At 42.1% G+C, this 131,185-nt stretch overlaps 7 protein-coding genes across 7 annotated transcripts in view; 4 read left to right on the top strand and 3 right to left on the bottom strand.

Moving 5' to 3' along the window:
- Positions 1 to 15,117: 15,117 nt before the first annotated feature.
- On the bottom strand, positions 15,118 to 26,258 carry LOC124133340 (E3 ubiquitin-protein ligase RNFT1-like). Its single transcript, XM_046497709.2, has 8 exons — positions 26,159 to 26,258; positions 25,022 to 25,600; positions 24,652 to 24,737; positions 22,481 to 22,590; positions 20,180 to 20,333; positions 17,733 to 17,945; positions 16,881 to 16,982; positions 15,118 to 15,682 (listed from the first exon to the last, which is right to left on the bottom strand). The coding sequence occupies exons 2-8, from the start codon at positions 25,569 to 25,571 to the stop codon at positions 15,551 to 15,553; spliced, it is 1,347 nt and encodes a 448-aa protein (XP_046353665.2). The 5' UTR covers positions 25,572 to 25,600; positions 26,159 to 26,258; the 3' UTR covers positions 15,118 to 15,550.
- A 206-nt stretch (positions 26,259 to 26,464) lies between these two features.
- Positions 26,465 to 32,215, top strand: LOC124133342 (SREBP regulating gene protein-like). The gene is made up of 5 exons (XM_046497711.2): positions 26,465 to 26,613; positions 28,240 to 28,402; positions 29,345 to 29,496; positions 30,917 to 31,030; positions 32,080 to 32,215. The coding sequence occupies exons 1-5, from the start codon at positions 26,521 to 26,523 to the stop codon at positions 32,167 to 32,169; spliced, it is 612 nt and encodes a 203-aa protein (XP_046353667.2). The 5' UTR covers positions 26,465 to 26,520; the 3' UTR covers positions 32,170 to 32,215.
- Positions 32,216 to 32,273: 58 nt separating this feature from the next.
- Positions 32,274 to 69,095, top strand: LOC124133341. Its single transcript, XM_048401170.1, has 27 exons — positions 32,274 to 32,415; positions 32,629 to 32,775; positions 34,166 to 34,296; positions 35,928 to 36,030; positions 39,694 to 39,844; positions 41,218 to 41,431; positions 42,476 to 42,599; positions 42,834 to 43,011; positions 45,436 to 45,614; positions 46,112 to 46,255; positions 47,051 to 47,212; positions 47,627 to 47,742; positions 50,679 to 50,799; positions 51,628 to 51,907; positions 52,728 to 52,916; positions 53,331 to 53,514; positions 55,591 to 55,846; positions 56,760 to 57,008; positions 57,628 to 57,780; positions 58,154 to 58,322; positions 58,538 to 58,702; positions 59,431 to 59,591; positions 60,623 to 60,804; positions 62,006 to 62,141; positions 63,245 to 63,313; positions 64,246 to 64,449; positions 65,331 to 69,095. Exons 1-27 carry the CDS (start codon positions 32,308 to 32,310, stop codon positions 65,367 to 65,369), a joined length of 4,314 nt encoding a protein of 1,437 aa, XP_048257127.1. The 5' UTR covers positions 32,274 to 32,307; the 3' UTR covers positions 65,370 to 69,095.
- Positions 69,096 to 71,854: 2,759 nt separating this feature from the next.
- On the bottom strand, positions 71,855 to 93,123 carry LOC124133343 (leucine-rich repeat-containing protein 43-like). The gene is made up of 15 exons (XM_046497713.2): positions 92,952 to 93,123; positions 88,859 to 88,979; positions 88,181 to 88,374; positions 87,234 to 87,344; positions 86,029 to 86,159; positions 84,742 to 84,862; positions 84,341 to 84,458; positions 82,909 to 82,985; positions 82,214 to 82,387; positions 81,047 to 81,155; positions 78,561 to 78,796; positions 77,468 to 77,575; positions 75,565 to 75,780; positions 72,609 to 72,687; positions 71,855 to 72,397 (listed from the first exon to the last, which is right to left on the bottom strand). The coding sequence occupies exons 1-15, from the start codon at positions 93,045 to 93,047 to the stop codon at positions 72,183 to 72,185; spliced, it is 2,106 nt and encodes a 701-aa protein (XP_046353669.2). The 5' UTR covers positions 93,048 to 93,123; the 3' UTR covers positions 71,855 to 72,182.
- Positions 93,124 to 93,358: 235 nt separating this feature from the next.
- On the top strand, positions 93,359 to 101,858 carry LOC124133344 (ADP-ribosylation factor-like protein 6-interacting protein 4). The gene is made up of 5 exons (XM_046497714.2): positions 93,359 to 93,701; positions 94,117 to 94,322; positions 94,568 to 94,679; positions 98,428 to 98,497; positions 100,992 to 101,858. Exons 1-5 carry the CDS (start codon positions 93,448 to 93,450, stop codon positions 101,046 to 101,048), a joined length of 699 nt encoding a protein of 232 aa, XP_046353670.2. The 5' UTR covers positions 93,359 to 93,447; the 3' UTR covers positions 101,049 to 101,858.
- Positions 101,859 to 109,481: 7,623 nt separating this feature from the next.
- On the bottom strand, positions 109,482 to 127,033 carry LOC124133346 (max-binding protein MNT-like). The gene is made up of 8 exons (XM_046497715.2): positions 126,811 to 127,033; positions 126,413 to 126,548; positions 126,250 to 126,291; positions 125,684 to 125,795; positions 119,035 to 119,218; positions 117,112 to 117,201; positions 114,919 to 115,155; positions 109,482 to 113,840 (listed from the first exon to the last, which is right to left on the bottom strand). Exons 1-8 carry the CDS (start codon positions 126,884 to 126,886, stop codon positions 113,056 to 113,058), a joined length of 1,662 nt encoding a protein of 553 aa, XP_046353671.1. The 5' UTR covers positions 126,887 to 127,033; the 3' UTR covers positions 109,482 to 113,055.
- A 2,661-nt stretch (positions 127,034 to 129,694) lies between these two features.
- The window catches only part of LOC124133347 (transmembrane protein 248-like), a 20,568-nt gene continuing 19,077 nt past the window's right edge, over positions 129,695 to 131,185 (top strand). Inside the window, exon 1 of the mRNA XM_046497716.2 lies at positions 129,695 to 129,848. The gene's annotated coding sequence lies outside the window, so the exon portion shown is untranslated. The remainder of the gene's footprint in view (positions 129,849 to 131,185) is intronic.

Here is a 131,185-nt window from a genome sequence, read left to right as displayed (position 1 = left end):
CATGCATGGACAGATGAAGTGTAACATGTTGTTTTACATGTTTAAGCATGTTTAGAATGTACTGTATGAAATATTTAAAACTTGTGCAACATTTGTGGCAATAAAACTGATATGATTAATATTAGTTGGATGTTTTTAAGAAACTTAGCAATCTATATTTGATGTTCACGCCGTTAAAGAAATAAGTGAAAAAAAGAACAGTTGAAAAATAATAGCAAAGCCTTACCCTTTGTTCTTGTTGCTTAATATCCCAAATGAAGTACTGTCACTGGTCGATTATCTAGTACTATAGAAATCAGTTTGATGAACAGTTGAATATACCGCACTACCCTAGGTATATCATGGCCACTCACTCTATCCTAGCTACATCATGGCCACTCACTCTACCCTAGGTACATCATGGCCGCTCTACCCTAGGTACATCATGGCCACTCTACCCTAGGTACATCATGGCCGCTCTACCCTAGGTACATCATGGCCACTCACTCTATCCTAGGTACATCATGGCCGCTCTACCCTAGGTACATCATGGCCACTCACTCTATCCTAGCTACATCATGGCCGCTCTACCCTAGGTACATCATGGCCGCTCTACCCTAGGTACATCATGGTTGCTCTACCCTAGGTACATCATGGCCACTCTACCCTAGCTACATCATGGCCACTCTACCCTAGGTACATCATGGCCGCTCTACCCTAGGTACATCATGGCCGCTCTACCCTAGGTACATCATGGCCACTCACTCTATCCTAGCTACATCATGGTTGCTCTACCCTAGCTACATCATGGCCGCTCTACCCTAGGTACATCATAGCCGCTCTACCCTAGGTACATCATGGCCACTCTACCCTAGGTACATCATGGCCACTCTACCCTAGGTACATCATGGCCACTCACTCTATCCTAGCTACATCATGGCTGCTCTACCCTAGCTACATCATGGCCGCTCTACCCTAGGTACATCATAGCCGCTCTACCCTAGGTACATCATGGCCACTCTACCCTAGGTACATCATGGCCACTCTACCCTAGGTACATCATGGCCACTCACTCTATCCTAGCTACATCATGGCCTATTTACCCTAGCTACTTCATGGCGCTCTACCCTAGGTACATCATGGCCGCTCTACCCTAGGTACATCATGGCCACTCTACCCTAGGTACATCATGGCCGCTCTACCCTAGGTACATCATGGCCACTCTACCCTAGGTACATCATGGTTGCTCTACCCTAGCTACATCATGGCCGCTCTACCCTAGCTACATCATGGCCACTCTACCCTAGGTACATCATGGCCACTCTACCCTAGCTACATCATGGCCGCTCTACCCTAGCTACATCATAGCCACTCTACCCTAGGTACATCATGGTTGCTCTACCCTAGCTACATCATGGCCACTCTACCCTAGCTACATCATGGCCGCTCTACCCTAGGTACATCATGGCCGCTCTACCCTAGGTACATCATGGCCGCTCTACCCTAGCTACATCATGGCCGCTCTACCCTAGCTACATCATGGCCACTCTACCCTAGGTACATCATAGCCGCTCTACCCTAGCTACATCATGGCCGCTCTACCCTAGGTACATCATGGCCGCTCTACCCTAGCTACATCATGGCCGGTCTACCCTAGCTACATTATGGCCACTCTATCCTAGCTACATCATGGCCGCTCTACCCTAGCTACATCATGGCCACTCTACCCTAGGTACATCATGGCCACTCTACCCTAGGTACATCATGGCCGCTCTACCCTAGCTACATCATGGCCACTCTATCCTAGGTACATAATGGCCGCTCTACCCTAGCTACATCATGGCCGCTCTACCCTAGCTACATCATGGCCGCTCTACCCTAGCTACATTATGGCCACTCTATCCTAGGTACATCATGGCTGCTCTACCCTAGCTACATCATGGCCACTCTACCCTAGGTACATCATGGCCACTCTACCCTAGGTACATCATGGCAGCTCTACCCTAGCTACATCATGGCCACTCTATCCTAGGTACATCATGGCCGCTGTACCCTAGGTACATCATGGCCACTCACTCTATCCTAGGTACATCATGGCCGCTCTACCCTAGGTACATCATGGCCGCTCTACCCTAGCTACATCATGGCCACTCTACCATAGGTACATCATGGCCACTCTACCCTAGCTACATCATGGCCGCTCTACCCTAGGTACATCATGGCCACTCTACCCTAGCTACATCATGGCCACTCTACCCTAGCTACATCATGGCCGCTCTACCCTGGGTACATCATGGCCGCTCTACCCTAGGTACATCATGGCCGCTCTACCCTAGCTACATCATGGCCACTCTACCCTAGGTACATCATGGCCACTCTACCCTAGGTACATCATGGCCACTCTACCATAGGTACATCATGGCCGCTCTACCCTAGGTACATCATGACCACTCTACCCTAGGTACATCATGGCCGCTCTACCCTAGATACATCATGGCCACTCTACCCTAGGAACATCATGGCCGCTCTACCCTATACATCATGGCCGCTCTACCCTAGCTACATCATGGCCGCTCTACCCTAGGTACATCATGGCCGCTCTACCCTAGATACATCATGGCCACTCTACCCTAGGAACATCATGGCCGCTCTACCCTAGCTACATCATGGCCGCTCTACCCTAACTACATCATGGCCACTCTACCCTAGGTACATCATGGCCACTCTACCATAGGTACATCATAGCCGCTCTACCCTAGGTACATCATGGCCACTCTACCCTAGGTACATCATGGCCACTCTACCCTAGGTACATCATGGCCGCTCTACCCTAGGTACATCATGGCTGCTCTACCCTAGCTACATCATGGCCGCTCTACCCTAGCTACATCATGGCCGCTCTACCCTAGGTACATCATGGCCGCTCTACCCTAGGTACATCATGGCCACTCTACCCTAGCTAGATCATGGCCGCTCTACCCTAGCTACATCATGGCCGCTCTACCCTAGGTACATCATGGCCACTCTACCCTAGCTACATCATGGCCGCTCTACCCTAGCTACATCATGGACACTCTACCCTAGGTACATCATGGTCGCTCTACCCTAGGTTCATCATGGCCGCTCACTCTACCCTAGGTACATCATGGCCACTCACTCTACCCTAGGTACATCATGGCCATTCTACCCTAGGTACATCATGGCCACTCTACCCTAGGTACATCATGGCAACTCTACCCTAGTTACATCATGGCCACTCTACCCTAGGTACATCATGGCCGCTCTACCCTAGCTACATCATGGCCACTCTACCCTAGGTACATCATGGCCACTCTACCCTAGGTACATCATGGCCGCTCTACCCTAGATACTTCATGGCCGCTCACTCTACCCTAGATACATCATGGCCACTCTACCCTAGCTACATCATGGCCGATCTACCCTAGCTACATCATGGCCTCTCTTCCCTAGGTACATCATGGCCACTCTACCCTAGGTACATCATGGCCGCTCTACCCTAGGTACATCATGGCCGCTCACTCTACCCTAGATACATCATGGCCACTCTACCCTAGCTACATCATGGCCACTTTACCCTAGATACATCATGGCCACTCTACCCTAGGTACATCATGGCCACTCTACCCTAGCTACATCATGGCCGCTCTACCCTAGGTACATCATGGCCACTCTACCCTAGATACATCATGGCCGCTGTACCCTAGCTACATCATGGCCGCTGTACCCTAGGTACATCATGGCCGTTGTACCCTAGGTACATCATGGCCGCTCTACCCTAGATACATCATGGCCGCTCTACCCTAGATACTTCATGGCCGCTCACTCTACCCTAGCTACATCGTGGGCGCTCTACCCTAGATACATCATGGCCGCTCTACCCTAGGTACATCATGGCCACTCTACCCTAGGTACATCATGGCCGCTCTACCCTAGGTACATCATGGCCACTGTACCCTAGGTACTTCATGGCCGCTCACTCTACCCTAGGTACATCATGGCCGCTCTACCCTAGGTACATCATGGCCACTCTACCCTAGCTACATCATGGCCGCTCTACCCTAGATACATCATGGCCGCTCTACCCTAGGTACATCATGGCGGCTCTACCCTAGGTACATCATGGCCGCTCTACCCTAGGTACATCATGGCCGCTCTACCCTAGGTACATCATGGCCGCTCACTCTACCCTAGGTACATCATGGCCGCTCTACCCTAGGTACATCATGGCCGCTCTACCCTAGGTACATCATGACCACTCACTCTACCCTTGGTACATCATTGCCGCTCTACCCTAGGTACATCATGGCCACTCACTCTACCCTAGGTACATCATGGCCACTCTACCCTAGGTACATCATGGCCGCTCTACCCTAGGTACATCATGGCCACTTTACCCTAGGTACATCATGGCGGCTCTACCCTAGGTACATCATGGCGGCTCTACCCTAGGTTCATCATGGCCGCTCTACCCTAGATACATCATGGCCGCTCTACCCTAGATACATCATGGCCGCTGTACCCTAGCTACATCATGGCCACTCTACCCTAGGTACATCATGGCCGCTCTACCCTAGGTACATCATGGCCACTCACTCTACCCTAGATACATCATGGCCACTCTACCCTAGATACATTATGGCCACTCTACCCTAGGTACATCATGGCAGCTGTACCCTAGGTACATCATGGCCACTCTACCCTAGGTACATCATGGCCGCTCTACCCTAGGTACATCATGGCCACTCTACCCTCGATACATCATGGCCGCTGTACCCTAGCTACATCATGGCCGCTGTACCCTAGGTACATCATGGCCGCTGTACCCTAGGTACATCATGGCCGCTCTACCCTAGATACATCATGGCCGCTCTACCCTAGATACTTCATGGCCGCTCACTCTACCCTAGCTACATCGTCGCCGCTCTACCCTAGATACATCATGGCCGCTCTACCCTAGGTACATCATGGCCACTCTACCCTAGGTACATCATGGCCGCTCTACCCTAGGTACATCATGGCCTCTCTACCCTAGCTACATCATGGCCGCTCTACCCTAGCTACATCATGGCCGCTCTACCCTAGGTACATCATGGCCACTCTTCCGTAGCTACATCATAGCCGCTCTACCCTAGCTACATCATGGCCACTCTACCCTAGCTACATCATGGCCACTCTACCCTAGCTACATCATGGCCACTCTACCCTAGGTACATCATGGCCGCTCTACCCTAGGTACATCATGGCCGCTCTACCCTAGGTACATCATGGCCACTCTACCCTAGCTACATCATGGCCGCTGTACCCTAGCTACATCATGGCCGCTCTACCCTAGATACTTCATGGCCGCTCACTCTACCCTAGCTACATCGTGGCCGCTCTATCCTAGATACATCATGGCCGCTCTACCCTAGGTACATCATGGCCACTCTACCCTAGGTACATCATGGCCGCTCTACCCTAGGTACATCATGGCCACTCTACCCTAGCTACATCATGGCCACTCTACCCTAGCTACATCATGGCCGCTCTACCCTAGGTACATCATGGCCACTCTACCCTAGCTACATCATGGCCACTCTATCCTAGGTACATCATGGCCGCTCTACCCTAGCTACATCATGGCCACTCTACCCTAGCTACATCATGGCCGCTCTACCCTAGCTACATCATGGCCGGTCTACCCTAGCTACATCATGGCCGCTCTACCCTAGATACATCATGGCCACTCTACCCTAGCTACATCATGGCCGCTCTACCCTAGATACATCATGGCCACTCTACCCTAGATACATCATGGTTGCTCTACCCTAGATACATCATGGCCACTCTACCCTAGGTACATCATGGCCACTCTACCCTAGGTACATCATGGCCACTCTACCCTAGGTACATCATGGCCGCTCTACCCTAGGTACATCATGGCGGCTCTACCCTAGGTACTTCATGTCCGCTCACTCTACCCTAGGTGCATCATGGCCGCTCTACCCTAGGTACATCATGGCCACTCTACCCTAGCTACATCATGGCCGCTCTACCCTAGATACATCATGGCCGCTCTACCCTAGGTACATCATGGCGGCTCTACCCTAGGTACATCATGGCAGCTCTACCCTAGGTACATCATGGCCGCTCTACCCTAGGTACATCATGGCCGCTCACTCTACCCTAGGTATATCATGGCCACTCTACCCTAGGTACATCATGGCCGCTCTACCCTAGGTACATCATGGCCGCTCTACCCTAGGTACATCATGGCCACTCTACCCTAGCTACATCATGGCCGCTCTACCCTAGGTACATCATGGCCGCTCTACCCTAGGTACATCATGGCCACTCTACCCTAGGTACATCATGGCCGCTCTACCCTAGCTACATCATGGCCGCTCTACCCTAGGTACATCATGGCCACTCTACCCTAGGTACATCATGGCCGCTCACTCTACCCTAGCTACATCGTGGCCGCTCTACCCTAGCTACATCATGGCCGCTCTACCCTAGGTACATCATGGCCGCTCTACCCTAGCTACATCATGGCCACTCTACCCTAGGTACATCATGGCCGCTCTACCCTAGCTACATCATGGCCACTCTACCCTAGCTACATCATGGCCACTCTACCCTACCTACATCATGGCCACTCTACCCTAGATACATCATGGCCGCTCTACCCTAGCTACATCATGGCCGCTCTACCCTAAGTACATCATGGCCGCTCACTCTACCCTAGGTACATCATGGCCGCTCTACCCTAGGTACATCATGGCCGCTCTACCCTAGGTACATCATGACCACTCACTCTACCCTAGGTACATCATGGCTGCTCTACCCTAGCTACATCATGGCCGCTCTACCCTAGGTACATCATGGCCACTCTACCCTAGCTACATCATGGCCACTCACTCTACCCTAGGTACATCATGGCCACTCTACCCTAGCTACATCATGGCCGCTCTACCCTAGGTACATCATGGCCGCTCTACCCTAGGTACATCATGGCCACTCTACCCTAGGTACATCATGGCTGCTCTACCCTAGGTACATCATGGCCACTCTACCCTAGGTTCATCATGGCTGCTCATTCTACCCTAGGTACATCATGGCCGCTCTACCCTAGGTACATCATGGCCACTCACTCTACCCTAGGTACATCATGGCCACTCTACCCTAGGTACATCATGGCAACTCTACCCTAGTTATATCATGGCCGCTCTACCCTAGGTACATCATGGCCACTCTACCCTAGGTACATCATGGCAACTCTACCCTAGATACATCATGGCCACTCTACCCTAGGTACATCATGGCCACTCTACCCTAGATACATCATGGCGGCTCTACCCTAAGTACATCATGGCGGCTCTACCCTAGGTACATCATGGCCGCTCTACCCTAGGTACATCATGGCTGCTTACTCTACCCTAGGTACATCATGGCCGCTCTACCCTAGGTACATCATGGCCACTCACTCTACCCTAGGTACATCATGGCCGCTCTACCCTAGGTACATCATGGCCACTCCTCTACCCTAGGTACATCATGGCCGCTCTACCCTAGGTACATCATGGCCGCTTACTCTACCCTAGGTACATCATGGCCGCTCTACCCTAGGTACATCATGGCCACTCACTCTACCCTAGGTACATCATGGCCGCTCTACCCTAGGTACATCATGGCCACTCTACCCAAGGTACATCATGGCCACTCTACCCTAGGTACATCATGGCCGCTCTACCCTAGGTACATCATGGCCGCTTTACCCTAGGTACATCATGGCCGCTCTACCCTAGGTACATCATGGCGGCTCTACCCTAGGTACATCATACTATCTGGTGTATATCATCAAGACCAGGTTGGAGGTGTATCATGTTGGACATGACATGACGAGATTACTTCAGACGTAACACCATGGTAACAGCAGCTTATCTTCACACTCACAGGTAGACAAAGTTCTGATGGGGTCTCTGACCAGCTTTTCTTCATTACTTGAATCATATCAAGCTGCAGACAGCATCCTGCTAGTGGAGGTAGAAGTTGTTTGTTTTTTGTTTAATGCCGCACTCAGCGATATTCCAGCTATAGGATGGTGGTCTGTAAATAATCGAGTCTGTACCAGACAATCCATTGACTGATATTGAGCAATAATCCACGCAGTCGAGATACGATGACCAAGCGACAGAGCCTGACCATCCAGTCCATTTAGTCCTCTCTTACAACTAGCACAGAGAGAAGGAACAACTGAGCAACTGAGTGAGTAACGCTGCTTTAAACAGTATTCCAGTTATATCACGTCATTTTAGCTCGATGTAGGAGAAAGTCCAATGTGATGCAGGTCTCAGACATTTAGCACTTTGATGAAACCCAAGAGCACGGGTATGGTGGTGACAAACCTTGGAATCATAATTTGGATTCGGACTCACATCATAGGTTCCTGGCGTCCCAAGACATGAATTGTGATGCCTTAGATGCAGGGCTACTCTTGCCCCAGCAGCTATCGACTGTTTTGTTTTACTGACAGAAAATAACATTGTGAACAAACACAAATGGTCTTTGTTAAAAGACAACATTGAGTGAGTGTTGTTTTACGCCACTTTAAACGATATCCGAGCAATGTCATGGCAGAGGACACCAGAAATGGGCTTCACATATTGTACCCATGTGGGAAATCGAACGCGGGTCTTTAGCATGACGAGCAAACGCTTTAACCCCGAGGCTACCCCACCGCCGCTAAAAGACCACAAATTAACAACAATCTAGTCACATGTTAATATTTATTCACATGCTACACTTTTGATAATTATACAGCTTTGTACATTCTCATCACAGCCTCAATTATTATGTTGCCAATATGTGCAAATGAAACAAAATATATAAAACAAAAATTAAAATTACTCAAAAAGTTAAGAAATACCAACATTCTATACCTTGTAACATAGCTACAACTGACATTTAAAAAGTGGTGCTCTCAGAGATGGTTGAAAATTATTCAGCCAAACAGTCTCATCTTTCACAGACACTAAAGAGCTCTGGTGTCATTCTCCTGTTAGTTATTTAACACCGCCCTCAGCAATATTCCAGCTACATGACGGCAGTCTGTCTTGACCAGACAATCCAGTGATTGATATTGTGAGCAACAATCTCCAACATTGGGATATGGTAACACAATCAACCGAGTCATCGAGTCTGACTACACGGTCAATAAGTCGCCTCTTACGACCAGCACAGGTTGCTGGGGTCAATACTAAAATAGAATCCGCACCAAATCGTTGTTTGTGCTGTTGCCTACGCCACAGCGACCCTCCAGGGCTATCAGTCCCGTAAACCTACACCAACCCCTGGATCCACTCCCCTGGTTCTCACAATCTTACCCACCCTTGATTTATATTTGCAAAATTGATTGGCTACGCTACTAGGTCTAACAGACCAATCAGAATACGTGCTACAAACCAGCCTCAATGTTCGGTTGACAATATCAACCACATGGGGACCAGTAGCATTGATTATGATGGAGTTTGCGAGTCTTTCAACATTGAAAAATAGGACTGACACGCAAAAGAAAGCCCTCAAAAATCTTTTTGATGGAAATGATGTCTTCATGTCCATAAAATCTGGCAGTGGCTTTGGTTTTTAGATAATACGAGTTACCTCCCTAACGCTTTCACTTTCGTCGATGACTGATTATTCAGTAAAATGCTAAAGGAACTCAAGGGTGAGTGATTGCCGATTGCAATGGATCACTGGAATGGATCCAGGGGTTAGGGTAGGTTTACCGAAATGCTTGCCCTGGCGACAGAGGATGCAGCACAGTAAAATCACCTAGATCCAGACTCTGGAAACCATGCTCCCTGGACAATTACTGTCAAGTTCAGTTACATATAAAATAAGAAATACCCTGAAGCAAATATTTGATGAGTGAGTGAGTGAGTGAGTTGGGTTTAACGCCACTTTTAACAGTATTCCAGTTATATCACGGCGTGTCAGCTTAATGTGGGAGGAAAGCACGATGTGATGCAGGTCTCAGACGTTTACCACTTCGGTGAAACCCACGAGCACGGGTATGGTGCTGACAAACCTAGAAACATAATTGGGAATTTTTGATGAAGCAGAAATATACAAATCGGGAAAATCGCACAGGAATGACGATGCCTTGATCAATGAGATCTTAGTAAATTACCACTTAATTACTGTCTAAAAATGTTAAGCTAGCTTTGTAGTTGACTTAAGGGCAGCCATGACATCACTGTGATTTCACTGTAGATTATGTGTAACACTGACAGCTAACTGGCCTACTTTCTGCAATGCTAATTTTTAGTTCATGCACTAATTCCAAGCTTGTGCATAACACATGTACTGGCTACAACGATCTAATCGCATAAAATGCATGTACAGTACGAATATACGGGCTAGTTCAAATAGAGCACGTATATCGAAGCACAAAGTTTAAGATTCTCATGTGTTACAAATGTACTCATGAAATAAAATGAAATGTGTTATATTTTTAAAATGTATTTATTGATTTATTTTACCTTTCAGGCTGTATTTTACATTTCATTATGAAGTATTTGTTACTCTGATGCTGTATATTGTGTCTGATAACATGTGCGTACATAATGACAATGATACTCGCCAGCCTTACTCATTATTTGTAACAAATGTCCAGTTATTTGTACATTATCCTTAACAAAATATCTCTCCTCCTCATGTTTGTCGAAGGTAAAGACAACAAATACCGTATTCGACGTAATAAGCGCCCATGGCGATATTTGCTCATATACTGGCTAGTGAACAATCCCAATTGGCACCCTTCCGATTGATCTATGTACACAAGGCTTATTTATTCGTGTATAGTACGCAATCGTGTGTAATATGCAACCTTGATTACGGGCAATAAAATTCCTGAAAAATATATCTGTCGTGTATAATACACACAGAGTTTCTTTTGTATCATTTCAGGGTGTCGGCATAAACCACACAATTTACGATCTTTCAACTATTTCACCAAAATTATATTCTAATAAGAGCCCCCTATTTCTAATTTTGAGAGTGCCCTGGGCGCTTATTACGTCGAATACGGTAATACAAAATTAGGGATTAGTCAATGAGATATCATATCCACTGTAGAAATATCCGAATGATGCTATCTTCCAAATGAAATACTTCAGTCCTCCCCCAACCACATTTTTTCCAGTGTCACTTTTTTATCAACAATTATACGAAGATAGACGTTTAATTTTGTGGGGGTGTATTTTATGGAAAGCTTATTTGCAAGATCAGTAATGAGCAGGTTTTCACTGAATGTCAACAAGTAATGATTGAAACATCTGTCTGTGATATGAGCACCATTAATACAAAATTTGAAGATTTATTTTTCTCTAAGCAGTTTGGTTAATAAGGTCTGGTACAGCCTTGGATTATCAAAATGTGCAGTCTTCCACTGGGTTTTATGATATAACTCATAAGGTTAAAAAAAATAATAGTCTTGGTTCTCAGGCACCGCCTGCACCACAATAAAGTCCATCACACGTTTCGTTTTTATTTCCATTTACAAAAAAAATTTTAAAATCCTCATCCTTGAACACAATGCAATCCAATAAAGCACACAGTTACTTCCGTTTACATGTGCACTGCTTTACTGTGCATCTCATGCTATGAACATGGCGCCAATAGGAGTTTGTATGCTTGTTTATGTAGGGAGGCCCTTTCCCAGGTTGATGGTACACAACTGTTTATTTGGTTACATACTAGTTTGAACAAGCCACACAAAAAAACATCGCCCGCCCACACTATATTTTCAAGTCATTGCCTGAGAACCAGTTCTTTAATTTTTTTAAGCTTAAACAGACACTGATGCAGCATACTCTTTCACCTAAACACATATTGATGTTTACACAACTGTACTATTTGTGAGATATGCTTTGATGAGATATGAAAATAACAAATCAAGTTGACTTGAAACAGTCTCAAGAAGTTAAATATACAGTACAGTAAATTTACACGATTATTTACAAGACAAACAGGCAAACATTAGAAAAAAATATAAACTATTTACCATCTTGGAAAATGTATGCACTTCAAATAAGTGATGCACAACATCCCCGTTACCATGACAATACCATACCCTAGTTTTGAAATGTATATTAAACACTACAACCAGGACATATTGTGTTTAACTATAATCATTAAATTCAAGTTGTGATATCGATTAGAAGTCAAAGTAATGTTTTCAATATTGCTGCTCTTGAAAATTGGAGCGGATTTCTGCAGATGATTATCAGAAAAAAAAATGCAAATCATATTCTAAACATTTCAGCTTGGTTTCAGCATTTCTTTTGACATGATTACTGATGCATGCTGGGCATTTTGTAGCCATATTTTTAATCAAGTCACTCTTGAAATGAACTGAGATGTTCTTAATTTAATCATGTTGATGATTTCAAAAATAGTTCCATTAATTAATGTATACATACACGGTGATGAGACCCAAAAAATTCAGTGATGTTATGCTCATTCGACAACTCTTTTTAACCAATCAGATCAGAGAACATACCTACTTTTATGTTACAATTTAACACCACCAGTTTGCCAACACACATCCATTGGGAAATTACTCTTTCTGACATAGTCCCCCCACTAAAATACTTGTGTTTCAGGTAACCGATTGACTCATTGTTTCACTTGCTACCCAACTGTATTCATCACTGTAGGAAACATCCGCAAATAACCCATATTTAACATTTGCATATTATCCAGAATTATATTATTCCAGAAACATTGGAACTATCAAGCCATCTGTGGTAAATTTTTAAAAAAATTGTAGGACCTAACCAAATTTCAAGGGGCATGTGAACAATAATATCAACGCTCTACTGCAGTTCTCCATTTCTTGTTTTCATGAAGGTTACGGCCCTTGTGGAATAGCGGTTATTATTCTTAGGCACACCATGACAAAAGTTGTCTACACGGACTCGACCGATACCCATGTGTCGACACAACATGTGTTTGCAAAGGAAATTTGAATTTAACCAAAATGTGACACTATCCAATACAATCAGTTTCATTCGAAGCATTCCCTAATTCTGTTGCTAGAATAGTTCAAATGTACAAACAACAGGATAATTATGCAAGTCATATTCACTCACTGGAACACTTGTTTTGAGCAAACACAATTGGACCTCAGAAAATTCATACCATCACATTGAGGGAAGTCAGTTAATGCTAATCCAACTTTAATCAAATTAATGTCTGCATGCAACCTAAAAGATCCAGAGATTTACCTTAGTCTAAATGAGTCCTCACGACTCCCGGGAATAGGACTGTCGTTGGTATATTGGCATCCATTTGTAGTTTTTATATGTACAGAGTGCAATCATGTAAAACCCTGGCACCGTTCAACAGCAGCTTTAAGTCAAGACGTATTACAGTAATAACATGATACCTGACCAGTTATGCCATTATAAATACACTGTGCAAGTACATACAGGTTGTTTTGATATAATTAATATAATGAATACTTTCATGATGTAATGTCTATATTTCATATATACCGGTATCTTGATGACTTGAACATCATCCATTTTGAGTGAACCACCAAATTAAATTCCAGTCTGTGAAATTCATGCTAGTCCTCTGCCTCGACTACTAAAATGTGCTGAGGTCAAGTAAACTTCCAAAGAGTAAGTGAGTGAATATGGTTTTACGCCGCTTTTAGCAATATTCCAGCAATATCACGGCGGGGGACACCAGAAATGGGCTTCACACATTGTACCCATGTCGGGAATCGAAACTTCCAAAGATCGTAGACCTAACGGATGAATAGAATTTGAGGGCTGTAGTATAATTTTAAACCAGTTCTCAATGCTCAATTTTGTTACTAATTGGAACTGAATAAAACTGAAAGAAAATGTAAACATAGTAAACATTTTTGTCTGGTTCAAGTAGGAAAACTCTGGGGACTATGCAGAAATTGTACACTAGTACTAAAAAAAAACATATTTCTGAGGCTGCAATTCCTAGGATATTATCTAGTGCCGGCTGACTTGCACAAATGTAACACAAGCTAATCTAAAGATTCCAAATTTCAACAAAATGTTCAAAATGAACACTGTAGGAATGACAAACTACATGGCATCAAATACTGATCTAGAAATAGTCATCAGAACACCAGTCCAGCTGAGAGCAAGAAGAAACTGTTACCACGGTTACCATGAATACATACACAACAAACTCAGCTGTCCTCTGTCGGGTTTCCAGGGCTGGACATCACCACAGTCCGCAATACTTGCAGGAAGACCGACCAAACCGAGGTGGTAGTAGATTGTTACTCATGCTATCAATCACTGGTTATCTCCATTCTATTGTGATACATACCCTCGACCCATTCACAATCACAGCTTAGTTTGCACCCCATTCAAATGATACAACGATAATAAAAGCCATCCAATCAAATTACTCCGATGATTTATCCAGTAGCCCAAATTAAGTGCCCTTATAGGTCATTAAGGAAAATATTGTTATTTGGCTCAATCGGTCAGTGAAATACATGTCACCCCTACAAAAGCATAATACTAGCCATTACTATATTTAAATGAATTGGGAAATTTGTAATTCCAATTTGGGAGTTTTTACTGACATTTGCTGTAGACTTTGGGTAAAATTTCGGCCTCTTCGCAGGTCTCGATAAATCCTTGGATTGGACAGATGGTAATGACACAAAGCTATGATGGAGCGTCAGGGGTATATACATCTTTCCAAGGCAAGAGAGTTACCGGTAACTGACTTTAAAAGTCCAGTTTCCACCCTTGCCAAACTAGGCTGGAATTCCTGGGCTCGATCGTAGCGCCACCAGTGGTTATCACAAGTAATGTCCCTTCTAAACCGCTCCTATGGACCAATCAGCTTCCACTCGTATCACTTGCATTTGATTCAAACAAAATGGCGGCACCCAGTCAAGACGATCTGATCGATTATCAAAATCTATATTGTGATAAAACGCGAGGTGCATCAAATCACGTGAGCATCTTGATTAAAACATGAAAAGATTTGGAAAATATCTGTTGACGTACACATGCTTTGCAAATCCTGCAATCGACCGAAATCTGCACAACAGTTTACGAACCAGATTTCGATTTCGTTGCTCGAATTTGATTGGACTATGCATACACTCGTTAGTCCAGCCAAAATGTTACTCCATAATACCAGCCTAGTTCGGCAAGGGTGGAAACTGGACTTTTAAAGTCAGTCAACTCTCTTGCCCCGGAAAGATGGGGTACATATCACAACAGAAGGAATACATAAAATACAGATAATCAAGGTAATGGCTTTCTCGGCCAGACTTGATTATTTACAGGTGCCATAATATAGCTGTAACATTGCTGACATCAGCAATAAAAACTTCAGTGGTCATTAACAAAAGCAACTGATCACAATTCTCTCCGTCGGAATAAATATATTAAACAGCAACATCAGCAATATTCTGGAGACGTCACTCAGTGGCAATATGTTGAGACTATGACAAAGACTGAGCATCATTGGTATGGATACCACTAAGGAGGTATTAATACCACTGCAGATGGAAACTTGTACTCCCGTCCTGGAAATGGGGATTGTCTGTAATCTGGGCCCGACACATGGGACAAGTTCGTTCTCGGTCAAACCACAGTGACACACAGTCTTCACAGAATACATGCTGAAAATACAACATATCAGAATATAGACAGGAAATATTCATCTCAAATTGAATCATATACATCATCAAACAACTAAAATAACATGAGACAAACTGTAATAGCTTCTGCACAATTGAAAATAAAGTTCCAGGGGTAGGTGTTTGTTTGTTTGTTTGTTTGTTTGTTGTTTAACGCCACAATCAGCAATATTCTAGCTATATGATGGCGATCTCTGTAAAAAATCCAGTCTGGACCAGACAATCCAGTGATTGATATCACGAGCATTGATCCACGCAATTGGGATCAATGACCTACATCAACCAAGTCAGCGAGCCTGACCACCCGATCCTGTTCATCACCTTTTACAACAAGCATAGGTTGCTGAAGACCTATTCTACCCCAGATCTTCGAAACTTTTAGTTGTTACATACAGTACAAATTCAAAATAATGAACACTGTCTTAAACTCTTCTTTAGCACAGGTACTATGTGAAGAAAAGGATACAGCCATTATTAAGGGTAAATGATACACTGAAACAGCTTGAAATGGAACCATGGATATGGTACATATTAATCAGTGTTAATCCTTGTAATTTCTTGCCAATAGTGCCAGTTCCTATACATGGACAGTATCAAAACTTTACCTTGCACATAAGCATAAGAAATAATGGGACAAATATTTATTAAAAACATGAAATGAATTTATATTTTTAAACTCTGAACAGTGAGTGAGTGAGTGAGTTGGGTTTAACACCACTTTTAACATTATTCCAGTTATATCGCGGCGTGTCAGCTTAATGTGGGAGGAAAGCCCGAAGTGATGCAGGTCTCAAACGTTTACCAATTCGGTGAAACCCACAAGCCCGGGTATGGTGCTGACAAACCTAGAAACATAATCGGGGCGAACCGGGATTCGAACCCACAATCATAGGTTTCTGGCGTGCCCAAGGGACGCAACTCTGCTCAGCGAATCGCGGTGCCTTAGATGACTGGGCCACCCGTGCCACCACTCTGAACAGATGTCTGGCTTTCCAAGACGGATGAAAACAATTCAAGCCTGCATTCCAGCCGATTCATTTCAAATATTTAATACTTTCTAATTGTACTTGATTGTCCATAAAATCTGGTGAGAAAAATATCAATAAAAAACATTTTTTTTTTTTGTGAAGCATATTCTTGTAAAAGTAACTACCAGTGTGTTCAACAAAAACCAACTTACTTTACATGTAAGCATGACCGGCTCCTTATAATCATCCTGGCATATTGGACAATGTTCTCCTCGATTCTTCAACTCACTTGGCGTAGGTTTCACACCAAAATTCTGTAAACATGGAAGCAATTGTTAAATTAACTGATTTTACAGATCAGTTTCTGAAGACCTGATTTGTTTGTTAATCAGTGCCCACAGCCATATCCAACTATATGATGGCTGCCTCTTTATAAGAATCCGAACCAATCTGACCATCGCTTATTCGAGCGGGGTGCTTATCATGTCAAATACAGTAGTCACGGGCTGGCAGACTAGTGTGAACTTCGAGGTTGAAAACGTGATGAGTGAGTGTGTTTTGACCAGTATTTTGGTCGTATCATTGCATATTACTATGGGAGGAAAGCCCAAAGTGATGCAGGTCAAAGGTGTTTACCAGTTTTGTAAAACTGAAGCCCGGGCATGGTGCTGACAAACCAAGAATCATATTGGATTCCAATCAATGATCAGGCTTCTGGGACAAATGCACAGTTTTTTATAGACTGGTGATGTCTTCATCTGCTGGTCAAACTATTTGAAAATGGCAAACGTCCTTTTCAGCCAATCCTTTTGTATCTTTTCATGATATTCCATGGTTACTGTAAGTACTGTAATATACTCAACTGAAACAACATCTACAAAATCTTTTCATTTTATGCATGTCATATGGGTTAGAAAATATCATAAGTTTGCAAGTCTGAGACTAGAATATTGTGACATTTCGTTCTAGAATATCACTTTCACAAACTCTAGCAGATGGTTTGTGAGGACGAGCGAAAAAATGAATCTCTTAACATTGTCAATATTGACACAAATCATACTCACTGCTTGAACACGGAGTCTGTTGAAGGCTTTGACTAGCTCACACCACAGTCCCCAAAGAATGCTAAGTTTGAAGACGCCGTATACAATGACACACAAGATGGAAAACCAGCGAGCTGACTGCTGATCATCAGACAGGAAGTGTATCCAAGGAATTATGGGTATAAGGTGACGGTAACACTGAGACACGTGCTCCACAAACATAAAATATTTGCCCTGAAAAAACAAACGGTTATTATTAAGAATGAGCTAAAACTGTTTGTATCAAAGGATACTTATCTCCTAGGCACCAGATAAGCTGCCTATTTGTACACAAAATAAATTACCATAACCCAATTTATTTTGAGCTGCTTATGTACAAATATGCATGAAAGATTTCTAAACCCCGAAAGTTTAACAACACTGTGCATAATAACACAATGTAGACTTTTTGGCCAGCATACCTGATTATCTTTACACATCTATATTTACTGATTGAATGCAGGCATCAGTTGTTCATGAATCTAGCTTATCTTTGGACCATACAGCTTTGACATGCTGTGGAAAGTTGCCCTCTTTTTTAGTAATTGAGTGAGTTAATTACTTTGTTTGTTTGTTGCTTAACGCCGCACTCAGCAATATTCCAGCTATATGACGGTGGTCTGTATATAATCGAGTCTGGACCAGACAATCCAGTGATTGACATCAGGAGCATTGATCCACGCAATTGGGATACAGTTGTGAGTTAGTACATTTTTACGTCGCTTTTAGCAATATTACAGCGGGGAAAACCAGAAATGGGGTTCACACATTGTACCCATGTTGGGAATCGAACCCTGGACTTCAGCGTGACCAGCGAACGCTTTAACCACTAGGCTACCCAAGTGCCCCAGCGTTTTTATTTTAAACATGTTAAAGTAACCTACACTTGAAACTAGCCTTTCCCTGGCCCATATTGGTAAGTAACCTACACTTAAAACAAACCTAACTTTAACATGTTGGCTTACTAATTAAAGTAGCTTTGATTTTTACCTTCCTTGGACATCTGATTAAAGTACCTCTGACCTAGTCTTGCATCAGTCTTTCTTTGGCCCACAGACTGCAGAAACTATTGATATATATTAGGCTTAAAAAAAGAATTATCTTGGTTCTCAGGCACCACCCGCATCATCATAAAGTCTGCCGCATGTTTCATTTTTATTTCCCTTTTCAAAGAAATAAAAAAATCCTAATGCTTAAAAACAATGTGATCCAAAACAGCACACAGTTACTTCCCTTTAACATGGACATGGAAGCAATAGGAGTTTGTATGCTTGTTCATGGAGGGAGGCCCTTTCCCAGGTTGATGTTTTACAACTGTTTATTTTGTTACATACTAGTTTGAACAAGCAACAAAAAAAAACAACCACTGCCCGCCCCACACTATATTTTCAAGCCATTGCCAGAGAACCAATTCTATTATTTTTATAAGCCTTATGTCTAACAACTGGTCAATGTTTAGTGTTTGTTTGTTTGTGTGTTGTTTAACACCGCACTCAGCAATATTCAAGCTATATGACGGCTGTCTGTACAAAAACGAGTCTGGACCAAACAATCCAGTGACTGACGTCAAATAGGATATGGGATACAATGACATGTATCAACCAAGTCAGCGAACCTGACCACCCGATCCCATTTGTCACCTCTTAGGACAAGCAGTCGCCTTTTACGGCAAGCATGGGTTGTTGAAGACTTATTCTAACCCAGATCTTCATGGGTCAATGTTTGGTGTACATAGTTGAACAAGCCTGAGGTGAGAGGTAAAACAGGGTTTAACGTTGCGTTATTCCACTGATAAAGCAATGTGCATATACACAGCATACTGACTCCTGGCTGAAAAGTCCTTGTGTTATCTTGAGATCAAAATAAGGGTCTCCATCAGGGACCAACACATTTGGTGACAGAACTTTTCAGACAGTGGTCTCAAATCTGTGGAATAATCTATCTTTGCATTTTCACTCAATTCAGGAACTTGCAAGCTTTAACATGTTTAAGAGGAAACTGAAAACTTTTTGAGTAGGCCTATGAAGTGTAGAGACTTGATCGCTTTGTCTGTCGTGACATTACTCAGACCAAAAGCGCTTTTGAGCAGTAGTCTACAGGGTCCCGTTCCACAAAGCAATCACAGCACTATGACTGTCGTAAATCTATGTTAAAGTATGGGAGTTACGATCACCTTAAAGCTAAGATCGCTTTGTGGAACAGTCCTTGACATTAGTGCTATGTGTAGTGAGTGAGTGAGGGAGTGAGTTTGGTTTTACGCCGCTTTTAGCAATATTCCAGCAATATCACGGCGGGGGACACCAGAAATGGGCTTCACACATTGTACCCATGTCGGGATTCGAACCCGGGTCTTCGGCGTGACGAGCGAACGCTTTAACCACTAGGCTACCCGACCGCCCCAGCTCTATGTGTAGTAGTTGAATACCCACCCTCCTTTTGTGGGGCAGACACTGGAGAGGCACCATGGCAATAAATGACTTCAGTATGACTGTGGAGAACTTGATGATGTAGTCAGTCAGTAGGACTATCCACAGCAGTGTCCAGATGTCCACCTCATTCACATGAGGCATCTTGAACATCAATCTAAAAAAACAAACACAAAATCATTCAAACCATTAGGAGACCTCAACGACCAAAGCCAACAGTTTCCAAAGGAGCCGAATTCAAAATGAAATCCAAATCAATCTTTAAATGCATTATTACCTTACATATATTTGCACAGGATTTGTGTTTGAGTGAGTGAGTGAATTGGGTTTAACACCACTTTAAACAGTATCCCAGCTACCGTATTCAACGCAATAAGTGCCCCCCTCTAATAAGCGCCCACGGCAACATTTGCAAAGATATTGGCTAGTGAACAATCCCGATTAGCACCCCTTCCGATTGATCAATGGACACAAGACTTATTTATTCGCATGCACTTGTGTGTTATATGCACCCTTAATTATGGGCAATTAAATTCTGGAAAATCTGTCATACATAAACATTTCAGGTTGTCAGCATAAACCATGAAATATATTTTTCAACTGTTTTTTTTACCAAAATATTATTCTTATAAGAGACCCCTATTTCTAATTTTGAGAGCGCCCTGGGCGCTTATTATGTCGAATACGGTATATCACAGCATCAGCGTAATGGGGGAGGAAAGCCTGATGTGATGCAGGTCTCAGACGTTTACCACCTCGGTGAAATCCATGAGCACAGGTATGATGAGACAAACCGACAAACAAAATGGGGGTGAAAGACTTGTGTTTGACATGAGGTACACCATCGTAAATGTGGTGACTTAATGATAAATCATTGGTGCCAAATCATCACCAACTAGAGGGCTGCATAAGTCCTAAAGTAAATAATAAACTGAGAAAAAAAAACATAAGTAAGGTGCCAGAAGTAATTATGGTAATTTGTTCAAAATGAAAAATATCATATAACATTGTATAAAATTCAGAAACAATACAACTACCGGTAACCATCATGACCATAGGGTATGTTCTTAAGAAGCATGTAATACATCATCAATCCTAGTGGAGTGCAACAAGACACCACCTATTTTGGGCTGTGGTTAAAGAAACATAAGTAGGGTTTGGGTTCGGGAAACACAGCTAATCCTTCTAGATTGTCACTAATTCAGGACTAAAAGTTGAGCTGAGTAGTGACTCCAACCCAGCACTTCTCCACGGCAGGGGATTAAAAGTGAGTGAGTTATAAGCCACTCTAGCAACTTTCCAAACATATCATGACCAAGGACACATTATTTCCTGAGTGAGAAATCAACCCAACACTTAAGTTTTACCAGCCAACGCTTTACCCACTAGTCTAATATCTCTCTGGTTATCTAGTTACTGGCACTTTGTTGCGTAATTACAGTTGATGATAATCCTACCATCCTGGAGATAATCATGATAATGGGTCCGTTCCACACAAGGCACTAATTACAACATCTGGCCCTAGATTGACAATGGGCTCCAGGCCATCCGTAAGATGCCTTGTACAACCAGAATAGTTTGCCGAAGACAATTCTAGCCCAGAATCCCCCCAGGGTCCGCTTTTAGCCATATTCCAGCACTATCACGCAGGGGACACTAGAAATGGGCTTCACACATTGTACCCTTGTAGGGAAGCGAACCCAGGTCTGCAGCGTGACGACCCAATGCTTTAACATCTTCCCGAGGCAAGAGCGTCCACTAGCCTTATTTTCAAAGTCTTGTTTTCACTCTTGCCACATCAAGCCCACTTTCCTGTGCTAAATATGATTGGACTATCGCACATGTCACAAAATCAGCATTCATGACTGGTACACCTTCGTATGAAAATGATTTACCGCTGCCTGACTTTGTCGACATGAATATGTCTTTTTCATCTTTAAACCCCCCAACGATTGCCTATGTTTTTGTGTCAGGGATGAAATCGTGAATCTTTTCGTTATCTGATCGACTAGGTCATCGCCTATGGTAGCCGCCATATTTGTGAAACTATACAAGATAAGAACAGAGATCTGATAGGATATCGCGTTTTCATTACAGGGGGCACAACTCGTGATCTTAGCGAGCTGGTGCCAGGATCGAGCCAAGAAAAGTGGCCTTGATGTGGCAAGGGTAGAAACTAGGCTTTGGTATAAGCTAGTGGACGCTCTTGCCTCGTGAAGATGATGCTTTGACCACTGGATTGATTACCCCGCGCCCCCACCCCGCCCCCGAGGAGAAGAAGAATCCATCTGATGCAGTACTTACAGCTTCCAAATATTTTGTTCTGAGAATGCATAGTAGAGTATAGCAATGTTAACTGCGAGGAAACATATGAGCCACAGAGGCTGGAAGACTGCCCACAGAGCTCGACTCTCCTGTCAACAGAAACAGAAACATAGTGACCAAGAAGACAACGTCATACAATCAGCATTAGAAATTGGCATGAGTGAGTGAGTGAGTGAGTTTGGTTTTACGCCGCTTTTAGCAATATTCCAGCAATATCACGGCAGGGGACACCAGAAATGGGGTTCATACATTGTACCCATGTCGGGAATCGAACCCGGGTCTTCGACGTGACGAGCGAACGCTTTAACCACTAGGCTACCCGACTGCCCCTAGAAATTGGCGTGAGTCCTGTAATCCTCGCCAAACTGCCAAATAGCTATGGTATCACAAGGACTAGTAGAAAGTTTTAGCCATAATGGGGGGTTTTGCTATATGTTATCATCATAAAGACTAGTGGACTAAAAGTACCACTGACAAAGCATTTGTTTACCACCACATTCAGCAATATTTCAGCAATATGATGGCTGGTTTGTGAATAATCAGGTCTGGACCAGAAAAACAAGAGACTGATCTTATGAGCAACGTTCCACACTGTCAGGGAAGGATGACATGCTTTGTTTTGTTTGTTTGTTGTTTAACGCCGCACTCAGCAATATTCCAGCTATGTGACGGCGGTCTGTAAATAATCGAGTCTGGACCAGACAATCCAGTGATTGACATCATGAGCATCGATCCATACAATTGGGACCGATGATATACATCAACCAAGTCAGTGAGCCTGACCACCAGATCCCTTTAGTCGCCTCTCGCGACAAGCATAGTCGCCTTTTACGGCAAGCATGGGTTGCTGAAGACCTATTCTAACCTGGACCTTCACGGGATGACATCAATCACCAATCCATTTAGTTGCCATGTATGACAAGCATAAGTTGCTTGAGGGGGGGATCTATTCTTAAACAACTCCAATACCGATCATGGTGAGTAATATCTACATTGTAATAAATTATCAGTTGTCATTTCTAATATCATATAAGACCGCCTCCATAGTCTAATCATGCTAATGGCAGTGTGTCTGCCTGAAGAGCGAAAGGTCTGGGGTACGATCCCCTGGTCGCGTCGTACCAAAAAACGTTAATAGATGGTACTTGTTGTTACCCTGTCAGCCTTAAGGGGCTAAAACAAGCACTGGTCGGCTCAGAGTCAGTATACTGTGCCTGGGTGGGGTATTTATGTTAAACTGCAGCACGGTATCTCAGTGGGCTGGAACTATAAAATTGGCATTAGTCCAGACTAGAACAAGGAGCCATACACACACGTGCATGCACATCGCTTTATAAGTGCAATAAACTTGGACGTGACATTAAACCCCATTTCACCTATTTCTAATAACAAACTCTTTTGTGTATAATAATCATGACAATTGTTTGACATTGAGTTTCTTATACTTCAAAATCAAAAACGTAAACATTCCCTTTATAACTGACCATGGCAACTAGACAAATGTTCTATTTCTGACATGGGCCCTTTATCATGTTTATGTGAAAATATTCCAGAGGTACACTCACACATGCCCAAACAACACAATGTTAAAATGCCCCATTGTCTTTGAAAATGTGGGCCTTTTTTCAAGGCTAAAAGCACAATGCCCCACCCTAGAATAATGCCTGGCAACTAGACAAATGTTCTATAAGAGCCATATTGAGACAGTGGTTATTAGGATTGGTGGACAAATTCTGTTGATCACAGTTTTGTCAACTAATTTCTAAAATATTCAATCATGATAAAATGAATGTAGGGTCTTCAACTTCCATCTTGAAGTCATCAGAATGTTAAAACATTTTGTAACACCTAAGGCTGTAAATGTCAACATAAGGCGAGGAGTGGTAAAATGGGGCTCTCTGTCACATTCAAGATGATTGCACTTATATAGCGACTTGCATGCACTTATACCGACCAGTGCTTGTTTTTACCCTCCTAATGCTGAATATGACAAGTAGGGACCAAACTACCAATCTTCCGCTCTCCCGGCTGACACTCTATCCACTACTTCATGGAAGCAGTCGAAAATGTCAATGATCATGGTAAGGCATTAAAGTTTTGGAAAGAAGATCATTTCATTGGTTAATAGAGAAATCAACACCATTACTTACCCTCACTGCAGTCTGATGTATGAACTGTACAAGCTTCAGATTAGCATAATAAAATGTTCCACCCAAGGCAAAGAAAACCAGTAATCCTGAAAAAAAGAGTCATTTGTGATAACATTCTTGAAACATTTTCAACTATTGAATGTTAAACATGTTAAATGTTGTTCTCTGTTATAAAAGATTACGCTGGTTAAGTGTCATTATTCAAGTTCACAAGCAGAACAATACAGATGTAGGACTTTGATAATAAACCACTTAAAGGTCTTAAAAATTATCTCCTTTTAACATGTTCAATCGCTCAGTAGAAAGATTGTGAGACTGTAATAATCTAATTTCACGTCCTATCATTAGGTTATTAGGACCTCTTTCTCACCTAATCTATGGTCATACATCAGTTTCATGAAGAGAAGCACAAAGAAAATTCCACACTTCTGGAACCAGAGCAGAAACGGTCTCCAGTCATTCGGTTGAAGCTCATTCAATGGATTCGGATTGTCTGCCATTACATTATGGTTTTGGTTCTCATCTTGCATCGGTGCCATGTGGGCATGCCCGTGTCCATGTCCATGCCCGTGTCCATGCCCGTGTCCATGACCATGATCATGGCTGTCTGCATACATCATGTGCTGTTGAGGATGAATAGTTGCCTGGGAGTTTATTGCACCCAATGACGACATGTCAATGACAGCTGATGGCTCCGAGATCACTGATGCTGACAGCGCTGGTGCACCTGTTGTTCGTGGTGATTGTTGGAAATTGGGCAGGAAGCCCTGAGCCATGCTTGTCATGTTTCTCCCAAGAGGCAGACGATTCTGAATTTGAATTGGCATTTGAAGATTTCCGAGACGAAGAGAAAAGCTTTGACCTGAATCTCTTCTACTGTCGGCCATGTTTGCATTATGCAATGACCTGTCTTCATTCATTGTAGATATTTCATGAAGGTACTGGTTATCTGAAATTAGGTAGAAAATTGTTTGAGCATTGGATTATATATTTAATTGAGAGTTAGGCCTGGTGATAGAAAGTTTCTGTATACACTCAGACATATTCAAACTATAATATTGCATCCTGTACCCAAACTTGGCAAAACAAACAACTCAAACAAATCTGAATCTAGTTTCACACCTCTAAAATTACCAACGTTCATGCACAAATAATTTGGATACATGAGAACAGAGACCATATAATCTATTATATGGTCTCTGATGAGAATCAGTTATTGTCCTTTGCAAATTCTACTCAAAAAGACACATTCAAGTTGTACAAAGGATTAATAACCTAACTCTCATGCTGACTAGACCTTATTGCTTAGAATAGCCATAAGCCAAAACCAGTAGCCTAATGGTAAACACAAGCCTAGAACCTACTGGGCCTATTTCGGTATCTGTTTGGCTGATTCTGATGTTTGGCAGTATGTTTTGTCAACATGTATGAACAAATTTCCGCAACTACTGCAACCTTAAACTCTCGAAACATTTATTTGTAAACAAAAATGGTAAAATGGTTGTACCAGTTATACTCGGTGGTATGGTTTCAGTATGTTGTAACTTCCCGATGAAATTTCTGACACCTGTTATCCATCCCGACGCTCATGGTACAGCCATTCTGATTGGATCACAAACTCCAATTAAAACCAATGGAAATAGCTTTTACAAATGTGTCACTTGTGTAGAAGTAAAGCTAAACAAATTCCTTACTCATATTGAATCAAATATAGGAATACACCGCATTATTTTTATATAAAAGTATTTCTTTTGTGTTTAAAAATACTTTATAGTAAAATACCACATACTTATTTTGACTAGAATGCGCAAAATAATGCGAAACAATTGACACTAACATACAGGCTTGTATGTTTACCTTGCGATACCAATGTTTGGCACCCGTGTTTTGCGTAAACGCTGGGTGTTAGGTGTCATTTTCCTCGGATCGTTGATATATTTTCTTGCTGCAACATTTTCAAAGGTAACGTCAAATATTCATGCGGAAATGTGTACTCCAATGAACCCATTTAGACAAAATTCCGAATAGTTTGCGAGTGACAAAATCTCCACTGGACGATAAATCGATGAGTCAAACGGGTAGGCAAATGGAAATCAGGGTGTCTTGATCTACCTCCATGATACTGGACGGCACATCCTGTGCAGCGCAAGGACATCTTTCGGAATTCATTAGCAATTTCATCTGACGCTTAGTCCGAAATGCAATTCTACTGTGTGTTAACTTAATTAATCCGTGAATCAGTCTCAAATTAACTGCTCAAGGGGGTAAAAAAAATGCAAACAACCACAAATTTCAAAATGGTTTGATGTCCTACACAAACACAATGATATTACAACAGTCTATATTGTTTGCTCTCATTAGCCCTATTGACTTCCCTCATTAATCCTATTGACTACTTATCGCTCATCTTGGCATCGTACTCTATTGTTCAGTCATCACAGTAATCCTATCTAACCCGACATAACCTATCTTCAAACTGTTGAGATGACGGCATAACCCATTTTCTTTTTGCAATCCAAGGCACCTTGTTACCTAAATAACCTAGGCAAGTTGTGCAAAAAACATTTGCATCCATTGCTGTGGGCGGGCACTTGTAGTTGTACTTATTGTATCAGTAAAAGAAAATTAATAATAACATAAGTATTTTGTGTAAATTACTTATCACAAACCAAAAAAGGGAGATAATTTGAAGAAATGTATATTATACTTCTTCAACAATGGATGCCAACCTTGACCAACTTGAACTTGTCTTGCTTTATTATTTAGATATTTCAGTGCTAATGTGCATGATGTGTTTATAATCAAATATGAATTAGTATGAACTGAGCCGTGTAAGCAGAAATATTTTAGAAGCCTCCGGCTTTGTAATTGTTAATGCAGCTTTTTGTCAAAGGGATGCTTTTGGGGAACGCAAGTTAACATTTTAGTGAAACATGAATGCAAGTCTCAGTTATTTTTGCTGATAACATATACCGTTTTCAATGTAATAAGCGCCTCGCTCTAATAAGCGCCCACGGCGATATTTGCTAATATATTGGCCAGTGAACAATCCCAATTAGCACCCCTTCCGATTGATCAATGTACACAAGACTTATTTATTCGCGTATAATATGCACTCGTGTGCTATATGCACCCTTACGTATGGGCAATTAAATTATATCTGTCGGATATAAACAGTTCAGGCTGTCAGCATAAACCACAAAATTAAATTTATCTTTCAATTCTGTTTTCTTCCACCAAAATAACATTCTAATAGGAGACCCCTATTTCTAATTTTGAGAGCGCCCTGGGTGCTTATTGCGTTGAATACGGTAGTAAATTACATTTATGATGTACATGCTTATAACAAACTGATGGATGTAACAAACTGGTTTGTCGGTTCAGCCATTTGCTGTATATTTTATCATTGTTTTAATTGATGGATATCACGAACATGCTTTTTAATTAACGATTAAAGGGATATATCTCACTCACTTTGTGGTCCTGTGTGTACTCTGTCAATGACAATGTTTATGTTTAAGATGAACTGTTATCTCTGAGCTGCCCATGATTCACCAATCTATAAAAAAAAATGTTATGCTTTTTCAGTCTGACGATCTAGTGTTGGAGGAGTACAAAGTTAGGAAAACCCAGCGTCAACCATTCCAGTGGCAAGCCAAGATACCAGATGAACCTGAGACTAATAACCGCACACGTCATATACATTGTCGTAATTCTGTCCAGGGGAAACACCTTTTAGTAGATGAACGAGGTAACTTCATCCTTTTTCACTATCTGTAAGATATATTATGGAATAAAGCTCAGTCATGATTTGTCACAGACTATTGAGAAAATGTCTGATTTAATCTATAAACATTAAAGGTAGATATTTTGCCATGCAAATGGTTCTTATGACATGAGGCAGGTTACTTGAAGTTGATCCATGAGGATTTCTTGATTGAATTGCTCCCCAAAAACCCATGCTGGTAGTAAGAGGCGGCAAAATCTTTGGGTGGTCAGGCTCTTTGACTTGCTTGATAATGTGTCTTCGTACCCTACATTGCTGATAATATCGGTCACTGGATTGTCTGGTCCAGATTAGATTATTTACTAGCTGCCATCCTGTCATGCATATAGCTGGAATATTGCTGAGTGCGTCATTTAACAACAAACATTGTGTCTAATATGATCCTTTGTCATCTTAATGTCATGTATAGATTAAGGGCCAGTCTTCTGTCAACTATCTGACCATTACAATGTTTTCAATCAGTATATGCCAGTGGGTAGATATTTGGTTTGGTTGGGGGTCATGCCTTAAAAATATATATGGTCTATCGACAGCTGACATGTGAGAACAATAATTTTGGAAGAAAAATAGAGTATCACCCTCATGTGTTTGGATATCAATCAAGACTCTGAGTAATTAACTTTTATCAACAGTATGACCCGTGAAGATCCGGGGTAGAACAGGTCTTCAGCAACCCATGCTTGCCGTAAAATGTGACTATGCTTGAGGATATGTCTGAGAGATGATGATGACATGCTTTTGTTGAGGATATGTCTGAGAGATGATGCTGACAAGTGTTTTGTTCAGGGTATGTCTGAGAGATGATGATGACATGTGTTTTGTTCAGGGTATGTCTGAGAGATGATGCTGAAATGTTTTTTGTTCAGGGTATGTCTGAGAGATGATGCTGACATTTTTTTTGTTCAGGGTATGTCTGTGAGAGGAGACATATAGGCCCAGGATCCTGCTGTGATATTCGAGGCTCATCCACACGCCGATACCAGTGTGAGAGTTGTCTGTCCAATGGTTGCTGTACAGTGTATGAATTCTGTGTCTCCTGCTGTCTTCAACCAGATAAAGTAAGATGTTTGTCAAGCATATAATGTAGACCCGTGTAAGGTCTTCAGCAACCCTGACTATGTCTGTCGTACGAGGCGACTAACATGATCGAGGGGTCAGACTCACTGACTTGGTTGATGCATGTCATCATATGCCAATATGGTGGATCAATACTCATGATGTCAATCACTGGATTGTCTGGCCTAGACTCGATTATTTACAGACCGCCGTCATTGAATATTGCTGAGTGCGGCGTTAAACAACAAACAAACAATAAATGCATGCACACTTTCAACCGCATATACTGCCAAAACACAGATGAATGTGTTAATGCATACTTACTGGTGTTTTTTAAGGACAAAGTGTACAAAAGTACTGTAAAAGCAACGTCCATTCAATTTTACATGTCACTTTTATGTCATCTTGATCATGTATATACTTGTATCGTTTTGTATTGATACATGACCACATGATGCAGTAGTTGTATCGTGCCACTGTATCCCCATGATTCAGAAGTTTGGTGAAGAAGTACAGAGCTTACTAGTTGCATTTGTTTCTTGTTACTTACGGAGGAAAAAACATAAAAAATGGTGTGCATACTGTGTATTTATGTGTAGCAGATTTAAGCGAAGTTTGCACATACGAGTTTACGTTTACAACTTCATAAATGCCAAAAAATATCCAATGCTTAAAAGTAAATGTGTCAACAATAACAACTTCACAGACTGCTTCTGTAATCATTAACACAAAAAAACTGTTGACAACGATACAAAGTCAGTGACATTATTCAGCCAAGTAATGCAACTGTCCTGTGAAGATCCGGGGTAGAATAGGTCTTCAGCAACCCATTCCTGCCGTAAAAGGTGACGTTGCTTGTCGTTAGAGACGACTAACGGGATCGGGTGGTCAGGCTCGCTGACTTGTTTGAAGCATGTCATTTACAGACCACCGTCATATAGCTGGAATACTGCTGAGTGTGACGTTAAACAACAAACAAACAACAGTAATGCAACCAAAGTTCAATCCATCCTATCATCAGCCAATCAGGATACAGGAGTCCACTAGAGGGCATGGCCTTTTTTGGCGGGTGTTATGGAAACATAAGCGCAAATAAAATTGCTTGATTTGCTAATCAAACGTCATGGAATTATTTGCAATTGGTTTATTATACATGGCCTTTTTTGGTTGGTGTTATGGAAACTTAAGCGCAAATAGAATTGCTTGATTAGCTAATCAAACGTCATGGAATTATTTGCAATTTATTTATTATGGAATATATTAAGAATATTTTGAGAATATGCCCAGAGCATGTAGATTGTAATCTAAAGTAGCAGTCGTTGGTGACTAGGTGGATTCAGCTCTTGATATAACCCTTCTTAATGTCATCAACAAGATGTGAAACTTGATATGTGTAAATCTAAATATTTTCCTTTCTTTCAGAAAACTTTATTGAGGAGAATATTGCGAGAGGCCAGCAACGAGCCATTTAACTTATTTTCACTTGTGTCAGATCACTTTGAATTGTGTTTAGCCAAGTGTCGTACATCATCCCAGGTGTGTATACATTACTCCAGTTGGGGTCCATAAATATGCTGGCCCACTTGACAAAAAACAAACAAGCATGAACAAGTCATACTCTTGCCAGTTCATGAAGTTGGATCATCTTAAATTTACAATACTGACTAATTTTAATTAAAATTTTAATTAAAATTAGTCAGTATTTTAATTTTGAGATGATCCAACATCATGAACTGGCAAGAGTATGACTGCACTGTTCTTAATTGACTTTGCTCCGTTGTCTTCTATACTGTAAAGAGTTATCTCCCTTGTTCATGCCAGGATCTTCTAGTCATGACTTTGAATCCCAAATTTACCCTGTTCGTGATCCTTTTCTGTCAGCACTATATGTGCATGATGTGTGTTATCAAAGTGCAAACTCTTAGATCTGTGTCAGTTTGAACCTTACCCGATCATTCAGCTGACACACCATGAAATGACTGTAATACCTTTGAAACCAGCAGTATTCATAATTAAGGGGGTTCTGGGGTGTTTTAGGTTTTCTCCCATGCTATTTGACTAGACCTCATATTTGACTAGACCTTATATGGGTAGCCCTGTGGTTAAAGCGTTCGCTCGTCACGCCAAGGCCCGGGTTCGATTCCCAACATGGGTACAATATGTGAAGCTCATTTGTGGTGTCCCCCTCCCTCATATTGCTGAAATATTGCTAAAAGCAGCATAAAACCATACTCACTCACTCATTTTAACTTTTGTGACTATGCTTGTCGTAAGAGGCGACTAACGGGATCGGGTGGTCAGGCTCACTGACTTGGTTGATGCATGTCATCGTATCCCAATTGCGTGGATCGATGGTCATGATGTCAATCACTGGATTGTCTGGTCAAGACTCGATTATATACAGACCGCCGTCATATAGCTGAAATATTGCTGAGTGCTGCGTCAAACAACAAACAACCAATCTTTAACTTTTAAACTTATGACAAAGACCCCTTGATTTTCAAGCTTAATTTCCAACACTGAACCAGCATGTATCCCAACTCCCTTACTCCCGCAACAACTCAGTATTACTGTTTCTTTTACAGAGTGTGCAACATGAAAATTCCTACAGAGATCCCAAAGCAAAATTCTGTTTCGGAGAAAATCCTCCAGATCTTCAGGCCGTTGTTAACTGAGGTGGGCTCAGGATAGACACCTAGGACAGATGACGTGTATATAGTTGTACAGTTGTATAAAGACAGGTGTACATATTCCTCCGCTATTGTGTACATATCTGTGTATTGTGATATTGTGTTGTGCTATATATTGGGAAAATGCCTGGAGCCAATGAGATCAAGCCCACAGATGAGCAGCCTTTTCGCCTACAGTGGCTCAACTCTTGCTACCAACAGACACTCCTGCCTGATGCACCCTGGCATGGTGTAAGTATTGATGGAATATCTGTTATACATGATAGAAGGGATACAATTTGAGCACATAACTGTATTATACATGTCAAGGCGTATAACAGGTGTTTTTTTCATCTGTGTAAATGAAAACAAAGAAGACATGCTTGTCGTTTTCAAAGAAATGACTGGCAGAACTATGTTAATTTTGAGCCCTGCAGATCACAAAATTTGTCTGTACCGTTTCAGATTGAAAGTAAGGTGGCAGAAGTGCTGGCGCAGCGGGTTGAGAAGCAGTTCATCCATCCAGAGAGACGAGAAGCCCTACTTGATGTGCTAGGTCAGCAGTTCGTGGACTCCTACCTCAGTAAAGTCAAACGAGATCCACAGCTGCTGGTAATTGATTACTCTTTAGAACAAAGAAACAGGCTATAGGTTACCTTGAAATGATTATGTAAGCAAGTAATTGTCTATAGGTTACCTTGAAATGATTAGGTAAGCAAGTAATTGGCTATAGGATACAGTGAAATGATTAGGTAAGCAAGTAATTGTGTACAGGTTATAGTGAAATGATTGGTCATGTATGTTTGTATTCTATTTCAAGTATCATATTATTCGTTTGTTTTGTTTGTTTGTTGTTTAATGCCACACTCAGTAATATCCCAACTATATGACAGCGGTCTGTAAATAATTAAGTCTGGACCAGACGATCAAGTGATTGATATCATGAGCATCGATCCACGCAATTTGGATATGATGACATCAACCAAGACAGTGAGCCTGACCACCCTATCCCATTAGTCGCCTCTTACAGCAAGCATAGTCACCTTTTACGGCAAGCATGGGTTGCTGAAGACCTATTCTAACCCGGATCTTCACGGGTCCATTTACCTTGTAACGAATACAAACTAAATTCTTGTTAACATGAATGCAGCCTTGTCAGCTGAATCTCTCTCATCCCATCCTCTCCACACTCCTCTTCATCTAATCCCTACACCTGGACTATTCCACTAAATTTACCTTCGTCGTTTTAACAATGTGTAGTGGTTTTGGCATGTAGTTATTTTGGGAGACAACCCAAGAAAGACCTCATCATTCAGTGCCATGTGAACAGTATCCTACCTGGAAACATTACCCTTTGGGATTCCGGGTTAGAACAGGACCTTAGCATCTTTATCCATGTTTCCTATGCTCGTCGTAAGTTGGTGATGAAATGGATTGGCTGACTTGATTGCGTGTCATCACACCCAAACATTGTGGGACGTTGTTCATCATGTCAACCACTGGTTTTTGCTTGTTAAGAATTTATTATGTGCAGGTCATCGTCATGTTGCTGGAATATTGCTGTGTGTCATGTGGAACAACAAATGGTCAAAGCAGGGATCTGGAAATATGTTTTCGCCAATAGGACATTTGCATTTTGGCCACGCCCACCTCATATCTGAGGTGCTGGATCTTCACGCATGAATAACTGGTTGTTCATGCATGAATAAAAAGAATCAACACACAAGTGTCACTTTCATAACATGTATACATGATATATATACAATTTGTTAACAATTCGACGACACATAGATCTAATATGTACAATTTTAACCTATCAGGATGTAGGTTTTGCTAACTTGACTATTGAACGGTTTCCACTGTATAACTGTTGGTTGCACCTAGCCTTCCAGCGTGGCATGGTTGGTGTTGGGTCAAAGTCCATCTTTGACCGTCAAAGAAACGTTGACTGTAGAAAACAGGTGTGGAGTGGTATGACAACAGTGTTGATGTTTTATTCCAGGACCCGCCCAACATGTTGAAGGAAGAGAGACAGAAGCTGGTCGTTGAGGCTCAGTCCTGGTTGAACAGTCAGATGTACCGAGCTGTGAAAGATGTGGGGTACCAGAGGATCATCACCGGATCCCAAGCAGAGTATGTAGCTACGGTGCTTTTATTCTATGTAGGTCCATGGTGTAGTGGATGAGCATCTGCCCAGATAGGAGAAGGCCCATAGTTCGATTCCCGGCCACATCATTCCAGACGTTAAAAGATGGTACTTCTTCTTACCCTGTCTGGCACCTGGCTGGAGGATAAAACCAGGACTGGTCCGGCCAGAGTCAGTATGCCTAGTCTGTGTAAGCTGTCCCAGCCAAAAATTATTTAAACATTCTGTACACTTTGACACATGGCATTTTCTGATTTGTGTCAGATTGTATAATTCATGGCAGAAATATGCCTGCATTCAAAATTTGAGTGGGGTGGAATGGGGGACCTTGAAGTTTACCCCTATTGTATTTCAGATTCTGTGAAGATTCTGGGATAGAATAGTTTTTCAGCAACCCATGCTTGCCATAAAAGGTGACTATGCTTGTTGTAAAAGGCGACTAACGGGATCGGGTGGTTAGGCTCGCTGACTTGGTTGATGCATGTCATCGTATCTCAATTGCGTGGATTGATGCTCATGATATTAATCACTGGATTGTCTGGTCCAGACTCGATTATTTTACAGACCGCCTTCATATAGCTGATATATTGCTGAGTGCTGCGTTAAACAACAAACAAACAAACAAGCAATATTTCAATCTGGGGACCTCCTAAATATTTATCTTTAACATTTGGGAAATGACAAGGAACTCTTGACTTCATGCAGTCAATTTTTGTGTGCACAGCATTCTTAAGAATATGTGATGTCAATAAGGAAGGCCATCTTTATATTTTAGTGGTTCTTTCTTTTTCTTCCCATTAGGCTCTTACCTCTTGTGACCTAGAATAGGTCATGCTTGCCGTAACAGGCCACTATGCTTGTCATAAGTAGTGACAAACTGGATCAGGTGGTCAGGCTCGCTGACTTGGTTGATGCATGTCATCGTATCCCAATTGTGTGGATCGATGCTCATGATGTCAGTCACTGGATTGTCTGTTCCAGACTTGATTATTTACAGACCACCGTCATATAGATTGAATATTTCTGAAGGCAGCGTTAAACAACATACAAACAATCTCAGCTCTTTATTGCTTTTCAATACTAAGATCAGTTATCTTTTTACAGATTTTCAGGTTTAATGGTGATGTTTAAAAACAAATCTAATATCTCAAATATTCATTCCATTTGTGGCAATGTATACTGAGATCTAATATAGAAAAAAAATACAGTACAGTAAAAAAAAATCCAAACAGGAAATAAATATTTCCCGACTCCAGTAAATATGGTTAAGACAAACATGATGGTTGGTCAAGGTGACTTGTATATCACTGATAACAGGACCAATAGTGATGAAGAGGCTTTTACATGTTTGATGCTTGATTTTCCATTGCATTGAATGCAACTTTAAAATGCAATGGAAAAACTCCTCTGAAATTAAGAAAAAAAATGTTTTAAGAGAATACCAATTTTGAAAAAAATAGCAATTTTGTCTCAATTTGCCTGCCAAGGGTCGTTTAGAATCCAAGATAGATCCCTACACGAATCTGTACTCTCTGTCATTCGGCAGCCCCCACAGTGCCTCTGATGTAAAACCCCCATTCACTCACTTTTGAAGTTGTTCTCATGTTTCCTCCCCTAGTGATGAGCCTCCCCCTGGCTATGCTGAGTTCATGCAGCACACGTTCGGTGTGTTTGTGAATGGACTGGACAGACAGTGCTATCTACAGGAGATGGAACTGGCGGTAAGTGGGAGGATTTATATGACAACATTTTTGGACTAAACAGTGTGAAAAACCACAGTGAACAACAGGGGAATAAATCCCTCCCAACCAGCTCCTAGCTTCCCAATCAGACCCATGCCTCCCAATCAGCCCCCAGCCCCCTAATCACCTGCTAGCCTCCCAAATCAGCCTTAGCCTCCCAACCAGCTCCTAGCTTATCAATCAGCCCCATACCTCCCAATCAGATCCATGCCTCCGAATCAGCCCCCAGCCCCCAATCAGCTCCTAGCCTCCCAATTAGCCCCTAGCCTCCCAATCTCCCCCATGCCTCCCAATTAGTTCCTAGCCTCACAATCAGTCCCTAGCCTCCCAAACAGTTCCTAGCCTCCCAATCAGTCCCTAGCCTCCCAATCAGCTCCTAGCCTCCCAATCAGCCCCCATACCTCCCAATCAGCTCCTAGCCTTCCAATCACCCCATGCCTCCCAATCAGCTCCTAGCCTCACAATCAGCCCCCATACCTCCCAATCAGCTCCTAGCCTCCCCCCATCAGACCCATGCCTCCTAATCAGCCCTAGCCTCCCAATCAACCCCTAGCCTCCCTCAGCTCCTAGTCTCTCAATCAGTTCCTAGGCTCCCAATTAGATCCTTCCCTTCCAATCAGTACGTAACTTCCCTATCAGCCCCATACCTCACAATCAGCTCAAAGGCTCCCGATCAGCTCCTAGCCTCCCAATCAGCCCCTAGCCTCCCAATCAACCCCTAGCCTCCCAATCAGCCCCTAGCCTCCCAATCAGCCCCTAGCCTCCCAATCAGCCCCTAGCCTCCCAATCAGCCCCTAGCCTCATAATCAATCCCTAGCCTCACAATCAGTCCCTTGCCTCACAATCAGTCCCTAGCCTCCCAATCAGCTCCAGCCTCCCAATCAGCCCCTAGCCTCCCAATCAGCCCCTATCCTCCCAATCAGCCCCTAGCCGCCCAATCAGCCCCATACCTCACAATCAGGTCCTAGCCTCCCAATCAGCCCCTAGCCTCCCAATCAACCCCTAGCCTCCCAATCAGCCCCTAGCCTCCCAATCAGCTCCTAGCCTCCCCATCAGTGTCTAGCCTCCCAATCAGTCCCTAGCCTCCCAATCAGCCCCTAGCCTCACAATCAGTCCCTAGCCTCACAATCAGTCCCTAGCCTCACAATCAGTCCCTAGCCTCATAATCAGGTCCTAGCCTCACAATCAGCCCCTAGCCTCACAATCAGCCCCTAGCTTCCCAATCAGCCCCTAGCCTCCCTATCAGCCCCTAGCCTCACAATCAGTCCCTAGCCTCCCAATCAGTCCCTAGCCTCCCAATCAGGTCCTAGCCTCACAATCAGCCCCTAGCCTCTCAATCAGTCCCTAGACTCACAATCAGCCCTAGCCTCACAATCAACCCCTAGCCTCCCAATCAGCCCTAGCCTCCCAATCAGCCCCTAGCCTCACAATCAGTCCCTAGCCTCCCAATCAGTCCCTAGCCTCACAATCAGCCCCTAGCCTCACAATCAGTCCCTAGCCTCACAATCAGTCCCTAGCCTCACAATCAGCCCCTAGCCTCACAATCAGCCCCTAGCCTCACAATCAACCCCTAGCCTCACAATCAGCCCCTAGCCTCACAATCAGCCCCTAGCCTCACAATCAGGTACTAACCTCACAATCAGGTCCTAGCCTCACAATCAGTCCCTAGCCTCACAATCAGTCCCTAGCCTCATAATCAGGTCCTAGCCTCACAATCAGCCCCTAGCCTCCCAATCAGCCCCTAGCCTCACAATCAGCCCCTAGCCTCACAATCAGCCCCTAGCCTCACAATCAGCCCCTAGCCTCACAATCAGTCCCTAGCCTCACAATCAGTCCCTAGCCTAACAATCAGCCCCTAGCCTCACAATCAGCCCCTAGCCTCACAATCAACCCCTAGCCTCACAATCAGCCCCTAGCCTCACAATCAACCCCTAGCCTCCCAATCAGGTCCTAGCCTCCCAATCAACCCCTAGCCTCCCTCAGTTCCTAGGCTCCCAATTAGATCCTTCCCTTCCAATCAGTACGTAACCTCCCTATCAGCCCCATACCTCACAATCAGCACCAAGGCTCCCGATCAGCTCCTAGCCTCCCAATCAGCCCCTAGCCGCCCAATCAGCCCCATACCTCACAATCAGGTCCTAGCCTCACAATCAGCCCCTAGCCTCCCAACCAACCCCTAGCCTCCCAATCAGCCCCTAGCCTCCCAATCAGCCCCTAGCCTCACAATCAGCCCCTAGCCTCACAATCAGTGCCTAGCCTCACAATCAGCCCCTAGTCTCACAATCAACCCCTAGTCTCCCAATCAGGTCCTAGCCTCCCAATCAACCCTTAGCCTCCCTCAGCTCCTAGTCTCTCAATCAGTTCTTAGGCTCCCAAGTAGATCCTTCCCTTCCAATCAGTACGTAACCTCCCTATCAGCCCCATACCTCACAATCAGCTCCAAGGCTCCCGATCAGCTCCTAGCCTCCCAATCAGCCCCTAGCCTCCAAATCAGCCCCATACCTCACAATCAGGTCCTAGCCTCACAATCAGCCCCTAGCCTCCCAACCAACCCCTAGCCTCCCAATCAGCCCCTAGCCTCCCAATCAGCCCCTAGCCTCCCAATCAGCCCCTAGCCTCACAATCAGTGCCTAGCCTCACAATCAGCCCCTAGCCTCACAATCAACCCCTAGTCTCCCAATCAGGTCCTAGCCTCCCAATCAACCCTTAGCCTCCCTCAGCTCCTAGTCTCTCAATCAGTTCTTAGGCTCCCAAGTAGATCCTTCCCTTCCAATCAGTACGTAACCTCCCTATCAGCCCAATACCTCACAATCAGCTCCAAGGCTCCCGATCAGCTCCTAGCCTCACAATCAACCCCTATCCTCACAATCAGCCCCTAGCCTCACAATCAGTCCCTAGCGTCACAATCAGCCCCAAGCCTCACAATCAGTCCCTAGCCTCACAATCAGCCCCTATCCTCCCAATCAGCCCCTAGCCTCACAATCAGCCCCTATCCTCACAATCAGTCCCTAGCCTCACAATCAGCCCCTAGTCTCACAATCAGCCCCTAGCCTCACAATCAGCCCCTAGCCTCACAATCAGCTCCTAGCCTCACAATCAGCTCCTTGCCTCACAATCAGTCCCTAGCCTCACTCACAATCAGCCCCTAGTCTCTCAATCAGCCTGAGGCATCATGTTCATGGTTCGGTGTCCTTTTGAATTAACATGATAAAGTGCATTGTTTATTGTTGGACAGCCTACTAACCCTAATCACTTACTCATGCCATAAGAGCATGACTCTTATAGGCTACATGCTTCTGTAGGGTTTGCCCATGGAGTTTGAAGTGATGTGGATGGGGAAAGATTGCTGAACTCTTCAGTCAGGCTTCTGTTATAGCACAGGGTACGTGGCTTAGCTGTCTGAGGTGTTGCAATTTTATGTGCAGAATTGATTCCCTCAGGGGTGCCAGAAACCCGTGACCATTGATTTGAAACCCAGATTTGCCCCAATTATGTTTCTGTTTGTCAACACCATGCCTATACAAGTGGGTTTCACCAAAGTGGAAAATATCTGCATTTTCTGCACATCAAGCTGACACAACGTGATATAACTGAAATATCGTTCACCGTGGTGATAAACCAAACTCACGCTCTCTGTTACAGCACCAGAAGCAGAAGGAGCTCCTGAACAAGAGGAAGGGTCTGAGGGATGCCATGTACAGACTGCCAGCGCCAAGCAGGTTCAAGCCAGCATCCTCAGCAGCATCCTCCGCCACCAGCAAATCCTCCAAACCATCCACAGGTCAAATCAAGTGTAAGTTTAGTCTTCCCTGTATTTAGTGCTGCAGTCGCTAAGTAAAATTACAATGAAGTGTGTGAGGGTTGGGTGGGTGTATATTAAAACTATTCACAAGTTAATTTTGTTTTTCAGTTATTGATCGTCAGTGAACAAACTTTGTTAAGAAGTCAGTGATTCTAAAATGTTTTCAATAAAAGTTACAAGACAAGTATATTCCCTATCTTCACTGCTGTGTTCTGTACACATTTGTGATAAACACAAGAAAATAGGGACTGTCATGTACATTTTCTGTCTTGGTAGGGGGTGCTTATAAAGATTACTTACAGATTGGTCAAGAAGTTGGTTAGTAGGGCTGTAACAATTCACCAATACCTATGATATCATCGATACTTAGGTTCACACAATATTTGAATCGTCAGTTTGTGAGATTGCGATGCTCTATAAATAGAACAGAAACAATAATAGAGTTACCTCCCATAATGGCAGAAGTAGCATAGCTCAGCCAGTAGGAATGGCAGATTACAAGTATGTGGACGTGCTGAATAACTGTTACATTTAATTAGCATCCATTCATTTAAACCTGTTTTGTTCCTGGGAGTTTCTTTGTAAATGTTTCTGAGATAACATTAAATAAATGTATGAAGAAAGAGGTTTTAGAGCTGTATTTAACTATTTTCATCATTTCTTACCCTTTGATGTGGTGTATCGTGATACCAGTAGTATTGTCAGTCCGTAACATGATACAAATCGTACCAGGTGATACTCATCTCTATTGGTCTGGGGCCGCTTATTGGAGCAAGGCTCTCAACACAGCAAATACTGTGGACACTATGGTTTGTTATCAAATTGTCTTGTGCTGAAAGTATCTCTGTAAATTTGTACATGTTGAATCTGAGGACTTTACTGTTTGACTATGGAAATTCCATGGTAAGATTTGCCCTCAAGACAGTGAGAAAGAGTATTGAATGGCTACAATGACTGATAACAGAGTTTCATGTTGGCTCATATTCTAGTACACACCTGATTGTCATCCAAAATTTAAGGGTGATGGGGTAGCGTAGTGGTTAAAGCATTTGATCATCATGCCAAAGACCTGGGTTCTATTCCCCACATGGGTACAATGTGTGAAGCCCATTTCTGCTGTCCCCTGCCATGATATTGCTGGAACATTGCTAAAAGCAGCAAAAAACATACTCACTCCAAAATTTAATTGGGGCGGGAAGTCGTGGATATCGATGAGATCAAAACTTATAAATGCATGAAAATGTCCTCTGCCATGTCTCCAGCAAAATCATTGGATTAGGGACAGACTTAGTCCTGGAAAGACCAACTCCCAGCTGAGATTTTGTTGAAAAAGTTTTCAGGTTCTTCTTTGTGTTTTCTTCCAGCTATGGTGCAAAAGGTTGAAGGGGACCCACCCCCATTGTGGGGAGTACAGAGTGATGGTCTGGGAAACTCCATTGTGGCCATTCTGGAGCGAGATCCACGCAAGTTTGACCACGTGGCAGGCCGCCTTCATGGCCGCCAGTTGCCAGGGAAACTACGCTCGTACATGTGGGCAGATGTATTGTTCAAAATAGAGAGGAAGAAGATGAAAGAAGTGTAGGTCTACAATACTGAATTGTAATACTGAATTAGAGAAGAGCCAACGAAGTTACAGGGAATTACGGATTATCTGTCCCGAGTGTATTAATCATGTTAATGGTGTTAATCTTGAGCCCTTTGTGAGGCACTAACAGCATTCAGTCACGAGGGACAAATAATCTGTCATCCTAAGTTCCGAGTAGGTTTTTCTATATATTTCTCATTCACATTTTTGGGGAGAAAATGAAGAAAAAATGTATGAAATTTCAACCCTACTGAGAAACTTCATTGAATATTGTGACCTCATGAACAATGGATGATGTCATATTGTGGTTTCCTCCACAGGGAATCAAAGTGAAGCTTCAATTGTCCAATCAGCATTGAGGATCACTAAAATGCATATGTGCAAATATTGGAAAGTTATTACACACAATCATTCTACCCTTGTACTATTTCTAGTTATATCCGAATGACCTGTCATTTATCCAGTCTTGGCCATTTTGGCCCATACACCCCTTAATTATTCAGCAGAAATATGTTTCAGTTCTTGTCGTCACTGATTATCTGTAATTGCTGAGAGCGGCATACACAACGAACTTATCTTCTTTAATGATTTTCAACTGATTTTACTCTTGAACTTAACCAACCCGTGAAGATCCAGGGTAGAATAGGTCTTCAGCAGCCCATGCTTGTCGTAAAAGGCGACAATGCTTGTCTTAAGAAGTGACTAACAGGATCGGGTGGTCAGGCTCACTTACTTGGTTGATGCATGTCATCATATCCCAATTGCATGGATCCATGTTCATGATGTCAATCACCAGATTGTCTGGTCCAGACACGCTTACTTGCAGACCGCCGTCATATAGCTGGAATAGTGCTGAGTGCGCATTAAACAACAAACAAACAAATAAAACAAACTTGAACTTTACATGAAGACATTCACTTTGTGAGAAGAATGTATGGTGTATGGTGTCTTCAGAAATGCCATTGTCCCGTTACAACACTGCCCCTATGGCTTCTCCAGGTCAGAACTTGATTGAGCCACATGTATTTTGCTCTCAGGTATGTTGAGAAGATGATCCGAGAAAGATTTGCCCATGGTGTGACCCGAGGGCTGAGTGAACTGAGGCTGAAGCGAGCCACACAGTCTCCCATCAACGGCCTTATAGAGAATGCTACAATTGAGGTCAGTCAAGATGAACAGTGATTGATGGTTCTTGTTTCCATATGTTTTTGACCTTCTGCTAGACATGAAAATATATTTCAATGACTCATTTTTTGCTTGTTTAACATGTGATGACAAGATAGTCTGGATTTTGTTGGAAGTTGATCATACCCAGTTTGTAAATGCTACTCAAAGATCTTATCAGCAATCTTACCAGAATATTCTTCATGTTAAGTGTTAATTGTTTTGTTTCAGACATACACCAAGACAACATCCATGGTGAACCACAAGGAAGCCAACCATATGAAAGAGACTGCTCGTGCTCTGAACGTTCTGTATGTGTATGACCGGAGCTATGAGCCCTACCTCATACACTGGCTCTTCCCTCTACAGATCGCCTTCAGAAGCCCTACGGGATTACTTGATGACAAAGGTGGGACAGTCATCCCCAGTGTACAGGCTTGTAGGTTAGCAGGCTCATGTGGGGACTCGTAGCAGGCTCATGTGGGGACTCGTAGCAGGCTCATGTGGGCACTCTTAGAAGGCTAATGAGGGGACTCTTAGAAGGCTCATGTGGGCACTCTTAGCAGGCTCATGTGAGCACTCTTAGCAGGCTCATGTGGGGACTCTTAGCAGGCTCATGTGGGGACTCGTAGCAGGCTCATGTGGGGACTCCTAGCAGGCTCATGTGGGGACTCGTAGCAGGCTCATGTGGGCACTCTTAGCAGGCTCATGAGGGACTCTTAGAAGGCTCATGTGGGGACTCTTAGCAGGCTCATGTGGCCACTCTTAGAAGGCTCATGTGGGGACTCTTAGAAGGCTCATGTGGGCACTCTTAGCAGGCTCATGTGGGCACTCTTAGCAGGCTCATGTGGGCACTCTTAGAAGGCTCATGTGGGCACTCTTAGAAGGCTCATGTGGGCACTCTTAGCAGGCTCATGTGGGCACTCTTAGAAGGCTCATGTGGGGACTCTTAGAAGGCTCATGTGGGGACTCGTAGCAGGCTCATGTGGGCACTCTTAGAAGGCTCATGTGGGGACTCGTAGCAGGCTAATGTGGGCACTCTTAGCAGGCTCATGTGGGGACTCTTAGCAGGCTCATGTGGGGACTCTTAGCAGGCTCATGTGGGGACTCTTAGCAGGCTCATGTGGGGACTCTTAGAAGGCTCATGTGGGGACTCGTAGGAGGCACATGTGGGCAGTCGTAGCAGGCTCATATTGGCACTCTTAGCAGGCTCATGTGGGGACTCTTAGAAGGCTTATTTGGGGACTCTTAGCAGGCTCATGTGGGCACTCTTAGCAGGCTCATATTGGCACTCTTAGCAGGCTCATGTGGGGACTCGTAGCAGGCTCATGTGGGCACTCTTAGCAGGCTCATGTGGGCACTCTTAGCAGGCTCATATTGGCACTCTTAGCAGGCTCATGTGGGGACTCGTAGCAGGCTCATGTGGGGACTCTTAGCAGGCTCATGTGGGGACTCGTAGCAGGCTCATGTGGGGACTCTTAGCAGGCTCATGTGGGCACTCTTAGCAGGCACATGTGGGCACTCTTAGAAGGCTCATGTGGGCACTCTTAGAAGGCTCATGTGGTCACTCTTGGAAGGCTCATGTGGGGACTCTTAGCAGGCTCATGTGGGGACTCTTAGAAGGCTCATGTGGGCCCTCTTAGCAGGCTCATGTGGGGACTCTTAGAAGGGTCATGTGGGGACTCTTAGCAGGCTCATGTGGGGACTCTTAGAAGGCTCATGTGGGCCCTCTTAGCAGGCTCATGTGGGGACTCTTAGAAGGGTCATGTGGGGACTCTTAGCAGGCTCATGTGGGCACTCTTAGCAGGCTCATGTGGGCACTCTTAGCAGGCTCATGTGGGGACACCAGGTTAGAATTAGTCCCCAGTAACCTATGCTTGCAATGACTTAACTAATCGGGTGGTCAGACTCAGTGACTTGGTGTGTGAACGTATTGGGACGGTGTGGATCATTGCTCATAATGTCAATCACTGGTTTGTCTGGTCCAAACTATTATTTCCAGGTCGCCCTCTTATCATGCGTACAGCCAGAATATTAAACATATTAAATAACAAAGCATAGAAGGGTTCAATATTGTAAACTTATTATCTATTATTATTATTATTATGATATTGCTGGAATATTGCTAAAAGCGGCGTAAAACCATACTCAGTAATATTTCATAGTGCCATTATCACTGTTTCAATGAAAGGAAAGACAAGTCGAAATCTTATTATATATTATGAATTGTGTTGATAATTAGAGTTGGATGTCTTTTAAGCACTGCTGCTGAAATTGGATTGCATGAGAGCATTAGGCAACATCATTGAAAGAGGAAGCATTTAGAGAGATGTGTCAACTGGTATTGTTCATATTAAATACACAGTTCTGTAATCATTGTTTCAATATATCATGCCAGCCTTTTTATGCAACATAAAGGTGTTGCCATCTTGGCTCATGGATCCAACATCCCTAAAAATTGTGGAAGAGAGATACAACATGAACTTTTTTATAGTCTGCTGAATGCATGGGGTAGCCAAGTGGTTAAAGCGTTTGCTCGTCAAGCTGAAGTCCCGGGTTCGATTCCCGACATGAGTACAATGTGTGAAGCCCATTTCTGGTGTCCCCTGCCGTGATATTGCTGGAATATTGCTAAAAGCGGCGTAAAATCAAATTCACTCGCTAACTCACTCACTCAGTCACTAGGGCAGTCAGAATATTGCAGGAACATTGCTAAACTATATTCTCATTCACTCACTCTGTCACTAATAGTGGAAGACTGTCCAATGTTTGTTGGATAGTAATATATCAGAACATGAACTGTATCAGAAATAATACAAGTGATCTGTTTCAGGGGAGCATGTGTTTGAGCTAGCGATGTACCTAGACCTGCTCAACACCAACTGTTTCCCCAAGTGGCCCCAGGTGTTTGCAATAGCGGAACAGGTGATGAACACACTCCAACAGGCCGACCCAGAGTTGCATACTCACCTCACCAGCATTGCCAAGAAGAACTTCAAAGTCAACCCCAAGGTAGGCTTCCTTGTCAGTTCTAACAGCAGTGAGTGGGGAAGTGGGGTAGCCTTGTGGTTAAAGCATTACACCTCCTCAGCATTGCCAAGAAAAGCTTCAAAGTCAACCCCTAGGTAGGCTTCCTTGTCAGTTCTAACAGCAGTGAGTGGGGAAGTGGGGTAGCCTTGTGGTTAAAGCATTACACCTCACCAGCATTGCCAAGAAAAGCTTCAAAGTCAACCCCTAGGTAGGCTTCCTTGTCAGTTCTAACAGCAGTGAGTGGGGAAGTGGGGTAGCCTAGTGGTTAAAGCATTTGTTTGTCAGACTGGAGGCACAGGTCAATATCAATCTTTGGATTGGTCCAGATTCGTTTTTTTACAGTCCACCATCATAAAGCTGCAATAATGCTGAGTGCAGTGTTACAATGTTAAAATATCACTGGACTTCAAAATTCAAATTATAAACAAAATACATGTATACCAATAAGTGTTACTGTAAGCCTGACTTGCCTCACACAGGAGTTCCTGGTGCAGCTGATCCATGAGGAGAAGTCCAAGGCCGAGGCGCTGTATCAGGCTACCCCCGGCTCACTGAGGACAGACATCACGGCCACTGAGCTGCTGGCTAACCCGCTCATCTTCTTCCGGAGATGGATGGGCGAGGTGAGCACAGCATCCAGCATCTTCAGGGAGACACTTGGCACCTCAATAGTAGTTTTGGTTTCAACCATGATATTGTGAAATTTTTGCTTTGCATCATAGACAAATATGGTACTGATGTGTGTGGGGCCCAGCTGTCGATGTCGCTGCAATTCACTGTTATCAGGCGGGTCAGAAACCTATCGTTGTTGGTTTGAATCCCAGATTTGCCCTGATGTTTCAAGGTTTTTCAGCACTAACTCATGCTCGTGATTTTTACCATAGTGGTAAACAACTAAGACCTACCTCACTACAGGCTTTCTTCCCACATCAGGCTGACATGCCATGATACAACTTGAATACTGTTCAAATTAACATTAAACCCAAATCAATAAGTCCCTCCTGTATATTCATTGCAGGGTTTTGTGAGTGTGCTGGACACACCAGGAGTGTACATCTGGGATCAGTGCTTCATGCAGGACTCACTCACTCACTCACTCACTCACTCACTCACTCACTCACTCACTCACTCACTCACTCACTCACTCACTCACTCACTCACTCACTCACTCACTCACTCACTCCTGTATGTTCATTGCAGGGTTTTGTGAGTGTTTTGTGGGATCAGTGCTTCATGCAGGACTCACCCACTCACTCACTCACTCACTCACTCACTCACTCACTCACTCACTCACTCACTCACTCCTGTATGTTCATTGCAGGGTTTTGTGAGTGTTTTGTGGGATCAGTGCTTCATGCAGGACTCACTCACTCACTCACTCACTCACTCACTCACTCACTCCTGTATGTTTATTGCAGGGTTTTGTGAGTGTGCTGGACACACCCGGAGTGATGTACATCTGGGACCAGTGCTTCATGCAGGGCTGGCGGGACTCGGTGCTCCTCAACACCTGCCTGTCCCTGGTGGAGCTGCTCAGACACAAGTTCATGAAGGCCAAGGATTACATGGACATGAAGGAGGTAGGGTACGACATGGGAGGGGCAGGTGTTGAAGTTTATCATCCAGATTTTTCAGAGCCTAAATGGGGTTATGGTACAACATACAATGGAGATTTGGGGGGTGGGGAGTTGGGGGTACGTTAGAAGGATTTGTTTATAAATTTATCACCTAAAATCGTCAGAACCTGAAAAGGGTTTGGGTATGGTACAACATGGGGCACCTAGACTTTTCTGTAAATGACCGATGTAGTTCAGGAAATAGGTTGATTTAGTTTGTTGAATTCATATTTCAAGGTTGATTGTCATATTTTTTACAGGTAAATACACTCAGATTGTGGGTTATAAATTCATTGCCTTATGGTACATAAAAGTAAGTTAATTGTGACAAGCTTTCGTCAGAATAGGTGAAAACAAACTGACTGCTTTTTTCCCCAGGTGTTCCTGAACGAACCCTGCAAGCTGTACACCTGTGACCTCCAGGCTGCCTGGATACATCTGGAGAACGCCAAGGACCTCAATGACATCCCCTACCAGAACAGACAGAGGCCTGTGTAAGTCACTCGCCCCCTGGAGGGTCTGGGTCGCTCGCTCGCTCACTCACTCACTCACTCACTCATTCACTCACTCACTCACTCACTCACTCACTCTATCACTCTATCACTCACTCACTCTATCACTCACTCACTCTATCACTCTATCACTCACTCACTCACTCACTCACATCCCCTACTAGAACAGACAGAGGCCTGTGTAAGTCACTCGCCCCATGCATGGAGAGTCTGGGTCACAAGGTCCCAGTATGCTGGTCATAGGAGGCGACCGGGTTGTCAGGCTTGGTGATTGTGAGTTGTCATACCCCGACAGCATGATATGTTGCTCATTATATCAACCACTGGTTTGACTGTATACAGCTGTCGTGTTGCTGTAACATTGTGTAACAAGTGTTGCATAAATAATAAAAACGAATGAATTGACAATGCCATTTAGAAAGGGGACAAATGTAACAAATGTTATATTTGGGATAACACTTTCTTAGTGAAGTACAGATTCTCGTACTTGGGTTGAGTCCCAGACAGAACATTAACCTCAGAAAGGTTAATGCAGCTCCAATTATTTGAGTGACAATTTGTTAGCGGGAAAGTCTTTCCTCTCAAGTGTACTTTTGTTTAATAGTGAATTGGTCCTAAATGAATTGTGGATGAGTTGGATTTAACAATTTGTCCGTGAGATGTATATGTCCCTTGTTGACCGAGGATGTTCCAGTTGTATTATATTTACAAATAAATGAACTATTGTGTCTCAGAAAATACTAAGAGGAAGAATTTAAATTAAAACTAGATTTGGATAGATAGTGTGGAGGAAACAATTATTTTCCAAATTAATTTCACTCAATATCGATGACTATTTACTTGTGTGTGTGTATGTGTGTCATACTGTGTTAGAAATGACTATTCCCTCCTTCCAGCACACTCAATATCGATGACTATTACTTGTATGTGTATGTGTGTCATACTGTGTTAGAAATGACTATCCCCTCCTTCCAGCACACTCAATATCGATGACTATTACTTGTGTGTGTATGTGTGTCATACTGTGTTAGAAATGACTCTTCCCTCCTTCCAGCACACTCAATATCAATGACTATTACTTGTGTGTGTATGTGTGTCATACTGTGTTAGAAATGACTCTTCCCTCCTTCCAGCACACTCAATATCGATGACTATTACTTGTGTGTGTATGTGTGTCATACTGTGTTAGAAATGACTCTTCCCTCCTTCCAGCACACTCAATATCGATGACTATTTACTTGTGTGTGTGTGTGTGTGTCATACTGTGTTAGAAATTACTCTTCCCTCCTTCCAGCACACTCAATATCGATGACTATTACTTGTGTGTGTATGTGTGTCATACTGTGTTAGAAATGACTCTTCCCTCCTTCAAGCATACACAATATCGATGACTATTACTTGTATGTGTATGTGTGTCATACTGTGTTAGAAATGACTATCCCCTCCTTCCAGCACACTCAATATCGATGACTATTACTTATGTGTGTGTATGTGTGTCATACTGTGTTAGAAATGACTCTTCCCTCCTTCCAGCACACTCAATATCAATGACTATTACTTGTGTGTGTATGTGTGTCATACTGTGTTAGAAATGACTCTTCCCTCCTTCCAGCACACTCAATATCGATGACTATTACTTGTGTGTGTATGTGTGTCATACTGTGTTAGAAATGACTCTTCCCTCCTTCCAGCACACTCAATATCGATGACTATTACTTGTGTGTGTATGTGTGTCATACTGTGTTAGAAATGACTCTTCCCTCCTTCCAGCATACACACTATCAATGACTATTTACTAATTTGTGTATGTGTGTCATACTGTGTTAGAAATGACTCTTCCCTCCTTCCAGCACACTCAATATCGATGACTATTACTTGTGTGTGTATGTGTGTCATACTGTGTTAGAAATGACTCTTCCCTCCTTCCAGCATACACAATATCAATGACTATCTACTAATTTGTGTATGTGTGTCATACTATGTTAGAAATGACTCTTCCCTCCTTCCAGCACACTCAATATCGATGACTATTACTTATGTGTGTGTATGTGTGTCATACTGTGTTAGAAATTACTCTTCCCTCCTTCCAGCACACTCAATATCGATGACTATTACTTATGTGTGTGTATGTGTGTCATACTGTGTTAGAAATGACTCTTCCCTCCTTCCAGCACACACAATATCAATGACTATTTACTAATTTGTGTATGTGTGTCATACTGTGTTAGAAATGACTCTTCCCTCCTTCCAGCACACTCAATATCGATGACTATTACTTGTCTCAGAAAATACTAAGAGGAAGAATTTAAATTAAAACTAGATTTGGATAGATAGTGTGGAGGAAACAATTATTTTCCAAATTAATTTCACTCAATATCGATGACTATTTACTTGTGTGTGTATGTGTGTCATACTGTGTTAGAAATGACTCTTCCCTCCTTCCAGCACACTCAATATCGATGACTATTACTCGTATGTGTATGTGTGTCATACTGTGTTAGAAATGACTCTTCCCTCCTTCCAGCACACTCAATATCGATGACTATTACTCGTATGTGTATGTGTGTCATACTGTGTTAGAAATGACTCTTCCCTCCTTCCAGCACACTCAATATCGATGACTATTACTTGTTTGTGTATGTGTGTCATACCGTGTTAGAAAGTGACTATTCCCACCTTCCAGCACACACAATATCAATGACTATTACTTGTGTGTATGCCATGTGTATGTGTGTCATACTATGTTAGAAAGTGACTATTCCCTCCTTCCAGCACACTAAATATCGATGACTATTAACTTGTGTGTGTATGTGTGTCATATTATGTTAGAAATGACTTCCCTCCTTCCAGCACACCCAATATCAATGACTATTTACTTGTATGTATGCCATGTGTATGTGTGTCATACTGTGTTCCAGCACCCCAGTGACAAGCAGATCTCCCCCATTGGCCCCCACCCCTCACCCCGGTCTGCTCCACCCCTGCGGCATCAAGGAGATCAGGATAAGGCTCATCATCCCAACAGAGTCTGTCAGCAGGGTAAGCACATCACACAAGCAAAGTCGCTTTAACTGACACACATTTTCACATTTCTACTTTTCAACGTCCATCCTCTACTGCACTGTGAGGGTGCTGGGCTGGGCCAGTCAGCATAGGCACCAGAATTTGCTGTGCAGAGTTGCATCCCTTTGGCATGCGGGTAACTGAGATCGGGGGAACTACAGGAATGGATCTAAGGGTTAGTGTAGGTTTTCCGAAATGCGAAACCTGGGGATATAGAGGATGAAGAGCACCTTGTAATGCTGTTTCTAGAAGCTGGTGATAAATGCACACTTGCACCAGGACACTGAACAAACACATTGATATAGATGAGCATTGCCTGGTGCACTATACGATTCATCAATTAAACCTGGGGATTCAGAAACTGACAAATGATTATCAATCACAATGAAAATGATTTGATCAACCTCTAAATTATAACTGCTGATGAGATAGGGTCATCAATTAAACCTGGGGGTTCAGAAACTGACAACTCATTATCAATCACAATGAAAAGGATTTGACCAACCTCTAAATTACAACTGCTGATGAGCCAGGGTCCTGCCCCACAAACACTCTTAGCACTATGACCATAAGAAGCCTTTGTGTAAGTATGGCAGTTATAATCACCTCATCGTTAAAATAACTTTGTGGAACGGGTCCTTGTCATAGTGAAACGACAATTATGGAGTTCAAAGATGGATCAAATATTCTTTTTGGCACACTAAAATTCTTCTAAGAGAAAACATCTAAATGAGCATTTTATGAGCCTCCCTGGCACATTTGGAAAGCTATGTTAAAAACAAATATTAACCCTTGATATTTCAGGAGCCCTGGCTGGCTAGTGTTGACCCGAACCACCTTCGCCTCTTTATCGTTCTTTACTTCGGAAGTGTCAAGCTGCGGTCCAGAATGTCACTACGAGCTATTGAGGTGACAAGCTTCCAGAACGATGCCTACGGCAATGCTGTATATGAACTGCTGCTGCCTATTGAGAAGTTTGTATTTGAGAACCTCGACCTCTCCCAGTATGACGTGGAGCGGGAACTGGGAGCAAACCCTTACGCCACTGTCAGGCTGGAGTACCACAGACCAGAAGTCATGCAGGGTAGGCTGGATTTCTTGTTTTCTCTTTTTCTTTTTATGTTGTTATATTATTACTTAACTCCATTCACTCAATCCCATGATTGTCATATTTGTAATATACTAAGTTTCCCATAACTGCAGTGAGTTGGGCAATCTTTGATCGCTTCACACATGATTTCGCCGAAATTAATTAAAACAATATTAAAAGGAATTTTGAATAAAATTAATGAAATAAGTTACATACATAAGTCCAGATATACAAAGAACACTTTTTGTAACCAGACAGTGTAATTACATGATGATTTTGCGTACTTCAGTATGGATTTGTTGACATGGTATTTCCGGTGTTACGCGCTCACGGTAATATCTTTCCATGGGGAAAAAAACATCCAAACTCATTATTTCGTGTATAATGCGCACCCCCTTCTACACAGCTGTGCTTTTTGGGAAAAAAAGTGTGCACTATACTCAAGAAAATACGGTACTCAAAAGAAGTTAAGGACCACCAATTCTTTCATATTACTACAGTTAATCTGTCATGCCATGAGTGTTACCTGTACACTCTCCCGAAAATCATTTGATACAAGGACTGCACTGGCTTTTACACTTAAATAAGTTTTTGACAGAATTTTTTTTAAATTTCCTTCATAATTCCTTAATTAAAGAATTACTGAAGTTTCCTTCGCCAATTTTAGTCTTTCATTTTTTTTTAAGAGAGACACCTTAAGTTTTATGTTATTTGTTAATCTCCAGAGCTTGTTATTTCACAAACATATCCTGAGTGATATCTTCCGACGTGGTGAGCTATGTCTGTATGAAACCTGGGCTATCCGTGTCTGCAGGTAAAAGTCCAGTGGCTGTCGGCTGGGCTCGAGTTCCTCTGTTCCGCCAGGGAGCGCCAAGTGGGCGTGTCTCAGCGGACCAGGCGTGGGTGCTACTTGCAGGGGATCATACCTTCAAACTCCACCCAGGGGACACATCGGAACCTTTCACCACATCCATGCCAAAAACACCCTCCGAGAGGGGCGAAAGTAAGCCCCGCTTATACCCCTGTTTCTGAACAAATGTAACTCAATTCTGTGCAGATAACAAACAGAAACGTTCAGTTACAGGGTGAATTTTTACAATGCAAATGCCCTGGTTTAACGCAAACATTATGAATATGTACTAAGACACTTTGAAAACCCAAAGTGGATTTTGACTCTTGATAAACAAGTGACTTGAAGCTTATGTCCAGGTATGGATTCAAACTCAGACAACATTATTGCAACGTTGACGGTCTTCAGGCCTCACTATCACATACCAATTTCTTTGAGAGAGAGAGAGAGATAGATAATTATAAATATAATGACCCGATTTAGTCTACGATAACCCACTTTTGTCCTCCATGACCATTATGACAACATTTAGGAAAAAGGGTTAAGAATTATTTGCCTTTTTTTCAGGTCATCTGATTGGCTATGGCTGTGAACTCTCTGCTGTGGTGTATGACCCACGTAACGAGCCAGCTGACACCCCCAGGCCCCCCCCGCAGGTTCCCCCAGTCGACACAAGGCAGGCCCCACGTCACATACCACGCCACACCCCCAGCCTCACCCCACGCCACACCCCCAGGCAACAACCATCCAGGTAACAGGAGTTGCATATGTTATATCCATGCTGTGAATGTGTATAAGTTGTGTCTTGTATATATGAGAGGTGTGACTATACTGTTTGCCCGATACACTGATATTTTATCCAGTTTATGTATAACATTGCATGCATGTTGGGATCCTGGGTTAGAATATGTTCCAAGCAAGCGTGGCTGGTCGCAAGAGGCGACTTGATGGATCGAGTGTTCAGGCTGGGTGACTTGGTTGATAATGTGTCAGTGTTCCCTGACAATGTTGGTCGTTGCTCACAGTATCAATCACTGGATTGTCTGGTCCGGATTCAGTAATTAAAGGCTGTCATCATATAGCTGTAATATTGTTGTTCATTAAAATCAGATCTTAGTTCTCACTAGCGCTAAACAAAGATCTGAGGACATCCCATTAGGGGTCATGTCAGAACGACCTTTCAACCGACCACTCAGAGCGTTACTTACCAGATCATGAAAGTGACAGTCGGAATGTGATTTCTAATCATGCAACCTCGAAAATGTCAACACGGGGTATTCCGAACGATAGGCTTAACGACTGAATCCATACAATCTAGACCATCGATTAGCCATTCCAGAATGTTCTTTTGATCAGGTTTCAATTTTATTATCGACAATTTGTCAAAATGTTTCGAAGTTTAGTCGCCTATTTGAAGTTAGTGCTGTAAAGCACAAGAAAGCTGCCTACTGATTGGCTAATGCCAGCTTCTTGTCAGTCATTCCACTGGTAGGTCAAAGTTCGCGCAAGGTCAGCATTGAATTTAGGTCATGACAGAAGCTTTTTTGATGGACCATAATATTTTTACTAATTTAAACTGAAATTTATTTCATGATGTTATTTTACCTGATACTGCCCTTTAGATGGATGCAGCATATTTCCTACATGATATCAGATGTAATGTAATTTCACACCTAGTTATTCTGACCAAGACATTCATCTTTATGAATTGCAGTGCAGTATTCTCTTACATACTATGCACACTACCCCAGATAAATTCACCTGTGTAGAGTGAGTGAGTTGGGTTTAACGCCACTTTTAACAATTTTCCAGTTATTTCATGGCGTGTCAGCTTTATGTGGGAGGAGAGCCCAAAGTGATGCAGGTCTTAGACGTTCACCACTTTGGTGAAACCCACGAGCACGGATATGGTGCTGACAAACCTAGAAAGATAATCAGGGCGAACTGGGATTCGAACGCACAATCTTGGGTTTCTGGAATGCCCAAGGGACGCAACTCTGCACAGTCGTCAGTCGTTTTTAGAAGGAGGTGTGCATTATTTACACAGCAGCGATAGAAATTGTCACTGGTCCCACAGTCCCTGCCAAGCTGCCCAAGAGTTGCGGTATACATGGTATAAGGCGTGGAAATGTGCCTTTTCTAAAGGTTTGGCTACATGTTTTCCTAATAAGGACCAGTGGGCTAAACATATTAGTTTCTATTGCTGCACAGACAATGAGTGTTTATTTATAAACCACAAAAGAAATACATTACCATGAGAAATAGCATGTCAACAAATCTGTACTTCTGTTTGTGACTCTATCTGTTTACAAACAATGGTCAGTGTATTTCTGGCCATGTGTTTGTTCTCTATTTCATATATTTTATTTTTTTAGAATACTTGAATCCTTCTTATAACATAATGACAAGCATTACGTGCTTTAATCCTGTTCTGCCTTGGAATCCCAAGAAGGGCCTTTGATAAAGAACATGAAAGTCATTTTTTTAAATATTTTTAAATAATCAAGGGTCATAATGATAAAAGTCAACTCATAACGATAGCCTTGCCTTTTATCATTATGATGGCGACACGCTATTGTTGTTGCAGTTTATTCTGAGCCAGGATTTCAGTGGCCATTTTGAATGTGCATTTACAAATGTACAAACTTTTAGTTATTATGCCAAATATCACGATTATAAAGGAATTATATATCAACGTCAGATCTGTTGATTCCAGAAGTAGAGTCAACAGATTTTCCTAATTTCTCCGTAACATGTACAAGCATATTTTTTTACCAATCCATGGATATTGGGAGATAATTTGAAAGGTTCTGCTTTACTTTTGTAGACAGACACCAAAGAAACCATCCCCACCAGTCATCCCAGACCCCACGTCACCGTCACCACCCCCTTCTGAGACCTCGCCCGAGCCAGACAAGCCCCCCACCCCACCTGACCTGGATGAAGACTTTGAACCCTGGGTGGAGCACCAGCCTAAAGCTGCCAAAACAGATCCAGGCCCCACACCCAGCGACAACAACAAGCCATTTGACCTTTATGTAGATGGTGTGAGATTCATTCCAGACAATGCTTCAATCATAAAGGTAAGTAGGTGAACATTGTCAATATCTCATTGGTTTGTATGCACTATGTTCTGGTCTTCAATCATTCTCGAATACTTTCGGCCCAGGTGAGGTGAGGTGAAATGGGGTTTAACATCGCATCCATGATCATTGCACTTATATAGCGTGCGTGCTTGTGTGCGTGCGTGCGTGCGTGGCTGCGTGCGTGCGTGGCTGTGTGCGTGCGTGCGTGCGTGGCTGCTTGTACTAGTCCGGACTGATGCCGATTTATAGTGCTAGCTCACTTAGATACGATGCCTCAGACTGGTCGGCTCGGAGTGGGGTTTTCATGTTAAACTGTGCACACATACACACACATGTGCACACACACATGTGCACACACATGCACATGCACACACACACACACATACAAGAACAATAATTTTGGATGTGACGTTAATCCTATTTCACCTCACAGCACCCCTTACCCATGTTGTTTTTAGTACGAAATATAAACAAAATTGAGATGATTAGGTGTTTTGTAGTCTGACCTCTTGTTGCTATGACATCAAATTGAGTAACAGATTGCATCATGTTTTTAACCCCAGTGCATTGTCTTGACCTCACATTACAGTCAACCATAACAGCTGAAGAAAAGAATGAATTTTTTTTTTTCCTTTTATTGTTTTTAGAAAGACACACCTGTTACATAAATGGGCTTCCGCCCAGGGTAGCAGAAAGCCCATGACATAAAGCACAACTTATCAGTACATCTTACTTTGTTGTTTTTTTTATACAGAAAATAACATACTTCTCACTCACACATTCACTCTTGTTTATATATCATATGAAAAGAATGAATTTATTTGTTAGTATAAAGCTTAGGGTTTCCTGTGAGTTTTCTGAATTCGTTTTCTTCAGAGCTTATGAATAAAGGCTTCATAAACACTTGTAGGTGACAGGAAGAGTTCTCCGAACCGGTGATCTGAACGACTTGTCTGACATCTTGGCTATTCCTGACCTTGAGAGTCCTGCGCGGTCACCACTGTTCGGCTACAGACTGACTGTCAACCCAGACAGCAAGACCGCTGACCCCAACATGCTTGTCCTCCTGAGGGTGTACACTGTTGACATCGTGACGGAGAGGATTGTCGTCGTCGGCAGCTGCCTCCTTGGGGTGTTCAACGTTGTAGGGATGAACAAGGTAGGAGTCATGTGGGGATTCCTGGTTAGAATAGGTCTCCAGCAACCTATGCTGGTCAGATCAGGTGATTTAGTGGATCGGTGGTCCGACTCAGTGACAGTTGATTGCATGTCATCTAGGAGGGCTGGGACGAGTCCTCAGGAGATGTCTCAAAATGTCCGATTGGGAACATTTTTAGCAAAGCCCTGGCAAAGCGTATTTAGATACACTTATTAAACAATCTGGTCATTCATACACTGACGTTGAATTAAGTTATATCTTTATTCAACCATAGGAATATTCGGGAGGAATGGGTGCAGTCAGAAAGAAATGCAAACATTAGTGACTTGTAGTGTAACCATAGAGTTCTAGATAATATCCCGTGACTAACCACGGGTCCAGGTAGTCCTGTGGGTACCCGGGTCCTACTCATAGTATAGTTGCAACAAAATACCAGAGGTTTGAATAGCAGACTGTCAATCAAATTAATCACTGTTTTCATTGTTTTATAATTTAAGGCAATATTATCTGCACAACAAACAAATAATTAGTCTTGTCTAAATTACTCGTAAAGATTAGTGGAGTGTCACAAATTTGTTGTGTATTAGGTGCTCAAGAGATTTTGCCCATGTTTTTTCAGGGTAAATTGCGAATTGGGGGACATCAGTTGAGACTAAGGTCGGGAATGCCGGACACCAAACAAGGTGTGAACACCCTGACCCCAGCCAGCCTGGACTCCGCCCCCATCATCCCGGGCTGCTCGCTACTGGTCAGGTTGAGGCCACACAGTCCGGTAAGATTGCACTTGCTGTTGTTACTCAATCAGTCACGTTTGTGGTTATCATCATCATCGTCGTCATCATCATCGTCGTCGTCTTCGTCATCATCATCATATGTATATTTAGATTCATCAAACCCACATGACAGGCAAAATCATGCTCCAAGTACTATATGATTACCCCGGTCAATGGATCAGTGTGCAGTAGATTTACATTCTCATCTCCCTGAGGATTATACAACCCATGCTTCCTGTAAGACACTAGAAGTAGAATGTTAACAGTCACTTTTCTGGTGTCCCCTGCCATGATATTGGTATAAGCGGCATAAACCCAAATCATTTTCTCACTCACTACTATCACCTAATCGGTGTATATGATTTCTTTCAGGAGCCAGTGGATGCCCCCAAGTACACTGTAGGCTACTACAGGTCTATTGATTGTCACCCCAATGTGTCGGAGACACGCATCTTCCAGAGTTACGAAGACAACATGAAGTATCCGAAAACAGAAAGAGACATGGTGAAGAGACTACAGACCATGGAGGGTATTACAGAAGGTGGGACACTTGAAGCTTGGGGAATCTAGGTGTACCTTGTGTGGTGGGACACTTGAAGCTTGGGGAATCTAGGTGTACCTTGTGTGGTGGGACACTTGAAGCTTGGGGAATCTAGGTGTACCTCGTGTGTTTTTATATTCTTCAATAAGAACGCCCATAAAAACTGTAGATGATGTCACTTGAGGTTTATTGGAATCTTTTACTTTGAAATCCAGGTCGGAGTGATGTAAGCCTGCTGAGCTGGTTGAAGGATCGTCTGGACATGAAGAAGCAGACACCAGCCGCCCAGCCAGCAACCAACCTCAGCCTGTCTCGATGTGTGCGCTACAGAAACAAGATGGGGCTGTTTGTCAAGATGAACCAGGCCTACGGCATGCCAGGTCAGTATATTTACCTTCTTGTACATCAAAGTCTAAAGAAACTGTATGAAGACCTCGTAATCAGCTACATTTTGTTCCATTTATCACACCAGCAGTGTTTGAAATTAAGCATGAAAGTGTAGGTGCCAGCCCAAAAATGTTTCAGTGAGTGAGATTTTGTTTTATAACCATAGTCTAGGGGACAGAGGCCCCATTCAGGTCCTGGGCAAAGCCCGGTTGGGGATCTGAGGAGCTGACGCCCCCAGTCCGAAAATGATTTTAACCATTCGGAGCAGTAGTTTGGAGCGCTATGGTGTATTATAAATTGTCTTTTAATGATTTGTTTGATAAATGTGTGAGATTTCCTGTAGAGATCCTGAGGGTGTGATCTTTATTAATATGCATGAGTATTCCACCAAATGCGTGAGTTGATAGGTAGGTGAAAGTCAAAGGGTCCTTATCATAATCCTGATGCTAAAAGTCAAAGATTTAGTAGGGTCTCTAGATTCAAATACTTCAGGAATAGAAATGACACCCCTTTTAGGAGTAATATCGACCCCCTTCCTGGTTTCTGGATCGTTGCAATCCTGAAACCCCTTATATTTTATCTTTCAGAAGATTACAATAGTGATGATTTGTGTTCATCATTAGTCCTGCACTTTTCAACACTAGTTTCCTGATGTTGATGTTGTTGGCAATGTATCTGTCCTGATGTTGATGTTGTTGGCAATGTTTCTGTCCTGATGCAGATGACCGAGTGATACAGTGCTTCGTACGGGTGACCCCCGGGCGCAAGGTACAGGGGATGAGTGCAACCAAGGAGGGGTACGGCAAGGATGAGAAGTTTATCACAACAAAACATATCCCTGAGAGTTATCTCCAGGCCCCGGCATGGGCTGATGAACCACAGGTAAGGGGGCGGTCAGGTAGCCTAGGGGTCAAACCATTCACTCGTCATGAGAGTTATCTCCAGGCCCCGGTAAGAACCACAGCTAAAGGGGCTGGTTGTTTTAGGCCAATGGTCAGACCATTCACTAAAGAACCACAGCTAAGGGGGTGGTTGTTTTAGTCTAATGCTCAGACCATTCACTGAAGAACCACAGCTAAGGGGGTGGTGGTTTAAGGCTAGTGGTCACACCATTCACTGAAGAACCACAGCTAAGGGGGTGGTGGTTTTAGGCTAGTGGTCACACCATTCACTGAAGAACCACAGCTAAGGGGGTGGTGGTTTTAGGCTAGTGGTCAGACCATTCACTGAAGAACCACAGCTAAGGGGGTGGTGGTTTTAGGCTAGTGGTCACACCATTCACTGAAGAACCACAGCTTAGGGGGGGGTGGTTTTAGATTAGTGGTCAGACCATTCACTGAAGAACCACAGCTAAGGGGGTGGTGGTTTTAGGCTAGTGGTCACACCATTCACTGAAGAACCACAGCTTAGGGGGGGAAGGTTTTAGATTAGTGGTCAGACCATTCACTGAAGAACCACAGCTAAGGGGGTGGTGGTTTTAGGCTAGTGGTCACACCATTCACTGAAGAACCACAGCTAAGGGGGCTGATTGTTTTAGGCTAGTGGTCAGACCATTCACTTGTCATGCCATAGGCTCAGTTTTGAATCCCCACATGGGTAAAATGGGAAGCCCTGTCAGGTGTTCCATTCTTGATGAACTGACTGGCTGACACATATAGCTGACATATTGCTGAGTGGTGTTAAACAACAACCAAAATAAACTGGATAAAGTGGGCATGATCTGTGACTTGGTAGATTCTGTTTCATTGCTCCCCGATGAAGTTGATGTTTGTTCATGGTCTCTCTAGCTTGCCTGATCCAGACTCCATTATTTACAGGTCACACTGACATAGCTGCAATACATTATTTCTGACTACAGGAAAAACCTTCCACTCACTCCCGAGCTGAACCTTTTCCTTTTGTTTGTCCCCCAGGAGCTGCACCCATTCTACGACCAGTACAGTTGTCTCATAGTGCAGGTGTTTGGTCTGAAGATGGTCTACAAGATGAAGCCAGACCACAAGGCTCCAGGCAAACTCGTCACCCCAGAAGGAGGAGAGCTGGATTTGGATGAGGACAGTCTACTGGGTTGGGCAGTAGTGCCTCTGTTTGACGGGTCAGTTACTTTACAGTAGAGACATAAAGCATCTCACCTGATGAGTTGATAAAAGTTCAAAACTACAGGCCTTGCCAGGGAGTTTTAGACTTTCAACAATGAGTGTTGATATATTGGATATCAAAAGTCTTGGGACATGCTAACCAGCTTCAGTCGCAGAGAGATTACTGATGTCATTTGATTGTGTTGTCATGGTAACTGATGACATCACAGTGGTGACTACTTCATTGAAATTTTAGAAAATGAAAACATTTCAGGTTATTTTGTTTCAGATGATCCTTTGATGTTTGGTGTCAAATTCGGGTAGAATTTCAATGATTAATACAATGAACAGTCATTCTGTCAACAAATCAATTACTTTTCAAGTGCTTTGTTAAAAATCAAAAATAATTTAGGACAGATCAAAGTAAGGACTTTCAAGATAAGATTTAAGTACTTTCCAAGGCTTGTGTGAACCATTTTCTGTCCCCATCTATGACCTGTGTTTCATTCCACCCAATGAAGCCCTACTGATCACAGGGGACTGACCCCCATTGCCATGAAACAAAATATCAAAAGCAAGCCCAGATCCACAGGGTTACACAAGAAACAGGGATCTTGCATGTTTGTGCTTTTTTTGAAAACAGAATGCTTCTAATACTGATACAGAACAGGTATTAGCTGAACTGCCATCTTGTAAACAGATTGGGGCGGTCGGGTAGCCTAGTGGTTAAAGCGTTCGTTCGTCACGCCGAAGACCCGGGTTCGAATCCCGACATGGGTACAATGTGTAAAGCCCATTTCTTGTGTTCCCCGCCGTGATATTGCTGGAATATTGCTAAAAGCGGTGTAAACCAAACTTACTCACTCACTCATTGTAAACAGATTAGATTAATAGGACCATTCTGTGACTTGTGACTTTAAACTTACAGTTAACCCTGGATATGAGGTATGAGCTAGAGTTCTGCGAAATGTGTCTGATTTGATATTTGGTTTCAGTTTAGTTTATTTTTGAGATGATTGTGATGATTTCCTTATGTACAAATACATCCCAGTGACACAGGACTATCTTTGATAATAAAACAAGCATGTTTTCAGAATATTGGTAACTAAGTGACAACCTTGAAAAGTCCATGAATTTCACCCTTACATTTCTGTATGTACGAAGAAAAATGTCTCTGTCAAGAAGAACAACATGTGAGTGTTTGAATGATGGTTTCAGGAACTCAGTGCTGAACGGGACCCACCGTGTTCCGATACTGAAGGGGAAGCCGACGGAGGAGGTGCTGGACCAGCTGTCTACATCCTCCGCAGAGGCCGTGCTGGACGGACAACGCTGGGATTCTAGCAACGCCTATGTGAGATGATGAGCTTTGTGACGGTTCCACATATTTGATTCCATAGATGACACTTTTTCAAATCTGAGTTTTGTCCCATTTCAGTTATATATCCTAGTATTGATAATTTTGTTGTCTGAATCACTGCTATCCTTTTCTAGAAAGACCTTTAGCAAAACTTGTTCTTCATTATCACTGGTTTCATTGTTAATACATTCATCAGAATCACCGTTACCATTGTGCCCATTCTGAACTGGGTACAGTGACTTCACTCATTGTGTAGTGATGTCATTATTAGGCTTCACTACCGAAGTTCTAAAAAGCGAGAGAAAAGTCCAGGCACCTTTAACCCTAAATGTCTATACATGAGCGATGCAGTGTATTAGATGTGTAAAATAATACTTCAGCCAAATGTTTGGTGTTCCATGTTTGTGAGGAACTTGTCATTGAAAAAAGGACCGCCTCCGTGGTCTAATGGTAGAGCGTCCGCACGGAGAGCGGAAGGTCCGGGGTTTGATCCCCAGCCGCGTCATACCAAAAGACGTTAAAAGATGGTACTTGTTGTTACCCTGTCTGGCGCTCGGCATTAAGGGGCTAAAACAAGGACTGATCGGCTCGGAGTCAGTATGCTGTGTCTGAGTGGGGTATTCATGTTAAACTGCGGCATGGTATCTCAGTGAGCTAGCACTAAAAATCGGCATCGACCGGACTAGTACAAGCAGCCACATACACTTGCATGCACGTGGCTATATAAGTGCAATAATCTTGGACGCGACGTTAAACCCAATTTTACCACCTCACATCATTGAAAAAACAGGCAAATTTGATTGTTATTTGTTCCTGTCTGAATTTGGCATACATTTTGCCACAAAGTAGGGACTGCGGTGATCGTGGATTTGAATCCCAGTTGGCCCTGATTATGTTGCTAGGTTAGTCAGCACCATATCTGTGGTCGAGTTTTACGAATATTATGAACATCTAAGACCTGCATCACCTCAGTCTTTCCTCCTTAAACAAGCTGACATGCTGGGATATAACTGAAATACTGTTCAAAGCAGCATTAAGCTCAACCTACTCCCTTACTCAGCTTATAAGAACTGTATCAATTTGTTCTCCATTTTCAGGAAGCTGGTAGTCTCAAGGTCACAATTTGGGATGGACACTACGAATTTAGAGAAATTCCAGAGATGCCAGTAAGTTGAGCTCAGCGTGTCAAAATCTGAAATGAAAATGCTGTGATCATCTCTATGATGCCTTTATGCCAGGTTACCATCATGACCCTTGTCTTGATTTTGGATAACACGAGGTACCCAGTAATCTATGCTGATCATAAGAAGTGGATAAATAGTTTGTTTGTTTATTTGTTGTTTAATGCCGCACTCAGCAATATTCCATATATATGACGGCGGTCTGTAAATAATCAAGTTTGGAACAGACAATCCAGTGATTGACATCATGAGCATATATCCACGCAATTGGGATACGATGACATGCATCAACCAAGTCAGCGAGCCTGACCACCCGATCCTGTTGGTCGCCTCTTACAACAAGCATAGTCGCCTTTTACAGCAAGCATGGGTTGCTGAAGACCTAGTCTACCCCTCGATAATAGATCACCTAGTCTGGCTCCATGACTTTGGTGATGTTACTCATGATATCAACCACAGGTTTGTCTGGTCCAGATTAGTTTATGTAAAGGCAACCTGAGTGTGGCATTAGACAAAAAGGGGGGTGGTCGGGTAGCCTAGTGGTTAAAGCGTTCGCTCGTCAAGCCAAAGTCCCGGCTTCGATTCCCGACGTGGGTACAATATGTGAAGCCCATTTCTGGTGTCCCCCGCCATGATATTGCTGGAATATTGCTAAAAGCGGCGTAAAACCACACTCACCGCCACATTAGACAAAAAACAAACAAAAAACAGAATTGTAATAGCTTTGTTTGTTGTTGAAGGCAACACTCTGCAATATTCCAGCTATATGATCACTGTCTGTAAATAATCAAGTCTGAACCAGACAATCTTGTGATTGATATTGTGAACATGCTGATGATGCTGTCAGGGTACAATTACATGATAAGACCATTCTGTGATATGAATCCAGTTATAAAAAGATAACTTTTTGTCCCCAGGTGTACGAGAACCTGTTGGAGAAGGTGGGTGACATCATCGCCTACCGCGAGGCGCAGCAACTCAAGGTTGGCCGTCACCTCAACAGCATCGTCATAGAGGCCCTGGAGCCAAAGCATCGCAAGCAGGGCATTAAGGGAGCCGTGTACAAGAAAGAACTGGGGTTCTTCGAGGATCTTCTCACAAAAAGATTTTATGATCTCATGGTAAGTTGCTTGATCTGGTTGTGATCTGTTGAGTGTCACTTGCTTGTGTTTGTGGGTTTCACAAAGTGGTCAAAGTCTATGACCTTCGTCACTCTTTCTTTGCCTGCAACAATAATCTGCGATATATATCTATGTGCTATTCTAAAAGGATTTAAACCAAGGACACACTCACTCACTCACTCACTCACTCACTCACTCACTCACTCACTCACTCACTCACTCACTCACTCACTCACTCACTCGATGGGCCCAAGCAGCAATCAAATTGGTTTGTTGATTGCATGTCATTTTATCTCAATTTTATAGATCGATGCGCATGATGAAAATCACTGGATTGTCTGGTCTAGACTTGATAATTGGTGTAACAATACGGCAGTACAGTATTGTATCGCGATACAAGGCCCACAGTACAATACATTGATTTACAAGCCCCGTATTGTGATACATACGATACCTTTCATTACAAGTTATACGGAGGGAAGAAAATGTGAATAGTATTAGAAACTGTTCAACCATCAGCTTTGGCAGATTCTCTAGTATTTCATGATTTGACATAAATAACATTACATTCACAATAACAATATGTTTCTGCCCTACAATATCCCAACTTTGATCTCTGAAATGTAATAACAAATGATTTAGGGTTGTGATTCATCTGAAAAAAGAAAGAATATCAACTTGGGAAATAAAAGTACTATATTGGGATACGAATCGTATCACACCCAAAGTATCGGGATACGTATCGTATTGCAACTCCACTGTATCATTACACCTCCAGACTTGATTATTTTCCCTCTGTCCGAAAAAAGCTGGAATACTGCTGAGTGCAGCATTAAACAAGAATAAACACTCCCTCACTCGCTGATATTGTTAACTTGCAGGAGAACGCTCTGATGACATCTGGCATGGGACCATTGTGATAGAAGAAGGCAGCCATACGAGTTCTTCCAATTGCCGTGGATCACATCCTGATACACTATGGACCATGGTGATATAGAGAAGGAGACAGTCCCAAGGATTACCTCCATGTATTATCATGATAATAGGGCCACCTCCCACCTGACGGCCGGCACAGGGCTGCCATTAATCATAGGCCTAGGGATGGGCAGCACACTGTCTCATATCTGTAAGTACGGTAGGGAATACTTGGGTATGGAGAATAGCTTTGATCATCGTAAAAACAGGGTCTTCATACATTACTTTGCATTTCACCTGGCTATACATATATTTAACATTGGTAGAAAGCTTGAACCGCTCTGCAGTTCAACATGGGAGAAAGGTTGTACAGTAGGAATGGTCATATTATTTTAACTGGATGGTTAGATCATTGACATGTATGCATTGTATTGTAACTGACTGACTGAAGTTCTTATCTGTGTGTGTGTTTGTGTAGGGGAGGGGAGGGCTGTAATATTTTTTCATAAATTTTGTTCTAGAAAATACTTGGGGAAAACGTGTTTGCCTCAATTCCAGCTTCTCGTTTGGGAGAAGAAAGTTATTTGTCTTGACGCAGTGACGGAAACTAGCACCCCGGCTGTAACACAGCTGAAAGTCTTTGATGGCATTAACATAGATATAGTGTGAGATACCAAGTCGTGAGAGTCAGCTACCTAAACTGTTCCTAGTTCATGATGGGACAATGTCTAAATCTTGTATGAACACTCCGCTCATAGAACAATTGTGTGTCTTACGTTTACCTCAGTAGTGTACTTAAAATGTGTGGAACTGACCATGATGTTTCTTCTCCTGAGAAGGTAATGAGAGTGAATACACATTTAACACTGGCTGTCTTAACATTGCAGGCTAACCTAAATTGTTACCAGAATATGTTTACATTAAGTCGTCAAACTACAACCAATATTACTTTTAACGAGTCAAAGTATCGCAGTTATAACATATGTTTCCATTCGCTGTCAACTAAGGTTCTTTTCAAGGTGTCAATAGCGGTAATATGATCGTGGTTGCTGTAAATAACAGTGAGTTGGTAAAGCAGACCTTATGGAAGGGGGCAAACGGAAGTTGTAAGTACCGGATGGACACCGAAATTAATGTGGATATTATTGAATGAAAGGTTGATTTAAATTAATAAAAAATATCACGTACATTACATACATGAATCCAGATATACAATTATACACTTTGTATTACTGGTGGTATAATGACAGGATTACCTTGCGTAATTCAATTTGTTGATATTCTATTTCCGATGACAGATCTAACGAAATGTAGTTTTAGGTTGGGGGGCTTACCTACCACATGTAACATTTTGATGCAGATTTCAAGGAACAAGTTAATACCTTGGCTTATCTACGAGATCAGCTTTTCTTCATCATATATGGTAACATTGTACACTTGGTGAATTTCTATTAAATGTAACCTACAGGTATTAACTTCTATAAATAAACTTCTTGGTGGTAATTAAGCGGTTTGAAAACATATCAGTTTTTTTGTCCATGTTACTTAAAGTTTTGTTACTGCCGTCAATGAGTGTTCGATGTTTGTTCATGTTTCATGTGTCTGGAATGCTTTTACATAGTGGAAAATTGCCTGTGCCAGCCAAGGTATATACTTGGTCAAATATAAGTGCTATCTTGTTATATTGTAAGACGGAGAGACTAGACGGTTTGTTCTTGTATTTCATCTTCATTGACAATTCAAGGGGCACGGGTGGCCCAGTTGTCTAAGGCGCCACGATTCGCTGTGCAGGGTTGCGTCCCTTGGGCATGCCAGAAACTTATGATTGTGGGTTCGAATCCCGGTTCGCCCCGATTATGTTTCTACGTTTGTCAGCACCATACCCGTGCTCGTGGGTTTCACCGAAGTGGTCAACGTCTGAGACCTGCATCACTTCGGGCTTTCCTCCCACATTAAGCTGACATGCCGTGATATAACTGGAATACTGTTAAAAGCGGCGTTAAACTCAACTCACTCACTCACTCATTGACAATTCACTTGAACGCCATTGTCATACATTGAGGATCATTTGCATCAGTGTTGTTATTTTTATTTTATAGGATTTATTAGAATCATCATCATCGTCATATTATTGTCATGACATCGGAACAATATTCAGAACATAATCACTACCTTCATGAGAATATCATTGTTTCCTATTGTTTGGGGGCACTTTACTTAATGTAGGGCAGTGGCTTTGATGAGTTGCAAGATTATCTGGTAAATCATATCCATGTAACAAGAGCAAGACAATGTATTGTTAGTTGTGTACATGCTGAAGGCATTATGGATGGAAAGATTGTAGTTCAATACACATTAGCAATGTTACAGCCACAGTCTTTGTCTGGACCAGAACATGTTACCAAGGGCAACAATCCATCCTTGAGATGATGCACAAGCACAATCTGCGACTAATACACTAGTCCCAAGCCCAAGTCTAGTAACATTTCTGTCACCCTAGTAAGCTATGCTAGTCTCACATTAAGGGGGAGGAGGGACCTGGGATTTATACAAAAAAATAGATTGTCCCCGAAAATGCTTGAAATATTATTTTTGCATCAACTGTTGAAAGAGAAGAAATGTCTCCATAAAAAATACATTGTTGGGAGAGGATTTTTTTTAAATATTTAGGCTCTTGTTTTGCAGTTGTAGCAGAAAGATATCTCCAATCAAAATCCCTGCCCCCAGAATATTAAGTGGTCATTCCTTTAGCTATAGTGCATTTTGTAAGTGATGTTATTAGTTGGTGTGTTTAGTGCAGTAGACTGTGGTTTCAGTGTCAGTGATCAGTGCTAGACACATGTTTTCAACAATGCCTTGAGTCTTCAATGGGTGCTGGTTCACAATGGATGTACGAGAGAATAAATATTAAGAATTTAGACATTATTTTGGTATTCAGTTAGTTATATTAATAGACTGGTCAGGATTCCAACATGTTCTATTGATAGCTAGTAGTCAAATACCAAAGCATTTTGTCAGTATCACATCACATGACGATTTATTGTTGGTAAAGTGTCATATGTTTTAGATATATAAAAGTTCCTAGGATTATTTTTTATGATCATAGTGATTTTTACTGTCGGCAATGTTAAAAAAACTTGTCATTCTGATTTTATTTTGTTTCTGAATTTTTGTTTTGTATTAATATCATGTCCATTTTGCAATGTGAACTTGTCAATATCACATCCATTTTGCAATGTGAACTTGTCAATATCATGTCCATTTTGCAATGTGAACATGTCAATATCATGTCCATTTTGCAATGTGAACATGTCAATATCATGTCCATTCTGCAATGTGAACATGTCAATATCATGTCCATTTTGCAATGTGAACATGTCAATATCATGTCCATTTTGCAATGTGAACATGTCAATATCATGTCCATTTCACATTGAACATTGCTTAGACTTGTTTATTTGTGGCAACTCAGCCTCATAGTGAGGCAGTGATACGTAGTGCTGTAGTGTTTATGAATCTTATGTTTTGACTTAAAGCTGTGATCTTATCTCCTACTGACATATAGCAGTTCAATATACGCCATTGTAATTTATTACACCAAACCTTGATAAAGTTCAAATCCTTGCCAATTGTAAAGTATAACCACAATTGTGACAGTGAAATCACTGTGGACACTGTTCATATCACAACATTGTACATTGTTCCCAAATAATAAAGTATTATTCAACACCCGTGGTGGATTTGTGTCGTCATACCTTTGTTTGTTGTTTAACGCTGCGCTCAGCAATATTCCAGCTATATGACTGCGGTCTGTAAATAATTGAGGCTGGACCAGACGATTGACATCATGAGCATCAATCTATGAAATTGGGATACAATGTCTTGCATCAACCAAGTCAGCAAACCTGACCATCTGATCCTGTTAGTCGCCTCTTATGACAGGCATGGGTTGCTGAAGATCAATTCTAACCCAGATCTTCATGGGGTGCATTCCAGCTATATTGGTCTCAGATTTGATTATTTTAAGGCCACCATCATATAGCTGGAAAATGGCTGAGTGCAGCATTAAACCCAAACCAAAAAAATGGTAACAAGAGATTTGTTGTTTGTTGTTTAGCAGTAATCCAGCTACATGGGGTCAGGCTGTAAATAATTAGTCTGGACAATCCGGTGATTGCTATTATGATGATTTACGGATGCAGTGGTGTATCCGGTGACACATTGTATGCACATTACCTACCATGATAACATGTTGATAAAGTTTTTTAAGCAATATTATTAATAACGGTGTACATATAGTGTTTGGGTAAGACCCGCCCGCCACACACACTTTCACACAACGAAATTGCAAGTGGAACACCCCACCCCCCTCCCCCTTTTTTTTTAAAATCCCGGATCAGCCCCTGCTATGTCATCTGGTTACAATGACAACCAAATTGCCGAGTATGGCCACCTTACAACACGCATATTCTAACTCGGATATAATAATAATACCCAGGTAATTATAATAATAATTATAATAATAATAAGTGCATTTATAATGCGCCAGATTCCATTCACCAAGTGGATGCTCAAAGTGCTACACTATTATTACCCCGGTCAATGGATCAGTGAGCACCCAATTTTCATTCTCCGCTCCCTGGGGAGTATACAACCCAAGCTGCCTGTGAGACGCTAGAAGGTTAACAGTAATCATCTCATCCTACCGGGTACCCACTCACTGCTGGGTGAACAGAGGCACATTTCGAACAAAGTCACTTGCCTAAGGAGACACCACATGTGGTGCATGTGCTTCAGTGTGGGGCAGGACCGAGGCCCTAGAAACTCTCAGGAGTCAAGCTGCTTAACTTGGTCACCCATCCAACTACTCTCTGAGACCGACGTTGCTTAACTTCACCTGATTTGTGATCTGTGCGCTGTGCACAGGACCACGTGCCACCACAAATCACACGGGTCTAGTGCAGTGCCGAGTGGGAACTGCGTTGATAGAATCGTCCTGCAGTGCAAACATGCCAGCATCAGCCTTTCACATGTTTACATACCAGTAATCTTGATGATCCTCATTTATAGCTGACAGTCAACACACTCTATTAACCATAAAAACCGGAATGGGTTATTGCAAGTTTTATTTGTAATATCTTCATATTCATCAAAACAAGACATCACAGCTCCGTATTCATAAATTGTTTCTCACAAATATATACATTCAATAATCATCACTTATAACATACAAAGGAAATCAGTGTTAACATTTTGGCCTGAACATCTTAAAGTGTCAGGGTTTGGTAAAGTGGTCATATTCAAAATCTGAGGTTTTAACCTAGTCCACTTTATCCAAATTCAACCATGACATTAAAAGTTTCCTACAAACCTCACAGGCACCTTTTTAAATAAATAATAAAATCCTTGTGGAACAGTTGGTGAAATTGATAGGAAGATAAACCTGAAATTGTGTCTCAAGAATCATGTGTCGTGTTAACCTGGCTGGTTCTGTGACCATCACTGTTAGCCAAGCTCATGGATACATGATCTCAAAGTGGTGCCTTTAAGACAGTTATCATTTACAATGCTGCATGTCATCTGTATGGGAGGGTAGGACATCTGATGAACCCAATTAATACTTGTCCTGAAATATTTTAGATCTATTTCCATAAAAACACAAAAATATGACACAACTGATTAGGGCTGGGATGGGTTACTCGGGTACCTTGGTCGGGTGGGTACTGAGTAGGACCTGGGTACCCGCAGGACTACCTGGAACCGTGGTTAGTCATGTGATATATTGTTTAATGACTCAAAGTATCTAGAACTCTATGATTACACTACAAGTCACTAATGTTTGCATTTCTTTCGGACTATGCACCCATTCCTTCTGACTTTTCAAATCTTTGACTAAAGATATAACTTGAGTCAACTTCAGTGTATGCATGACCAGATTGTTTGAGACATGTATCTAAATATGATTTGCCAGGGCTATGGTAAAAAAACGCCCAATCGGACATTTTGTACGTATCTCCTGAGACCTACAGTGGGTACCCGGGTAGGGTCGGATAATAAGGGGGTGGGTACCCGGGTAGTAAATTCGGACTCGTCCCAGCCCTACAACTGATTAACATCTTCTGCACATGATTCAGCACAATGTCAATGTTTACAATGATGTCACAGGATATGTCACTTTGTCAAAATATGCATAGGTCTGTACAATTCATAACATTCACTACCACTGCATTTTCACATACCTGTACAGTGTATATATACATGATTAAGTTGATGTACATAGATATTTACAAAACGCTTTTAAAAATAATATTAACATGTTACAGGTATAAATTCTATCTGTAGAAAATACAATATTACATATTTTGATAAGGAAATATTTTTCTTTCTATGATACACAGACACGATTCTCATAACATGTGAAGTGTTTATATCTGACATTCATGATTATCCCTATCCAAAGTTGAGTGGTATACTCAAACAGATACAGTCATTGGTGGTGCAATATTGTGCATAAAAAACCTCTGCCTGTTAATATTTATACAATTATACACAAAGGCACACATTAAGGCATCTTCTGCTTCAAACATTACCACTGGTAACCAGACAATTGAAGCCTACAACATTGTACAAACTCATGGTAAGTTTTTCTAAAAGTTAATGGCAAAAAAATATTTGTCAAAAATTAATCACCATACTTCTCTCAAGGCTTTCATTTGCCCACTTGACAACATATCTTCAGTGGAACCTTCAAAATCGAATCATTTTGTACAAAAGATAAAGGTATACAATTTGAGCCTGGAGGTGTCGGCCATGTTGGTCTAGTCCTGTTCCTTGTCTCTCTGCTCCTCCTCCTCCTTCAGGGAGTCCATGGCCGTCTTCCAGTGGTGCAGCCTCACCGACACATGCACCTCTAGGGGGGGAGGGGGGACATCCTCTCCCTCCTCTACTGGTGGGGTGGGAGCTGTAGCCTTGCCCTTCTTGCCACCATCTTTCTTATCGGCGTCCTTGACCTTGCCCCCTGCTTTCCCTGCATCTTTAGAAAGGGAGATAACTGAATGAGCAAAAGCATATTTTACATGGATAACTGTAACATTAGAAGCTATAAGTTAACTTTTATTATCTTTATTACTGAAACAGTGATCTTTATAACCAAACAGGATAGGAACAATGACTTTTACTATTCCGTTACTATTACTAGTCCAAGCAAGATATTACTGGCCATGGGATTATCCCAGGTAGCCTACCTTTTCCTTTGTCCTTCTTGATTGGTGAGGGCGACTTTGTGGCCTTCTTGTCTTTGAGATCCTTGTCCTTCTTATTCTCCTGTAGAAAGTGAAGGAGCAAATATTATATATTGCTGCAATCTCACTGTGAGTGAGTGAGTATGGTTTTACACCGCTTTTAGCAATATTCCAGCAATATCACAGCGGGGGACACCAGTAATGGGCTTCACACATTGTATCCATGTCAGGATCGAACCCAGGTCTTCAGCGTGACGAGCGAACGCTTTAACCACTAGGCTACCCGACCGCCCCTCAATTTCACTGTGGCAAGTGTTGTAGTTGTATTGGGCGCAACACAAATCTACCCCAGGTACCTTTCTGTTAGGGCTCGGGTACCCGGGTCGGGTGGGTACTGAGTAGGACCCGGGTTCCCACAGGACAACACGGACCTGTGGTTAGTCACGTGATTATATTGTGTAATGGCAAAAATTATCAAGAACTCTGTGGTTACACTTTAAGCGATAAATGTTCACATTTCTTTCTGACTTTGCGCACGTTCCTTCTGACTTTATATGTTTGCATAATGATAAAACATCAGTCAACTTCAGTGTATGCATGACCAGATTGGTTTATACATGTATCTAAATTTATTTTGACAGGTGTATAGTCAAACTATTCCCAATCGGACATATTTTACGTATCTCTTGAGACCTCCCGGGTAGGGTCGGGTAATAGGTGATTGGGTACCCGGGTAGTAAATTTGTACTCGTCCCAGCCCTTTCTGTATACATGAAAGTACCCTGGCTGAAATAGTAACACAGGTAGTAGCCTATCTGACCATTGCGCTGCACTTAAAGGGAGACTCTGCTCCACACTCTGTTGCCCACTTCCAGTCTAGATCTAGACTTAGTTACAATCAGATCTTTTACTCAGATACCATTCCTGTCTGCATGAAGATCTGACCTCAAATGAAGGTCACGTCAGGTGGAGGATGTATGAGTTCTTGAGTCAGTCAGATTTCAGATATCTAAAACAATTCAGCTTCTTTACTGTGCTGCCAGAATACCGTCTTTACTCTCAATAGTACACTATTTTGATGTAGATGCCATGGCACTCAGAAACGGCAGGTTTATAAACTACCCACAACAACTTCATAGCGCGGCTTGATTTTCATTGATTTCATTGAAAATAATCATTGTAGAGTTTTTCTGAATGCGTCACTCATTCGTACCAAGAATTTAGAAGCATGGATGATGATTGGCTGATTTAAAAATTCACCTGACATGACCTCCTTTGGAGGTGTCCTCAAGTCTTCATGCAGAGCAGTCTCATTAAAATCAGATCTTAGTTCTTGCTACCGCTAAACAAAGATCTGAGGACATCCCATTACGGGTCACGTCAGACCGACCTTGTGCAAACTTTGGGCCGACCAATGGATTGACCAATCAGAAGGCAGCTTTCTCGTGCTTTACGGCACTAATTTCAAATTGGCGACTACGCTTCGAAACATATTTTGACAAATTCTCGATTAAAAATTTGAAACCTGAACAAAAGAACATTCTGGAAAGGCTAACAGATGGTCTAGATTGTATAGATTCAGTCGTTAAACCCGTAACTATTGTTCAGAATACCCCATGTTAAAATTTTCGAAGTTGCATGATTATAAATCACACTCCGACTGTCACTTTCATGATCTGGTAAGCGACTCTCTGATTGGTCGGATGAAAGGTCGTTCTGACATTACCCCTAATGGGATGTCTTCAGATCTTTGTTTAGTAATAGCGAGAACTAAGGTCTGATTTTAATGAGACTGCATGCAGAGAGGTATTGTATCGAAGTGAAAGATCAAATAGGACTGGACCTAAATAGCGCCATATGTGAAATTGAAACACTTTCTCAGTGTAACTACAGTAATAATTAACTGCTAGATTCATCTTCTTCATCAACTTTAAGATAGCAGAATTAGAACAACACCTTTCGAGGATTGCCACTAAGCTCAGGCATACTCCCTCTTTAAGTGACTGGGCAAGTCAGTAACCAAGTCTGGGTCAAGCCACAGGAGTCCGTATCTAAAAATAGATGCCCTCATGCATATTCATGACCATCTGTGGAGATGGTCATGAATATGCATGAGGGCGTCTATTTTTAGATACGGACTCCTGTGGTCAAGCACACCACGTAGATGGCAGAAGCAACAGTCCACTCTGTCAAGTTACCATAAGGCTGTTATGATTAAGGCTGGGACGGGTCCAAATTGACTACCTGGGTACCCATCACCCTATTACCCGACCCTGCCCGGGTACCCGTTGTAGATATTTAGAGATAGGTACAAACTGTCTGATTTGGAAAGGTTTGACTGTAACCCTGGCAAAATGTATATAGATACACGTGTAAAACGATCCGCTCATGCATACACTGAAGTTTAATGAATGAAGTTTTATCTTTATTCAAACATATTAAATTAAGAAGGAAAGGGTGCATTGTCAGAAAGAAATGGGAATATTAGTGACTTATAGTGGAACCATAGAGTTTTAGATAATTATTGTCATTAAACAATATATATCACGTGACTAATCACGGGTCCGGGTAGTCCTGTGGGTACCCGGGTCCTACTCAGGACCCACCAGACCAGAGTACCCGAGTTACCCGTCCCAGCCCTAGTAATGATGTATATACACCATCAGGGATGGGAATGAAACCCAGTCTCTGAACAACCATCAAACACACTATCCACTGGGCCACCTGACATCAAATGTTGGAGGGGCGGTCTGGCAGCCTAGTGGTTAAAGCGTTCGCTCGTCACACCGAAGACCCGGGTTCGATTCCCGACATGGGTACAATGTGTGAAGCCCATTTCTGGTGTCCCCCGCCGTGATGTTGCTGGAATGTTCCTAAAAGCGTCGTAAAACCATACTCACTGACTCACTCACTCAAATGTTGGATTAAGTCTACAGAAGACTGAAAAGTTTGTGCTGACCTTTCTGCCAACTTCAGGGGATTCTGTGCAGACTGTTGATGCTGCTGTTTCCACGCCCCCCTGCGAGAACACTGACACCATCTCGAAGTCCCCCTCCAGGAAGTCGTCCAAGTGGACGTGGAACGTGGCCAGAGTGGTCAGCTGGGGCTCTGTCCGCCTCAACTCAACCTCCGGCTCTTTCTTCTTCTTCTTTTTGTCCTCTTTCTTGGGCTCAGGCTGAAGAATCAAAGAGAAATGATCATCTTCAGTTATATAGGACAATCCCATAAATTTGAGAATAATTTTTGGTGTTGCATTTTTTTAAAAACCAAACACATTCAAGACTAAATTGTATAGCATACAGTGATTTACATGAATTTAGTGATGAAATACTAGATGTACCACTGATGAACATATCAACTGTCGGTTCAACCCGTGAAGATCCGGGTTAGAATAGGTCTTCAGCAAACCCACACTTGTCGTAAGAGGCAACTAATGGGATTGGGTGGTCAGGCTCGCTTAACTTGGTTGATTCATGTCATCATATTCCAATTGTGTGGATTGATGCTCATGATGTCAATCACTGGATTGTCTGGTGAAGACTCAATTATTTTCAGTCCGCCGCCATATGGCTAGAATATTGCGGCAGTAAACAGCAAACTGAAAACAAACAACTGTCGGTTCAAATGCCTCTATTCTATTTTTCCCCTCAAACGAGTAGTTTGCCATTGAGATATGCCTCTTCATATTTTGGGGGAAATGATAGGCCATTAACCTCCCAGCATAAGTGAGTGAGTCGGGTTTAAGACCTCTTTTAACAGTATTCCAATTATATTGCGGCGTGTCAGCTTAATGTAGGAGGAAAGCCCGAAGTTATGCAGGTCTCAGTCATTTACCACTTCAGTGAAATCCACGAGCACAAGTGTGGTGCTGACATTCCTAGAGACATAATCAGGGCGAACCGGGATTCAAACCCACAATCATAGGTTTCTGGCGTGCCAAAGGGACGCAACTCTGCACAGCGAATCGGCGCCTTAGACGACTGGGCCACCCATGCCCCCTCCCTATGGGGATTACAGGTTAGTAGAGGTCCCCAGCAACAGATGATGTTAAGAAGGGAGGCTAAATGGATTGGGTAGTCAGATGGTGGTCAGGTGGTGACCTGGTTAACTACATGTCATTGTACAGCGTGTGAGATTGCTCATAATATCAATCACCGGATTGTGTAGTCCTGGTCCAATAAAGTACAGGCTGCTGGATTATTGCTGAGCTCAGGAAACAAGCATTCAACAACAAACTTTAAGTAGGCTATAAGGAAACCCCTGGGATGCACAGCTACTACACAACATCTCCAACAACATATAAACGGTCATGAAGAAACTAACCTGATGATCCATTACATGAGCACTTGGGTACATTACCTCCCAAAACCCCTCCCTCCAGTCCTAGTAAACTCAGTCCTTGATGTTCGCGACCTTGATACAGAGTTGCACCTCCCACTCACCCCCCACTGAGTTAAGTACAGCCCTGGTACTACACTGGGGCTTGTGTGCCCTGCCGTGATATTGCTGGAATATTGCTGATAGCAGCATAAAGTCATACTCACTCACTCACTTACTCACTCACTCACTCACTCACTCACTCACTCACTCACTCACACTCACAACATGAGGATATTGAAGATAGATATGAGGATAATTCTGGAATATTGCTACAAGTGGTGGATACTGAAGATAGATATTGCTGAATATTGCTAAAAGCAGAGTAAAACCCAACTCATTCACTCACTCACTCACCATCAACATGAGGATATTGGAGACAGACCTGATGGTATTGCTGGAATATTGCTAAAAAGCGGAGTAAAACCCAACTCACTCACTCACGACATGGGGATATTCAAGACAGACAGGATGGTATTGCTCACCTTGCCCTTCTTATCTCCCTTGGCATTCTTGTCGTCCTTGCCCTTCTTCACTGACCCAGCCACACTGGCCCGGTCCCCATCCTCCTCCTCCAGGGGGAAGCACTGCACCTGCAGTCAACATGGCTTCAGTCAATAAAACAATTCTGAAAACTCACCAGCCAGGAGGGCTAGTAAACAAAAATGTTACCAGCCCTCATCAAATTTAATTCACGCTCACATTAATTTCAAGATTTACAGTATTACTCACCCCCTAAAAATTTGGACAGTTACAACAAAGGCTGGGAGAGGTAACTTGGGTACTTGGGTCGGGTGGGTACTGAGTAGGACCCACGTACCCACATGACTACCCAGACCCGTCATTAGTCATGTGATCTATCATTTGATGACAATAACACTCAACTCCATGGTCGCACTACAATTTCTCCCACCACCAGATTTTATTCTCCAGGTAAGATTTTAAGGATTTAAAATCAAATCAACATTTGATAAGCTCTTATTTTGCAACCTCCCTCTTGGCATATTTGCCTAAATTAATTGGTCTGGGGGAGCTAACAGGGATTTATCTAGATCTGCTTATAGATCTGATAGAGGCTGATATTCAGCTCCAAGTCTGCAGATCTAGGTCTGCGTAGAGGCAGATATTCAGCTTCAAGTCTGCAGCAGAAGTTCCCACACTGGAGTTAAATATTTCCCAATTTCTAACCAATGTTATGGCTTTGACAGGTGACTAGTATTTCACTGATCATTACAGAGGAAGTGGGGGCATTAGGGTAGCCTAGTGGTTAAAGTGTTCGCTCGTCCCGCCGAAGACCCAGGTTCGATTCCCCACATGGGTACAATGTGTGAAGCCCATTTCTGGTGTCCCGAGCCGTAATATTGCTGGAATATTGCTAAAAGTGGCATAAAACAACACTCACTTACAGAGGAAGCCTTCATAAAGCCTAGTATTGCATTGACAATCCCACTTTTGAACGAAATAACAATTTCCCAATGTGCCTGCCAAGGGCACTTTTTTAAAATCCTGAAATAATTTCTGGACTGTCTACACACAAAGTATCCTAGGGAGACTCCAGAAAGTGTTGTGTACACTGACCATTTGCTCCACCACCGAGAACTCCATGCCCTGGGTGAAGAAGTCCCGCAGATTGTGCAGGTCATCCCTGACCTGTGTGCTGGACCAGTTCACCTCTATCTCCTCGGCCCAAGCCTGGCCTGGTGATCTCAGTGGACCGAGTCTCATCTGGCGCTGGAGCAGCTGGATGTGCCCCGGTTCCTCCTCCATGAAGTCATCGGCCAGAGACTCTCCCCCAAGTACCGAAAAAGGCATCGCTGCGCCGGGGAAGAGATGGTTATTTGTTATACTACTCAAAAGAAGTTAAGAATCACACGGTTCTTTCATATACCATCACAAGTTAACTATAGCATCCTTGTGTTATGGGTTTTCGGACGCTTAAGAAACATTTGTAGTTTTCTCGCTAATCACAAGAACAACGGTAAAATGTCGCGCTCACTCATAAAAGACAACTTTATCTTAAAATCAAGCCGCCATCTGAGTATTTACTATGTCTGTGTGACGCCACAACCCTCGTTATAGCGGGAGTACTCGCGATAAACATGGTCATCAGATAACATATGATCCGCCAATATGAAAGAATTTAGAGGTGCTTAACTTCTTTTGAGTAGCATAACAAAGATAGTACTAACAATAATACCACTAAATATGCAATGAAATCACCTATCCACTAGGTGGCACAAGCTTAACAATCTCCTTGCCCGCATCCCCACTCAATGAATTGATACTCTTTAGCCATGATCTTATCACTTGTTGGGGAGATAGGAATGCAGTAAGCTGTTGGAAGATCTCAGAGACCCTTGAGCTCTAATCACCAACTGGATACCTACTTTCTTAAAAATATATTTCCTAACATTCCCCAAAAGTTAAGGTAGACTTTTACCGATGTGGGAGTGTTTATGTAACCAATAGGGCTGGGACGGGTAACTCGGGTACTTGGATCGGGTGGGTACTTAGAAGGACCAGGGTACCCACAGAACTACCCGGACCCGTGGTTGGTCATGTGATATATTGTTTAATGGCAAAAATGATCTTGAACAAGATCGTTATACCACAAGTCACTAATGTTGGCATTTCTTTCTGACTATGCACCAAGACCTTTGCACCCAGACCAGACGTTTGAATAAAGATAAAACTTCAGTCAACTTCTGTGTATGCATGACCAGATCGTTTTATACGGTCTCTAAATACATTTTGTCCAGGGCTGCAGTCAAACTATTCCCAATCGGACATTTTGTACCTATCTCTTGTGACCTACAGCGGGTACCCGGGTAGGGTCAGGCAATAGGTGGGTGGGTACCCGGGTAGTAAATTTGGACTTTTCCTAGCCCTAGTAACAAACATGGCTGAAATCATTTTTGGCACTACTTAATAAATGTGCCTGTTCATTCAGACATTGTATTCCTTCTCTGGTTTTAAAGTATTTTAGTGAATGTAAGTATGCCTAAAACTCTGATTATTGAAGAATGACATTTATGATAATGAGATTATAACTCAAGCATGTCTCTGTGTTGTAAATATCATGTTGTGCAAGGCGAGCATAATACATTTTTTTCAGTAAGAGACAATATTTATGATTCTCGGCTAATCATCTCTAGTTAAAGGTTGGTTGGCTGGTTGTTTAACGCCGCACTCAGCAATATTACAGCTATTTGACGGCGGTCTGTAAATAATCGTGTCTGGACCAAATAATCCAGTGACTGATATCATGAGCATCGATCCACTTAATTTGGCATCGATGACATGCTTCAACCAAGTCAGCAAGCCTGACCACCCGATCCCCTTAGTCGCCTCTTACGACAAGCATAGTCGACTTTTACGGCAAGCATGGGTTGCTGAAGACCTATTCTACCCGGATCTTCACGGGTCTCTAGTTAAAGGAGTTACATATCTCTTTGCTTTTGTTTACAGTGAAACAAAACACATTATGCATTTCCTGTTTTTGCACTTAGGCATTTCGTCAAACCCATACAGTTTCAGCTTGAAATATATTCTTTCTCTACATGTGCAAAATGAAAAAAAAAGAAGAATTTTATGAGAAAGAGGAAACCATAAGAAAACTCACGGAAAAAGAATGACCGTATTTGACGTAATAAGTGCCCCGCTCTAATAAGCACCCACGGCGATATTTGCTAATATATTGGCTAGTGAACAAACCCAATTAGCACCCCTTCCGATACACAAGACTTATTTATTCACGTATAATACACACTCGTGTGTTATATGCACCCTTAATTATGGGCAAATAAATTCTGGAAAAATATATCTGTCATATATAAACATTTCAGGCTGTCAGCATAAACCACAAAATTTATCTTTTAACCAAATTTATTTTTCACCAAAATAATATTCTAATAAGAGCCCTCTATTTCTAATTTTGAGAGCGTCCTGGGCGCTTATTACGTCGAATATGGTACATGTCAAAGTGCAGAGATATTTAAGGTTATTGAATACAGGACAGCTCAATCAAATTCTCAGGTCTCCTAATGATATGTTGCCATGGTTACCTGTCAGTTCTTGCACTGTCTCAAGATCAGGTTTACTGGTGAAGCAGACACTCTTCTCCTGCTGGCTGAAGTTTGACCTGTCACCTTGTGACCCAACACCAAGGTCAGACTGGTCCACAAGGAAAGAACAAGTTGCAACAAATTGACTTCAAAATCTCTTTTCTGTACAATGAGCTAAACGTTACACAAAGACATTTATTTTAATGTGAATAAACTAATTGAACAATGTTTAAAGTTAGATTTTGACCATGATTTGAAAGTTTTCCAAACTATTTGCTTGTTACCATATTTCTTCTATTAAACGCCAGGGCATATATTTCTTTCAGACGCTCTTTACTCCTGTCTTTTAATCGAAAAGATAATAATGGGGAGAATTCTGTGCATGAAAGCTACCTGTGCGTTTAAACGAGGCCCTGGCGTTATTTGAAGGCCGGCATTTATTTGAGGAAATATGATACATTTTAAATAAACATCAAATGGATAGAAATTGTTGTTAATAGTTAGTTAATATTTCATACAGATATGAAATTCATCTACAGGGCCACCTGTATCCGTTTGTGGCCAATCCGGGTACTTCTTGCCAAGGCAAGGGAGTTAAGTGACTATTAAAGTCCAGTTTCAACCCTTGACGAACTAGGCTGGAATTATCGAGTTATATTTTGGCTAGACAAACAAGTCTTAGCACAGTCCAATAAAAATCGTGTAGCTAAATCGACATCCGGTTCGTAAATAAAATGGATTTCAAGTGTGCAGTTGACTGCAGGATTTGCAAAGCATGTGTACCGTCAACTGGGGTAGGCAGATATTTTCCAAATCTTTTCATGTTTTTAAATCAAGGTGCTCATGTGATTTGATGCACTTTGCAAAGTAAGACCTGTTTTATATCGAAAAAGAACTTGATTATCAGTCAGATCATCTTAACTGAGCACCGCAATTTTGTTTGAAGCAAAACAAGTGATATGAGAGGTAGAATCTGATTGGTCAATAGGAGGGGGCATAGAAGGCACATTACTCGTAATAGCCACTGGTGGCGCTACGATCGGGCCCAGAAATTCCATCCTAGTTTTGCAAGGGTTGAAACTGGATGTTTAGAGTCAGTTAACTCCCTTGCCTCGGGAACAGGATCCGAGTATTACAACAACCTATTTGATCTGACCCACAACTCACCAAGTCGGGGGAAGCTCCCAGGTGACGCCCATCTGTCCCCGGCAAGAGGGGCAACTCGGTGACATCATCTGGGACATGCAACACCTCTGCCTTGGAGCCAGAATCCTCAAGGAACATGAACTCCACGTAGTACTTCCTCTCTATGATGGGGAACTCAGGCTGCTCCTCTGGGTTCTGCAACACACGTTACACCAGTAAGAGACAACATTCAGTATTTTCGGCTTCGAGTGTGATTGCTGTGTGTGCAGCAATCTGATTACCTGTAAAACGGTATCTGGAGCCAGAAAATGTTCTAGATCTTTCAATGCATATATTTCATTTACTGAAGAGGGTATTCTGTCCAAAATTAGGAGTGGTCATTGATCGAGTGTGTGCGTAGGTATGTGTGTGTGTATGTGTGTGGGTGTGTAGGTGTGTGTGTGGTGGGTGTGGGTGTGTGTGTGTGTGTGTGTGTGGTGTGTGTAGGTATGTGTAGGTGTGTGTGTGGTGTTTTGGGGTGGTTTCGTCAGAGGAGTTTGATGCATGCACTAAAGTACTGAAAATAATGACCCATCCCTAATGCCTATCATATTTTTAAGACCTTCCCCTTGGCTTGTAGATGGGTTTCATGACCCTTCCCAAATATGAGTATTTTTTTGTTATGACCCTCCCTGTTTTCCTCTGACCCATTCTAACCCCCACCCAACCAAACTCACCTTAAGTTCTTCAGGTAGAGGTACACCGGTCATCTGGGACACTTCTATGGTGACCTTAGCTTCATCCAGTACATACTCTGAAATAATACAGAACACATGCAACTCCCCATCGACCACACTGGGACACTCGGACACTATAACAGGTCAGCTACACATATGAAGAACCTCACCTGATCAATCTCACCCTGGGATGGGTGTGGTAGTGGGTGTGGGCGTGGACAAGGACGTGGGTTGGGCGTAGGCATGGACAATGGCGTGGGCATAGGCGAGGGCGCTGGCGTGGACATGGACATGGGCTTGAGTGTGGACATGGGTATGGGTGTGGACATGGGCGTGGGTGTGAGCGTGGAAATGGGTGTGGTCGTGGACACCACCCCATGACATACCACACACCCTCCCATGACACACCACACCACCCCATGACACACCACACACCACCCCATGACACATCACCCCATGACACACCACACACCACCCAACAACACACAACCCCATGACACACCACCCCATGAAACAACACACACCACCCCATGACACACCACCCAATGACACAACCCACACCACCCAACGACACACCACCCCATGACACACCACCCAATAACACACCACACACCACACCCCATGACACACCACACACCACCCAATGACACAACACACACCACCCCATGACACACCACCCAATGACATACCACCCACGACACACCACACCACACCCCATGACACACCACACACCAACCCATGACACACCACACATCATCCCATGATACACCACATACCACCCCATGACACACCACCCAATAACACACCACACACCATGACATGACACACCACACATCATCCTATGATACACCACATACCACCCCATGACACACCACCCAATAACACACCACACACCATGCCATGACACACCACACATCATCCCATGATACACCACATACCACCCCATGACACACCACACACCACCCCATGGCACACACCAATCCATGACACACCACACACCCTCCCATGACACACCACACACCACCCCATGACACACCACACACCCTCCACAACACACCACACCACACCCCATGACACACCACACACCAACCCATGACACATCACACACCAACCCATGACACACCACACACCACCCCATGACACACCACACACCATGCCATGACACACCAACCCATGACACACCAACCCATGACACACCACCCCATGACACACCACACTCCACTCCATGACACACCACACACCAACCCATGACACACCACACACCACCCAGTGACACACCACACTCCATCCCATAACATCCTCACTGGACTCTCACTATCATCATGTGCAGCTTGTCACCTCTGACCTCCATTCCAGGTTGTTGGGGCCTAATTCTAACCCGTCCTCCCCATAGGGTTCACAACATTGAGAAGAAAGATGCAATGTGTCTCACCTCTCCGTCTTGCCAACCCCTTGAAATGATGCTTCTCATCTGCTGATATCCTGATATCATCCAAGATGCTCAACTTCCTCAGCGAGTCAATTGTGTAACCACGGTAACCGGGTATCAACTGAAATCATTGTAAAAACATTTCCTGGCATAATGACAAAAACAAGTAAAATTCTTAGTTCACCAAACATATCTATCAATCCTGAGGGTTCGTGAAATATGTTACAAACTGGCGGTAAATTATTTTCTTCACTTACAGAATGTTTTACTTGATTTATTCGCAAATGATGCAAATGATTTCGACAACAGTCTTGTTTTGTCTGTTTAAGTTATTTCACTGATGAGAAAAAGTGCAAAGTTGGACAATATGGGAAACAAAGAAACTCTGACAAATGGCTGCTCACCGACAGTGGGTTGCCTTGTAATATGAGGTTGCGGAGCTTGGGCAGTGTGCCTAGTTTCCGAACAACATCTAACAGGTCACTGAGGTCATTGTGACTGAGGTCCAGCGACAGAAGACATGGCCTGCAAAACAATATCATGCAACATAATGTTTACAACAACTGGAATTATTTGTGTACAGAAACAACAAACAACAAACATACAAGTAATCTCCTGTGATGTATAAACATACCAGTAACCTCCAGTGATGTATAACTACCAGTAATCTCCAGTGATGTATAACATACCAGTAATCTCCTGTGATGTATAAACATACCAGTAACCTCCAGTGATGTATAACTACCAGTAATCTCCAGTGATGTATAAACATACCAGTAACCTCCAGTGATGTATAACATACCAGTTATCTCCAGTGATGTATAACATACCAGTTATCTCCAGTGATGTATAAACATACCAGTAATCTCCTGTGATGTATAAACATACCAGTAATCTCCTGTGATGTATAAACATACCAGTAATCTCCAGTGATGTATAAACATACCAGTAACCTCCAGTGATGTATAACATACCAGTAACCTCCAGTGATGTATAAACATACCAGTAACCTCCAGTGATGTATAAACATACCAGTAATCTCCAGTGATGTATAACATACCAGTAATCTCCTGTGATGTATACCATACCAGTAATCTCCTGTGATGTATAACATACCAGTAATCTCCTGTGATGTATAACATACCAGTAATCTCCTGTGATGTATAAACATACCAGTAATCTCCAGTGATGTATAACATACCAGTTATCTCCTGTGATGTATACCATACCAATAATCTCCTGTGATGTATAACATACCAGTAATCTCCAGTGATGTATAAACATACCAGTAATCTCCAGTGATGTATAACATACCAGTTATCTCCTGTGATGTATACCATACCAGTAATCTCCAGTGATGTATAAACATACCAGTAATCTCCAGTGATGTATACCATACCAGTAATCTCCAGTGATGTATAACATACCAGTAATCTCCAGTGATGTATAACATACCAGTAACCTCCAGTGATGTATAACATACCAGTAATCTCCAGTGATGTATAAACATACCAGTAATCTCCAGGGATGTATAACATACCAGTAACCTCCAGTGATGTATACCATACCAGTAACTTCCAGTGATGTATACCATACCAGTAATCTCCAGTGTTGTATAAACATACCAGTAGTCGCAAGTGATGTATAAACATACCAGTAGTAGCCACTGATGAAGTCCTCTATACACATACCAGTAGTCGCCAGTGATGTAGTCCCCTATGAAGGCTATGTTGTTGTGGCCCAGTCCAAGGTGAGTCAGGAGTGGGGGGTTGATGCACAGTGCAGATATGTCACTGATTTCATTAGCACACAGCTCCAACACCTGGGGACAAGTGTCCGGAAATGAATTATTACACATAGTTGATAGACATATTGAGTACTGCTGACACTATTCACCAGGAACAGCTGGAGCAGCTGCCTTCTAATTATCCAAAAGCCATCTATATTCAGTGAAGTGCAAGTGATTATTCCCATCTATATTCAGTGAAGTGCAAGTGATTATTCCCATCTATATTCTGTGAAGTGCAAGTGATTATTCCCATCTATATTCAGTGAAGTGCAAGTGATTATTCCCATCTATATTCTGTGAAGTGCAAGTGATTATTCCCATCTATATTCAGTGAAGTGCAAGTGATTATTCCCATCTATATTCTGTGAAGTGCAAGTGATTATTCCCATCTATATTCAGTGAAGTGCAAGTGATTATTCCCATCTATATTCAGTGAAGTGCAAGTGATTATTCCCATTTATATTCAGTGAAGTGCAAGTGATTATTCCCATCTATATTCTGTGAAGTGCAAGTGATTATTCCCATCTGTATTCAGTGAAGTGCAAGTGATTATTCCCATCTATATTCAGTGAAGTGCAAGTGATTATTCCCATCTGTATTCATTGACACGACTATTGAAAATCTCACACTATATATGGTCACGTAGGTGTATTTGAACTATTTCTTATTCTAATCATGAAAATTATTTATTTTATTCAATTAAGAACTTTTTCCATTATTTATTGAACATGTGTGAATAAACAGGAAAGTTGTGAAGAAAAATATGTAGCAAACAACCTAATTATAGATTTATAAAAATAGAGAGTGAGTGAGTGAGTTGGGTTTAACGTCACTATTAACAGTATTCCAGTTATATCACGGCGTGTCAGCTTAATGTGGGAGGAAAGCCCAAAGTGATGCAGGTCTCAGATGTTTACCACTTCGGTGAAGCCCATGAGCACGGGTATGGTGCTGACAAACCTAGAAACATAATTGGAGCGAACCGGGATTCGAACCCACAATCATAGTTTTCTGGCGTGGCAAAGGGACGCAACTCTGCACAGCGAATCGCGGCGCCTAAGACAACTGGGCCACCTGTGCCCCCTTATAAATACAGAGAGAACATACCTTCAGTGACTCTGGGAGGTTCTTGGAGCCGATGTTCTTGATATGATTTGCACTTAAAGTCAATTCTTCTAGATTCTTGAACTTTAACAAATCTTCATCTACCTCTGTTACCTGAAGAAGAAAATAGGGAATTATTCTACATGATCTAATCATAAACATTTGTGGGTATTACAATCATCCCAACGTGAGGCAAAACCTACAAGCTACAAAGAACTGAGGGTTACCTGTCCTGGGTGTAGACATCTTGTAAATCTCAAGCCTTGGCAAGAGATGGCAACATCGGATCCCAAGAACGGCTTATCAGTACTTCAGAGCAGGGTATTATGTATACAGTACTACATAGTTTTGTTTCTGAGAAAAGTTAGACTTGCCAGGGATGCATCATCATCATCATCATCATCATCATCATCATCATCATCATCACTACCACCACCATCACCACCACCATCACCACCACCACCACCATCATCACCATCACCACATCATCATCATCATCATCATCATCATCTTATTACTATTATTATCCTGAGGGCTAGTAGATTTTGTGGATGTTTAGCAGATGCCCTTTTACGTTATCATTATTCCAGCTATTTAATGCTTCAGGTTAAGTCTGCATCCCTGAGGATTCCAAACAGTGACATCAGCCCAATGATATTGGCCCAGTGATTTTTAATTAGTATAGGGTCACATTAATCTGTGTGGTCATGAACAAAGAATGATGTTATGTTCACTGATCTGGCACGTCATGGAACTGCCATGCATTGTTACAGCTGCAGCATAAGTCATCCAAACAATGGACACATCCGTGCAAAACTCAGTGACATGACACTTGAATACTGAATAGTATTGTAAAGTATTAGTACTGTTGGTCACATTGAGCAACTCAAATCCAGCTTATAAATCAAAATGTACACTAATTTGAAAATGCTAATGCCTTCATCACTCACATTTTTGTCTACAATTCGAAGTGTCTTGAAGTAGTTGAGAACAAAGCTATCATCAATCAGCCAGGGGGATTTGACAGCGATCTCACGGAGTTCGCGTGCTTCCTGCGACCAGCTGTAGTCGAGGTGCCATGGGGAGAATCTGGATCCAACATATTCCTCTAGAGTCTCCATCTTCTCATGATTGGCGCCATAATCTGCCAAACAATTTCCAGAACAATGTGAGTGAGTGAGTGAGTGAACGGGATTAGTAACAATAATCCAGATCTAACAAAGTCGCCGCTGAATATTCTAGTCTGGCCTGGGTAAAGCTGTGTTTGCTAGCACGTTCCATACATTCTGGGTTTGAAGACATTAAAATCAGCCTGACACTCGTTGTGACCCTCATTTTAGGCACTCTTGTGACAGCTTTGGAGACCCTTTGTGCCTTGGAAATCCCAAAAGGGACAGAACCATCAAAGGGACATCAACATGGAGACGATGCAGTAACATTCCTTATGTACATCACTTCTAAATGCCTTTCCAAGACTAGAACCATCAAAGTTTGATACACTAAGGCCACCCATCAACACCACATGCTTGAAAACTTGTAAACCTTTGAAGCATCAATTTTTGTCTCTTTCCCTCTTTCAGTGGTTTCAATATATCTCAAACAATTCTGATAAAAAAAAAACATCTTACCTTTCAATGTTATGGCGAACTGTGAATCAAGTTTATCAGAGGAAACAGATACTGGATTAATGCTTCTTTTAGGCAAAGTTTTCTTCCTCGGCAATGATTCTGTCTTGCGTTGAGATCGTCTCTGTAAACAAATTGAGTATGTGAACATACTTACCGTATTTCACGTAATAAGCGCCCAGGGCGCTCTCAAAAATAGAAATAGGGGGCTCTTATTAGAATATTATTTTGATGGAAAAAACAGAGTTGAAAGATAAATTTCGTGGTTTATGCTGACGGCCTGAACTGTTTATATACGACAGATATATTTTTCCTGTATTTTATTGCCCATACTTAAGGGTGTATATAACACATGTGTGCGTATTATACACAAATAAATAAGTCTTGTGTACATTGATCAATCGGATGGGGTGCTAATTGGGATTGTTCACTAGCCAATATATTAGCAAATATCGCCGTGGGCGCTTAGTAGAGCGGGGTGCTTATTACGTTGAATACGGTATTCGTATATTTGTTCATTTGTGAGTGAGCGAGTAGGGTTTTACTCTGCTTTAAACAATATTCCAAGAACACAATGGGGTGCACCAGTGCTTTAACCACTAGCCTAGTCAACCATCCTCCAATGCAGTGTTCGAGATACTGGAACGAAAATAGTCTAGGAACATATTTCAATGTATCTACTATGTTACACATGGGCGGATACAGAGGGGGGGTGCAGGGGTGCGCACCCCCCTTTTTATTTCGAAAACAAACTTTATTTCTGTATAAATTACCACCAAAGACAATAAATAGATCTTAATTGTGCACACCCCCTTTTCAAAAAAGCTGTATCCGCCCATGTTACATATAGTACTCAATCTGTCATGGCATAACAGATTAACTATAGTAGTGAGTGAGTGAGTTGGGTTTAACAACACTTTTAACAGTATTCCAGTTATATCACGGCATGTCAGTTTAATGTGGGAGGAAAGCCCGGAGTGATGCAGGTCTCAGACATTTACCACTTTGGTGAAACCCATGAGCATGGGTATGGTGCTGACAAACCTAGAAACATAATCGGGGCAAACCGAGTTTCGAACCCACAATCATAGGTTTCTGGCATGCCCGAGGGATGCAACTCTGCACAGGGAATCGCGGCGCCTCAGACAACTGGGCCACCCATGATATAGAATATAGGTGTTCTTTAACTTCTTTTGAGTAGTATAGGTCATGTTATATGGCAGGGCAATTTATTGTCAAATAATAGTTGCAACTGTATGACATTGTTTCTGTTGAGATTCAGTAGAAATTCATTGCATTGTATTTGGACAATGATTAGTTGTCAGGAGTAGTACTGATTTAATGTAAGCAGTGGTGAGAAAGTTATTATATTTAGATGCTCAAATTATCTGTGTACTTCGGGAATAGCATGGATGGATGTCAAGCATTATAAAAACATGTGGAATAATCTGTGATGTTCTAGTGATACTGGACTGGTCTAGCACTGTGTGGAAAGTGCTGGAAGAGAGTTAGACTATGAAGTGGGCGCGTGCATGTCTCATCTCACATTTCATCCCACATTTCATCTCACATTACATCAAGACCAGCTTTCATGTCAAGATCACTTTTCACCCTGGTGTTCAGGGTGAACTTGGAAGCCTGACCACTGTTGTGGTGAGGTGATTATTATTATTCTCATTGTCATTTTCACTGCTCTCACAGTTTTTACTGCCACTGAATATTGTACTACCACTCTGTTGTGTACTCCCATTGTAATTGCTGTAACTGATTTGTAAACCATATTGTTTCAATTTGGGAATTGACACATAACAATCTGAACATGCTATGTGTTTGTTGCGAGTTATATTCAGTGTGTTCTATTAGATTTAATAAAAAAAATAAAGTAGATTTTTTTAATGTTATCTGTTTTGTCTTATTTAGCGCAATGTTTCATGACACAAGTCCCTTTCAGTGAGATCCAGGTAGGCTAACTCTTTGCTATGTATTGACATGTGATGCCCAAATGTCGCATCAAACAAAACAGCATGTTGTGTCCATATTTAAATTTTAGTTAAAAGCAGAGGCATTGTGAGACTTTTGAAGATGTTGAAGATCTTTTAACTCACAGTATCTACCTATGTAACTGTGTACCAAAACATGGAAAACGAGTGAGTGAGTGAGTGAGTGAGTATGGTTTTACGCTGCTTTCAGCAATATTCCAGCAATATCACAGCGGAGGACACCAGAAATAGGCTTCACACATCGTATCAATGTCGGGAATCAAACCCGAGTCTTCGGCATGATGAGCGAGCGCTTTAATTACTAGACTACCCGACCGCCCCACGTGGAAAGTGACAACAGGCTGATTAAATAAAAAGGCCAATTTGCTTAGTTTTTAATAAAAATGGAATAGAAATAGCCAGCTTTTATATGTGTGTATCCTTTGCAAAATATCATTGTCCATAAAAAGAGTATTTCAGATACATGTAATTGTTTCTTTAGAAAGATGTCTGAAATGCTGCTCATACAGGGTAACAGGTACTACAACAGTTGCTTCCCTTGATTATCGACTCATCAGGCCCAGATGTATGATGGGAATTGCTAAGAAAGTAAATCCTTAAAGGGAAACAACACTCCCAAGCTTGAAAGTATTAAAATGTAGATGGGATTTTTCTTCTCGGATTCAAAATTTGCTTATTATGGACTATAATGTCGACTTGTTTGAAGTGTCAAGTGTCACCTATTGTAGGATCAAAGAACGAGAAGATGTTCATCATAACAAAGGATACACAATAAAGAGCTGCAGCCAACCTGACATGTGGTTTTGTTGTTCATTAATACACACCAATTGAAAGGGTGAAGCTATTGGTCAACATAATATTATGCACTAGACATGATGATTTACCATTTAAATTGTATATTCCGCTCTACTAGGCATTGTTTTATATTCAGAAATAACAATTACCGTGTGTATTTTCTTGTAAACTTAGCCTAAAATAGCAAAGAGCTGTATGCACATTTTCTACTAATCTACCGATGATTCAGTTAGATAATCCCCAATAATATAACTTCAAAGAATTTTATGCAATGATCGCAGGAATTGTATCTGAAAGAATATATTCCAATATCAAGTTATTTTTACTGTATATATTTAAAAAAAAACACACCATAATCTTAGCCCTATGGAACAACTGAGTGCTTTTGCCAAACATTTTGTTCGTACAGATCAATTTTATCAGTCACTGTTGAGGCCGCCTGCCTTTTTGCTAGAGCAAATGGAATGAAAACCAAATTCAAATAATGTACTTACTACAAACAAAAGTTATATGTATAATATCAGGCAGTTACCTTGTTTGAGGAATGTATCTGTCAATATCCATCAATATCCATATAAAGTATCAATATCCCATACATCTGAAGCTGTCATATGTCTTTGTAACAATGTAATATCATAAAATATATATAGTGTTTCAGGCTACTTTAACCTGTTTTTGCTTCTCAAAATTGTTTCAAATGTTTCACATAGGTGTTATGTCTCATTGGTCAGCTAAGATTATATCTGTTGTTGAGGCAAGGTAAAAATAGGGTTTTTATGTCACTTTCAAGATTATTCCCACTTCTATAGCGACATGCATGTATGTGTGTGACTGCTTGTACTAGACCAGGCATATGACTGTAGTCAGTTGGGTTCACTGAGATACCATGCAACAATTTAGGATGCACTTTAACATGGATACCTCACTCAGACACAGTATACTGGTTCCAAGCCTACCAGTCCTTGTTTTATAACCTTAATGAGAAAGCTAGGCAAGGTAACACAAATTCCTATCTTTTAACGTCTTTTGGTATGACTCTGCCAAGAGATCAAGTGATTTACCTTTCTATGCAGATGCTTTATCCACTGGACCAAAGAGACGGTCTCTTTTGTTGACATATGACAAAAGTTGAATGGAAACAATTTGATGGATAAACTATTATTTGCAGCACTCAAATAACATAGAAATCAATGGAAAACTGACAAAACCAAAAATACTAAAGACCAATGTCTGTATCACGAGAACCTATGTACAACTAAAATTAAACCTGTCTAACATTGATTCAACACTATTTTCCTTACCCATGTGCCTAATCCACAAGGAAATTCCCTGAGACAAAGCGTCTTCAATTGTTTCTCAAACGCTGAAAAAGCTGGACAGGAATCAGTTACTGCCATTTCGTAAATATTAAAAGTATCGTCTTCACATGTTCCCTGTTTCTGTTGTGACAACTAGGCGGCCATTTTGACGCCAAGTGTGATGACTTCCGCTGTTAGGGTAAATCAAAAACTTGGATTTCATATTTTTGTTCTGACGTGGTAAACGATATTCAAATATCGACCACTTGGCCGACCTGCATTTAACTTAAGATCAAATGTTTTCATTACAAATTGTCGTGCAAAATGTATTCTTAGTACAATCCATATTAGGTAATACATATATTGTTTTTTCCGTAAATAAAAAATATTGTAACTTTTAGTGAAACAAAATGGCAGCCTCCATGCGTGGCACAGCCCAAACAATTGCAACGTATTATCTTTTGTGGTGCTAGTATTATTGCAGAGATATTCTTGTACGATGGAGAATAAAAGAAGGCGCAAACATTCCAGGTCTCCATCTGCAAAAGGAGAACGTCGATCGCGGCCTACAGTAAAGAAACGGAAGCGATCATGGCAGTCTCGAAATGCAAGTTCGAGTTCGTCTGATTCCGTTCAGTCATCACGATCATCCTCATCAAGTGAACGAAGACGTAAACATAAACACAAAAAATCTTCAAAGCACAAAGACATTTCCAAAAAGAAAGCAAAAAAGAAGAATAATTCTAAGCACAGGTAAAATAAACTGAATGCAGCTTGTGACTATGACGATGTTGACCATGATATAGCATCATATTCTGTATTTCCGCGGAAGTTGTTGTGGACGTCGATCTAGGTACAAATCGTAAACGCACCTGTCTTAATATTTCATACAATAAACGATCAGTATTTAGTAATTATATTCATTTAAAAGTGAGATGGTAGTGTCAAATATTTAAAAAAATCATTGTAAATAATACTATCATACTACAAACAACCCTGTCTGGTAAAAATAGTTTGATTAAGTGAGCACTGTAAATGGATAGTGTAGCTCTGAGATTTTTCTGTGCAAGTTGGTTCAGCATCATATAAAATCATTACAACAACATGGCCCAGTTTCTTTCAAGCACATTACAAAGTAATAACAATGTGTACTTGTCCATAATGTCAGGCACAGTTCCTCTGATTCATCATCATCAAGAGAAAGGAAGAAAAAGAAGAAAGCTAAAAAGAAGAAAAAGAAAATGAAGAAAAAAGAAAAGGAGAAACAGAAACATGACAAAGAAAAGGAAAAAAGTATTTCCAGTATCACACAAAAAGCAACACCCTCAGTTGGGGTTACTTTGGTTACACCTCCTGATACCACAAATAACTTTGGTATGTAAACAAATTTGGAAAAGATGCAAACTGTGTAAACAATGGCAAATATATAGCTTGAAATAAGTAAACATTGTAAATCTACATGATCTAGTGAGTTAGTGAGTGAATCACAGAATGTGATTATCATGATTATGTCCACAGGTAAAATGTCCACATTTTAAACATGTTTATGTTTGCTCTATATTACCATGGTTACATGTTGTGGAGACGGACATCTACAGTGTATCTCAACAAACTTTCAGATGGACATGTGGGTCCAGTCCCTCGAGTGTTGAAGCCAATGAGCAGGGAGGAGTGGGAGAAACAACAGAGTGTCATGCGACATGTGTATGATCCTGAGACTGGGAGAACCAGGTGAGACATGTGTGTGACCCTGAGACTGGGAAAACCAGGTGAGACATGTGTGTGATCCTGAGACTGGGAGAACCAGGTGAGACATGTGTGTGACCCTGAGACTGGGAGGACCAGGTGAGACATGTGTGTGATCCTGAGACTGGGAGAACCAGGTGAGACATGTGTGTGACCCTGAGACTGGGAGAACCAGGTGAGACATGTGTGTGATCCTGAGATTGGGAGAACCAGGTGAGACTTGTGTGTGACCCTGAAACTGGGAGAACCAGGTGAGACGTGTGTATGACCCTGAGACTGGGAGAACCAGGTGAGACATGTGTGTGATCCTGAGATTGGGAGAACCAGGTGCGACTTGTGTGTGACCCTGAGACTGGGAAAACCAGGTGAGACGTGTGTGTGATCCCTAGACTGGGAGAACCAGGTAAGACGTGTGTGATCCTGAGACTGGGAGAACCAGGTGAGACATGTGTATGATCCTGAGACTGGGAGAACCAGGTGAGACATGTGTGTGACCCTGAGACTGGTAGAACCAGGTGCGACATGTGTGTGACCCTGAGACTGGGAGAACCAGGTGAGACGTATGTGTGACCCTGAGACTGGTAGAACCAGGTGAGACGTGTCTGTGATCCTGAGACTGGGAGAACCAGGTGAGACGTGTGTGTGATCCCTAGACTGGGAGAACCAGGTGAGACGTGTGTGATTCTGAGACTGGGAGAACCAGTTGACACGTGTGTGTGACCCTGAAACTGAGAGAACCAGGTGAGGACGTGTGTGTGATCCCTAGACTGGGAGAACCAGGTGAGACGTGTGTGATTCTGAGACTGGGAGAACCAGTTGACACGTGTATGTGACCCTGAGACTGGGAGAACCAGGTGAGATGTGTGTGTGTGACCCTGAGACTGGGAGAACCAGGTGAGACGTGTGTGTGATCCCTAGACTGGGAGAACCAGGTGAGACGTGTGTGTAATCCTGAGACTGGGAGAACCAGGTGAGACATGTGTGTGACCTTGAGACTGGGAGAACCAGGTGAGACGTGTGTGATTCCTAGACTGGGAGAACCAGGTGAGACGTACGTGTGACCCTGAGACTGGGAGAACCAGGTGAGACGTGTGTGATCCCGAGACTGGGAGCACCAGGTGAGACGTGTGTGTGACCCTGAGACTGGGAGAACCAGGTGAGACGTGTGTGTGATCCCTAGACTGGGAGAACCAGGTGAGACGTGTGTGTGATCCTGAGACTGGGAGAACCAGGTGAGACATGTGTGTGACCTTGAGACTGGGAGAACCAGGTGAGACATGTGTGTGACCTTGAGACTGGGAGAACCAGGTGAGACATGTGTGTGACCTTGAGACTGGGAGAACCAGGTGAGACGTCTGTGTGACCCTGAGACTGGGAGAACCAGGTGAGACATGTGTGTGATTCTGAGACTGGGAGAACCAGGTGAGACGTGTATGATCCTGAGACTGGGAGAACCAGGTGAGACGTGTGTGTGATCCCTAGACTGGGAGAACCAGGTGAGACATGTGTGTGACCCTGAGACTGGGAGAACCAGGTGAGACATGTGTGTGACCCTGAGACTGGGAGATCCAGGTGAGACGTCTGTGTGACCCTGAGACTGGGAGAACCAGGTGAGACATGTGTGTGACCCTGAGACTGGGAGAACCAGGTGAGACATGTGTGTGATCCTGAGACTGGGAGAACCAGGTGAGACGTGTGTGTGACCCTGAGACTGGGAGAACCAGGTGAGACATGTGTGTGATCCTGAGACTGGGAGAACCAGGTGAGACATGTGTGTGATCCTGAGACTGGGAGATCCAGGTGAGACGTCTGTGTGACCCTGAGACTGGGAGAACCAGGTGAGACATGTGTGTGATTCTGAGACTGGGAGAACCAGGTGAGACATGTGTGTGATCCTGAGACTGGGAGATCCAGGTGAGACGTCTGTGTGACCCTGAGACTGGTAGAACCAGGTGAGACATGTGTGTGATCCTGAGACTTGGAGAACCAGGTGAGACGTGTGTGTGACCCTGAGACTGGGAGAACCAGGTGAGACATGTGTGTGATCCTGAGACTGGGAGAACCAGGTGAGACATGTGTGTGATCCTGAGACTGGGAGATCCAGGTGAGACGTCTGTGTGACCCTGAGACTGGGAGAACCAGGTGAGACATGTGTGTGATTCTGAGACTGGGAGAACCAGGTGAGACATGTGTGATTCTGGGACTGGGAGAACCAGGTGAGACATGTGTGTGACCTTGAGACTGGGAGAACCAGGTGAGACGTGTGTGATTCCTAGACTGGGAGAACCAGGTGAGACGTACGTGTGACCCTGAGACTGGGAGAACCAGGTGAGACGTGTGTGATCCCGAGACTGGGAGCACCAGGTGAGACGTGTGTGTGACCCTGAGACTGGGAGAACCAGGTGAGACGTGTGTGTGATCCCTAGACTGGGAGAACCAGGTGAGACGTGTGTGTGATCCTGAGACTGGGAGAACCAGGTGAGACATGTGTGTGACCTTGAGACTGGGAGAACCAGGTGAGACATGTGTGTGACCTTGAGACTGGGAGAACCAGGTGAGACATGTGTGTGACCTTGAGACTGGGAGAACCAGGTGAGACGTCTGTGTGACCCTGAGACTGGGAGAACCAGGTGAGACATGTGTGTGATTCTGAGACTGGGAGAACCAGGTGAGACGTGTATGATCCTGAGACTGGGAGAACCAGGTGAGACGTGTGTGTGATCCCTAGACTGGGAGAACCAGGTGAGACATGTGTGTGACCCTGAGACTGGGAGAACCAGGTGAGACATGTGTGTGACCCTGAGACTGGGAGATCCAGGTGAGACGTCTGTGTGACCCTGAGACTGGGAGAACCAGGTGAGACATGTGTGTGACCCTGAGACTGGGAGAACCAGGTGAGACATGTGTGTGATCCTGAGACTGGGAGAACCAGGTGAGACGTGTGTGTGACCCTGAGACTGGGAGAACCAGGTGAGACATGTGTGTGATCCTGAGACTGGGAGAACCAGGTGAGACATGTGTGTGATCCTGAGACTGGGAGATCCAGGTGAGACGTCTGTGTGACCCTGAGACTGGGAGAACCAGGTGAGACATGTGTGTGATTCTGAGACTGGGAGAACCAGGTGAGACATGTGTGTGATCCTGAGACTGGGAGATCCAGGTGAGACGTCTGTGTGACCCTGAGACTGGTAGAACCAGGTGAGACATGTGTGTGATCCTGAGACTTGGAGAACCAGGTGAGACGTGTGTGTGACCCTGAGACTGGGAGAACCAGGTGAGACATGTGTGTGATCCTGAGACTGGGAGAACCAGGTGAGACATGTGTGTGATCCTGAGACTGGGAGATCCAGGTGAGACGTCTGTGTGACCCTGAGACTGGGAGAACCAGGTGAGACATGTGTGTGATTCTGAGACTGGGAGAACCAGGTGAGACATGTGTGATTCTGGGACTGGGAGAACCAGGTGAGACATGTGTGTGATCCCTAGACTTGGAGAACCAGGTGAGACGTGTGTGTGACCCTGAGACTGGATGAACCAGGTGAGACATGTGTGTGACCCTGAGACTGGTAGAGCCAGGTGCGACATGTGTGTGATCCCGAGACTGGATGAACCAGGTGAGACATGTGTATGATCCTGAGACGGAGGTAAACAGTTGTATGTTCTGAATCAGGATGGGTGATAGGGGAAATATTCTAATACATGAATCATGACAGTGAATTATGATTTCTTCCAGATTAGTGAAAGGTGACGGGGAAATATTGGAGGAGATCGTCACCAGAGACCGACATCTGGAAATAAACAAGGTAACTAGAGATCAAACCAAAGACATGGCTACAACAATGAAACGTTCTTTTCATGCAGACCTGTTGTATGGGTTTGTGTAGGAAGGATGTTGCTTGTCTTATTTGTCAATGATCTGCAGGTCTGTTCATGATACCTGGAATGTCTTTGAATCAACAGAGACCTCTTCTAGTGCTGGGGGCACGGGTGGCCGAGTCGACTAAGGCGCTGCGATTCGCTGTGCATGCCAGAAACCTATGATTGTGTGTTCGAATCCTGGTTTGCCCCGATTATGTTTCTAGGTTTGTCAGCACCATACCCGTGCTCGTGGGTTTCACCGAAGTGGTAAACGTCTGAGACCTGCATCACTTCAGGCTTTCCTCCCACATTAAGCTGACTTGCCGTGATATAACTGGAATACTGTTAAAAGCGGTGTTAAACCCAACCCAACTCATGTTTACTGCAGCGTCCTCCATGACTACCGAACTGTATGGCTTGGAATCATATATCTGACTAGTTATAGAAAGTGAGAGCCCACTTGCAGTTGCACATATATACATGTACTTGTGTCCCCTAGGCACCTATAATCATGGACTCGAATCCAAGTTCACCCTGATTGTTCCAAGGTTTGTCAGCACCATACCTGTGGTAGTGGGTTTCACCAAAGTGGTAACTGTCTGAGACCTGCATCACTTCAGACTTTCCTCCCATCTTTAAGCTCCCATGCCGTGATATAACTGAAATACTATAAATATTAAACCAAACTCCCTCATCCATATTTGACAGATAGATAATAAATAATTATGCGCATATGTATAAAGCACAATATCCACTAGGGCTTGGACGGGTAACTCGGGTACTCGGGTCAGGTGGGTACTGAGTAGGACCGGGGTACCCACAGGACTACCTGTACCCGTGGTTAGTCACCATGGTCACATGATATATTGTTTAATGACGAAAAAATATCTAGAACTCCATGGTTACACTACAAGGAACTAATGTTCGCATTTCTTTCTGCCTAAGCACCATTCCTTCTGACACTCGTAGGGGCGGTCTGGTAGCCTACTGGTTAAATCGTTCACTCGTCACGCCGGAGACCCGGGTTCGATTCCCGACATGGGTACATTGTGTGAAGCTCATTTCTGGTGTCCCCCGCCTTGATATTGTTGGAATATTGCTAAAACGGCGTAAATCCATACTCACTCTGACACTCATAGGTATGAATAAAGATAAAACTTCAGTCAACTTCCGTGTATGCATTACCAGATCATATTATATGTGTATCTGAACACATTTTACCAGGGCTACGGTCCAACTATTTCCAATCGGACATTTTGTGCCCAACTCTTGAGACCTAGATGTAGCGAGTATCAGGTAATACCGGGGTGGGTACCTGGGTAGCAAATCTGGACTCGTCCCAGCCCTAACATCCACACCCTAAAGCATGCAGAAAGCGCTACATTATTAACCTGTCATTGGATCAGCATGCACACAATTTTCATTCTGATCTCCCTGGGGAGTATACAAGATTGATCGCTGGACACTTTGGATGACTGCCTATGTCACAGGTTGGTTCAGCATGTTTAGTGTTTAGAAATACAGATGTGTGACAACTTTTGTAGTTTTGTTATGCTATGTGATGTACAGACTAGAGTTTCTTCCCTTGAACAACCACCAGAGGGCACTCTGGTGAAACTGTAGTGAATATTATCCTACCCTATTTTTTATCCCGGGGATGAAATTCTCTCGTTATCAGGATGATTTTACCTAGTGAATTTGAACCCATACCAGTGTGGCACTAAGGTAGGATACTATACCCTAGAGTAAAACTTCCCCCGGGATAATATTTAGGTAGGATAGAATCCTTGCTTACACAACCACGTATTTCTGAGAGACATATTTGTAAGTCTACAGTGAAGTAAAGAGTGATCATCTGATCATGAGATGTCTTCATGTTAATACTGGATCATACCATGTTCTTGACCTAGGTTTGTAAAATTGCAATTTGTAAAATTGCTACTGCTAAACAAAGATCTGAGGACATCCCATTACGGGTCACGTCAGAACGACCTTCCGCAAATTTTGACCAACCAATGAAATGACTGACAAGAAATCGAATTAGTCAATCAGGAGGCAGCTTTCTCGAGCTTTACGACACTAGTTTCAAACTGGCGACTACGCTGCGAAACATATTCTGACGTATTCTCGATTAAAAAAATTAAAACTAATAAGAACATTCTGGAATGGCTTATAGATGGCCTAGATTGTATGGATATAATCATAAAGTCCGTAACTGTCGTTCGGAATACCCCGTGTTAAATACTTCGTGGTTGCATGATTAGAAAACACATTCCGACTGTCACTTTCATGATCTGGTAAGCGATGCTCTGATAGGTTGGATAAAAGGTCATTCTGACGTGACCCGTAATGGGATGTCCTCAGATCTTTGTTTAGCGATAGCGAGAACTAAGATCTGATTTTAATGAGATTGGTAAAATTGCAACTTTTGGTTTACAGCAGGCAACAAGAGGGGATGGACTGTCTTATCAAGCTCAAGTTGGTTTGCTCAAGTGATTTGACCAAACTGGGTCACCCCATTGTGCCAACAGACTTTAAAGGTTCCTGCATCCGTTAGATGGTCAGTTTTAGCCAGTGTCCCCAATGGCACATCTTCAAAAACAGCATGATGGAAGGGAGACAACTGTTGGTGCAGGGGCAGGTGCTCAACTGGCTGTCATGAACCATGGTTCACGTTTTTGTGGATTGCCTTTTGTCTCCATGATGTTCAGTGTCACTTTGTAGAAGAAAGAATTATATATTTTTATTTTATGTTTTTTTATTTTTAACATACCACTTTTAACTGTGAATAAACAATGCCATTTAGAAAGTGGTCAAATGTAACAAATGTTATATTTGGGGGAACACTTCCTTGCTAGAGTACAGATTCTAGTACTTTTGGGGGTTGAGTCCCATCCGGGATTCAAACCCACACTTTGATGCCTCACCCTGAGAGTCCCAGATGGGACTCAACCCCCCAAAAGTACTAAAATTTTTATTTTAGTAAGGAAGTGTTATCCCAAATGTGACATTTGTTGCACTGTTTACTGATTCCCATACAGACCCTGTAACAAATATGTCCAATACAGCCCATACAAATCTATAATATTTGGCAAGTCTAGATTACTGCAGTACAGGTATCTGAAAATGAAGAAAGACTCTGGGCTCCTTTTTGGTATATTTTCTGACTAAAATTTAACAAGTTTTTTTTCTGTAAAATATGTTGATTTCAGATGGAAGTCTATGGTTCCCATGACAACCGTATCTCATTTTTGATCATGCAGGTTCTGTTTCAATTAAAAATAAAAATTTACCCAGATTGTTAAACATGTTGAGTCGATCTTATAACTTCCATTTTAGATCCAATTAGAATCATTTCATATATCATCGCAGGGAAAATGCTGATTATGTCATCAAACAAATACATGGGTTGTTAAAACCATGTTAATAATTATTCGTCCGGGGTAGAATAGGTCTTCAGCAACCCATGCTTGCCGTAACAGGCAACTATGCTTGTTGTAAGAGACGACTAACGGGATCAGGTGGTCAGGCTCGCTGACTTGGTTGATGCTTGTCATCGTATCCCAATTGCGTGGATCGATGCTCATGTTGTCAATCACTGGATTGTCTGGTCCAGACTCGATTACTTACAGACCGCTGTCATATAGCTGGAATATTGCGGAGTGCGGCATTAAACAACAAACAAACAAACCAATCGGTCAAATATTGAGGTTTGTGAAAGGGTGAATAGTTCTGAAATTTCAGAATTATTTCCCTTTGAAAATGTGGAAATGGGCTCACAGGCTCAAAATTTTGTCCCAGACAACTTTTGTCGAAAGTGATTGTGAAATATATGTTTCTCCATCATGTCTTTAGAAATCTGTATTAATCCTGTGAAGCAAATACAGGTGTCGATATTGCACATATCATTTTGGTCAAACAGTCAGGAGGGAGTGCTACTCATACTATTTTTTGCTGACTGTTTGTGCACAGGTTACCATGGCAACCATGTTACAACGATGGCAGAGGACAAACCGTTTTGATTTCTTGTTTTGTGAATAATATATAATTATGAATCATATAATAGATAGTGTTGTCCATGCAAATCCGATCAACTTAGGATCACGATCCAATAAATATGCAAATTAGGTCACTCATCAGGAACTACTTTTAAGCTCCATACATGATACAATGTGTGATACTTCTGTTGACAAACATGGCTGTGAATCATTTGGCACTATATGATACATGGGGCAGTTCACTCAAACATTGTATTCATACATGGTTTCTAAAGAACCGGTACTTCATTAAGGAATAGTATGTCTTAAACATTGAGAATGACATTATATGAAAAAGAGATTATTACCAAAATGTCTCCATTCGTAAATGTCATATATTAGTAAATATATGTATTATGCTCTCGGAGGAATTTTTTTAACAAATAATGTTTACAACACTCCAGATAATCGGGGGGGGGGGGGGGGGGGGGGGGGGGGTTGCACGTAAGTATTGTGATGCATATAGATTGTATCATGATTCAACAGTTCCAGTAACATGACTAACCAATCACTTGAGTTAAATACAAAGTGTTTAGTCACCTCTACATATAGATTGTATCATGATTCAACAGTTCAAGTAACATGACTAACCAATCACGTGAGTTAAATACATGAGTTTAGTCACCTCTTCAGTCAGGCTGCACAAGACATGTTAACTCCACTCAAACTGGCCCATAAAGTCCCATAACACATATATACCGTATTCAACGTAATAAGCACCCCGCTCTACTGAGCGCCCATGGCGATATTTGCTAATATATTGGCTTGTGAACAATCCCAATTAGCACCCCTTCTGATTGATCAATGTACAAAAGACTTATTTATTCGTGTATAATATGCACTCGTGTGTTATATGCACCCTTAATTATGGGCAATTAAATTCTTGAAAAATATATCTGTCGTACATAAACATTTCAGGCTGTCAGCATAAACCACGAAATTTACGATCTTTCAACTGTTTTTTTTCCACCAAAATAATATTCTAATAAGAGCCCCTGTTTCTAATTATGAGAGTGCCCCGGGCCCTTATCACCTCGAATACGGTACATGTATATCGTACCATGACTTGAGTATCAGGATATATTCTAGAACAAAACATTCATTTCACAAATCTTTCCCCTCCCCTAGAAATCAAATGGTTGCTCGCTTACTCAAGAGATTTGCCAAACAAACTGCCCCACATTATTGATATTTGGAATAAACTGATCTGTAAACCCCAAACAATTCTAAATAAAACTCATTCTCCGCAGTAGCTGTAACCATGTGATTCTGTTGATCTCTCAAGCAGGGATTATTGCGGATCTACCTCAGAAACACAGGAACCCGACATGCACCTGTAGCAACTATTTTACAACGAAAGCTCAAACACACCAAATCATTGAGTATAACCAGGGCCCTCTTTCACAAACAATTTGTAGCTCTACGATTGTCATAAGTCTATGCTAAGTATGGGAGTTACAATCGCCTTCGCGCTACAACCGCTTTGTGGCACGGGGCCCAGAAGCATCTTTGACCTGTTTCGTAAGCATTTTCTCTTTTTTTAAAGTAAGTTATTTTCTGAGAACCAATTACACAGGTAGTAGTAGCTCTTTTGGCATTAAATTTGATTGAAAACATGCTTCAACAACTTTTTTATTTTTATTAAAAAATATATGAACCTAAAAAAAAGAAAATTCAAGAAAATCTGAAAAAACAACACTGTTTCATGTCAGCTTGTATACTACACAACATTTGATAAGGATCAACAGTGAACAGTCATCTTTAGTCAAAGGTGTGTTCCTTAGCAAATGTTGAGTTGTATATCTACTTTTCAAAAATCAAGACAAACAACCAAGGTGACTGATTTTCACATTTTCACTTTATTCAACAGTCTTCCAGTGAATGTGTACTATTACACCTTTTTGGTTTCCCTAGCAACGGCTGTACATGAATCGATAACAATGTTAACACATTTGGGGGAATTTTAAACAATTACTCTAAATGATCAACAAAAAGAAAACCCATTGCTAAAAGCAGAATTTAATGAAAACAAAAATAAACCATTGTTCATCAGATTTGTTTTCATCCTAACATTCTTTTTTGCCTTTTCAAGTTCCATAATATTTCAAGTTTGCTTCAGCCTTCTAATGAGAAAGTGTCGACTCAGTGATGTAAACTGGACAATTAATTAATAGTTGCAGAATAAAATAATTATCAGCACTTAAAGTGAAAAAAATAAATAAGAAAAAAATTCTTAAATTTCAAACATAAATTACGTTCTATGCTGTTTACATGAAGGTTACAAAAGATTGTCTATGTACACTATGTCTTATATACACTAAATACATATTCTTGATGTACATCAAACCTTTAATCACATAGGGCAATCACTGCCCACTTAAATCACCTGACAATGATATATATTCTACTTGTTGTGAATTGACTTACCATACGTCCTCTATTAAGAGACAGATCACTATTATTAGAGTCAGTTTGTTTTTATGTCGCTTTTAGCAATATTCCAGCAATGTCACGACGGGAACACCAGAAATGGGCTTCACACTTTGTAACCATGTGGGGAATCATATCGGGGTGTTATACGAGTGAGTTTGATTTTACGCCGCTTTTAGCAATATTCCAGCAATATCTCGGCGGGGGACACCAGAAATGGGCTTCACACAATGTACCCATGTCATGAATCGAACCCGAGTCTTCGACGTGACAAGCGAACACTTTAACCACTAGGCTACCCAACCGCCCCGGGTATTATACGAGACAAGCCCTGCTTTAACCACTGGGCTACCCGACCGACCTGGGTGTTATACGAGACGAGCCCTGCTTTAACCACTAGGCTACCCGACCGACCCGGGTGTTATACGAGACAAGCCCTGCTTTAACCACTGGGCTACCCGACCGCCCCGGGTGTTATACGAGACAAGCCCTGCTTTAACCACTAGGCTACCCGACCACCCCGGGTGTTATACGAGACAAGCCCTGCTTTAACCACTGGGCTACCCGACCGCCCCGGGTGTTATACGAGACGAGCCCTGCTTTAACCACTGGGCTACCCGACCGCCCTTGGTGTTATACGAGACAAGCCCTGCTTTAACCACTGGGCTACCCGACCGCCCCGGGTGTTATACGAGACGAGCCCTGCTTTAACCACTGGGCTACCCGACCGCCCCGGGTGTTATACGAGACAAGCCCTGCTTTAACCACTGGGCTACCCGACCGCCCCGGGTGTTATACGAGACGAGCCCTGCTTTAACCACTGGGCTACCCGACCGCCCCGGGTGTTATACGAGACAAGCCCTGCTTTAACCACTAGGCTATCCAACTGCTATCTCTTAAACATAATCACGGGACAGGTCTAGGGGGAAGGTTTTCAAATAAGGCCTAAAGGGACAGGTTAGCTCCAGGTTAAGCCCGCCCTTGTCCAGCGACAAAGCAGAAACAGGTCTGCAACAACAGCAGACCTTTTATATTGCCAGTCACCAGCACATAGCTCACAAGCTCTTAATGGAGGAAGTATGTAACATAATTGAGATGGACTTTGTCAATGTCCTTTCTCTGTCAAGGTTTATTATCCAACTGTCATAGCATACATTTCAATGAAATTATACCAGGATGTAACCATGGCAACTCCTTGTTGAATAAACTTGAAACAAATCTCTGCTTGCTTTTTTTTTAATTTTAAGAATTTCTTTCCTCAAAAAATGCAATTCCTTATTTTGAAGGAACATATATACTACTGAAAAAAGTAAAGGACCTCGTGATTCTTCATATAACTATATTTAATCTGTGATGCCCAGAATCAGGAGATACTTAACTTTTTTATCCATAGTATAGTATCCTAAGTTCAGAACAGAAAGATAATTTTCTTATCTTTCAGTCGTGGATACACGTTTTTGGAAAGAGGGGATGCACTTAAAATACACCAAGTTACTTGTTTTTTAATATGTCAGTATGATTATTATGATTACAAAATCATCCCTCATGATCTGCATGTGGCATTGATGTTCATCAATCCGTTTACTTCCCGTGTGACTCGTATCTTGTCACAAAGAGGTATTCTATAATTTGGCACTTGAGTAACTATAATATTCAACTTTTGATATTGTTCCTCTATACACGGATTAGTTGTATGTAAATAGTGTGTCAGATCTCTGTATCCCTCTCAAATGTTGAACAGCTTGGCTAAAATAAGGGTTCTCTTTTTACAGCTTTCTACAGAATTTTGACTGAACACCACTGAAAAGAACTTCTCTTCCTGATAAACAATCACTGAAATGTACAAATTATTATGTATGATGTGTTTTTTTCTGGCAATTTGAAAGGTAATCTAGGAAGAATGCAATCTTAGGCCAGACTGTTTGGGGTCTTGGTTAATGGGATTTAGGCCCAAAAATTCTGGTTATTAAGTTTTAAAAAAAACTAAAAAATAAAAAGAATTTAAATATATATTTTTATTTCCTTAAAATTTTCAGTAGGTTAGTGGTGTGTGTGTGTGAGTGTGTGAGTGTGTGTGTGTGTGTGTGAGAGAGAGAGAGAAAGGGAGAAGGAGAAGGAGGAATAGGGATGTGTCATAATTTATGTTTTGAAGATATTTAAGATACATCTTCATGTGGTTTTAATTATAGTATGTTGAATATTTTATTTTTATTACATGTATTAGCAACAGTAACTGAGTTCGGGTTTTTTACCCATTTTAATTATTTCTGGTTAGCAGAATACATAACCCCATTGTTTTTCGATTTATTTTCACATTTCAAGTTTTTGGAGTTAGCAAATTCATAAACCATGTTTTAATAAAATGTCTGGCATGTGAGTGTAAGGTGTCACACCACTTTTAGGAATACATTGTATTCCAGCCATGTCATGGTGGGGGGAATGGCAGAAATTGGGTTGAGGGGAATCTAACCAGGCATTCACCATTACAAGCATAAGCTTCAGCCACTAGGCTACCCCTACCCCACTCCCCCTAAAGGCTATCCTGAAAACATTGAGCACTTCAACAGTAGTACAGGCACCATGGAGTACTAAAGTGAGTGAGTTGGGTTTAACGCCGCTTTTAACAGTGTTCCAGTTATATCACGGCTTGTCAGCTTAATGTGGGAGGAAAGCCTGAAGTGATGCAGGCCTCAGACATTTACCACTTCGGTGAAACCCACGAGCACGGGTATGGTGCTGACAAACCAAGAAACATAATTGGGGCAAACCGGGATTCGAACCCACAATCATAGGTTTCTGGCGTGCCCAAAGGGACGTAACTCTGCACAGCGAATCCAGCGCCTAAGACAACTGGGCCACCAGTATTAAAGGGGTAACTGATACAATATGGTGATTATGAACATGGTTTTACATGGCTATCCTATTTATGATGGGGGCCACCAAGAAATTGCATACTGTACCATCTAGGGAATTGAACCCAGGTCTATACTGTTGTGAGCTAGTGCTTTAACCACTATGCTACCTCCCCACCCCTGAATTACTGAGAAGTTTATCAACTTTGTGGAGGTCTGAGAAGTGAGTGAGTACGGTTTTACGCCGCTTTTAGCGATATTCCCGCAATATCATGGTGGGGACACCAGAAATGGACTTCATTCATTGTACCCACGTCGGGAATCGAACCCAGGTCGTCGGTGGGATGAGCGAACGCTTTAACCACGTGGCTACCCACCGCTCCAGCTCTGAGAAGAAAACGGTTTCTTCAAAACACAAATAAGGACACACAATTTGTTTACAATACCAACTTACATCAGTTTTTCAAGCACGACATTACCACTAGGATTCTATATGATATAGAATTTGAAAACACTCATTCATACTAACAAAGGTGGATGAAATTCATTCTGCTAAAAGGTGGGAATAAATTGTGGTCTAACAATACAGTTTGCACCAAAGTCATAAATTAGTCATTCCATTTCATATTTACAAAGAATATAGACACTAAACACAATAGTCCATGTACAGACTCTCACAAATATATATATATACACACCAGTAGCAACAGAAAGTACTTACAATGGTTAATTAACACAATCAGAAGCTGCCTGTAGAAGTGACTGACAACAACACTTGACAATACTAAAGTACTCACGGAAATGAAAAAAAACTGTTTTTGTCATTTTAAAAATCGACACAAAGTGTTACGTAGCTGTAAATACGAAATAACAAAACAACTCGAAAAGTACTAGTCTGGATTTGCTAGTTTGATCTCAGTGAACAATACAAAATGTACTTTACAGGAGGTAATTTGTCGGCACTTTCAACATTCAAAAATAAAACTAAGTCCAAATTGACATAGCAGAAACAGACTATAGGCATTATGCACCTGTTCTCACCTGTCGTCAAGGTGTCATAGGTCACCTTGATCTACTTACACCTGGTTATGTCCTGTTTCACAATAGTCTGTTTTATTCGCATTTTTACACACTTTTACGTGTAAAAAGGCATAAAAACATTTGATACACTGTATTTGTGCCACGGCCCAATTAGTACTAATTTAGTTGTTTGAAAATTTACATATTTTGTATATTAACTGCATTTATTTAAGATCTGAGGTCGAAAATATTTTTTTTTCATTTCCATGAGTACTTTAGTGAAACCGACACCACATTCTCTCACACAAGCAAACAAGTCACAGTAATGGGTTTACAACTCTAAGGTGGCAGACAAAGGTCAGCACGTTCTACTCAAAAGAAGTTAAAAACCCACAATTTTTTATATGACTGTACAAAATGTTAATCTGTCATGGCATGACATATTAATTATCGTCATATGAAAAAAACGAAAAAGAAATTTCAGTTTCTTTAATTTGTTTTGAGTAGTATTCATCACAAGGCCATTTTGTCTTGTTTTACTGATAGACCTTGCCTAAATTTTGCAAAGTGAAAAAAGAAAAAGCATTGAATACAACCGTAATTTTTTATTGACATATTAACTTCTATTTCAACAGGTTATTATAGGAGATAACATCAAATTACCTCCGCAACATTTTGTCTTCCTTTTTTCTGCATATTGATGAAGATAATAATGAAACAAGAAACAAAAATGTTTACTTATCATCAATTAAGAAACCAGACATGTTTGGCACACTGAATCTACAGTGGGATGGGAATAAAACTGACTATTAATGCATACCCCTGGAGGTTCTAATGGCAGATGCAGTCAAACTCGGATGCGTTGCATCCCCAGTTCCAGCAAACACTTGTCATATTTATCACCATGGTAACCCAGATCTGTCTGTTGCATCAAACTCAATTTATTGTCATAAGGGTTAAAAATAAGCTAAAACGTACCATGAAAATTCAACTAAAATTTTACGTAGAGAGAGACTGTTATCCACACAACTAATTAAGGTTAGCTGACAGTAAGGAAGACTTCTGTTGAAAATCTAAAAGATGTAATTGAGGCATGGTATTTCCTCGAATTCCCAATTTTCAGTCATAAGAGATAAGAGTAAAAACTCATTTTTGTTAGCAAGTTGCACAAGTCTGAATTTGAATGAGAATAATGTCAAACACAATACGACGTGACATACACAATTAAAGTCTGCAATGAAGTAATAGCAACATCTCCCATCAGCGAAACAGTGGTGACCTGAGACAGTCACAAAGTAATAATGTCAAGTTCGCTGTGTCAAACCTTGGATAAGAGTAACTATTTATCTGGTCCCCAGGAGTTCAAGACAACGGTGTACGACAGTAGTAGGTCGTATAGGCCTGAACACATCTGCCATGAGAAAAATATACGTTACAAAATAATTGACAGTAATTTCCATGATTCAAGTTTATTATATGCATCAATTTCAAACTTCTTTGTTTTTGTGGCTTAATGCATTCAATTGTTTGTATCACAAACCCTGAGTATTACAGATTACGCCGATTATGTTTCTAGGTTTGTCAGCGCCATACCCGTGCTCATTGGTTACACCAAAGTGGTAAACATCCGAGACCTGAATCACTTTGGGCTTTCCTCCCACAATAGGCCGACACACTGTGACACAACTCAAATACTGTTCCAAGCGGCGTTAAACCCAACACGTATTACCGTATTCAACGTAATAAGCGCCCAGGGCGCTCTCAAAATTAGAAATAAGGGGCTCTTCGTAGAATGTTATTTTGGTGAAAATAAAACAGCCTTGAAAGATAAATGTCGTGGTTTATGCTGACAGCCTGAAATGTTTATATACGATAGATATATTTTTCCAGAATTTAATTGCTTCTTATAATAATAAGTCTTTTGGATATTGATCAATCAGAAGGGGTGCTAATATGGATTATTCACCAGCAAATATTTTAGTAAATATCGCAGTGGGTGCTTATTAGAGCAGGGCGCTTATTACGTCGAATACGGTAATTGCAGAGAGGGAAATCTACTTTACATATGAATAGTAAATTCATTCATTTTGAACACTGTGAAAATATTTTTTTTTAATCCTAATCAATGAAAACAGGAGATTTCATATTTGCTGATACAATTCCATTTCATGGTGAATGAGATCGATAAAATTCATGATCATTGAAAACAGGCGAGTTCATGATTGCTCTAACCAGTTGATTTCATATTTGCTGAAACAATTCATGATTAATGAAATTAACAAAATTCACGATCACAGAAACCTATTGCCATGATGGTTTGGTTTCAGTTTCCAACCGATGAATCAATCATGAAATAGGAGATAATTTTTACAATTCAAAAGGAAAAATTGAGTGATTAAAAGCATAAAAAGTCTGGTGACAAAGCCGCAGTTGCCAATATGTCCCTTGTATATGGTTTGCCTTACCATTTGAAACATCCTCCATATCTCCAGAGCTTGCATTTCGGTAAACTTACACCCATGAATCCATTCCCGTGTTTTTTTGCAATCACAAATTACCTGCCCTTGATTTTCATTAACATCCTACCGACCAAACAAACGTCAAGATGCGGATAAAGGTAATGGGTAAGGGAGGTAACTTGTATTGCCTAGAAACCAAAGTCACAGCCAGTTTTAAAGGACATGAAGACATATTTTTTTAAAGGTTTTCTTTTGCTGATCGGTCAGTTAAATTTCTTGCAAAATGTGTCGACTGGGTGATATTATTTACACTGCTGACACAGAGAAAGAGGACTCTTTCCCATTCATGAACCATTATTACTTCGTTCACAGATTCTCAGAATTTTAACCAATTCAAAACATCAGTGAACCCAGTCTTCTTCTTTATGATCAGTGAAATCTGTTCAGTTGCATTATCTGTTGACTCAGTCCAATTCATGAACAGTGAACCCAGTCCGGTTCATGAACAGTGAACCAAGTCCGGTTCATGAACAGTGAACCCAGTCCAGTTCATGAACAGTGAACCCAGTCCTGCTCATGAACAGTGAACCCAGTCTGGTTCATGAACAGTGAACCCAGTCCGGTTCAGGAACAGTGAACCAAGTCAGATTCATGAACAGTGAACCCAGTCCAGTTCATGAACAGTGAACCCAGTCAGATTCATGAACAAATAACCCAGTCAGATTCACGAACAGTGAAGCCAGTCCCGTTCAGGAACAGTGAAGCCAGTCCGGTTCAGGAACAGTGAACCCAGTCCGATTCACGAACAGTGAACCCAGTCCGGTTCAGGAACAGTGAACCAAGTCAGATTCATGAACAGTGAACCCAATCCAGTTCATGAACAGTGAACCCAGTCAGATTCATGAACAAATAACCCAGTCAGATTCATGAACAGTGAACCCAGTCAGATTCATGAACAGTGAACCCAGTCAGATTCATGAACAGTGAAGCCAGTCCGGTTCAGGAACAGTGAACCCAGTCCGGTTCAGGAACAGTGAACCCAGTCCGGTTCAGGAACCGTGAAACCAGTCCGGTTCATGAACCGTGAACCCAGTCAGATTCATGAACAGTGAACCCAGTCCAGTTCATGAACATTGAACCCAGTCAGATTCATGAACAAATAACCCAGTCAGATTCATGAACAGTGAAGCCAGTCCCGTTCAGGAACAGTGAAGCCAGTCCGGTTCAGGAACAGTGAACCCAGTCCGGTTCAGGAACAGTGAACCCAGTCAGATTCATGAACAGTGAACCCAGTCCGGTTCACGAACAGTGAACCAAGTCAAGTTAGTTCATGATAAGTGGTACCGGTGTTAGTCTCCGCAGTGCAAAATATGTCAATGAATACTTTCAACAAAGGCATGCAAAATAATTGTCATTAGTTCCGTCACAAAACATTTACGCTTCGCACACAACAAGCTGAGCACTTTACATGTAGACATGTCAATATAACTCACTATCACACTTCATAACATGTTCACTTCAATAACAAATGGATATAAAACAAGACCCCAAAGTATGCACCATGTTACCTAGCAACAGTTGCCCTGGATACAACAGCATCTCTTTAGAAGAGATAATACTAAAATAAATACATACGCCACAGGACATAACACTATTCTGTCTCTTTGGGACAAAAACAGCTACAACAAATTGTCCTGGAATGCAGTTACGATGTAGAGTGGGTGACCTGCACCGCAGGAGTGGTCGTCGTGGCAACGCTAGGCATGGAAACCATGACAACTGGCTTGACAACAGGGGTTCCAATCATTTGCCCCGACTGAAGTATATGTGGCTGAAGAAGAGGGATTTGCTTCAGGATCGCCTGCTGCGATAGAACGTTATTGAGTTGATTTGACGCCAAGTTTGCGACAGGCATCCCCGGGGACATGACGGTCATGTTGTTGAGGCCCATGTGTGCTAGCGACATGATGTGTGGCATGCTGGTTACTTGCGACTGGGAGGAAGTCAGCATCGTTCCCGCGGGGATGCTCCCAACAGTGGATAATACTTGTCCTGTGGTCTTGGGTAACGCTCCAGCGATTAACGGATTAAATGTCAGCTGTCCGGGCACCAAGTGTGCTGGGGACGTCGCAAAGATGGGTTTGATTGTTGGGACTGTTGTTACTGTGGAAACGGTGGGTGGGGCCAAAGTCGTTATGACGGAAGGTAAAGGGTTTTTAACTGAATTCAAATGATTCAGGATGGCGGATGATGATCCCGCAGCGTTCGAGATGCCGCCGCTACCAAGGGCAGTTGCAGCCACCAACAGCGGATGTCCGAGAGCCTTGGAAATATTTGGGATGTTGACTGTGGCAGTCATCAGTTTCCCCGATCCTGTATGACCTCCAGGATTTACAGAGGTCGTAGACGGGGCAAGGTTACTAATTGCAAATGGCTGCCGTAAGGATGTAAGTGGCTGCTTCATATTCATCTGAGAAGCTGCACGGGCAGCTGCAACAGAGAAAACGAACATCTCATTTAGAATGTGACATTGTTAATAATTGATTAAATCGTATTCAACAATGTTATTAACAACAACACAGTCAAATCACTTGTGTAAGGCTAAAAAAGAAAATCTTGGTTCTCAATCACTGGCAGCATAACAAAGTTTGCCACTTGTTTTGTTTTTATTTCCATTATTATAAAAAACTAAAAATACTTAAATATTCCAACAGTAGTCATATAGTGTATTACAGTATTTACTCATCAAGGAATATATTTATGTTGGGAGGCCCTTTCCCAAGTTGATTGTACACAACTTTTTATGTGGTTACATATTAGTTTGAACAACAACAACAACAAAAAAAGACGCTGCCATTGCCTGAGAACCAATACTTTTATTTTATTAAGCCTAAAAGAAATTTAAAAGTGGCTGTCATATTTATACTGCATCAGCAACATTTCAGTTATATCATGACATATTATATGTGGAAACAAACTAGTCTGAGGCCTTCAAACCAGTGGTCGATAGTATAAGCACCAACCCCAACAGCTGATAATGAAGACACAAAACCGGGTCACATATTCATTGCTGCCAACTTTCTCAAATTACAATGAGTATTTTGCTACAATCTTCTGGTCAGGACACCAAAGCTTGGCGATGTGAATCATCTACAATACAATACAACCATGTGATTCCGAAACTCAATGGATAATTTTAGTGGTAGGTTTCTATTTAGATTACAGCAACTTCCGACGATGCAAGTAGAGCGTCTCAATTGAGCAGATGCAACGCTATGAATAGCCTTCATGCCAGCCGATAAACAAGACGTGGTCATAGCAGACAGATTAACACTAAATAGTTACCTTCTCTTTTCTGATGTCCATAAAAATTTAGTGCTTGTCATTTTTTTCGGTACATGGGTATATGATTCGTATGAATAAAGAAATCATATTTCGTATTTTAGTTGCAAATTCGTAACACATACGAAAATGACAGCTATGTACAGTGTACCCACCAAATCTTCCATTTGTCAAGCACAGGGTACTGGGGGCCTACTCTGCCCTGGGAAAAACGATGTCCACTCACCCTGAGACGCTGCAAGAGCTTGTTTCTGTAATGCTTGGCGTTGTGTCAGAGTGTCATGGAGAATCTGGGTGACGGGGGGTCTCACCATGGGGGGTCGGGGGGCTACAGGAGGGGGCACTGCGGCCGGGGCGGCAGTTGTTACCGGTGACGAATGGTGCCCAGTAGAACTTGCTTTACCCGACGGCATATTTTTATACATTCCTAGCGGCATGGACTTCACGGCAGAGTTCATCATTGCTGTTAAAATAGACAGAAGTCATACAAAGTTAAATATTTGTGAAAACATAAAACAATATCAGTAAAATCAGATCTTAGTTCTCGCTATCGCTAAACAAAGATCTGAGGACATCCCATTACGGGTAACGTCAGAACAACCTTTCATCCAACCAATCAGAGCGTGATCATGAAAGTGACTGTCGGAATGTGTTTTCTACTTATGTAACCACGAAATATTTAACACAGGGTATTCCGAACGACAGATACAGGTTTTATGCTTAAGTCCATAAAAAAGTTTTAATTTTTTTAATCGAGAATACGTCAAAATATGTTTCGAAGCGTAGTCGCCAGTTTGAAACTAGTGTCGTAAAGCTCGAGAAGGCTGCCTTCTGATTGGCTAATGTCGATTTCTTGTCAGTCATTTCATTGGTCGGTCAATATTCATGAAAGGTCATTCTGATGTGACCCGTAATGGGATGTCCTCAGATCTTTGTTTAGCGGTAGCAATACTAAGATCTGATTTTAATGAGATTTACATGAAACAACTTTTTATGAAATTATACCAAAATCATTTTCATGTTTAGTTTGAAATGAAGGTAGGAGTTCTATACACCATCATGAGGCCTTAGCAGTATTAGCCAATTTGACTTTAATATTGTTCAATCTGGCTTCCTATCAGATTTCATCCCAGTTAATGTTAATGTCTTCAAATGAAACTTTAAGGTGGCTCAGTTGTTTCCAGGCAGCAATTCACTATGCAGAGTTATATCCCTTACTCGAGCCAGGATCTGCTGATGGTTGGAATCATGTTTCGAGATCACTGGTCACCATACCCTTACTCGTGAGTTTCACCAAGTAACATACATATCTGGCTGACATCACATTTTTTTATCCTTCCACGTTAAAGTTCCACGCCACAATGTAACTGCGATACTGTTCGAAGCAATGTAATCCAGGTCCGCCGCAATTATGTTTCTAGGCTTGTCAGCACCATACCCATGCTCGTGTGTTTCACCAAAGTGGTAAACATCTGCGGCCTGCGTCACTTCAGGCTTTCCTCCCACATCAAGATGACATGCCATGACATAACTTAAATACTGTTAAAAGCGACGTAAACCCATATAACTTTCACACAAAGCAGTCTACATCCCTCGCTCACTCAAATTAAACTTGGTTCGATGTATCAATACAATCTCATTAAAATCAGACCTTAGTTCTCGTTACCGCTAAACAAAGATCTGAAGACATTCCATTAGAGGTCATGTCCGAACGACCTTTCATCCGACCAATTAGAGCTTCGCTTACCAAATTATGAAAGTGACAGTTGGAATGTGATTTATAATCATGCAATCTTGAAAACTTTAACATGGGGTATTCCGAACGATAGTTATGGGTTTAACGACTGAATCCTTACAATCTAGACCATCTATTAGGTTCCAAAATGTTTTTTTGTTCAGGTTTCAAATTTGTAATCTAGAATATGTCAAAATATGTCTAGAAGCGTAGTCGCCAATTTGAAATTTGTGCCGTGAAGCACGAGAAAGCTGCCTTCTGATTGGTCATTCCATTGGTCCGTCAAAGTTCGAGCAAGGTCGGTCTGACGTAACCCATAATGGGATGTCCTCAGATCTTTGTTTAGCGGTAGCGAGAACTAAGATCTGATTTTAATGAGATTGTGTATCAATATTTCCTCAAGTTATTTTCTGAAAACCAAATGAATTAACAAGCAGCAGGACATCCATCCACCCCTGTTCAGGTGCAGTTGTACTCATTGTTCATACAGTGTGGTTAACACGGAGTACCCACCTTCCATGTTGTGGGTAAGACCTGCGAGTTGGTCTTCCCTGGCCGTCACCAATCAGGTACTATCCAAACTCGGTAGCCATTGTGGTCAGACAATCACCACTTAGTCGCCTCGTAAAGAATCAGTCATTATATAATTAATGTTGCTGATCTTGTCACTGAGCAATTCCATACCAGCTTTAGGTGCGATGCGCTGCAGCGTCGGAGATTCGTCCTCCTCCTCCCCATCATCCTCAGCATCGCTCACGATGGGACTGCGACCCTCTAAAAAAAAACATGGCGTCAGACATAAGCAGTAGTACAGATAATCGAGTGTGAGAATATGTGGGAAAAAACAAACTTAACCCACCTGTTTATAAAATGGACTTGTCCGACATGGCTGAGGTCGGATTCTATTCAGGGGGTCATCATTATTAAAATTATGGTAACTATTTTTAAAGCTTGTACATTATATCAACATTCTTAAAGATGCGGTACATAATCTAGTTATCTCATATAAGAAACAAGTATTTGTCACAGAGTGACGAAATATCCCCCGCCATATACACCATAGTACCAAATATGAAGACAATCCAGCGATTAGTTCTTGAGATATTGTGGCAACACCGTTTTCCAACTCCAAAAACAGATTTGCCTGCTGTGACCTTGAAAATGGGGTCAAGGTCACCAAATCTGACAGGTGTATGCGGTGTCTGTATATACACTATAGTTCCAAATATGAAGACAATCCAGCGATTAGTTCTTGAGATATCGCGGCAACACCGTTTTCTAACTCCAAAAGCAGATTTGCCTGCTGTGACCTTGAAAATGGGGTCAAGGTCACCAAAACCGACTGGTGTCTGCGGTGTCTGTATATACACCATAGTTCCAAATATGAAGACAATCGAGAGGTTTAGTTCTTGAGATATCGCGGCAACACCGTTTTCCAACTCTAAAAGCAGATTTGCCTGCTGTGACCTTGAAAATGGGATCAAGGTCACCAAAACCGACTGGTGTCTGCGGAGTCTGTATATACACTATAGTTCCAAATATGAAGACAATCCAGTGTTTAGTTCTTGAGATATCGCGGCAACACCGTTTTCCAACTCCAAAAGCAGATTTGCCTGCTGTGACCTTGAAAATGGGGTCAAGGTCACCAAAACCGACTGGTGTCTGCGGAGTCTGTATATACACCATAGTTCCAAATATGAAGACAATCCAGTGTTTAGTTCTTGAGATATCGCGGCAACACCGTTTTCCAACTCTAAAAGCAGATTTGTCTGCTGTGACCTTGAAAATGGGATCAAGGTCACCAAAACCGACTGGTGTCTGCGTAGTCTGTATATACACCATAGTTCCAAATATGAAGACAATCCAGTGTTTAGTTCTTGAGATATCGCGGCAACAAACAGGTGGGACGTACGGACGGACGGACGGACGTACAGACGGACGGACGGACGTACGTACGGACGGACGTACGGACGGTCGTGAATACTATATCCCCCGCTTCGCGCTTTCGCGCGGCGGGGGATAATAAACAACTCGTGGTCGTTGCTTATTGTACAATAAAACATTGCAGGGAGAATAAACCACTCAGGGATGGCCCCTTGTGGTTTATTCTCCCTGCAGTCAACTCCAACTCCTCTTTTTTCACTGGTGGCAGTGGATAAGAGCAATACTCACCGGTGGCAGTGGATAAGGGCAATACTCACCGGTGGCAGTGGATAAGGACAATACTCACCGGTGGCAGTGGATAAGAGCAATACTCACCGGTGGCAGTGGATAAGAGCAATACTCACCGGTGGCAGTGGATAAGAGCAATACTCACCGGTGGCAGTGGATAAGAGCAATACTCACCGGTGGCAGTGGATAAGAGCAATACTCACCGGTGGCAGTGGATAAGAGCAATACTCACCGGTGGCAGTGGATAAGGGCAATACTCACCGGTGGCAGTGGATAAGGACAATACTCACCGGTGGCAGTGGATAAGGGCAATACTCACCGGTGGCAGTGGATAAGGACAATACTCACCGGTGGCAGTGGATAAGGACAATACTCACCGGTGGCAGTGGATAAGGGCAATACTCACCGGTGGCAGTGGATAAGGGCAATACTCACCGGTGGCAGTGGAGGTAGAGTTTGTCTCCTGTTCCTGACTGTGCATCCATTGCACCAGGTCCACCTCGATGTTCATCTCGGCCAGCTCCATCTTGAGTGTAGCAATGCGGTCGCGGAGACGAGACTTCTCCTGCGCCAGGCGCTGTAGTTCCATCTCATACTCCTTCTCCTTTCTCTTCAGGTTCTGAAGACAATGTGACAGTGTTATTACAGTTAGTCACCTCCCTGCAACAAATCAACAACTGAGGAACAAAAATTACTAGTTCCATCTTGTATGAAGGGAGGGGTCTTGTGCCAACTACTTTCAGTCTGAACGCCTTTCTTTCCCTTCAACATCATCTTAAGTACATTTTCCACTCAACACAGACTTTTTTCAGTGGTCTTACTTATCAAAAACAAGAAAACAGCATTATCCCTATCACCCGCCAAGGGGCACATTAGAATCTTGTTTGTTCATATTGTAGTGGATATAAACTAATAAATAGAGTCCCATAATGCCTTGAAAAGAGATAGGCACTTGTGCCACTTTATGTCATTAAATGATTAAATTGAAATTAATACACACAATGGCCCCTTTTCTGGAAAAAATCTTACTCTCTTACTATATAACCGAAGTTCAGTAGTTCCTGAGAAAACCTGTCCCCATTTCATGCAGTATGCACTAAGTTGAAAAGCACAAAACAAGGGCCATAATTCAGTAAAACAATAACTGACAGGTCCAATTTTCGAACTCAGTCTTGACAAGTGTCTCTAGATAAGCATAACATTTCAATTATGTGACTTCAGCAGTTTCTGAGAAAACCTGTCCCCATTTCACACAGTATCATTAAGTTGAAAAGGATGGAGCAAGGGACATAACTCTGAAAAGAATTAATTTACAACACCAATTTTCAAACTCATTTGAGATCATGACCAGAAACAACAGTGTGTAAAATTTCCTTTCTCGGACTTAAACAGTTTCTGAGAAAATTTGTCCCCTTTGAGAACCAGACGGACTGACAGAGTCCGTTCCTATATCCCCTGCCCGACTTCGCAGCAGGGAATGATAAAGTTTACTTGGCCCAGGCTTGGCTGAAGCAAGAAACTAAAAAAGCACTTTGCTGACTGATGTAAGGGAGGTAACCTCAAAACTGAGAAATGTTCAGATCTTAAGAAAGAGGCTGACGTCATGAATTAGAAATTGAGAATTTTACAGTCACCATTATCACAAAAAATAAAATAGGAAACCGTGACATTATTTGTTAAAATCAACAACTTTCATGGATATGTTTTTTACGATTTGGATCACAAAGAGACAACAGTAACAACAATTATAAATGTTAAAACTGACACAGCACTTTTACTCTCCTTATTTCTTTTCTTGCTTTGGTTTTTCAACAGCAAAGCAATTGTGGAGTCATCCCACAGATGACATCCGTACCTTGTCAGCTTGAAAATAACATTGAATGAAATCTTGAATAGAAATTAAGATGATAGATTACAAACGCAACAGATTGTCGAGATATACAATGAACATTTTCACGACCAGATAGTATAATAACAGGAGCGACTTGCATCTTTTTGTTTTGTTTGTTTGTTGTTTAATGCCGCACTTACCAATATTCCAGCTATATGACCGCGATCTGTGAATGATCGAGTCTTGACCAGACAATCCAGTGATTAATATCATGAGCATCTATCTACGCAATCAGGATACGATGACATGCATCAACCAAGTCAGCGAGCCTGACCACCCGATCCCGTTAGTCGCCTCTTACGACAAGCATAATCGCCTTTTACAGCAAGCATGGGTTGCTGAAGACCTATTCTACCCCGGATCTTCACAGCAAGCATGGGTTGCTGAAGACCTATTCTACCCCGGATCTTCACGGCAAGCATGGGTTGCTGAAGACCTATTCTACCCCGGATCTTCACAGGCAGAGTACTTCAGCATGGATTTGTTGACACGCTGTTGCTGGTGTTGTGTGCTCGCAGTGATGTCTTTTGGTTTGGAAAAATTATCTAACTCACTGTATGTGTATTATGCACACACCCCTCTACAGGCTTGATTATTTAAAGGTTGCCAAGATATAGCTGGAATACTGCTGACAACAACATTCACTCACTCACTCCAGTACAATGCCATGGTTTTTTGCACTACATGTGTCAGTCAAGGGTGGCTTTGACAATATTTAAAGGGGAACAACACTCCAACCATCTGTCGTCTAGCCGGCGCCGTTTTTGTTAGCCCGCGTAATCACCAGATGCCGATTAACGTCAGCCATCCAACAAACTGGACTTCACACCTCGTTGACAGTGAAGGGGATTCCCCTTAATCTTTACATTTGATTGGATGATGCTTACTATAACCTTTCACCTTGCAAAATGCTTCAGCATGTGTAAATGTGTGTGTACATTATGTAGTTTAACACACCGATAATATGTGTACATATAATTGCAACAATGAAGTTAAGTTTATATACTCAAAACAGCAACGACCCTTATTTTTCAGGCAAATTGCATATAATACAACAATTACTACTCCCTTCTTGTCATCCATGTTTCATAGTATAACCCTCCACCTGTGTATTTGTCGTCATTAACTTGATGCTCAGTTATTGTCAGGTGAGGTGAAATTGGGTTTAACGCCACATCCAAGATTATTGCACTTATATAGCGTCGTGCATGTACGTGTGTGTGTTTGTGTGGCTGCTTGTACGAGTCCGGACTGATGCCGATTTATAGTGCTAGCTCACTGAGATACCATGCCGCAGTTTAACATGAACACCCCACTTAGAACCAGTATACTGACTCCGAGCCGACCAGTTCTTGTTTTAGCCCCTTAATGCCGAGCGCCAGACAGGGTAACAACAAGTACCATCTTTTAACGTCTTTTGGTATGACGCGGCTGGGGATCGAACCCCAGACCTTCCGCTCTTCCTTGCCGAACAAGGCTGGAATTCCTGAGCCACCAGTGGCTATTACGAGTTATGTCCCTTCTATGCCTCTCCTATGGACTAATCAGATTCCACCTCTCATATCACTTTGTTTCAAACAAAATGGCAGCGCCCAGTCAAGACGATCTGATTGATTGTGATAAAACAGGTCTTATATCACGAAGTGCGTCAAATCCCGTGAGCACCTTGATTAATAACATGAAAAGATTTGAAAAATATCTGTTGACAATGAGTTGGCGGTGCATATGTTTTGCAAAATGTTGATCAAAGGATTAACCAATAATATGTTGATTGATTAATTACTGTGGATTTTTCAAAAGTGTTAAGAAATGTTTGTTTACTAAAGCAGACAGAATACACCTATATCTGGGAGTGAAGTGCCGATATATAAACAACATGCTTTGCTCAAAGGATTAGCCGATAGTATGTTGATTGATTGCTCATTTGTTCATACTCAATGGATTTTTTTTGTTAAAAACGTGGACACAATGAACATAGTTGTCACGTGTGCTATCTCAGCTGACCAATGTTTGTTTGTTTGTTGTTTAATACCACACTCAGCAATATTCCAGCTATATGACAGCGGTCTGTAAATAATCGAGCCTGGACCAGATAATCCAGTGATTGATAGCATGATCATCAATCCACAATTGGGATACGAATATCATACGATGACATGCATCAACCAAGTCAGTGAGTCTGACCACCCGATCCCGTTAGTCACCTCTTACGACAAGCTTATTCGCCTGTTACGGCAAGCATGGGTTGCTGAAGACCTATTCTACCCCGGATCTTCACGGGTCCTGCTGACCAATGAGAGGGAAATACTGGTTATAATATCCCGAAACACTAAACACATTTTAAACTACTACAATGTTACAAAGACACGTGGCATCGAACAACTCTTTGTACAGCTTCAGCAAAATGGGATGTTGGTCCTTTATGTGAGTGTGAACGAGTTTGGTTTAACGCCGCTTTTAACAGTATTCCAGTTAAATCACAGCGTGTCAGCTTAATGTGGGAGGAAAGCCCGAAGTGATGCAGGTCTCAGACGTTTACCATTTCGGTGAAACCCACGAGCACGGGTATGGTGCTGACAAACCTAGAAACTTAATCGGGGCGAACCGAGATTTGAACCCACAATCATAGGTTTCTGGTGTGCCAAAGGGATGCAACTCTGCACAGCGAATCGCGGCGCCTCAGAAGACTGGGCCACCCATGCCCCCCAGTCCTTTATGTGAATATTGACGGATACATTCCTCGCACAAGGTAACTGCCTTATACTTTGATATAACTTTTGTCGGTTGTAATTATGATATTTGCATAATTTATCTTAAATTTATTGACCAAGTTTGTTATCACTGATGGGATGCTATGTAGTTTTTTATTGTACACAATATGCTGCTGACGGATAGCTTCACCCTTTCAAGTCGTGTATGCATTAATCAACAACAAAAACACAAGTCAGTTTGGCTGCAGCTCTTAATTGTACACCTTTATTCTCTATGGCTTCTCATTCTTAGATCCTCTGATAGGCGTCGCTTCCCACAGCGCAGCGAGAAGATCAAGGAACTTAAGTCAAACAAGTCAAATTTATAGTCCATAATAAGCAATTTTGAAGCCACGAAGAAAAGGCCGATCCTTATTTCAATACTTTCAAACTTGGAGTGTTGTTTGCCTTTGATACAATACTAGGGACTGGCACTGGCAAATCAATCTCCCTTTTTTCAATGACTGAAAATGGAGCAATGTTTTCCTTCTTTTATGCAGTGATCGTAATTAGACAGTTAAACCTTGTTCGGGGACAGAGCCTGTGCTATATTGACTTGAATCACAGTTAATCATATTTATTCATTCTGCAATGATACCCATGAAGATCCAGGATAGAATAGGTCTTCAGCAACCCATGCTTGCCATAAAGGTGACTATGCTTGTCGTAAGAGGCGACTAACGGGATCAGGTGGTCAGGCTTGCTGACTTGGTTGATGCATGTCATCATATCCCAATTGCGTAAATCGATGCTTATAATGTCAATCACTGGATTGTCTGGTCCAGACTTGATTATTTACTGACCGCCGTCATATAGCTGGAATATTGCAGAGTGCGGCGTTAAACAACAAACAAACAAACATTCCGCATTGAACATGTTGAACTAACTATCTTTAGACAGAAACACACAGCCATGTTGCTTATTTGTTTGTAAACATGAACTGGAAAATAAAATATCAATAATTATTATCTGTTAACACCAGTGGTGACATCAGATTCATTACTGATTCACATCTTATCACAACAGGGCTACTTGAAATAGATCTATCCTCGATAAGGACCATCAAAGTCGATTGCGAAATTAGGTTATGACTCGACATTGTGGGAGCACTAATTGTGCAAAACCAATATCCCATAATTTCGTTTGAATATGTTTTGACTGCAAAAAAAACCTTCAACAAAACACATTCCAAAATGGCTTATCCCTAACATCACAGTTTGCATAAATGATCACATCTGAACGTATTTAGTAAAGCGGTAAAGGTTTGTTTGACACTGACCTAGCGACCACGACAATGTCACATGGCTGTGTTTACTCCACTCAACCAATCAAAAGCTACCATGTGCAGCTGCCTGCTGCCAGAAACATTCCAAATATAGGCAGCCTCATTATTATTCACAACCATCAGATGATGGCCCTTAGCCCCACCTCCACAGCTTAAGCCACGCCTTCTTTTACGGAGGATTATGGGAGATTCTATTTATAACATAGACATACGTTGGCCAACAACAAACCAAACATTCGGGTTATGAATGGGTCTTGGTCCTGTCAGATATTTTATCCAGATTGGAACAGTCTTCATAGCAAATTGAATTTTAATCCAATTTTATTCTTACATCATCAATGCCTAGTATTGGTTCCACTGCTACATATTCATCAAGTCTGTTTATAAAATACACGTTTCCGGGAAAAACTCCGACACCACGTGACGTTTCATGTTTCATTACGTTTTCATTTATGCCAATCATTTCTAATAATGATGATATTCATATTTTTCGCAAAGGTATTATACTGTAAGTTAATAAAAATACTAGATGAACATTATGCTTAATAGAAAACTTCTATTAAATACAATTCTACAAAATCATACTTGAATAGATCTACATGCACATTTACCCACAGAGAAACAGCTGTAAATTGTTATCATATGATAGAGTACATAATGCATTGTGTCAAACTTGGCCATAAATCATATCACCTACCATACGTGTTCAGAATTTTATTTTCTCACGTCATGTATAATAGACCCGTGAAGATTCCGGGTTAGAAGAGATCTTCAGCAACCCATGCTTGCCGTAATAGGTGACTTTGCTTGTCGTAAAAGGCGACTAACGGGATCGGGTGGTCAGGCTCGCTGACTTGGTTGATGCATATCATCGTATCTAAATTACGTAGATCGGTGTTCATGATATTTATCACTGGATTGTCTGGTCCAGACTCGATTATTTACAGACCGCCGCCATATAGCTGGAATATCGCTGAGTGCGGCGTTAAACAACAAACCAACCAACCAATCATATATAATATTCATCTGAAAACAACACACATTTAAATTTAACTGTTATCATGCAGCAACCAGGACTAATCTACGTGTAATATAATAAGATCATTTGACAGTATCAGTAACAGCTAGGAATATATATGACACGCCTTCAAAGATTACCTGTATATATTTCAAAGACCCTCTCAATATGCTCAAGTTCGAAGTCTTTTTGTCTTCCATAAACGGAATTTGTTTTTTCAGCACTTCAAAGCATTCTTTCAAGTGAGCTCGCCTGGAAAAAAAAATCGATTTTCAATGTCAAGTCACCATGACGACAATTGTGTTACTTTCACTGATAAGTCACATTTGTCACAAATAATGACCTTTAAACTGTCGCATGAACTCACGTCACAATTATATACAACTTATTATATATGGATCTATAGCATGTATACGTATGACCCGTCAAGTCAATATTGACATAATTCCGCATAAACAAACATCACACATTACATGTTAACAAATGATCGAGAGAAATCTTATTATTATACACATCTTATAGAGTGTATTGTAGTCTAAGTATATATTAGGAAATGGTCGTTAACGTTTGCAAGTCGTTCAGAAGTAAAACACGCAGTTTATATACCAGCCACGCGGATGTGTCTCGCGATGAGTCTAAAAATAGTAACAAGCATGTCGTCGTGAACCTTCGAGGGCTGGGTAACGCAAAAATGAACATGTCTCACCGATTTTTCTCCAACTTGTTATGGACTTCGCGCGTTCCGGCTCTGAAAACGAAAGATCACACATACATTTCGTGCACTACATGGCAGAACGAAACGCGAGACAGTGTTTTGATTGTGATCCAAACACAAAATGTCGGCCATTTTCAGTGAGAACACCACCTACCCTCCGTAGCGGCGCTTGTCACGGAAATCGTCCCCAGCCCCCCCTTGGCCATGGCTGCTGTCAAGGGACGAGTCTCCGTTGTCATCAATTGACGATGTTTTAGCGTAATGATGAAAATCTTGAGAGGATTCCTCACCTAGTAGAAAGTTAAAATCGAGTCGAGTCTTGACAAGGCCGAGTTCTCATCAATATGCAAATATTTACACTCTTTAGGGATTACTTCAAACATCATCTAAAGCCATATGCAGATTATTTACTATGTTCCACTCATCTCATCACTAAACCTGGTCTAAATATACGAATATTGCAAACATATCTCTGAGAGCACATTTCCCAAAATTGCAATGACATTTGCCGTGAAGCAGTGCATGCCAACTTGGCCATGTGCATAGACTTACCACGTGCTTTAGGCGGGGTACGCCACTTCTTCGACTCGAGAAATTCTGCGGCTTCTAAAAGGGTTTCCAAACTCATTATTCGTACAGATCCTGGTTACCATGTATCTCATGCGATCGTATGCATTTGTAGATCATAAATTATCTAAGTTAGACCCGAGGATATAGAAATTTTCTTCTAAAACTAAACAACCAACATAAGATGGCGGTCGGCTTGATCAAAACACACAGGCGCTAGGCGAAATGACATTAGCACGTGGTCAGTGATTGACACCTGTCAAATTTCGACCAATCGGAAGCTTTCAGTTTGACGTCATCTTACACCACGCTGAAAATCACATGCTTTGTTTTGGCTGAGCTTGAGTGTAAACAGACGTGCGTTTGGTGTCCTTTTGGAGTTGTTGTATATATTTGTACTTCGCTTTATTCACATTCAGCCAAATATTATGATTTACTGTTTTCTGACATAAAATTAAGGCCGTCGATTGCAAATTTTATGAATGACATCCAACAGTATTAGTTGCCATTATTTTGTGGGCGTTCCCGTAGTGATGACGCTTACATCGCCAGTCACGTGCTTCATGGTCGGGAACTGTCGGGATGTAATGTAATGATATTTTCCTGGTTACGTACAAACGGATTACCGTTTCCTTGTTTTAGCCACACGTGTTCTCCGAAAAGTACATTGTACTTTGTTTCTTATTGAGGATGTGTGATCAAACTGTGAGGTATACAAAATAAGTTGTCTATGCCACGAAATATTTGTTTCACCAATTATTTTTTAACAGCAAATTGCCGTCGTGTAGCTCCAATCAAAGACGTATATACGTCTTTGCTCCAATTAAATATAATATGGAGGTGTTTCGCTGCTGATGAAAGTATTCTTTCGTAATCATAATTCTCCTGACGTTTACCGAACGTAAGCAAGAAACACGTGGGGTGTAAAAAACATACATTGACATACATTTTGCTCTATATTACATGACGTTGCAAGTGGCAGTTCTTCAAACAAAAACACATCACCCAAGAAAAGCACGCTACAATATGACGCTAAAACATAACATCATTGGCTATAATAAGCGATTTAAAAGAATCTAAAACGATGATGACAATGTTTTTAAAAAAAACTGAATGATTAAGCCTCAGCAGAGGGAGATGCTTTTGGCCAAGCAAAGATAGACAAGACTTTGAAAGGCATTTAGAAGTTATACATATAACGAAGAGAATTTATGAATGTCAATTTCTTTATTATGAGCAAAACATAATTACCCCGGCCTCCCGTTTGCCAAGTCTCCATTGCCATTTACCTATCAGTGATAATCTAGTCCTGGCTTCCAGTTGTACATAACTATCAGCGCTAATTACTGATAATTGTTGGATTCCATTGTCAGTTGCTAATCACCTATCAGCGCCAATTATCTGTTGGCTTCCCTTGTTAACTTTCCACCTTTTGTTATCTTATTACTTTTGTTTTTCTTACGTGTACATATATATCCTCTCTGCCTCATATAATTCATTCAACTGATGAAGGAGTAAGCATATACTCCGAAATGTTGTGTTCCTCACAGTAAAGAAGTTGACATCCATAAAGATGCACAAGGTATTAAAAAAAACTATTTCGACGCCCGTCTGATCTCACGAGCTTATATGTCAGTGCTATTCATATGTCAGTTCAACATGTTACCGATCGAAGTTGGTTGTGGAAAATACTGAGGTATCTCTCTCTCTCTCTCTCTCTCTCTCTCTCTCTCTCTCTCTCTCTCTCTCTCTCTCTCTCTCTCTCTCTCTATATATATATATATATATATATATATGGGAATAATACTGGGTAGAAACCAACTTTGATCGGTGATCAGGATGTTTCACGGTGCATTCGTACCCAGTCGGTGCGAAATCAACTCTTCGTGATCGGTTGGATATTTTTTATATATTCAAATCAACAGTTAGCCTACCAGCGCTGCATTGAAAGGTATGTTAAGCTCCTAAATGATAACAATATTACTGTGTATATATCGATCTATGCTCATATGGCGTCACAGAGAAGTGACGCTTTATGTTAGTTTCACGAGAGAATACGCACATTTTGCTTGTCAAATAAAAAATAATTTCGATTGGAAGTCGTCGTGTTTGAGGTTTAACATAAACTATAATTCCAAAGGGGTTTGGGGAACATTGAAACATTTAGTCTGATAATAAATACAATCAAACACCGTTGTGTCGAACTTCAACTTCGACACAACGGTGTTTCACTGGAGTCATTCATCTCGAATCCTTAAATTGTTGCTAACTTCAACAATCACCCAACCATGTTCTGATTTCAACATCGCTGGTTCCCGTCGTATTGGCCTTCATTAAAAACAAGGGGGTGAAATGCAAGTGGTCCGTCTGGTATGAAAGATTAAACACATCATCTCTGACAAAAACAAGTCTGAAATTATCGTTGTCGTACTGGGGATTCTAAAAAAACAACCGTAGGGGCGGTCGGGTAGCTCAGTGGTTAAAGCGTTCGCTCGTCACGCCGCAGACCCGGGTTCGATTCCCGACAATGTGTGCCCATTACTGGTGTCCCCCGACGTGATATTGCTGGAATATTGAAAGAAGCGGCATAAAACCATACTCGCTCACTCTAAAAAAAACCATATTGCCTGAGCAGACGATATCCTGTGGTACAATTGTTTTATAAAAGTGGAGGCGTGAATGCATTTTACACGAATTTACGTCAGAAGTTAGGCATTTGCTGTCCTCCTTTCATATTTATGACTGGTAACCTTCAAGTGTGCTTTACCATAAGCGTGTGTTCAGATAACACATTGACCCTCAAGCTGATTTCCTCCCGTCCGCCTAAGGTGTTGAATTGTGGTTGTGAACTGAAACAGTCGTGTGGAGAACCGTATGTTGACGATATGTGTCAAAATGGCGTCTGTCACCTGTCGGAGTTCTTAGCTATGTGAGCCGTGTAAAATATTTGACGTTTAACTTTGATTATTAGTAGACGATGAGTGCACAACAAAATACATAGAAATACAAACCAAGCTTTGAAGGTACGTATTATGGAATGTTATATAGGAATCATGGTCGCTGTATGCTTCAATTTCCAGATATGTTTCGTTGTTTTACAACCGATCAACGACGGAGTATGTCCACGTTTACTAGGTGAGTTGATTTCTGGACTGTGTACTAACCGCTGATAGTGCTACGGTCCCAAGTAGGCATCGCTTATTCAAACACACAACGGTAAACAAACAACATACAGGTGAAAATTGCAAGACATAAGCAAGCTGTTAATAAACGCAGAGTTCACCTGTGAAATAAACAATGATGGCAAGTTTACCTGAGTGGCACCTGCTGAATATGATCTCGATGCTCAATGATGGTGACATCGAACCTAAAGAACAATAAGCTGTTTTCGATGTCACTTTTGTCTTGTTAGCTTACTTACAGTGTTGGAAATATGTGAATTTTGCATTATATTTTAGGTAAATAATAAGAAAATATCAAAATCTTGCGCAAGATTGATTTCGAAATCTAATATCAAATTTACATACTCCAATGCAATAATTCTTCCACCAAACAAATATATTGTATAAAGAACTTAGATCTGCTTCAAGTTTGACATATCATAATTACATATGATCAGAGCTGGAGATAAGCAGCGTATTTACGTAAAATATTAGGCATATATTGTGACTTACTTCTGGCTTGATATTTATCATAGCATTTTGGGGTCACGGGTGGCCCAGTGGTCTAAGGAGCCACACAATTCACTGTGCAGAGTTGCATCCCTTGGGCACACCAGAAACCTATGATCGGTTAAAATCTTGTTTTGCCCCAAACATGTTTCTAGGTTTGTCAGCTCCAAACCCATGTTCACCAAGGTGGTATATGTCTGAGCCCTGCATCACTTTTCTCCCACATTAAGCTGACAGACCATGATGTAACTGGAATACTGTTCGGTACAGTTTATCTCACTCACTCACTCACTCACTCACTCACTCACTCACTCCAAGCAATCTGACACACAATTTGTTGCATCAACTAAGCATCACATGACCCATTCCCTCGCGTCATGGATACATGTTTGCATGCATGGCATCATTTGGCTCCGCAATCTGGACTATTAACAAGTCAATAATAACACGAGCCAACAGCCGTCCTAACGCAGGCGATAATTACCTGTCAATTAATATTAAACAGTCATGAGATCATTGATCTGTTGTTGTGTACGTCTGATTGATTTGTATATACAATCAATAATATGGTTTCTTAATTGGTTGATTTTCTCGGACATTGTCTGATTGTCAATGAAAGGGGAAGAAGATGTTCCCAAACTTGGTACTGATATTGAAGAATGTCTCGTCAAAATTTAATAAAATCAAGA

This window comes from Haliotis rufescens, unplaced genomic scaffold (assembly GCF_023055435.1).
Source record: "Haliotis rufescens isolate VD_foot unplaced genomic scaffold, xgHalRufe1.0.p SCAF_21, whole genome shotgun sequence".
NCBI classification, from domain to species: Eukaryota; Metazoa; Mollusca; class Gastropoda; order Lepetellida; family Haliotidae; genus Haliotis; species Haliotis rufescens.
This window is presented reverse-complemented; position numbering and strand designations above follow the sequence as displayed.

Bases quoted from the DNA above. Each gene is read 5' to 3' on its own strand.
- LOC124133340 (XM_046497709.2), bottom strand. From the start codon at position 25,571: ATGAATGAAGACAGGTCATTGCATAATGCAAACATGGCCGACAGTAGA. The intron at 22,591-24,651 runs GTAAGTAATGGT...TTCTGTTGACAG, and splicing joins TACATCAGACTGCAGTGAGG to GAGAGTCGAGCTCTGTGGGC. The intron at 17,946-20,179 runs GTGGGTATTCAA...TTGTTTTTTCAG, and splicing joins GTCTGCCCCACAAAAGGAGG to GGCAAATATTTTATGTTTGT.
- LOC124133344 (XM_046497714.2), top strand. From the start codon at position 93,448: ATGGAGAATAAAAGAAGGCGCAAACATTCCAGGTCTCCATCTGCAAAA. The intron at 94,323-94,567 runs GTATGTAAACAA...ACAAACTTTCAG, and splicing joins TGATACCACAAATAACTTTG to ATGGACATGTGGGTCCAGTC. The intron at 98,498-100,991 runs GTAACTAGAGAT...TTTGGTTTACAG, and splicing joins GACATCTGGAAATAAACAAG to CAGGCAACAAGAGGGGATGG.
- LOC124133346 (XM_046497715.2), bottom strand. From the start codon at position 126,886: ATGAGTTTGGAAACCCTTTTAGAAGCCGCAGAATTTCTCGAGTCGAAG. The intron at 126,549-126,810 runs GTAAGTCTATGC...ACTTTCTACTAG, and splicing joins TACCCCGCCTAAAGCACGTG to GTGAGGAATCCTCTCAAGAT. The intron at 125,796-126,249 runs GTGAGACATGTT...TTTTTTTTCCAG, and splicing joins AACAAGTTGGAGAAAAATCG to GCGAGCTCACTTGAAAGAAT.
- LOC124133343 (XM_046497713.2), bottom strand. From the start codon at position 93,047: ATGGCAGTAACTGATTCCTGTCCAGCTTTTTCAGCGTTTGAGAAACAA. The intron at 84,459-84,741 runs GTGAGCAGCCAT...CAATGATTTCAG, and splicing joins TACAAGGCAACCCACTGTCG to TTGATACCCGGTTACCGTGG. The intron at 78,797-81,046 runs GTAACCATGGCA...TCCCCGGCGCAG, and splicing joins GACAGTGCAAGAACTGACAG to CGATGCCTTTTTCGGTACTT.
- LOC124133342 (XM_046497711.2), top strand. From the start codon at position 26,521: ATGTTTGGCACCCGTGTTTTGCGTAAACGCTGGGTGTTAGGTGTCATT. The intron at 29,497-30,916 runs GTAAGATGTTTG...CCTTTCTTTCAG, and splicing joins GCTGTCTTCAACCAGATAAA to AAAACTTTATTGAGGAGAAT. The intron at 31,031-32,079 runs GTGTGTATACAT...TTTCTTTTACAG, and splicing joins AGTGTCGTACATCATCCCAG to AGTGTGCAACATGAAAATTC.
- LOC124133341 (XM_048401170.1), top strand. From the start codon at position 32,308: ATGCCTGGAGCCAATGAGATCAAGCCCACAGATGAGCAGCCTTTTCGC. The intron at 45,615-46,111 runs GTAGGCTTCCTT...TGCCTCACACAG, and splicing joins ACTTCAAAGTCAACCCCAAG to GAGTTCCTGGTGCAGCTGAT. The intron at 63,314-64,245 runs GTAAGTTGAGCT...TTTTGTCCCCAG, and splicing joins GAGAAATTCCAGAGATGCCA to GTGTACGAGAACCTGTTGGA.